The 144,179-nt window shown below is 43.5% G+C and overlaps 2 protein-coding genes across 2 annotated transcripts; both read right to left on the reverse strand.

Annotated features, from left to right (window-relative positions):
• Nucleotides 1-16,622: 16,622 nt before the first annotated feature.
• On the reverse strand, nt 16,623-96,842 carry LOC147881515 (hsp70-Hsp90 organizing protein-like). Its single transcript, XM_087402257.1, has 9 exons — nt 96,647-96,842; nt 69,650-70,585; nt 69,245-69,533; nt 69,064-69,149; nt 58,451-58,621; nt 58,305-58,357; nt 58,119-58,185; nt 57,957-58,016; nt 16,623-17,074 (listed from the first exon to the last, which is right to left on the reverse strand). Exons 2-9 carry the CDS (start codon nt 70,556-70,558, stop codon nt 16,961-16,963), a joined length of 1,749 nt encoding a protein of 582 aa, XP_087258383.1. The 5' UTR covers nt 70,559-70,585; nt 96,647-96,842; the 3' UTR covers nt 16,623-16,960.
• Nucleotides 96,843-137,273: 40,431 nt separating this feature from the next.
• On the reverse strand, nt 137,274-143,504 carry LOC147881516 (uncharacterized). The gene is made up of 4 exons (XM_087370300.1): nt 142,877-143,504; nt 140,321-142,341; nt 138,402-140,236; nt 137,274-138,225 (listed from the first exon to the last, which is right to left on the reverse strand). The coding sequence occupies exons 1-4, from the start codon at nt 143,502-143,504 to the stop codon at nt 137,274-137,276; spliced, it is 5,436 nt and encodes a 1,811-aa protein (XP_087226426.1).
• Nucleotides 143,505-144,179: the final 675 nt, after the last annotated feature.

The following is a 144,179-nucleotide window of genomic DNA, read 5'->3' on the forward strand; positions in this document are numbered from 1 at the left end:
CAGTGGAATTAGTAAAAGAAACACATAATGATGTGGCTCAAATCCTAGCTACCATTAAGGAGCTTCAATCCTTTAATCTTGCAAATGAAGGTATGGATCCGTGTTTGTATTTGCATGATCGACGAAGGCACTGGATCTAGAATAGGAAGGGGGGCATGTTAACTAATTTGGTTAATGATTTGCTACTTCCGGTTGGTAATTTCAATTGATGGATAGTGGTAAGTCCCTAGAGCTAGGATTGTGCCTTCGAGCAAGGATTGAGTGACAAAAAGTGAGTGAGCCAAAAAAAGTGAGCGGTACAATACAATAAAATATTTATATACACCCTACAAAGCACTTATCAAGGAGTCCTTGGAAACGCCCCAATTGTGTGGAAGGTTGCTTTGATGATATCTTTTACTATAAAAGGACAGAGATAACTTGACTACACTAGGGTTTTTGTCTTTGACACTAATGACTGCTTGGCTATGAAACATACCAATTCTCTTATGGGTGATGTGAAATTAGTGTTATTGGCTTTAAAGTTATATGCATCTTTAACCTTCTAGCACTGAGGAAACATATGGAATTGGTGACACATCTGCATTCATCAAAATGGAGGACACACTTTCTAACTGACAAGTGGAAAGCTCATGCTAGCATGTTGCACTACCATGCCACATCATCCAATTGATTGGCTTGTCTCCCAGTCATGTGCAGTCATGCAAACTGGAATAGCCACATGCCACATCACACAGAGCAAAGTGTAGTAGACTAGAACAACTACAATCTAGAGCATAGTGCAGTCAACCAAAATAATTACGAAGTCTAGAGCACTACAAGCTGCGAAGCAATCGTGTCGTACCTGACCTTTGACTCGACAACAAGTACCCCACAATCCAGCAATGCCACAGTCTATGACCATAAATAGTTGGAGAGAAGTCCACTCCACTCTCATCGTGCTACATCATTCTGTGACTCTGACCACAAAGAAATGCATGAAATCTGAGACATGCAACAAAGACAACACATCGTGGGGTGACCGACAACACACGATTACTAGGATTCGGATGCAACACTTAACACATGGCGGCATAGTAAAAGACAAATTTGCCTCTTGGAAAACTAGAATCTATTGCAAAACCCCCTCCCTTCGACCGGAAAATTGCCTTGGTCACACTTTTTTGGTTAGGAAGCCGTCAAGAAATGTGGCTCATAGCCTACTAGTTAATCGTCGCTTTTTGAGGCTTGCCCCCTCTAATTCCCACCGATCATACTTGTATGGAGTTGATTAAAAGAAAGAAAGGGATGCATCATTCATGAGCTCCCCAAAACAACTTTGTTTTTAGGGCATGCGAAAAATTATCAGTGATGCTAAGCCCATCCTCCCTGGAAACCCTTGGATGCAACAAGTAAGCCCATCAAGCATTTGCATTTGCCTCACATGATTGATATCAACCAAACATCAAAGTCCCATTCTCGTTGATGTGGGGGAGATCTAGATGCTTGGTTTTAGAGGGAGTATCCGAAGAGGGCTTCCTCATGCTACTCCCACTATTGAAATCTTCGCAACCCCTTTACCTAGCTAGCATTTGTAAAACTGCATCCCATTGAAGGCTTGCCTTTCTCAAACATTTCATTTAATGAGGGTCAAGGCAAGTTTTGCAGGCTGCGACATGCAATCCCCAAATTATTTGGGCCAATGAGAATGCTTGGGCATTGCAAGGCTGGGCTAGAATTATGAGACTCCAAGATGCTGGCTTGTAGTTGCAATGACATCCCAACATGATCACCCTTGCATGGGGCTATGAGACTTGCATGCTAGTGGGGTTGGTATAATTGCACTAGCATACAACTTGTACACTTATAGGGGTGGGTTCCAGGGTTACGTCTGATAATTGGTTTCATACCTTTTGGGAGATCAGATTATGGCTCGCCTTGGGGTCCACAAGTACTTTGGCAGAGTGGATTGTTTCCTTGCATACCTAAATGTCCACTGGCAACCTAGTTGGGCAATAGTTAGGTTTTCAAGAGGGCCTAGCCCTTCTATTTTTGCCTTGCAAATTGATATTAGACCTAGTTGTTTCATTTTGGCTTGGTGGGCTCAGGCCTCTTCTATTGCATGCCTCTTTATGTGGGCCACTTCTTTTAAAAGTTCTTTTTCTTGGTGGATGGATTGTAAGTGGTGAGTTTGTGTTCCTAGTCACTCCGACTAGCCTCTACCATACAAGTCATTCTTAAGCATAGAGTTTAATTAGAGCTCTTGGCTTGGTCATTCGCCTTGGGATAGTATGGAGTGGGTTTTCTATGGACAATTAGGAACTCACTCATTAGAATGTGAATTGTTTCATTGATGAAGTGGGTCCCTTAGTCACTTACAATTTCTATTGGGAGGCCAAAGCATGATATGACATTCTCATAAAGGAATTTGGCCATCGCTAATGTGTCAGCCTTCTTGGTGACCTCGACCTCTACCCACTTGGTGAAATATTTTAGTCACCATGATGCATCGCGCTTATGTCCCTTTTGCGACTGCACTGATTAGTCCTATGAAATCGATGCCTGATTTTTCAAAGGGTTGGTTTGTGAGAACCCCTTTAAGAGGAATGTAGTCATTACTATGAGGTATGGAAGCTCTTTGGCAAGGGTCATAACACTTGGCAAGTTTGGCTGCATATGCAAAGAGAGTGTGCCACCATAGTCCGTCTTCTAGCATTTTACATGCCCTGAGCTCTCCTGCAAAGTGTCCTCTTACAATGCCCAAATGGGCTTCTTCCAAAACCTCAACAAATTCATCCTCATAGACATAGTGGTGCATTATGTCATCCTTTCACATTCAGTTTAATTGGCTGGCTACTAATTGATAAGGGGTTGCATGCTTGCATTTTTGGGCTCTACCTTTGTTAAGGGCCCTGTCTTGTAGAAAGCTATTGGAAAAAAAATGACCCAACCTCGAGCCCATTCCAATATTAGGTTTATGAGGAATAATAGGACATCTAGGAGATCATCATCCACCCCAATTGCGGGCTCTCCATTGGGGATCCGGAACATGTGGCCTACCATGAAGTGTGTGTGTCCCTTGGGAACCGCCACGGTGAAATTTAATTCTAATAAGATAAGCATCCACCGCACGATGCATCCAATTATGCAAGGTGTGTTCACTAGATAAAGGAGCGCCTGGTTGTCCACCAAGAACAAAAACTTGTTTGACAACAAGTAGTGACGGAATTCCTTAGACAAAGTAGACCATCGTGAGGCCTTCCCTCTCTGTAGTCATGTAATTCATTTTTGCATCATTTAGTTGGCGACTTGCGAAGTATATAGGATAGTCCAGGTTATACTCTCTTGGTTGCACCAACAGACATGCTATTGCAAACTTGGATGCATCGATATAGTAATATTAAATTCCAATTTGGTGCTTGCAAGATAGGGGAAGAATCTAGGATGAGTTTAAGAGTCTCATATGAGGTTTGGCAGGCCTGTTTTAGTTGAATATGATCAATAGCTTGAAAAGGTGGCGAGAGATCTTGGCATAACTATAGATAAATCTCCAATAGTGGCCCGTATGCCCGATAAATCACTACACACCCTTCATGGTCAAAGTATCCTCTTGTGGTGCCTGACTACCTCATGAATGAAGCCTACCAAGCATCTCTGGTCTGGATAGGAGAGGAATCGGGAAAAACCCCATATCTATCTCTGAAGAGGCAATAGAAATGCCCTCAGATCTCATAGTAAATAGGACATCTGAAGATGAAGTGCTCCTCTATCTCAACCTCCTGCATGTCACATAATGTGCATATGCGCCTCTCCCTGGGTAGGCGCTCTGCTTTGCCACTCTCGATACAAAGTCTATGTGAAGAGACCCGGAACTACCCAATAGAGATCCTCACCGAGTAGGATAAGTGGATCTACGTGTATCCTGGTGGGTCAATGAAACCCTCCTCTGTGATATGTAAGCAGTGACCTCTATAGAAGCTAAGCTTCAGTGGGAGTTAGTCATCAATCCTAACCAGGTCGAATGTGTGTAGCTATAAGAGATCCTCATGGATTACTTGGTTGACCTTGTGCGACAAGAGGGGAGAAAACAGAGCATCCATACTATATTATAAGGGAGGAAGTCTATCCATGTGGAGCCCCAGTCACTCAAACCATCTTTCTGTGCATGCATACCAGCATATCTGGTCACCTCCTATGCTAAAAGTGCCATAGAGGAGGACAATGCTACCAGGGTAGCCTGCTATGCCCAGAAGTGTTATCCCCATACTCCCTAACTCAGTACAAATACGTGATGACCTGAAATGTAGCATCTAGCTATAATGGGCATGACCAGAACTCAGCTTGAATGATCTAGAGAGGAATGGATGGCTTACCACGAATCATTTGTGATAGCATGAGAACCTATAGTCGCTCCAAACGAGCCCACTATATATCCGACAAATCTGGCCCCTAGCAAGGGCTGCTATACATCCCCGCTAGGCGGGACCAAGGAGTCAAAAAGTAGCCCCTTGGTCCTTGGATCCTAAAAGTGCGAGCGAAAGCACTGCATCTCTAGTATGGCCAATGAAGTGCATCCTTTGCCCAAGCGTGCCTGCATCATGAATCTCATAGTGAAGATGGGTTCGGAGAAGACAACCCAAGATACGTGCATGATGAAACTATCCCAACAGGTGACCCATCAAACGTAACTGCTCCTGGCACATGATGGCTTGAGATGTATTGAAGATCATAACCTTGGTTTTACCTAGGTTGACCTTCAAATCATGAGTCTCACAAAAGGACTGTAGTGCCTTAAGGTGTCTCTAGAGCCTGTCTACTGAGGAAGAGAAAAGAGCCACATTTGCATAAAGCAATATCCGGATCAACATGCCAACAAGAGAGCAACCATCCCCCCCTGTTTTTAAATCAGTGTCTCAAGCTCGTCTATGTAGAGGCCAAATAGGGTAGGTGATAAAGGAGAGAGAGAGAGAGAGAGAGAGAGAGAGAGAGAGGGGGGGGGGGGGGTACTAGCATGTGGATGATGACTCCTTGGGTATTTCATATTTGATTGTCCTTATGTGATTTCAAAACATGTCAAAATGTCCATATGTATGTCCATTATGTGCAACTATTTCCACATGTGCTTCATTGCAACTAGGGAAACCCGTTGGTTGCAGTGACTTATTATGCTTACATTAACCAGGGAAACCAATTGGTTGTAGTGACTGCATCACAACTAGGGAAACCAGTTGGTTGCAGTGACTTATTTCCACATGTGCTTCATTACAACCAGGGAAACCAGTTGGTTGCAATGACTTATTATGCTTAAATTAACCTGCCAAACCCCATGTCATCCATGCATATCCATTGATGTGTAAGCATGTGTCCATCATGTCGACCACCTCATGTCTAGCCCATGTCATTTGCTCAAGAATAGCATGCCTGCCTAGCATGTGGAGCTCATGTGTATCCAAAGTGACACGTCTAGCCCAAATTAACCATCATGAGTGACATGTCTCCCAATGCGTGTAGCATGTCCAGCTTGTGTCTAGCCCATGTTGTATGCTTGTGGCTAGCATGCTTGTGTAGCATGGCTAGTGCATGCCTACCCTACTAAATATGTCTACAATGTGTCATGCATCTCCACTCAATTTGCAAATTATGTCATGCCTATAAGTTTTTTAGGTTTAGGGTTCTTACATCCACATATGCGCATGCAAACATGCACATGAATGCATGTGGACATGCATAGTGTTTTTGGTCATGCCTTGTCAACACACTTGTCAAAAATGTGTCCTTCTACCATGTGGAGACATGTATAACATGTCTCCAATGTGTCTTAGCATGTCCACCTCCCATCTATGGCATGTTGTCATATAACATGATTTCCAACTTCTGTCTATGGCATGTTGAATGGATATGATGTCTATGGCTAAAATGTGTCCTTCTACCATGTGCACACGTGTGTGATGTGTCTCTAATGTGTCTAACATGTCCAGCTCATGTTCTTTTGCCATGTTGTACAACTGCACGTCCATACGCAATGTCCTCAAGGCATTGTAGTGTCCTCCATGTGTCTCCAATGTGTCTAGCAAGCTGGCCATGTCTACAATGTGTCTACCATGTGTAGTTCTTGTCTATGTATAGCATGTCATGTGCTCACTACATCATCTACTAATTATAGCAAAGGTACATGGTAGCTCTGTGAAAAGTTAGATAGTTGGTCTATGCAATCCACAGCCAAGAGAGAATCCCATGGACAAGGTCTTTAATGCCCATCCTCCAACGCCTCTATGTGAGTCCTTGTCTGGTCCTTCTCTACAGCACACTCCTAACTGAGGGAAGGGGGTTTGCATGATTGCTATAGGGGGAGGCTATAAGGATGGGGTTCATACCATTGTTGTAGAGGAGACTAGCGTGGACATGGATGAGTTGCCGATGGACTTATAGCCACCATCATGGCAGCCAGCCCAGGACAAAGGAAAAGGTTCATCTCTCCCATCCCTTAACATTCTTCCTTGTTTCTAACTATGTTACTACTTGTGATGTTGCATTCTTTGCATTAACAAAGGGGTTCAAGTGATCATTAAAGGCTATCATTGACAATCAGAATTCGATGAATCCAGGGTCTTGGGAGATAAGGAAGGGTAAACTCCACATTAATTATTTGTATCTTTTAACATGTCTAGCTACGAAAGGACATGGACAACCAATGCCTACGTTATTTGGCATCCATGTCCACTAGCTAGAATTTTTATTAACAAGTATGATGAGGTAGGTTGGGAGAACCACCTCAGTCCATAGCAAGAGATTCCTCACTGCAACACTAATGACATCATTGAGATCCTATTCAATGATGAGATAGATGGACATTCATAATCAACCCAAAGGAAAAGAAAGAAAAATTTTGCAAGGCTAACAAAAGGCATCCTACTTAGTCCACCACATAGGTTGACTCTTCCTAGTTAAGGTTGTGCTTCTAGACGCTATATCTCTTTGGAAAACAATGCTTATCATATTGCATATTTGTTGCATGGCTGCTAGGCTTTATACAGAATTTTAGACACCAATCTATGAACTCGGTTACCTCCACCAAAAGAGACTAAATCTACATGTATGAGTCACTAGGGATTGGGAAAGCTTCACCTACAATTACCAACCAATTGCATGACTAGTTTTGAGGACTACAAACTCTTTGGATTGGTCACCGTATGATCCTAAGGATATACCTTGTGGATGCAATGTGCTTATCCACAATGTTCAGATTTTCCTAGGGAATGTGGCTGGTAACAAAATCACTGGGTGAACACTATATTCCTTATATCCATAGCATGTCTTTATGTCAACCACTTTCTAACATCTTGAGTGTGAGGTTCTTGCAAGCATGGGTCCCATAGACCCCTATGACTTGTTCTCATTAGAATAGAAAAGGTATCCATATGCATTACATGTCAACATCATGTTACATCAATGGGATGAACCAGAGTCCTAACCGAGATTCATGCGCTGGTTCACCTCATGATTGCAGGGAAGGCCCCACTCATGTCTCCTAAGTTGGCACCAAAATGGAGAAACACCTCAAGGCTCTGCGGTGTTTACTACATCATAATCCGTAGGTGTCCATGTGCCATGATTATACGTAATTGAGGTAGCAGCCTTAATAGGTGCCCCATCAGATGAAAAATGGGAAATTCCTATTAATTAGTTGTGGAGAAAGGAAGAGGGGTGAAAAGGAAGAGGACAAGGCCATGATTAAACCAAGGTATTAAGGGGGGAGGGATAAATTAAGGAATAATGGGGGATAGGGGCATTAAAGAAGGAGGGACCGCACATTAAAGAGGAAAGGACATCTCAAAGGAGGAAGGGGAGAGGGAGCATTTATAATACTTTATAAGGAAATGGGAATATAATATTACTTTAAAGCTTAGTGGTAGGGCTCATGCTTGGGAAAAAGAAGGTTTTGGGTGCGAATATTTTCCTGAATGTTTGGGGAAGCCCCCCCTTGGACATAGTCTATGCATAAAATAAATTAAATCCATGGAGAAACATAGGTTAATTAATCCATAAATAATTTAATCCATAGAGAAACATAGCTTAATTAAAGCATAAATAAATTAAGCCATAGATAAACATAGCTTAACTAAGCCTCCATGTGCCAAAGCTAATTAATTAATTAACATATATAAAGCCATCCACATCGAAAATATCATTGAATTCATCAAACTTTGAGATTGTCAAACAAGCACCTCATGTTTGCCATGACAACCTTATCTACCTAAGGGACTTAGTCGACTAAATATCTTAACATAAATCATAAATTAATATCACCACCTTACCTTCTCAAGAGTACTTAGATTTATTAATTGCTTTCATGCGACCAAATCCATAAGTATTATGGCATTCATTATTTGCTAGATCATATGAACTATATAAATAGTGGTATAAATTAATTTGACATTGGATAAGAAATCTAACACAATTGAGCCACAACAAACCACTCCCAAAGTAAGTGTATTAGGATGTTAGTAAATACACACGAAATAGCAAGAAATTAAATTTAATGAACTTAAGTATTAATAAACACAATAATTTCAACCATCGGGCTGGTCAATAACTAATGTCTTTTCAACCACGATGGCTCAAGACAATCACATAACTGGTGATTGAGCTGAAGCAGCCATGGTTATATGATGTTCCAACCACTGGGTTGGTTTAGTAAAATAACAATATATTGCAAAATTTGTTGTTAATTTCTGCTCAACCACACCATCGGGCTCGACAGCAACTAATGTCTGTTTAACTACGCTAGTTTAGGACAATCACATAACTGGCAATTGAGCTGAATCAACCTATGGTTCCATGATGTTCCAACCACTGGGCTGGTTTAGGGCAATCACATTTAGTCCAAGCTTGGTTTAAGAAATGAAACAAGTAAACTCTCCCAAGTGTGTGTGTGTTACAAATTATTTAGGATTTTTTAGAAAAAATATTATTTAAATTAATTAGAAAATTTTATCCCAAAAAAGTAGGGATTTTGTTAGAAAAGTTATTTGAAGATAAATACATCATACTCCAATCAAAACAAGGTTGCATTAAAGATGTTTCAACATAACAAAAGCCGTATATATGAAATCCCCGTTTATCATTCGTCCATCAAAATGATAGTACCCAAGTATTTTTAATACAATAGCCGAAGGTTTTTCACACACATCAATATTGTTTAAAGGAGCATCCACCCCAAACATCAAGGCCCATGTACGTGAAATCTCCGTGCACCTATCATGATCACGAGGGCACTCATGCCACTGCAAGTGTATTCTCTAGTTGCATCATCCATCCATCAAGACAGCCACTAGGGCCGAATCCTACAATGAACACTTTCCATAATGCCTCCCAGTTGACTTTCTCTTTCGTGATGAGGGCCCTATACCACTGGCTTTTTGTGCCATCTAGACTGAGGCCAAAAGCATTAACCAATTCTAGATTTTGGGTGCACCAAAGGCTTTGCATATTTGCTTGAATCACTCCACATGGGAGACCGAATCTCCTTCCCCAAGAAATTTAGTTATCAACTTGGAAATGGCTATGGGTCGACTCCTGTAGGGATTGGTGATCCTTGCTAGGAATACGGGTGCAGTCGGGGTTGGACGGCCCCCCTTCATAGTGTGTTCACCAGAATGTGCATCGCCTCATCCGATAAGTGTGAGTACCAGGGACCAAATATCCCATTACTTCATAAGGCTATAATTTAAAGTAGGTGTATGTGATTGCATTGTGTGTGTGTGTGTGTAGTATGGTCTAAATGTGTGTGTGTGTGTGTGTGTGTGTGTGCGTGCGTGCGTGCGAGTGTGTTTGCATGTGCATGTGCATGTGCGTGTGCATGCGCGCACACAAGATAGGTAATTAATATATACATGAACCCCTTAGGGTTATGGCTAGGGTTAGGTTAGGATTTTGACCCTATGCTCTATATCTATGGTGCAATTTACATGATCATTAATACCACCTCATAAATTGCACTGGATAGGTAGATTGTGCATGTACAAGTTTTTCTTTTGTATTTGGAGCATACGATAGTAACCAAAGCTTTAAAAATCATAGCATTGTATGTGTGAGCACAGTTACTATGCAATGGAATTCTATACATCATAATCCAAATCTATAGTTCTCATCATGTTGAGCATAATCAGTTCATCATTTTTCTTTTTACACCACTGCAAAATTCCTTGCGGATAAAAAGTTACAGTCATTTAAAATTTTTACAAAATTTTTTTCAAGGAGTGGTTAAAAATGATGATGTAGTGTGTATTCACATGTTTCTTACAAAATATGTCATCGATGATGTGACACGTGGTGTTGAACTGATGACATGTCATATGCTAAGGTGGTTGGCTGATGTTGCACTATTAATGTGGCAGTTCTAAGATATCGCTTACTGACATGGAAAGTTGACATGTACATGGCATGGGTTCCACGTGGTGAAATTTTGACCTAGCCTACCCTATCTACCCTATGGCTACTAGGTGAGCTAGGTCTGAAAGACTTTGGAGTTGCGGCTATGGAGGATTGAAGCGATGGAGATGGCAAAGTTCAATCATGGTGGCAAGGTGAAGGAGTCATGGGACAGCAACTGTAGGAGCGTTAGAGGCATTTTACTATAGTTGATATTCGAGCATCATTTTGCTTTGTGTGCCTACTTTAGCGGCTATTTTCCACTTCTATGTTTGTTGTGCTCATGCGTTTGTCCATCGCTCTTATGCTAGATGGTTGTGTTGCCCTTCTTTGTTTTTTTTCTTCTCATTCGCTTGTCAGTCATTATAGGCTTGTTATAGTCTGTTATTTTCTTGTTAGTCTTTGTAGGGTTTGTTATAGTCTGTTGTTTTTATTGGAGTCCATTGTGTATTGTTTTCACATAAGTCGACCGTCATGTTTATTCTAGATGTTTATTGTAGTAGTCAAGTAAGAGTTTTGCTTTGCGAATTGTGTTTAATTGACAAGTCACCAGTCATTCAGTTTGAGATGTTTGTAACCCAAGTCTTCTATTATAGTTGATTACCTTGTTCGTGTGTGTTGTAGAGGTGTTGTAGCAGCTCTGATTTGCCATGTTTTCATTATGGTATACAATATAAACAAGCAATCAACAAATTGAAATATTTGATGACATCGAATAGACCTCGTGACACTTATGTAGTTGTCAATTTAATTGAATAGCTCAATGAGGAAAAACAATGTGCGCATCATTTGAGAAAAATCAATGGAGCTAGGTGCTATAAAAGTATATTGGGCAACGATGTTTTATTAAAAAAGAATACATGTCTAAAGAAAGCTAAGCCTCATTGGATTCTATAAGGATCAACCTATTTATGCTGAGTCATCCTTGTATAACATACAATTTTCCATGATGGATATTTAAATTAAGTAGTTTGTATGTCTCTATCAAAGTGTGTGTTTGATTGATTTATTCATTGTTAGAATTCTTCTTGGTGACCTTGGCTCTATACGAGAAGAGTCTTATGATGATAGCATGTGACAAACTCTCATCAAAAGAGCAAGAAAGATTATGGAAAGTTTATGCATGCATATATATCTTATAATTACATGTAAAATCACGTGTGAAAGTAAGATATCTAAACTACCCACTGTAATTTCAAAGAACGATCAAGATGCCACTCTTGAAGGCATTCCCATGAGCAAAGTTTGCCATGGTCAAAGAGCAACTTTGTATCATACACATAAAACCATCGAATCTTGTGGTCTCATATGTAATATGCTAGCCATAGAACTGAATGCAACTTAAGGAGCAACCTTAAGATGATGTCTATATAATGTTTGTCTCTTTTGCATTCTAATAGAGTGTGCATTGCCAATCTATCATTCTCATGAAGTCATTCACTACCATGACTAGATCTTGAGGATACATGCAACATTCTTTTGCCCCTTTACCTTCATTTATAACCCCATTTTTGTAGTGTTTATTTTCAATAAAAAATCCTAGGGCAACTATAAACAAAACAAGTGCAAGAAGGCCCTTGCATTCTTTACATCTACACGACCTATACAAGCTACTTTTTGCATTCTGTGGTAAAATGAACCATAATGTTTTGGTCCAATCCATTAAGAGGTTGGAAGAAAAGAAATTTCTCACTAGTGACAAGGTAAAACCTTAGTAGCTAGAAATTCACTCCCAACTTTCCAACTCACAACTACTTGCATACATCTCTCTCACATAGAATTTGTGGTAGTAGACGTTATTATTCGCTATTTATATTGAAACAGAGTTGGTGGGGGTAAGATATTATGTGTCCTTATAAGATGAAGGGATTTATGGTGGCAAATGCGAAGAAGGAAAATAACGTGAGGAGGGGTCATCAAACCGATGCTTGTTGGCAAGATTTCAATTAAGGGTGTGTCCCCAGTTGATATTCACAATTCTTCCAGGTATCCCAACTATCACCATTCCACACATGCTTTTGTTTTCCCTCACACATGCTTATAAAACATATTCTATTTTAGATTATCATGCCACTTTAATAATAGTGTTTCAAGATAAATATCAAGATCCATGCAATACATATTATCTTTCGCTATGCTTCTAGTATGAGAGAGAGGGGGGGGGGGGATGCATTTTACAGTAGATTGAAAATGAAGTGTAATAGGGTATTTCTATAAGTGAGTGGACACTCCATTTGAAATTCTTATGCTTCCTTGCAGGTGGAGAAAGATCATTTTATCCTTCCTTGAAATCTTTTTGTTTAAAATTCTATCATACCATGTTTTCTATGCATCAATGCCCATTAGATGGATTGCCAACAATCCGGGTTTCTCTAGCTTTAGCAACCGCTTTTATAAAATTATTTCCTTCTAAACTTCTTGAATATCAATCCTTCAGCTAAAAGAAGAGAGTTTAGATGGCACTTTTGCTTCTAGTCCATTTGTTGGTCAAAACGGTGTCCAGGTGGTGCTTCTTATTGTTGCTAAAGACCTTGTTGGTGGAGTCTACTTGCCCGTCAAATTTGGGGTAGTAGGGTGTAGATTTTGTATTGATCATTTATAATTTTCGTAATAGGTGCCTAATGATAGCATTCACAAAATGAGTTTCTCTCATTATCTCTAAAGGGCATGCAAACTTGTCTATGGCGTGCTCATAGAAAAACATTGTAGTGGTACATGCATCTACATCCTTTACTACCTTTGTGTTAACCCACTTGGTCATGTAGTTAGTGGCCATTAGTATCTAGCCTTTAAGGGTCTTGCAATAGGTCATATATTGATTATGTAATCTTTCCCCATTTCTCAAATGGTTGTGTGAAAATAATGGGGGTGAGTGGCATGTAGTCCCTCTTTTAGGGAACAATTGGTCCTTCGCATACATCATATTACTTAAGAAAGATATTACGTAATTGAATGCTACTGACAACCACAATCGTGCTGCAAAACTTCTTGTGTCATGAGGCCTCTAGAGAAATGACCTCTAGCATGGTGCTTATTTAGGAAGTGGCCTTTAGAAAGTCCCTTGTCTAGGAATTGACCTCGCGGAAGTCCTAATCAACATTAGATATACTATACTAAATTCATCTTCTCATACACATCTCAATACCCCATCTTTCTCTAGGGGAAGCGATCCTACAATGATTAAATAAGGACAAGCCTTTTTTATTGACCCTTCTACTTCTTGTTTGGTTAGTCTAGCGTTCAGTCATCCACGTTCAGTCATCCATTACTTAGGAGTTGAGCCATGTCATTAACCACTTCGAGATGCTAGGAGCATAAAGATTTAGCAATCCATCTTCAAGCCCGATTCTTCTTGCATATCGATCCTAAATAGATTATCTTCAACCCCATTGGATTCTTCTTGAGTATCAATCCCGGATAGATGATCTGCAAGATTGTACTATCTTCCCTTCCTCACCCTTATGAAATCAAGCCCCATCGAAAGTAGGAGCCATTGTGATATCCTCCCTATACTACTATAGGTATAGCAACACATGGTGATCAACATAAAGGTGAGGTCTGTATATCCTTTCAAGCCCTATTGAATTCTTCTTGGGTATCAATCCTAGATAGATGACCTTCAACCCCATTGGATTCTTCCTAAGTATCAATCTTGGATAGGTGATCTTAAAGATTCCTCACCCCAATGAAATCAAGCTCCATCAAAAGTAGGAGCCATCGTGATATCCTCCCTATGCTGCAAGGCTTATTTATAAGTATAGCAATGATCCACATAAAGGTGATGTCTATGTTTCCTAATGGCATAAACCTTCCTATAGATGATCTTTAAACCCATTGGATTCTCCCCGAGTATCAATACCATCTGCAAGATTCCTCACCCCTCTGAAATCAAGCTCCATCGAAAGTAGGAGCCATCATAATATCATCCCTATGCAGCAAGGCTTATTTATAAGTGTAGCACGACATGGTGATCCACATAAAGGTGATGTCTATATTTCCTAATGGCATAAACCTTCCTATTCTGTTGTTGTGTCATCATTCAATTGGCGATTGGAAAAGCACAATATATGGTCAAGCTTGTAGTCTCTAGGTTGATTGAGGATGCATCCAATAGCATAGTTTTGAGGCATAAATGTGAACATGAAATTCCACCTTCCAATTAGGGGGTCTCAATATTGGGGCCTCCACATTAGTTCTTGTTAAGTCCAGGTGAAGCAATCTTGACATTCCATAAGCACGGCCCAAAGTTCTCCAACCTCTCATATGGAGAAAGGCAACCATATGAATCCCACTACTAATTCCCCTAAAAGGAAAAGATCAATTTTAGTAGGCCCACCATAAACAATGTACTCTCCTTTTCTTGTTTCCTTTTGTGTAAGGGAGTGCTATGCTATCTCTTCCCATTTCATAGTTTTTGAAATACTTAGAGAGATGCACATGAGCTAACTTACCTTTTGCTTGAGTCAAAACTTACACTCCTAGAGACGCATCAAGGATGCTTCTATTTCTTGAAGCCGTTGCAAGGTGAGACTTACGCTTCCTCATAGGGTGAGACATCTCATTGCCCCTTTAGGAATTTAGCCTTCCTCATGGGATGAAACTTACAAGAACATGACAAGTTAAGGTTTGGTACTTGAACTAAAAGGCTATTTATCATGGTTCTAGTGACTTATCATATGTCATGCTTTACATTTCCTATTTAAGTTCTATGAAATGGGCTTTTCAGAGTTAAACAACACCCGCATCACCACCTTCTTAGTTATCCCTTCTACAGTTTATAGTAGTTATCCCTTCTACACTCCTCTAAAATGCATTTTTTATCCATCCTCATTTCGATGGTTTTGACCAATTGGATAAGCTCTCTTAAGTGGGCTCACCCAATTGTTCCTGTTGGTGAGTCTTTGGGCAGCATTGACTATTTGGACATGAAGAGAGTTCCCTTAATGCTTTAACCCCTTCCCTTGACATGTACCTGGTGCACAGCACACTTGAGATAACCTGACACCCTCATTATAATTTTGGAAATGCCAAGGGTTTGAAATTGAACACTCCTAGAGCCTTGAATTCAAGGTATGAGGGAGGTCAACTAGTCAAGATGGAGAGAGGTCGTGGCATTATTCTTTCCATGCTTAGTTTTGTTGTCTTGCCCTACTAATTGGCTAGGGTGGGTGGGACTAAGGGAGTCAAGCATGGGAGTTGAGATGGGGACTAAGGGAGCAATATTCTAAACACAAGTGCGCTCTCTAGCTTATATTCTAAACACAAGTGGATGCTGGATGGAACAATGCAAGTTGCTTTATGATACATAGTTTGTTGACTGCTGGGTTTGTAAAAAAACAAAATAATTTCATGTACCAATCGTATTATATATATTTGCTATAATTGTGATTACATACTTGCTATGGCTTAAAGCAAGATCCTCCATCCATCAAATTATCATAGTAGAAGACTGATTTCTAAAGTAGCAAATGTGGTGGTCATTTCCTTCCATTTCTGTTTGACTTAATTGATCCATGGCAATTCAGTAGTGTATATTGACTACAAAATGACTACAATTCCTCACATCCACCCACCTAGACAGATCATTAATCATTATCCACATACATGGTTAATGCATGCCCAATGATGACGTGACATATGTACCATGAGCACATGCATCATATTGGCCTGCACAATCGTTTATGGAAATGCTGCTGAGATGTTACACAGTCGTATTTTGCCAGAATCAAGAATCGTACTTTGAATACTACTCCCACTTTTAAATGAACATCACACATCAGCTTTTCCCAATATATGAAATACATGCAAGACTTGTGTAACATGGCTCCCAAACCTGCAAGATCCTTCAATTTAAACCCTTGTGCTATCATATCAATGGGAAAGAGCCACGTATGCCTTCATCAAACTTCAAGAAAACAGAGCAATTGGTCAGTTCAGGGTTAGGTTATGAAGAGCTTCATGCCCAGATCAAGTAAACGATGACAGTGTGGTCCTGCAGTCTCTCAATCCCAGAAGCCATTTGGTGCGGTAAGAATTATAAAATCTGATAGTAGGGAGTCTTCATTTAATTAGCATACAAGGAAAGCGCCTGATGCCAAAAGTAGCAGCAATCGAAGTACTGCATAATGTTTATATACTCATTTTTGCTGCCATGGCTAACAGCATGTTTTAACATTAGTTATAGGTGCAGACACTCAAGCAAGACCGGTATGTATTCAAGTGGAGACTATTAAAGACAAGACCATACTATTCAACGTTAGCAAAATGTCAAAACTTCTTTAGAAAAGAAAAAGGGAAAGTTTGAAGTGCATAAATTTACTCGAGCAGAGCCAGACTGCAATTGAAGTGTGATGTTAGGTTCAAAACCAACTAATGCCACTCCAGAGGAGAAAAATAACAGAGTCAAAGCCCTCTCAACCAATGCAATTGCAGACACCATGTTAAGACATCTTAGCTGGCAGGCATAACTAAGGAACAAGAGACACGCATCTGTGCATGCTCCTTCCAGCCGTATGCAATGGTGTTTGCATCTCAGTACACATATTGAAGGTCACCGGACTTGGATAATCCCAGCTGCCATAAGCTTCTGCAGCTTGCTCATCACCATTGGATTTTTTGTATGTTCCTGGGCTGCTTTGGGGTTTTCTTGGAAGTCGATCAAAACCTGAAAGAAAATAATAACATTTGATCAACATTCAGCTCATTTTAGTACTCAGAATAGAAATACAGCCATTCAGTGACTCCGCATACTTTCTTTACATCAATCCAATATCCAAGAAGTGCTCCCACAGCAAAAATGCCAGGGATCCCAAGAAACAGTCACATAAGGCCAGTATGATTAGAGCAGCAGCAGGAATAAGGGTAAGAAGACACTAAGAAGTCGCAACCGTCGCCAACTAGAGACAACAAGTAGCCATTTTCCAGGAGTGACGGCATGGGAGCGTATGATCTCAGGCCAGTTTCGTTGGCAAATCCAGTATGCCAAGCACAGTCGGACAGAACTCAAAGCCAGAAATCAAGCCAAATATGGTCGATGTGTGAAATTCCCTATACAGATGCCCCAGTAATGCAACTGTACAAAGGGAAACTCTAGTAGGAAATGTTGGGGTAAAGGCACATTGCCACCCCTTTATTAAAGATAAGACATCTATGACTGTCTTAAGACAGTCATAGGGTAAAACCTAATCCTAATAAAACTAATGAGTTTGTGGTGTGGCTCGTCACTTCACACCCGCACACTTGAGTCTTCTCTCTCACACTCTCTTCCTCTTGCTCTTCTTCCCCCTTCAGGCCCTTCAACTGGTATTAGAGCCACTTCTCCCTCTACCCTTGCCTACCCACCCCCCTCGACCTCTACCTAGCCTCTTCACGGGCCAACGGGTCAGCAGGTGACAGCGCCGTACGGACGTACGTCGTCCGTACATCCGTACGGACGGGCGTCGCAGGTCTGCAGGCAGCAACGGGCGCGGGCGCGGGCATAGAGCAAGGCGCGGGCGCGGGCGTAGAGCAGGGCACGAGCAGCGCAGCTGCTCACGCAGCTAGCGCTACAGCAGCAGCTGCTAGCTGCTAGCCTGCGCAGGGGCAGCAGGTGCACAGCACCAGGCCGCGCGGAGTCAGAGCGCGCAGCGCGCGCTCAGGTACGGACATCTGTACCTGCCGTACGGACGCCGTACAGGAGCCGTACATCCGTACGGATTTACACGGCGCAGGTACAGGGAGCTGCATCAGGGAGACCGTCGAAAATTTTTTTTCTCTTCTGGGATTCTGCACACGTGCGCAGGTACAGGAAGTACAGCAGGCAGAATTTTTTTTTGGGGAAGAAAAAGAAGGAGAAAGAGCTCTCTGCTCTTCACTCAGGATCATCCTTCAGTTCTCAAAAACTGTGTTTTCTTGAAAGTACAGCAAGTACCTTCATCTATCTCGTGCTTGAGGTGAAGAGAACCATAGTGTGTGGTTGATTGCACAGTTATCTGTTTTCGTGAAGGAAATGCCTTGATTTTGCAGAGGACTTTTATGCTTTTACTGGGCTTGAATCTCAGTTTCCGGGTGAGCAGATCATAGGGCTTTTGCCTGGCAGTTGATGCTTTGTATGCCTTGAGGTAGTGTGGTGCCAGAGAGCACACATTTGCCTCGATTTCCGCAGTGTCGAGGTGACATTTTCTTGCAGGTCACATTTCTTGTGCAACACTCAGAGAACCTCAGTTGAGCCGCGCTTGGCCAGGGCGCATCGAGTTTACTCGGTCCCTAACTGTCCATCGTTGACAGTGCTCAAAAGGTTCCTCATTGAGTGTTTGTACGTTGGGATCTGTGTATGTCATTTCTACACAGGGCAGTATATGCATTACACTGTTGGATGATTTTGTCAGAGAGATTTTCATATTGCATGCTACCTCAGTGTTGAGGTGTTCTTCACTTGGTTCAGGTGTCAGATCAAGGGGCTTTTGCCCAGATTTTGTTTGATAGCACTTGGGTTACCTACAGAGATCTTCAGATGCATTTTATCCCCTTGGTAGAAGGCTGATTGATTGGGATTTATCCCATTTTCTGTTGCAGGTTTTGTGACAGGCTGAAGTGTCATTTTTTTTGGGTGTTTGCCAAGTGGTTTATGCATATTAACTCAGTGCAATACCTCATCTGAGGTGGGAGAAGTGATCAGTACAGCAGTGTTTACAGCAGTGTTTTGTGTTTTGTCAGCCAATGATGCACTGTTAAAGCACTTGTGGAGCAGCTGCAGCATTCTGAAATTACTGTTTATGCCTATTTGAGCACGGTACAATGTGTCAGAAGGTACAGTATTTGCAGGGACATTTACTGTTTTGCTGCAGATTTTCCTGACAGTAAAAAACAGCACTATTGTGAGTGCTCCTGGCTCTTGATAGAGCAGGTTTTTTCTGAGAAATCAGAATTTTTATTCAGTCTTTTTTACTTCCAGGGAGTCAGATACTTTCCTTATCTGATATGGCATCAGGGGGAAGTGAATCTTCAATTCTGAACATAAAGAAACTGGAAGGAGCACACAATTATGCATTATGGGCAGAAAAATGCTTGAATGTACTTCTGTTAAAGAAGATTTCTAAGCCCATAAGGGTGAAGGGTGTCAAGCCATCTGACATGGCAGTTGATGACTGGGAAGAGCTTGATTTGTCCGCAAGGGCAGCTATCATGCTCACTATTTCAGACACTCTTGTGTTCAATGTTCAGGCTGAAAAGACCTCTTATGGCCTATGGCAAAGGCTAGAAGAATTGTATGCCCAAAAGAGCTCAGCCAGTAAGGTTTATTGGTTGAAGAAGCTGGTTGATCTTCGCATGAAGGAAGGTACAGCTATGACCTCACACTTGAGTGAGTTCAATGCCATCTTTACACAGCTGATTGCACAGGGATTGAACCTTGATGAGGAGTTCAAGGCTACTTTCTTGCTGTGTACCCTCCCTGAGAGTTGGGACACTTTCAAGACCACCCTGTCAAATTCGAATGTCACTCTTATGTATGCTGATGTAGAGAGCTCTCTCCTTATGGAGGAGATGAGCAGGAAAAATAATGCGAGCAGCAAGTCTTCAAATGCCTTGCAGGTACAGGATAGAGGCAGGACTCAGCAGAAGGGAGATCTGCTAGTAAGTCCAAATCCTGCAGTCAGTCCCGTGGCAAAAAGGATATTGAATGCTTTTATTGTGGCAAGAAGGGACATGTGAAGTCTAAGTGCTTCAAGTTCATACGGGATCAGAAAGCCAAGAAGGCTGAAACAAAGGTGCAGGCAATGGAAGCAAAGGCAAAGGCAAGGCCAAGGCAGATGACTTGGATGCAGTGAATGTTGCAGCAGAGGACAGTGACAGTGACATACATGATGTTTTATGCTCTTCTGCTGTAATAGCACATGCTTTGGTTATTGATGGCCATGACATGCACACCTGGCTCTTGGACTCAGGTGCTTCTTTTCATGTTACTCCTCATAGGGAGTGGTTTACTTCCTACACAGGTACTTATGGAGTTGTTCATCTTGGGAACAACTATGCATGTCAGATTGCAGGGATTGGCAGTATACAGATAGTATTTCCTGATGGACGCATATTCATGCTCGATGGTGTCCGCCATGTGCCGCAAATCAAGAAAAATCTGATTAGCACTGGCTTGTTGGATGACAGTGGTTACCACACCACATTTGGGGATTCCAAATGGGTGATTACTGATGGCCAGGCTGTAGTGGCTGAGGGTTTTAAGAGTGATACCTTGTACCCTCTTTATGTTTCCAGTGTGGGTAATCATGTTGTTGCCATAACCGAGCTGCCAAAGGTTTCATTGTGGCATAGCCGGTTGGGACATATGTCTGTTAAAGGAATGCAAGAACTGTCACGTTTGGGTTGTCTGCCGTCCCTTTCTTTTTCAGATTTGCCTACTTGTGATCATTGTATATTTGTCAAGCATTCTGTGACTCCTCATAAGAGGAGAACTCCCCAGAATAGAGCACCACTTGATCTAGTGCACACTGATTTGTGTGAGATGCCACAGTTATCACTAGGGGGTGCAAAATATTTTATTACTTTCATTGATGATGCCACACGCAAAGTGTGGGTCTATTTCTTGAAGCATAAGGGCGATGCCTTAGATGCTTTCAAGAAGTTTGTCGCTCAGGTTGAGAATCGGACAGGTCGCAGGCTGAAATGCCTCAGATCCGATAATGGGGGTCAGTATGTGTCACATGCTTTTGTGCAATTTTGCGAAGCTAAGGGCATCAAACAGGAACTCACAGCCCCTCATAATGCATCTCAAAATGGTGCAAGTGAGCGGATGAATCGAACTATTCAAGAGAAGGTTCGATGTATGTTGTCTTATGCTGCATTACCCCATGGCTTTTGGGCAGAAGCCGTGCAAACAGCAGTTCACATTATTAACAGGTCGCCAAACAAGGCTTTGGAGTTGAAAGTGCCAGAGGAGGTGTGGTCTGGCAAGCCACCTTCATACAAGCACTTACGTGTGTTTGGCTGCGAGTGCTTTGCTCATGTACGCAAAGAACTGCGCACCGAACTGGAGCCAAAGTCTATCAGATGCATCTTTATGGGTTATGGTGACGAAGGTGAAATGGGGTACAGGTTATGGGATCCCGTTAAACGGAAGATTATACGCAGCAATGATGTAATCTTTAAAGAGGATAGTGTACACAAGGAACCCGTGCAACCTGTAGAATACAGGAGGGTTATTTATGATGATGTTGGACAGCAAAGAATGCCCATTTATATGCAGCAGCAGACTGCTGCAGATAACCCTGTTCAAGAGGGTATACAGGCTGAAAATCAGCCAGATAATTTTGCCAATGATGCACCACTGGATATGCCAGCAGATGGGGCTGTAGAACAGCCAGATATGGTGGTACAGCCACCCGTCATGCATGACGAACAGGCTGGACAGCAGCCTAATCCGGAACATTTTGTTAGGAGGAGCACCCGTGTACAACGACCTCCTGCCAGGTTTGTTCCAGGAGCCAATAATGTGGCTGATTTTATCATGCTGACAGATTGTGGTGAGCCTTCCAGCTTCAAGGAAGCTATGGGAAGAACAGAGAAAAAGAAGTGGGAGAAAGCCATGCAGTCAGAAATGGACTCCCTACTTCAAAATGATACATGGGACTTGGTGCAGCTACCTGCAGGCAGAAAGGTTTTGCCATGCAAGTGGGTTTACAAAGTCAAAGTGGATTCAAATGCTTTACCGAGGTATAAGGCCAGATTGGTTGCCAAGGGATTTAAGCAGGAGAAGGGCATTGACTTTGATGAGATCTTTTCCCCTGTAGTCAAGATGACTACTTTGAGAGCAGTGTTAGCTCTTGTTGCTCATGACGACATGGATTTATGTCAGATGGATGTGAAGACAGCCTTTCTTCACGGAGATCTCCATGATGAGATCTATATGAGTCAGCCAGAGGGATATGCTGTTAAAGGGAAAGAGCAGCTTGTGTGTAAGCTCAAGAGGAGCTTGTATGGACTCAAGCAAGCGCCAAGAGAATGGTACAAGAAGTTTGATGCCTTCATGCAGTCCCAAGGGTATCATAGGTGTGAGACCGATCATTGCTTGTACACCAAACGGGCAAAGGATGGCAGTTTGATGCTACTCATTCTATATGTGGATGACATGCTTATTGCCAGTAAATCTCAGCATGAGATTAGTGCTTTGAAGAAACAATTGCATAAGTCTTTTGACATGAAAGACTTGGGTGATGCAAATCATATTCTTGGCATGCGGATTACTCGTGACAGGTCCAAGGGACTTTTGTTTCTATCACAGAAAGAGTACATTGACAAAGTACTGCAGCGCTTTAAAATGGAGGGGGGGAAGTCTATTAGTACCCCGTTGCCTCCACATTTAAAACTCAGCAGTAAGGACAGCCCCAGATCAGATGATGATAAGGCTGAGATGGCCAAGGTTCTGTATGCATCTGCAGTTGGATCTTTGATGTATGCCATGGTTGCCACTCGTCCGGATATTGCTTTTGCGGTGGGAGTCATCAGCAGGTATATGGCAAATCCAGGCAAGCGGCACTGGGAAGCAGTGAAAGGTGTCTTGAGGTATCTCAAGGGTACCAAAGACTTGTGCATATGCTATGGTAGGCAGTATGCATTGGTGCATGGTTTTACAGATTCAGACTATGCAGGGAATGCAGATAACCGGAAGTCTACTACCGGTTATATTTTCACATTTGCAGGAGGTGCTATATCATGGGTGTCTCGGTTGCAGAAATGCATTGCACTGTCAACTACTGAAGCTGAATATGTTGCAGCCAGTGAGGCTTGCAAGGAAGCAATATGGCTTACTCGGCTGGTGGGAGACTTGGGCATTACAGGAGATATGCCAGTTTTGCATTGTGATAGTCAGAGTGCTATCATGTTGGCAAAGAATCCGGTCTTTCATCAGAAGACCAAGCACATAGATGTGAAATATCATTTCATCAGGGAGGTACTGGAAGACAAGCGACTTGAGCTTGTGAAGGTGCACACTGATGATAATCTTGCAGATTTGCTCACTAAGAGCTTGCCTACAGAGCGGTTTGCACATTGCCGCCACATCATGGGATTAGGATAAGACCATTCTTATTTTATGGTCTTGTATACAGTAACTGTATATTGCTGTAATTTTTTATTCTTTTCTCCCCTTTAGGCACATTGGCCTTTAGGTGGGAGGTTGTTGGGGTAAAGGCACTTTGCCACCCCTTTATTAAAGATAAGACATCTATGACTGTCTTAAGACAGTCATAGGGTAAAACCTAATCCTAATAAAACTAATGAGTTTGTGGTGTGGCTCGTCACTTCACACCCGCACACTTGAGTCTTCTCTCTCTCACACTCTCTTCCTCTTGCTCTTCTTCCCCCTTCAGGCCCTTCAGGAAAGAATGCAGCAAGGTTATACAAACAGGATCCTCATACGATATTAATCCGCATGAGAGCTCCAAAGGAGGCATACACTGAAATCCTCGAGAGGGAAACCATGCAGCTTGGAAAAGATCTCACCTAGGGCTCCTCTAGGGATGGCAACCCCATACATACTGGAATACAAGCGGGGTACATAAGAGAAGAGGTTGATATCTCCCTCGGTCCTTTTGGCGTTCTAGGCTTTCCATCCCGTTGTCCGTGCAATGAAGGAGGCCAGGGCTGAATTGGTGAAGTGGGGGAAGAGGAGAGGCGAGAGGAAGAGGAGAGAGAGAGAGAGACAGAGGAGGGAAAGGGGTAGAAAGAAAGAAAGAAAGAAAGAAAGTCTATTAACGTCCACTGAAGACCAAAAGGTCTATGGGACAGAAGAAACCCTCTAGTACATCTGCTTTAGGGAGAGCACATGGCAGCTCCCAAGGAGTGCAAAAGCAACCCATATTATTTAGAGTACCTACATAATGGTCTAAAAGAGTAAACAGACATACATGAGTTTAAGACTGATAGTCTTTTGGTTTTGATTTATATACCTTTGTAAGACTAGAACAAGTCCAATCATACAAATTTAGCATTTTTGTTGTTCTAAAGATTAAAAATCTACACAGAAAATAAAAGAGAAAATGAAAGAGAAGAAAAAAGACGTAAACAAAAACTTTTATGAAAAACACAAGGAAGACATACTTAGCAAGCAAAGCACCACTTATGTCGTCATCAGTGCCCAAGCATAAGTAGCTATACTGGGTTTCTAAAGACTTGCAGAGTCTCTTGGGTAAACCTAGTGCTTACTAAAAACGTCTAATAAACAAAAGAGAAAGAAAACAAGAAATAAAGAAAAAAGGAAGCAGGTGACTAAGCAAAAATAAACAAGCAAGTCAAGAAACAAAATCTTCCAAAAAACTGGAATATCGCTCTCTCTCTCACTCTCACTCTTATTTAAAACATAAAAAGCTAAATGGCCCTTTACACTTATGTATCGTTTCCTACAAAGAGGCAAAAATACATTTCTAAATTAGAAAGCACAAGCATACTCAAACAAACTCTCTTTTGAAATTAAACGAAAAACAGGCTATTCAACTTCCCGCTTTTTGTTTTCAGCTTATGTTCAATCATTCTAAACATACCTAAGGCCGATACACCATAGATAAAAGACTTCATATCTAACTTTTTTCTTTATTTTCCTTGGATTATACCTCTTGTGTAATAGTAAAGTGATCAAATTACTTGTACAAAGACTCCTTACTTGTACAAAGGCGGGAAAATCTATGGAATTGGAAAGAAATGACTCCATATTTTGCTAAATCAGAAATGTTTGAGTCAATGTGAGGCATTTTTATAATGTGTAAACTACTATACTTTGGTTGTTCACGTTTATCGTATATATCAACCTCTAATCCTATGGTAGATTGAGAAAGTCTAAGATCTTAGAAAACACAAGAATCCCCTCTTGAAGTGCAGTTCAGTTCACAAGAGTCACGAGGATAGATTCCTTCTCCAAAAGCACTAGTGTCTTTGTACATAAAGTCTTGAAAGTTAGGAACATCTGGTACAAATAAATCATCTATAAAACGCCTAACTTTATGTAAAATGATAGGGCACGTATTGATAGAAATAAGACGTTGCATAAACTCAAATTCATAAGTGAAAAGATAAAAGTTTGCTAAAAAGACGGCACAATTAGTGTCCATGGGGATTCCTATAATTTGTCGAAACAAAGAATCACCTATTGTGATGTAAAGATTATCTAAAAGAAAATCTATCCAAGAGCAAACATCTTTCACACTTACTACCGTTGTGTATCTTTTCTTTTTAGAACCTATGTCATGATCTGTATCTTTTCTTTTTAGAACCTATGTCATGATCATCATTTTTTAGCCACAAAAAGTCAAAGCATAAGGCTGTTTCCTCAACTTTTAGCACTTTGCATCTATCTTTGTTAAATCTTTTTATTCTAAACTTCAAGTCTTCCAGCTCGATCTTTCTGTAAAGCATGGTAAAATCATAGGTTTAAAGGACAATAGGAGACTCTTTTTCCTGAATACTTCGAGGAATTAAAAAATTTTACAACAGGAATCACTCCTACAGAGTCATTTAAAATCCAGCTTGAGTGCGAGGGGACATCTGCCTCTTTTAATAAGTCCCTCCAAAGTTCATGGACACTAGGTAACATGGCTTTGAAACAGTAGCTTAGCCATTTAGAGACATCCGTCAAAGTAGTCTCACAAGTAGCTGCAATAAATCTTGGCTTTTTGGGAGTTTTGTGAAACTTCTAAGCAGCACAAAGAAAAGGTATACTTGGATTGCAAACAAACCCAGAGACTTGCAAAAACTCTAATGTTCTGAGATCAAATCCTTTTGAGAAACTAAGACAGGGGCGTGAGTTTTGACAGAGGAGTTCACTTCTCTCAAAAAACATTCGAGGTAAAACTTTTTGCAAATAAAAACAAAGTTATTAATTTAAATTTTTTGGTTTTGATTTAAACTCTTTGATTAGGGCTACGCCTTCACGGTAAACTGTCCATTTTCCATCCTTTTTGGCAGCGCTGACTTTAGCTAATTCAATTGCCTTATTCTTGAGTGAGCTTGTGTAAGCTCCTCTGCTATCCATACTTTGAAGATTGTCGAAGAAGCTTGATCCGCATATCTTTTGACTTTAGTGTTAAGGATTGCATGACCTATAATTTATAGTGCATAATAGAAGGTTCGTCTTTAATCTTTGCTTGAATATCAGACTTACTTGCTTTGGTGTCCACTTTCACAATCAATGCCTTCTTAGCAGTTTGTACTTCAATGTGAACAAGATCTTTGACTATAGAGACTAGCTGCGAGGTAGGGGGGAAATCCTTCTAAGATTTTACAGCCTCATCAATTACTACCTGCTTACCACGCCCTTCCTGAACGTGAAGTCGAGCCTTGTAGAGAAGGGGGTAGGGACAGATTTGGAGAAAGGGGGATAGAGGAACATAAGGGGGAGAGAGAGAGGAGAAGAGGGAGAGGAAGGGTAGGAGAGAGAGAATGAGGTAGGAAGACAGGGAGAGATTGAGAGGGAGTAGGGGAAAGAGAGGGAGAGTGAGTGAGCGTAGGCAGGAAGGAGGAAGGGAGAGTAGATAGGATTAGATGTCACATCAAAAAGTACATAGTAGTGGGTGGATGGAGACTTATATAGTCCCTCCACATTTTCCACCTAAAGGGCCTCTAACTTGGCCTCTTTTTCCCCTTCATTACAGCCATCCCTTCCCATAGAATTTGTTAGAATTATAGATATAATTCAGTTGTGAGCAATGTAATTTTAATGAGCTAGTTAGGGGCACTTTTTCCTCTTTAAGAGATTTTTCCCCCTAACCGCAGTTAGTTCACTAACTATGGTTAGTGACTACTAAGGTTTTGTCACTAGGACAAAACCTTATCCCTCACTCTTTTAGTTGTACTCTCACACTCTTCTATTGCAACCAAGCTATCAAGCTTTCAGCTCTCAAGCTCACTCTCTTGCTCTCTCTCTCCAAGACTTTCATTTGGTATCAGAGCCTCGTTGAGCTCCTGCTTCCAGCCCACGCTCCTGCTGCTACATCCCGTCCGTACAACTCGAAGCAATCCAAAGACAGTCCGTACAACTCTACGGAATTTGTACCTGCACGTACCTTCCGCTGACAGTTCGTTCGTACCTACCGTACCTTGCACGTACCGTTCCAGCTGCATCATCGCTGTTCGTACCTGCCATACCCTGCATCACTCCGTACGTGCCGTACGTGTAGTACCTGCACATTCCGTGATCTGTAGCGCCGTACAGCTCGTACCTGCAATCACGCTGTCGTAGATAATCATCGCCGTACCAATGTATACCTGCTGCAGCCGCACCTGCTTCCGTACATTGTCCGTACCTGCTTTCGTACATCGTTGTACCTGCTTCCATACATGTTACCGTACAAGTCCTCATTCCGTACAGCCTGCCGTCGCCGTACATCCTGCAATCCCGTCCGTACCTGCGACCGTACGACCTGCTTATCCATACAATCTGTACTTGGTCGTCTGTATTCATTGTACCAACAGACATTTGTAGTCCTTCGCAGTTATTGGGGTATTTTCAGGTTCACAGTTGCTTGTGAAGCAAACATTGCAGATTTGGTCTGAAATTTGGGGCTTTCTGCTGAAATTGCAAAATTTGGGGCTTTCTGTGCTTTTGCCCCTTTCTGGCTGCAAATTCAAGCTCGAAATTTCGGGCTTTCAATTCTGCAGTACAATTTCTTGAAGAAATTTGGGGATTTTGTAATTACACTGCAATTTCGCAGTGAAATTTGGGGCTTTTGCAAACAGAGCGCAATTCTTGCAACATTTGGGGCTTTTGATCAATTTCCCCCTTTTTGGTTGCAATTTCGGGTCTATTTTGGGGCTTTTGTGTTGGGAGAGAAATTTTAAAGATTTCAGTTCACGCTGCCTTTCTTGAAGTGTTTTGCAGCACTTTTGGCACATTCTGGAGAGTTTTTTATGCTTGGACAGATTTCTGACAGTGCAAGTGCAGAAATCTGAGTTGCATTTTTCGGTGGTCTTTCATAGGAAGACAAGTTGGATGGTACCAACTACTCCCTCTGGAGTTTTATGGTACACAATATTCTGATTTATCACAATTTATTGGATTATGTGAATGGGGGTGAGATTCGACCAGTAGGTATGGCACCTAATACCCCTCCTCAGCAAGGAGGTGGAAGAGGTCGTGCACAGGGTGCAGCTGCAGAACAAGTTGTTGGTGCAGGTATAGCCACTACTCCAGAGCACAAGAGATGGGATTCACGCGATGCCTTAGCTTTGTCATGCATCTCTCTTTCAGTGAAAAGATTTATCATTCCGCATATCCGGTCGTGTAAGACCTCGAAGTCAGCGTGGGATATCTTAGAAAGCACGTATGCAGCCCGGAATGATGCAAGGGTATCTTTCTTGAAAAGAGAGTTAAGTAATACACATATGGAAGAGGGTGACTCCATGTCAGTCCACCTCACAAAGCTACAGGATCTCAGAGAGCAATTATTGAACATAGATGAGATTATTCCTGATTCAGAGATGATTACTACCACTCTAAATTCTCTTCCTGAGTCTTATCTCAACTTTCATACCTCGCTGAACTTATCGTTGAGGGGGGGTGCAAATCCTCTCATGAAAAGTTGATAGGACTTCTGCTTCAGGAAGATCAGACAAGGAAAAACTTGGCTTCACGTGCAGGTGAACAAGCTATGCTCTGAAAGTTCAAGTCAAAAACAAAGGGGCATGCAAAGAAATCAGTAAATCAGCCTTCCAGTGGGTCATGACAGCCTTCACAAAAGGCTAAAAATGATGCAAGTAAGCCCAAGAAGAAGGGTTTTTGTCATTACTGCAAAAAGCAAGGTCATCACATTGCAGAATGCAGGAAAAGGCTTGCAAAAGAGAAGAAAAACAGCTCCGGTATGGCTGTTTTAGATTCAGCTCCTCATGCATCTGACAGTGGGGATGCTGCAGCCAACTTTGTTGGACAGGATTATGCCTTTTTATCCTGCATTTCAGATTCTAGGCTGGCTGCTCCAGATGCTCGGGATAGTACAGCCACTTGTAATGATGATACATATGCATTTTTGACTTGCAGTTACGACTCTTCTACGGATGCATCTGCTTTCAGTGTCAATGAAACACTGAACACTTGGTATTTTGACAGCAGTGCATCCAAGCATATCACTTCTAGGAAGTGTCTTTTTACTTCCTTGCATCCACCTCCCGTTGGTAAGAAAGTCACTTATGCCAATAACTCGTCATATTCAGTACGTGGCACAGGAGAAGTTGAGCTTACTGCCATTGATGGCTCAGTTTTCAGACTTTCAGATGTCTTATATGTGCTTGGTATAACCAAGAATCTTCTTTCAGTGTCCACTCTTAACAGAGCTGGATTTCAGGTCATCTTTGAGGATGACAAATGTGCTGTCCGAGACAGGGAAAGTGATTATGCCTTGAGATTATCTGGTACTCTGCTGCGTGGGCTTTTTCAGCTTGATCTTTTTGAAAAAAGAACAGCCCATGCTCTTGTAGTTTCTACTCCTACTGCTGCCATGCAGAATGCAGAATTATGCAATGCCCAATATGGCCTCATGCATTACAACAGCTTAATGACACTTCAGAAGCACTCTATGGTTGATGCATTGCCACCTCTTGAGATACCTCCTCCACATGCCTGTGAAGGGTGTATTTTAGGCAAGATGCATAGATTCCCCTTCAAAAAGGATGGTTCAGTTAAAGCTGTCCGCAAATTACAGCTTATACACAGTGATGTCTGTGGTCCCATGAGGACTCCATCATTGGGTGGTCATCTCTACTTTGTTACCTTTATTGATGATTACTCCAATTTCACTTGGGTCTTTGGGCTGAAGCGCAAATCAGAAGTGTTCATGGTGTTTAAACACTTTTCAGCCATGGTTGAAAATGAAACCGGACTCAAGATAAAGACATTGCACATAGATAGAGGTTGGGAATACTTGTGTGCAGATTTTGATGCTTTTCTTAAAGGCAAGGGTATTGTGCATTAGCTCATAGTGAGGCTGACCCCTCAGCAAAATGGCAAAGCTGAGAGGAAAAATAGAACTCTTATGGAGATGGACAGATGTATGCTGAAAAGCAAACACATGCCTCACAAATTCTGGCTTGAAGGTCTGATGTGTGCCAACTACATTTGAAATCGGGCTCCCACTAAGGCTATGAAAACAAAAACTCCCTATGAGGTCCTATGAGGTCTGGAATGGGAGAAAGCCTTCAGTGGATCATTTCCGAGCCTTTGGATGCCTTGCATATGCTCATGTGCCAGTTGAATTTAGGCACAAGTTGTCAGATAAGACAATTAAGTGCATATTTGTTGGGTACAGTGCAAAAAGCAAGGGGTACCGTCTCTACAATCCTGCTACACGCAACATCATTGTCAGTAGAGATGTGATATTTACGAAAAATTCAGCTCACACTCGGGCTGAATTTCATATGCCTTCTTCTTCACAGGATGTTTTTCAGGGGTTGCTACCCCTTGCCTTGGGTTCCCCTGCTGATATTTCTGATGCAAATCAGAATTTACAGCCACCTCCCGATGCTTCAGTTCAGCCACATGATGTCTTGCCACCTCCACAGGCAGTGGAACAGGTGGTGCAGCAAGAAATTGCAAACATACATGCAGCAAAAACAGTCCCAAATTGGCTGTTACAGACTCTCAGGGAGAGTAAGATTGATGCTCCATTACCTGGCAGGACTCACAGTGCAGCAAGGCACATGGAAGGTGCTAATTCAGTGGAATCACCATATGCAGGTACTCTTCTTGATGAGGAGGAGCCTGCAACATTCGAAGAAGCAAAGGACAATGTGCATTGGATGAATGCCATGCACGATGAGTTGCAGTCCATTAAAAAAAATCAGACTTGGGATGTTGTAGACTTGCCATCAGGTAAACATGCCATTGCACACGATGGGTTTTCAAGGTGAAACGAAAGCCAAATGGCTCCATTGACAAATACAAGGCAAGACTGGTTGCTAAAGGCTATGCTCAGAAAAAGGGCATAGATTATGAGGAGACATTTGCTCCTACATCCCGGATGACCACCATCCAATCTGTTATTGCAATGGCTGCCCATTCTGAGTGGAATGTTCATCAGTTGGACATAAAAACAGCCTTCTTAAATGGAGACTTGCTGGAAGAGATGTATGTCAAACAACCTCCAGGCTTTGAAATTACAGCAAATGCACTTCAGGTATGCAAGCTAAACAAAGCTTTGTATGGACTGAAACAGGCCCCTCGTGCATGGTATGCCAAGATTCATGCCTTTTTGACCAGCAAGGGGCTGCACAATAGTCCTACTGAGAGCACCCTCTACATCAAGATGGATGGGGGGGAAATTTTAGTCATCCTTCTTTATGTCAATGACTTACTGCTCACAGGGTCCAATGAAGATAAAATTACAGATTTCAAAGCTGATTTGCAGACCACCTTTGACATGTCAGATTTGGGGCTACTTCACTTTTATTTGGGGATCCAGTTCTCTCAAGAGAGACGTGGCACTGTTATGTCTCAGTCCAAGTATGTGCAGAAACTCTTGGACAGATTTAACATGCATGATTGTAAGCCCATAGCCACTCCCATGGAGCCGGGGCTGAAACTCACAATGCATGATGCAAGAGAATCAGTTGATGCCACATCTTACAGTCAGGCTATTGGATGCCTCATATATCTCTGCAACACTAGACCTGATATTCAGTTTGCAGTATCTCAGGTGAGCAGGTATATGCACAGCCCAAAAACTATGCATTGGCAGGCAGTTAAGCGCATCTTCCATTATTTGCAGGGCACGAAGTCTTTTGGCTTGTTATTTCCCAGGGGGGGTGACTTGCAAATGCATGCCTACAGTGATTCAGATTGGGCTGGTGATTATGACACTAGGCAGTCCACTAGTGGCAATTGTTTCTTTTTGGGTAAATCTTGCATTTCCTGGCTGAGCAAGAAACAATCTAAAGTGGCTACCTCATCATGTGAAGCTGAGTACAAGGCAGCTTTCACAACAGTTGAATGTGTCTGGCTGCGACGTCTATTTGCTGATCTTCATCTGTCTTTGGAGTGTCCTTCTCCAATTCTCACTGATAGTCAGAGTGCCATTGCAGTGGCAAAGAATCTAGTGTTTCATGCTCGCATGAAGCACATTGAGGTTCACTATCACTACGTCAGAGAGAAGTTGCATGCAGGAGAGATCAGTATGATCTTTGTGTCCACACATGACAACATTGCAGATATTTTCACCAAAGCACTACCACGTGAAAAGTTTGAGGCATTTCGAGTTAGAATTATAGATATAATTCAGCAGTTTCATGCTGTCCGACATGTAGCGGACATATGGAAAACATTATGAATCCTGGAGGTCCTGGGTAGCTCCAACTCATACGCCACCTCGCCAACTTTGCAGATGATCCTGTAGGGACCGTAATACCTGTGAGCAAGCTTTGTGTTGGTGTTACCCTTCAGCGAGGCATAACGGTTCTTATGGAGGTGTAAGTGCACATACTCCCCTTCTTCAAAAGACGAATACCTCCTGTGTTCATCCGCATACTTCTTCTGCTTGGCTTGGGCATTTTGTATATTCTTTTTAGCCAATTGCAAAAGGGCATCCGTACTCTCCAAGTTATTTCTTGCTTGCTGATTTTTCACAGTCATGTCCGCAACTAAAGACTGCATACCCACTGTGCATCCATACATAGCCTCGAACGGGCTCATGCCAATAGAGATGTGCTTGGTACTATCGTAACAAAATTCAGCAAGTGCTAGCCACTTATCCCAATACTTCTGCGTGTCATGACAGAAATGCCTCAAATATTCCTCCAGCCATTTGTTCACCCTTTCAGACTGTCCATCCGTCTCAGGGTGGTAAGCAGTGCTAGGTGTAAGAGAAGTACCCACTGCTGTAAATAATTCCTGCCAAAAGTGACCCATAAATTTTGCATCTCTGTCGCTGACAATCTCCCGAGGGAAACCATGCTGCTTAAAAACATGCTCAATAAACTACCAAGCAACTTGTAATGCTGAATAACAGGTCTTAGTGGGTATAAAATGGGCCTGCTTTGTCATTCTATCAACCACCACAAAAATGCTATCCCATCCTCGCTCTGTGGAAGGCAACCCTGTAATGAAATCCATAGCAATGTGAGTCCATTTGCCTTCTGGAATAGGTAATGGCTGCAAGAGACCCACAGGTAACCGGCTGTCCACTTTATTTTGCTGGCAGGGCAAACATTCACTAACAAATTTAACTACATCCCGCCACAAGCCATCCCAGATAAAGCTCTGTTTAACCTTTTCATATGTCTTAGTAATACCCGCATGTCCTGCCATAGGAGATGAGTGCATTTCCTGTAAAACCAGCAGTCGGTACTTTGAATCTGGCACCAAATAAATTATGTCCTTGCACCACAACAGCCCATTATGCAGCTTAGATTCAGCATGCCCCTGGCTCGATGGCCTCTATAACTCCACAAATATGGAAGCTGCCTTAGAATCCTGTAGAATCCTGCATGTATTCTTCCTGAATACCATGAATCCACTCCTAGTAGATGGTAGAAATGGTAGACAAACTGCAAGCCCACGTATGGGATAAGGCATCTGCAACCACGTTTTCTTTCCCCTTCCTGTACTCGATGTCAAAATCATAAGACTGAACCAACCACCTCTTTTGCTTCATTGACAAGTTGGGCTGCGTAAGGAAATACATGGATATCCTATGATCTCTCTTAACCTTGATTTTGCTACCGTACAGGTAGTGGTGCCATTTTTCGAAAGCATGGAGGATAGCCAACATTTCCTGATCATACACATGATAATCTAGTTCCTTGGCATCCAATTTCCTGCTTTCAAAAGCAATTACCCCGTGTTCCTGTCTTAGCACAGCCCCTAATCCTTTGCCACTGGCATCTGCCTCCACAATGAAAGTACGTGAAAAATCAGGGCATACCAACACAAGAACATGAGTGAGGGCGAATTTCAGGTCTTCAAAGCTACGCTGTGCATTTGTAGACCACATAAAAGCATCCTTCTTTAAAAGGTCTGTCAGAGGGGCTACCCGCTTGGCAAACTTGCGAATAAAGCGCCTGTAGAAGGAAGCAAGACCTAGAAATCCCCTCAACTGAGTAGGGTTGCGTGGCTGCAGCCAATCCACAATGCATTTCACCTTTGCAGGATCCACTCGAATGCCATCCTTGCTGACAATATGACCAAGATACTCAACCTCTTGTGCCATAAAAGTGCATTTGCTGGCCTTAGCATAAAGCTGATGCAACCTCAAGATTTTCAGTACTTGCTTGACATGTCTGATGTGCTCATGCTTATACTTGCTGTAAATGAGGATGTCATCAAAAAATACCAGCACATATTTGAAAAGGAGGGGTTGCAAAATCTTGTTCATGAGTGCCTGGAAGGTAGCTGGTGCATTGGTCAATCCAAAAGGCATCACCTTGAGCTCATACAGTCCCCTCTCTGTGCGAAAGGCTGTCTTGTGCTCATCCCCAGCTTTCATTCTAATCTGATGATAGCCGGACCTCAAATGAATCTTAGCGAAAAACTGAGCACCCTTGAGTTCATCCAACAGGTCATCTATCCTAGGGATTGGAAACCTATTCTTGATGGTGACCTTATTCAAGTCTTTGTAGTCAATGCACATACGGTAAGAACTATCCTTCTTCTTCACCAGGAGCACACGGGATGCGAAAGGAGAAGTGCTATGAGTAATGAAACTCTTCTGAAGTAAGTCCCTCACTTGAGTTGCCACTTCCTCCCATTCTACCTTAAAGAGTCGGTATGGGGCCTTATTGATTGGCTTACTACCAAGTTCCAGGACTATGGCATGATCTACATCTCTTCTCGGAGGCAACTGTGATGGCAAATCAGCAAACACATCTGCAAACTCTGAGAGCAATCGCTGCATATCACAATCATCAACACAGGGAGTACCACCCTCTTTAGTTACTGACACATTTAATGCATATATGGCGCTGCCTCTCTTGAGCTCTCTGGCCAACTGCCTTGCTGAAATGACCTGCAATTTAGGAGCTGCAATACCATGCAATGTAACTGATCCATCCCTGTGGACAAAGCTGAGTATTAAGGCATTGAAATCCATGCCGATTTTGCCCAGTGATTGCAACCAATCACAGCCCAAGGCAACATCTATTGGGCCCATGTCAAGTGCCAAGAGATCACCTGCAAATGCATAGTCATCAGAGAACTTAATCCTTGCATCTTGGCAACAAGATCTACTGATCATATGCTGTCCATTGGCCACTTCTACTCTCAGCACATGGCCTATCTCAGTAGCAATCAATCCAGCCCTCTGTAAGGTCTTGCAGTTAATAAAACTGTGGGTGCTACCGCTGTCCACCAACACATGCACAATCCTGCCATTCACCATCCCTGTTAATCTGATAGTATCAACACTTTTGGCACCCATCAGGGCACGCATGGCAATAGTATAAAGTATTGGCTGGGCATCCCAATAAATCTCATCCTCATTCACAGAAGCATTACCACCTGCATCTTCATGTGCATAAAAAGGTATCGCATCGTGATGCTCCACAGAAAAGAGTGTTGGCCTACGGTCTCTCATGCCACCAGTGGACAGAAGCTCATACGAATGCGAAGCATGAGTGTCATGCGCAGTAGCACCACCAGGATCAAAAGGAAAGTCAGTGCCCTTCGTGGCTCCAATGTCAAGAGCCTCATCTGCATCATGTGTATTTGCTATCTCATCTTGAGATGTATCCAAAGAACCTGGGGCATCAAACAAATCCTCGTCATCTAAGAGGTCAATGATCATGCTGAGCTTGGCAGTACCACTATTGCGCATCTTGCACACATTCCTATGCTCAGGAGTCCATTTCTTGCCACATTTAAAACATAAGTTGGCTTTCTTTTTACTGTCCATTACTGCTCGTATATGCTGTTTTATCTCAGCCTGCTCATTTCTAGCAGTAGGCTTGCCTCCCGGCTTGGCATCAGGATACCTGTAAGGCCTGGCATACGGCATCTTACTACCCGAGACAGTAGGAAAGCGAGGAAATGGTGCTGCTGCAGATTTCTTGCCAGTCCACTCAGCAAACTTAGGCTTCGACTCAGTGTCATACCCCATAGCATGCGAGCTGCCCATGGCATTTCTGTGCTTGCTAGCATATTTAGGCTCAAATACTTCTGCAAGCTGAGCTGCCCTCTCAATTGTTTGAGGGTCATGTGCCTTCACATCTGCAGCGAGAGAAGAACTTAACCCATGGATGAAACGCAGCAGCTTTCCTTTTTCAGATACGTCCTGCACAAACAGGTAAAGCCTCAAAAAACGTTGCAAGTACTCGTGGACCGTACCGGTCTGTGTCAAGGCATAAAATTCAGCCAAGTATTAATCCAATACAAGTGGAGATACAAATGTAGTGACCATCAATTCTTTGAAACCTGTCCAAGTGGTTGGTTTATGAGGCGAATCCCTCATGTATCGCCACCATGTTTGGGCATAGTCCTACATATGCATACCTACAAAAATGATGCGCTCCTCCTCAGACTTGGGGTAGAAGCGGAAATAGTCTTCCAGCTTTGTGAGCCACTCCTCCAACTCATTGGGAGTGCGAGTGTCCCTTTTAAACTTATGCACTGTGAGTTTGTCCTTCATATCCTTGGCTGCATAATTCTTGTGTGTGTAACCTCCAGAAGTGCGGGTATCATCACGCTTGAGGTTCAGGGCCCTACCTGAGGCCATCAAACTTGAGATGCACTTCTCCGATTGTGTGTATGAACGCAAAGAATCTGCCAACATGTCATCAAAAGGGCTTGCTGCCCACCACCAGCCCCCTGCTGCATAGAAGCTGCCACTATCTAATGCACTGGCTGCGTCTGGCTATATGTGCTCGCTAGTGGAGCGATAGGTGCATGAACTCCGGGCTGGGTCTCTCTACCAAATGCATCTCTCCGAAATGATGGCATACCAAAGGGCTGAGAAGAGGATTGACCTCTCTCCCAGGGGTGTGGACTGCCATATAAACCCAAGCCAACTCCAGGCATACTCGCTGGTGCGGTGAAAGGAGCACTAGCCGGATGCACACCAACGGGTCGGCCCAAAAGAGACGGCTCAGCTTGCATAGATGCAGAAAGCTAAGAGCCAAAAGATTGCCTCACATCCTACAAGAAGGTGCTCTGTGGCACAGAAAATGCATCATCTATGTCGAAATAATCCCCAAGCTGGGGTACATAGAATGGTCCAAAACACTGATGCTCATAGGCACGATGGGCATCTGCCATAAAACCCCTGCGTGGAGCAGACAAAACATCCTGAATGTCTGAATGGTCCCCTTGCTGGGGTGCGGGCTGCTTACCCTTATCCTGCATAGCAATGGCAAATGTGATCTGCTGTCCCAGCTGGACAAGAGCCGTATCCTACATAGCCATGGCTGTGGTAAGCTGCTGGCTGAACTCCTGTCCTATCTGGTGGAAAGCACCTTGGAGCTGGTGAAAAGCACCCTGGAGCATAGAGGAAAGGGCATCCAGAAACTGCGTCTGCGCTGCTTGCACTTCCTGGGATGCAGGAGAGAGAGGCTGAGTGTAAGGAACCTCTGCACCACCAGTGGATGCAACCACTGTGGCAGGCACTTATCTTGAGCAACCTCATCAGAGTCATGCGATATATCACGAGGAACACGCTTCGGTGCCATGGTGATTGGCCCTGGAGAGAGGAGCTCGAATGTAGGCAAGGAGAAATGGATAACAAAAACCCTGTTGTAATGAGCCCTTGAGATAGTGTGTGGAAAACACGAAAAATGTCGATGGAGAGGCTCAAAAGAAAGGTCGTCGAAGAAGCTTCAAAACAGAGCCAAAATGGCTCCAAACGGGCTCTGAAAGGTCCTAAAAAGAGGCTGAAAGTGAACTGCTTACCCTCTTCTTTTTTTTCTTCTTTTTTTCCCCAAGAGGGGTCCCTAAGTCACCTAGGACAGTTAGTACAGCAATAACCTAAGACTCCTAAGGTAGTTAGGACTGTTGGCTAGTCTAACCTGACCAACCAATGATGTACTCAACCCTAGTTAGTTTGACCCAACCTAACCAGACCAAACTAATTAAACCTAAACAAGGTAACTTAACCCACTAACTAGCTAGACCTAACCAAACCTAAACTAACCTAACCAACTAGCGAATCCCACTAACTAACTGTAGTCAAGCACCTTAGAGGCTAAGGTTGCAGGTGGGCACGGACGGCGGCACATGGGCGTAGACTGGTGCGGAACGGGTGGCGAGGTGTGTAGATGGGCGAGAGGTGGCACGACGGCGACGCAAGCAACAGCGACGGGCTACGTAGCCTTGGACGAAGGGCTGACAACAGCAGCGACGGTTGGAGAGGAGCGGGCGACGCAAGTTGGAGAATAGCGACGACATGATCTGATCATTGTAGTATGTGTTGGGCTGCATGAGACTCGACGAACGATTCAGGCTAAGCAAGCATTTGTCGTTGACGTTGGAGTCGAGATTGAGCACCACTTATTGAGTTCGTCGTTAGGCAGCTGGTCTAGGATAGGCTGAGCAATTTGCTGTAGGAAGGGAAGCGCATCGATGACTGTTCTGCTCCCTGCTTGTCTGCTTGCACCTGTGTCATTTATCCCCACAATTGTGAACCTTGATAGTCGATCAGACTTTGCATTGGACGCCAGACTCTCACGTTGGTCGTACACTATGGATACGACTCCTAACTCTTACGTTGGTCTACTTTTGGAGTCCAGAATGAAGGTGAATGGAAAAAACAATGGTGCCAGGGTCGGAGCTCTGATACCAATGTAGAGAAGGGGATAGGGACAGATTTGGAGAAAGGGGGATAGAGGAGCAAAAGGTGGGAGAGAAGAAGAAGAATATATTATCGTCCTCTGAAGACCAAAAATCGGCCTATGGGACCTGAGCAATACAAAATCCTCGTACACAAAGACTCCTCCCTTGGAGGGGAGGGTATTAAGAGAAACTACCTTTATGTCTTAGGTGAGTTCCTGTGCTTGAAAAGCTTATAGACAAACGTTCCTAAAGCTGGGGGTGACCCATTATGTAGCACATCAGCCAGTCTGTTATGTCCCTCGAGAAGAGAGCTAAATGCTTTCCGGATGTGAGTATAGTAAGGGCATATCATTACCATGTGTTCTTCAGTTTCTGCCATTCCCTGGTCACATAATTGGCATATTCTGCTCTCTTTTGGCATATCTTTCCATCCTCCTATTTCAATCTGCAGCTGGTGTGATCGGGTGCGAAGTGAGGCCAAAGCTCTTCGCTTATGTATTGCCATAGGTGTGCAAATGTACTTCTGCGTCGCTATTTCTCTTCCTGTATAAGTAGCCCAATATTCGGGGTTGATAAATGTACGATAGTACTCAAACTTATCTCTGTTTTCAGCTGTTTGCCATTTCCTGTGTAGTGCATTCAGCAGGTCATGATGAAAGGCATCCTCATCTACCTCCTCTGGAGAGTAGTCCAAGTACCTCTCTACCTCCCATTTTTGGAACCATTTTTTTAAATCTAGTGCCCACCCAGATGCCAAAATCTTACCCTTATTCGTCTTTTGGGACTTTTGACTTTCTACCCATGCCCTCTTTGGCAGCCTTTCATTATTCATGCGCTTGACCTTTGTGATGTATCTGAGTACTCTCTTCAAGGCATGCAACTCTATGGGTATGCATCCTGTCTCTAGGAGTAGGAGAGAGTAGGGTGTGGTAGCCTTGATGCCAAGGTGTCTTCTAATGAAAGATTTCTGCATTTTTTCTACATCATTCCATTTTGATGATGGTATACTCCCCCCCCACACCTCTACCCCATAGAGCACTGTTTGTACCACATATGCCCCAAAAATCATGTTTCGTACTTGCCACCTTCTTGTGTTGGTATTGCTGCAATCATTTTCAAATTGATAATACTTTCTCCATCCTGCATCAATTCTCCGTTGCACACAGCTGCTCCATTTGTTATTGGCTGGAATTTCGATGCCTAAGTATTTGAACGAGTGCACTGTATCAACAAGTTGACCCATATATGAGATCAAAGGGGGATTACTTGGCTGTATAGTCTTGACTATCATGAGTTTAGTTTTGGAAACATTCACAACCAGCCCACTTTCCGAACAGAACATGTTGAGGATATCCATCATTTGTTGCATCTTACCCTCACTATTAGTGAAAACAACCACATCATCCGCATAAAGAAGCAAGCGAATCTCAAAATCTGCTAGGTAGAGGCTGGACAACCCTCTTTTACCTGCTTCTGTGTGCATCAGTTCCTCAAGTCTATCAATGCATAAACCAAACAAGGTGGGTGAGAGTGGGCATCCTTGTTTGACCCCCATATTGCTATAAAATTATTGTGACATCCCATCCTTACATTTTAATTGACATTCTACTTTCTCATAAAGTCTAAAGACAGCAAACCTTATTTCCTGAGGCACTTCTATGCATTCCATTCTCTCCCATAGCACATCCCTAGGCACCGTATCGAATGCCTTCTTAAAATCAATTAAGCAACAAAAGAGTGCCTTCCCCTTAAGGCGGCTGTCCTCCATCAACACTCGGAGAGTAACTAGATGATCCACAGTGGAGTGTTCGGGCCTGAAACCCGCTTGTCCCATTGCCCTCTTCCTTTCTTTCTCTGCCCAAGCACTCAGCTTTGCCCCTACTATTGTACTATATAGCTTGGCTAGAGTAGAGCATACCATAATGGTTCTGTAGTTTGACACTTGATTGCGGTCACCTCCCTTGTAAATTGGCTTGATCCAGTTCTCTTGCCAATCAGTTGGCAAACTATACACAAATGCTTGGTTTAGTGCCATTACTATGTGCCTTTGCGTGTGTTCATTGCACCACTTAATGAGTTCTGCTGTGAGGTGTATTTTCTTTAGGCCATCTTGCACATCTTCCAATGGAAAATACCTTGAGTATTACCACTGAGAGACATGCTCGCCATGGGCCGAGCCTTGGGATGCATGTAGAGTTGTTGAACATACTCAAGCATCTCTATTTCTGTAAAATCTCCCATGATGTCATTTGGCCTTTGTTTAACTCCTTTCCATGCTCTTCTAGGGTTCTTGACAAAATCAATTGCCTCTGACCATTCCTTTTTCTCAATATAAACACGTCTCTTTTTACGTGTGAGAGCATGGAACTGCTTCTCGGCTGCTCTTCTTTCATCTCCCATTGGAATCCCCTTTAGTGCACTCCTAACTGCCTTGCATTCAGCATCAAACCAGTCATTACATGGCAGCCCTTTCTTACGCTCTTTACAGCTCTTTTTGCACCCTAAAACTGTCTTAGCTGTGGGGAGAATGGTATTCTTCAATTGTGCCCAGCCAAATTTCTGTTTTCCCAGCAGACATGCTTCTAAACTTTCACCATATTCCACCTTTTTTGCCTCGTTCACCTGATAGCCTATTCCACCTTTTTTGCCTCGTTCACCTGAGAGAGAGAGGGGAAGAGGGAAAGGAAGGGTAGGGGAGAGAGAATGAGATAGGAAGAGAGAGGCAAAGTGAGTGAGCGTAGGCAAGGAGGAGGAAGGGAGAGTAGATAGGATTAGATGTCACCTCAAAAAGTACATAGTAGCGGGTGGATGGAGACTTATGTAGTCATTCCACATTTTCCACCTAAAGAGCCTCTAACTTGGCCTCTTTTTCCCCTTCATTACAAGCCTTTACTTTTTCCAGTTCCAATCGTAGCTCTCTCATTGCCTGTTGGCTGCACCTGTAGAGTACCAAGTCTTGATGGAGGTTGAAGGAGTTGAGGGGTACTTGGAGGAGAGGGTAGGCCGATCCATAATTGACCCTAGCTAAACCTAACCCCTGGGTTGGGTTGGGGGTTTAGCCCAACTCAGGCTTAGGGTTGGTTTGTTTGTTGCTGGTTGAGGTAATTTCTGGATGAGAAAAGGGTTGACGAGTGGCAGGCTGCTAGATGGTTGACGGACTGCTAACGGGCGACGAGAGGAGATGAGATGGTAGGCTAAAGCGGCAAGCTAACGGGCTAGGAGAGAGGTACGGCCGATTGACGAGAGAGCGAGGTACGGACGGACGAGAGGACGAGTACAAACGCGCGAGAGAGAGAGAGAGAGAGAGAGAGAGAGAGAGAGAGAGAGAGAGAAGAAAGAAAGAAAGTTTATTAAAGTCTTCGAAAGACTGATGGGTCTATCAGACTGTGAAAATCCTAATACAACAAGTTGTGGTAGTGGAGCTACTAAACGAGCATCCATGCCAATGCAAAATGCAAAAATGCAGAATGGCAGTACTAAGTCCTAAGTACAACATAGTCATGTCGATGGTCGACTATATATCAGTCTCAGCATCGTCATCAATATCATCATCATCATCGGCAGCAACAAGATATCAGGATGGATGAGGCAGTGGAGGCATGAAGTCGGCAATAGTGTTGTCGGCCACTCAGAGGTGCGGTCCTGGCACGAAGGAGGGGATGTCCCCAAGTGTGATCTGTGTGTCGAACCTCTGCCTGAGCTGTCAGGTCACAAGCTCTGGGTCACAATCATGTCGAGGCCTCGTCTCGTGGGGGTTCATGTAATGTAGCTGAAAGAACTCCGTGATAGAGCTCTGAGAGGGATCAGCCGAGGAAGAAGTCTGCTCCTATCTCCATGCTCGAAGTATCCTCACGGTGTCTAAGTGCCTCATGAATGAAACTTGCCAAACACCGCTGGTCAGGGTAGGAGAGGAAACAGGCCAAAATCCCATAACTATCTCTGAAGAGACAGTGGAAACGCCCTCGGATTCCATAGTACACAGGACACCTGAAGATGAAATGCTCCTCTGTCTCAACCTCCTGCATGTCACACAGTATGCATATGCGCCTCTTCCTGGATAGTCGCTCTGCTCTGCCACTCTCGATGCGAAGTTTGTGTGAAGAGACCCGGAACTGCCCAAGAGAGATCCTCAGCGAGTGAGGTAGGTGAATCTGTATCCTGGTGGGTCAATGAAACCCTCCGCTGTGATATGTAAGAAGTGATCTCTGTAGAAGCTAAGCTTCACTGGGAGTTCACTCGGTCCCAACCAGGTCCAAAATGTGTGTAGTTGTAGTAGATCCTCACGGATAACCTGGTTGACCTCGTGTGATAAGAGAAAAAATGGAGCATCCATGGTATTGGAAGGGGGGTAGTCTATCCATGTGGAGCCTCAATCGCTCAAACCATCTCTCTGTACGTGCATACCAACACCTCTAGTCTCCTCCTGCTGCAAGTGCCATAGAAGAGGATAGAGCTATCCATGGAAGCCTGCTACGTCCCGAGGTATAATCCCCATATTCCCTAACTCGGTGCAGATATGTGATGACCTGAAATGCAGCATCTAGCTATAAAGGGCATGTGGTGTATCAGCCCACCCATGTCCATGCTGAAACTGTGGTGACTGTGGCATGAAAGTGTGAGACTGAGTCCGAAAACTAGACGGTGACTAAGTGAGGAATAGAGATGACAGTGGAATGGATGAGGCAGTACCAACAGGGTGTGGGAGCGTGGGCTGACTGAGAGGGAGAGAGGAGAGTGAAGCGTAGTGCGAAACAATGTATGACACCTCCGAAGTAGGGGTGATAAGCTGTGCGAGAGCTGTAACAAGAGAGGAGGGGAAAGGAACAACAACCAGCGCCATGGGCATGAGTATGTCACTAATCGTAGATGTAGAGGGAGTTGAGCATAGTTTCTAGAAACAGCTGTTTCTGGGCAGGAAACGAAAACGGCGAAACGAAAACGGCCTTTCTTGAAGAAACGCCGTTTCGTAAAACCTGTTTTTGACCTAGACTCCCAAAATCACGATTTCGCCGCCTAGCTCCTTTTTTCGCCGCCTCCCGCCCATTGCACTCCTTCTGTGCATCCTTGCTGCTCTCTCCACCTTCTCCCTCCATCCTTTGCTCTTGGACTCTCCATCCCGTTTTCCTCGGACCTCCATCTTTCTCTCTCCATCCTCTTTATCCTTCTCTCCATCTTCTACATCCTGCAAGCTGCAGCTTGACAACCTGCTCTCCATCCCTCCATCCTCCTCCTCTCCATCCTCTCTTACCTGTAACTTCTCCATCCTCCTCCTCTCTATCCTCCTCCACTTCTACCTCTTATCCTCCAGGCTCCTTTACCTCTGAGCTCTCCATCCTCCTTCTACCTCTCCATCCTTTCTCACTTGTGACCTCTCCATCCTCCTTCTCACCTTCCCATCCTCCTCAATGCCGAGAGATGCTTATTGGGTCCATGTCTCCCTCCTGGATAGTTATAAAGGAGGCGGTGGCTCCAAGAAGTGGAGATGCAACTATTGCCGCATAAGCAAAACGAGGTCTGTCACACGGGTGAAAGACCATCTAGCAGGTGTTCCCAGCAAGGATGTAGGACCTTGTGAGTTTGTGCCTACTCCAGTGAAAGGTGGCCTAACAGAATGGAAGCATGTACGCATGGCAGCCTTGGCTGCAAAAAGTGGAGGGAAAGGGCTGCAAGATGAAGAACAGGCTGCTGACACTGAGCCATTGGATGATGCCAGCACATTGGGTTCTGCAAAGAGAAGTAGAGGGGCATCAACTACATCGAGCGCGAGTCCTAGTGCTACAAGAACACCCTTGCCACATGGATCAATTAGTGTGGATGCTAGTGCGGGAAAAAGAGGATCACTGCAAAGGTCTAGCATTCAAGCACGCTTGCAAAAGCAAGCAGTGAAGGAGGCCACTAGTGAGCTCACAAAGCTCTTCATACAGTGTGCAATACCCTTTCATGTGGCGAAGACTACACGATGGAGAAAGGCCATGAGAGCCGTAAGCCGCATTGGGTATGAATAGGAAGGGCCTACATATGAGGCCTTGCGGACAAGAGAGCTAAGAAGAGAGAGGGAATGTTTGGAAGACCAAATGAAGCCCTTGAAAGAGACTTGGAAAAAATATGGATGCACACTCTTATGCGATGGATGGTCAAATGCACGCAGGAGGAGTGCGTACAATAATTTAGTGTCTTCTTGCAAGAGAACCATGTTCTTGAGAGCCATAGACGCTTCCACTGCAGGTACAGTGATTACATGGTTGTATATTTGGGAGCATTTACGGGCAGCCATTATGGAGATAGGTGTTGAGCATGTGGTGCAAGTGATGACAGATAATGGCAGCAATTGTGTGTCAATGAGTGCCATGTTAGAAGATGAGTTCCCTAAGATTGTGTGGACACCCTGCGCCTCACATTGCCTTGATCTTTTGATCAAGGACCTAGGGAAGATACCTTGGATTGATGCCATCTTCTCCACAGGCCGCAGTATCGTGAAGTTTTTCACAAAGAGACCCAAAGTCCTCAGCATCTATCGGGCTTACAGTGACCTTGAGCTATTGAAACCTCCAACCATAAGGTTTGATTACATGTTCATAATGGTGGAGAGGCTTGTGCGAGTGCGCCAGGTCTTGTGCACAGGGCTTGTTGCACACGGTTGTGCCTCGGGAGTGGGGAGATTGGGATGATAGAGGCCAAGCAAAGTCTCAAATTTGTCCACATGATCATGGATGAGTCTTGGTGGAATCAAGCGGAGGCATTAATCAAATCGATTAATCCTATCTAAACGGTGCTTCGCATCATAGACATGGAGGGAAGCACATTAGGGATCTCGTACGAGTTTATGGACAAGATTAGAGAGGCCCTCAACAGAAACACTTCCCTATCGCCTGATAAGTAAGACTTTTTACTTTTGTAATATGTATAATTATTGCAGTTACTAAATTGCAATTTGTTATCATGAAGCTTGGAATTTTCAGATATATATTATGTATGTAATATTATCTATAGTCTATGAATTTTGCATGCATAATGCATTCTAATTTCTTGTGGCATGATTTAGGGTAGGGTCGAGTCCATCTGTGCTATATGGAATAAGCGGTGGAATTGGTTCCACCACCCAATCCATGCGGTGGCACATGTATTGCATCCCCTCTGACGCAGTCAAGAGCAATATGAGCATGACAAGTTGGAGGAGGGGATGCAACAGTATCTACAAAATTGGACGGGTGGTGACTTGGAGATGCAACGAAGAATTGAGGATGAACTTCTATTGTTCCGCAATCACAGCCTCTCCTTTGGTCGACCTACCGCTAGGCTCTGAGAGACACAATTGCAGCCTGTCTCCTGGTGGGAGAAATATGGCAACTGTACTCCTACTTTGGTAAGAGACAAGTTACAATGCCACTAGTTAGAGCTTAGTCGTTAAGTAATTTGAAGTTTTATCTACTACAAATATGTTTAAAGTTATCAAGTTCCTGATACTTATCTCTGCTTAATTGGCTTATGGCAAAAACGCCTTGCTATACGTGTTCTCTCACACGACTGCACTTCCGGTCCTTGTGAGAGGAACTACAGCACTTGGGCCCTCTTTCACACAAAGAAGAGGAACAGATTGAGCACGGCTCAATTGGAGCGGTTGGTGTTTTGTCATTGCAACCTCCGTCTCCTTGAGTTCGCCGCCGGCTGCCTCGAACCTCACCAAGTGAATGTAGACAAGGTGGACGTGGAGAAGATGAAGGCCATACCAGATATCCCACAGGAGGAGCTGGACATAGACACCATGTTGTATGAGGAGCTGTCAGCACCAGCACACCACACACGATCATACACTCAACCATCTGAAGATGGTGCTAGTACTTCAGTTGCACCCAATGGTCCTGATCCTAATGTTGATGATTCTTCTTCAGACAGTGACACAGATGCCTCAAGCTCATCTGAGGAGGCAAAGGATGACGATGGATGATGCAGATGATTAGTAGTGATGTACCTTGGTCCTTGTCACTTGACTACGACTGTACAGACTACACTGCTAGCCTACTCCTAGTCATGACACTTCAGATGCATCATGCATGCAGCCTGCAGGCTGCAGCATGGTGCATCTTGATTCCTAGACTATGTTATTTCTTTTTTTATGATAGTAGATACAGTACTTACTACTGAGTATATTTTGGACCTTGGTGCCAGGTCGCAGCTGCTTTTTTTAATATCATCCATGGGTGCTTTTATTTTGAGTCTTGCATGACTCATGAGTCATGACCATGAAATTTGTGGATCATGAATCATGATCATCTATGGAGTTTGGACATTGGATGCTTTCAAGTTTCAAGTTTCAAGTTTCAAGTTTCAACTTGTGTGCTAAGTTTAAAGTACTTCAAACTTCTAAATTTCAGATTCTTGTAATGCCAAACTTGTTAGTCATGATGCATGTTGATTTCAGATTATTGAAGCATCATTCAAGAATTTAGAATCATAGAGGCATGAATGATGCATTAATGCTTGAAGCTTCAAGTATAGATAATTGTATTATGTATGATTTGCACTCTATTGATAATTATCTTATGTATAAAAAATAAATTTTTATACATAAATTGTATCATATTGCCGTTTCTTCCGTTTCCGTTTTGGCGGGAGCCAAAAACTCCCTTTCTTCCGTTTCCGTTTGGCTGGCACTATGGAGCTGAGACTGGAACTAGAGCTGAGCCTGAAGCAAGGGCTGAAGTCGAAGCAGAGATAGAGATAGAGATAGAGATAGAGATAGAGGGAGCTGAAGCTGGAGCTGAAACCGAAACCGAAACTGTAGCGGGAGTTGAGGTTGAGGTAGAGATAGGGACTGAAGAGGCTGAGGCAGGTCCTGCCTTCGCCTTGCTGTCTACCCCGAGTCCACTTCGGTTGTAACGTGTGTTCACATCCTCCAATTTCAGTTGTGTCGTTTGCTTCTTTTTGCTGCTGTTGTCGTCTTTCTTAGCTTTGTCCCCCATTTCTCTTGGACCCTTTTTTTTTAAAATGGGTGCAGGTCTTACTGTCCGACCGGGAGCGAGAGCGGACGCACCGGCTCTCCCCCCATAATGGGAGGCACGTCCAGTGCGAGGTGGTGGAGAGGCGGGGTGGAGGCCTGAGGTGGAGAGGCAACCGGGAGGTGGAGAAGGAGAGGCTAAGATGACGAGGGTTTTTTTTTTTTTAGTTGGGAAAAAAAAAAAGGGGTGGCGAAGGTGGCGAGGGGCTAAAGCGAGAGCGGGCTGAGCGGAGGGGAGGCAGAGCGGGTGAGGGGTGGCTGAGGCGAAGCGGCTGAGTGGAGGGGCTAGCGCACAGGCTGAGCGGAGGGAAGGCAGAGCGGGTGAGGGGTGGCTAGCGGAGAGGCTGAGCAGAGGGGAGGCAGAGAGGGAGAGACTGAGCGGGGAGGCTAGCGGGAGAGGCTGAGCGGGAGAGCGGGGAGGCTGAGCGGGAGAGGCTGAGCAGGGAGGCTGAGCGGGGGGGAGGCAGAGAGGGAGAGGGAGAGGGAGAGGGAGAGGCTGAGCGGAGGGGCTAGCGGGAGAGGCTGAGCGGGAGAGCGGGGAGGCTGAGCGGGAGAGCTACGGAGAGCGGGACAGGCTGAGCGGGAGAGCGGAGAGGCTGAGCGGAGAGATACAGTATCTGTCATGGCACTGGTGCGTTGCTTGGTGAGAGATCGACCAGGTGAAGAATGATGTTTAGGCAGCTTTGGTGAGAGACAAACAGATGAGAGGGGGAGGTACGAACAAGAGAGAAAGGAGTGGGGGGAAGAGAGAGAGAGAGAGAGAGTGGGAGAGGAAGAGGAAGAGAGAGAGGAGTGAGGGGAAGAGAGATAGAGAGAGATTGGGAGAGGGAGATTGTAGGTAGCACGTAGGAGGAAGGAGGTGGGAGTAGATAGGATTAGATGTCACATAAAAAAGGTACACAAATAGTGGTGGATGGGGACCCTAAGAGGCCTTTATAGAACCTCTAAATTGCACCTTTTCCCCCTTCATTACAGCCATCCCTTCCATAGAAATTTTCCCTCAAAATTTCACAACATGGCTGTCCAAAAAGAGTGCAACAAACAGCAACTACTAATCAGCCCGGTAGGAGATAGGGGTGGTCCTGGACCGTGCCTTCTAGCTGCCATGAAATTTCATCCTCACGGAGTGCTCGCTACTTGATAAGATACACTACATAGACCTTGTTGCTGAGTACATGGTCTCTGAAACCCACGATGCGCTCTGGAACATAGAGGATGTGGCCCTCCTCATCCATAGGTGGCGACTCAGAAAGAACATGGATATGCTGTCCTACATGTGGTTTCAGCAAAGAGACATGAAAAACATCATGGATCTTGCAGGTACTGGGTAGCTCCAACTGATATGCTACCTCTCCAACCTTGCGGATGGTCCTGTAAGGACCGTAATACCTATGAGCAAGCTTTGTGTTTGCATTACCTTTCAGCGACGCATAACGGTTCTTATGGAGACGCAAATGCACATAATCTCCCTCTTTGAAAGACAAATACCTCTTGCGTTCATCCGCATATTTCTTTTGCTTGGCTTGGGCATCCTGCATATTCTTTTTTTCCAATTGCAGAAGGGCATCCATCCTCTCCAAGTCATTCCGTGCTTGCTGATTTTTCACAGCCATGTCACTGATTTTTCACAGCCATGTCAGCAATTGAAGAAGGCATCCCTACCTTGCATCCATACATTGCCTCAAACGGGCTCATGCCAATAGAGAGATGCTTGGTACTGTTATAGCAAAATTTAGCAAGTGCCAACCATTTATCCCAAGACTTATGAGTATCATGACAAAAGTTCCTCAAATATTCCTCCATCCATTTGTTCACCATTTTCGACTGTCCATCAGCCTAAGGATGGTAAGCAGTGCTAAGTGAGCAGTGCTAAGTGTGAGTAATGTATCCACTGCTGTAAATAACTCCTGCCAAAAGTGACCCATAAATTTTGCACCTCTGTCATTGACAATTTCCTGAGGGAAACCATGATGCTTAAAGACATGCTGAATGAATTGCCAAGCAACCTGTGACGCTGAATACCGGGTCTTAGTGGGTATAAAATGGGCTTCTTTTGTCATCCTATCCACCACAACAAAGATGATGTCCCATCCCCTCTCTGTAGAAGGCAATCCTATGATGAAATCCATTGCTATGTGCGTCCATTTGCCCTCTGGAATGGGTAATGGCTGCAAGAGACTACGGGTAGCTTGCTGTCCACTTTATTCTGTTGGCAAGGCAAGCATTCAGCCACGTATTTAACCACATCCCTCACGTATTTCCCAGGTAAAGCTCTGTTTGATTCTTTACAATAGGCAGCCTAGAGGGAAGTTTTCCTTTTAGGCTCCCTCCTTCAACCACGTGTTCCATTATAGACCCTTGATCTTGAATCGATCTAAGGGTTAGAAGCTTTCTTTCTATGAAAGCAATGCTTTGAAATTTGAAGCGTGCTTTTCTTGCACGAGCACCAGGTTAAATAATGTGCAGAGATCCTGCTTCGACGCAAGCTTGGCTTGTTTGCAAGGGGCCTTTTCGACCCCTAGTCTAGCTGCTTGGTTTTCTCTACTTTTCCCCTCCTCCCCACGTTCCATTACCTCTTCCCCCTCCGGGTTTGCTGCAGCCCGCAGATGATCATGGCTTCAAACCCCCTCTTACTGAGCTTCCCCTCGAAATGCTTGGAGACCTCGGCGACCAGCTACTTGCAAGCTTCCAACGACGAAACATCACAAACAGACCCATGGACGACCAGCCTGGCGTCCTTCCAAGCCTGCAGTCGCTCTCTAATCTCTGCAACGAATCTAGGATAGAAACTTTTTGATTCTCATAGATTCCCATGACCAGCTGGACGATAATTACTTGGGACCTCATGCAATTCTCATGCAACACAATCGTAGGTCCTCATGATTACTCCAAATTGTCACAAGCCCTTTGAACCGAATTGCTTTGTAGCTGAATATCTCTGCATGGGACATCTTCGGTTCTTCAAGATCTGACCGGAGTTTCTCCCTCAATTTGAGCAGTCCTGACAGCTTTCCATCACGGAAAGCTCTGTCGAGCTTGAGTTTATGCCTCACTACGAAGATCGCCGTTACCAACTATCACGATAGCAATCGCAAGCTCGCCGATGATAATGGGGGTTTGGATGGTGTTCGAATGGAACTGCGACAGGCAAGCGGCAAGGCAATCTAAAGCACTTTCAGACCAAGTTCACAGCAGATCTTGGAAAGGCTCAAGACGGTGTTGCTGAGGAAGGTCGGGCAAAAGTTCTGATCTTCATGGAAGCCCAAAAACTCATCTTCGGCCCCTTTGTAGATCTCTGTATTTAGGTTGTTTTGGATATCTAGGTTCTTCTCCACCACCTTCAGCCCCTTTGTAGATCTCTACTAAGTTGCCACGTTTGATTTACAATATCATGTAGAAGATCTTTTACAAGCGCACTAGTTCTAGTAATATTGGTTGTATGCATGACTATTGCCATTACAAGCATGAACCTCGACCCACAGGATAAGATTTGTGGAGTGGAGACAATTCCCACTTTCTTCCCGCAGAGATGTCAATCAACTAGACGAGGGCCAACTACACCGTTGATACTCTGCACTACCACATCGTAAAATTCAGACTCTGGTGTCGTAGACGCGTTTACGAAGGGTAATGTTCGCTCCACTTTTGTTGCAAAGGATCAATGGGACTTTAACATCATATGTGATTACTACACTCTTGCGGTGAGGCCGTCTCGCAGGGGTTGCAAAACGCTTTCAATCCCTCTCAGCGACATGCTGCAGTAGGCCGGTAGTGGAAAGTGAACATCCATTGTGCGATGGAGGGTGTATCGAACTACACAATAAATGCAACAACATTTTATGGGCAACATAGAGGAGCAACCATTTGATATGGACAAGCTGGAGAAATCCTGTGGGGAAGTGAACGATATAATCAACGAGGAGTTATAGAACTTGAAGATATCGAGTCTATATACGTGAATTGGTGCTAGAAGTGAACAAGCACCAAGTTGCCTCAACATCAAGTCTATATACGTGCAATCGGTGCTGGGAAGTGAACAAGGACCAGGTTCCCCTAAAGCGAATGGAACTTGTAGGAGTCTTTCTAGCCAAGTTGTAAGACTATTAAATGAGTTGACACCATCGTTGGCAAACTCCTGCCAATGCAACAACTTCTCCTGCATCTTGTTCTGCTTTCGACCTTGATGCAAATCAAGTGAACCCTCGAGTAGGTCCATAAACTCGCCAATGTTAAAGGCTAGGAAAATGGAAAAAATTATGATGGCTTGTCATCAACGTCACTCTCAATGTCAAGTTCAAGAGCACCGTTTGTCGATCCCTTTGGCCCCAAAAAGGGTTCCTTCTAGTAAGGTCTTTTTTTTAAGTTTAATAGCAAACATATCCTTTAAATTTTGGCGCTCTCGCAAATTTAAATATTAGCAGCCTCATGTGCTTTGCTCGTTTTCTATTTGTGGGTGCAAGTTAACATGGAAGTCATTAGAAAGATGTGGGCTTTACGGCCAATATGCAGAAATATGATTACAGCTATTGACATCTAGGTAATATGCCAATATCCTATCCATTCGCAAGACTTATTCTCGGTGCTTATATTCTCGATGCACGAGGAAGGGACCGTTCCCTCGGATTATAACTCTTTGGGAAAGGAAGCGCGCCACCTCCCCGCCCACACTGTGTGTGGTTATTATAATTATATATTATATATTATCATACAAATATTTTCAATTCCTCATCCATTCAAAATTGCTTGTCTTCAATCTAAATTCTTACAACATTTCTCTCTCTTGATGCATGTTCTCGATGCGACGCAACATCGAAAGATATCAATACCTCTATTCATATGATTGTAGTCTATGTGACAATATTGTATAGACTGTAATGAGGATTAGATACGGGCTCTTGTGAGCATCGCCTTATTCATATATTTGTTGGGCTTCAACTCCCAAAACACACAAACAATATGGACATTACCAAATCAATAATAAATCACCACCCCTGACATTTGCAGGGATGATCGGGTCCTAACGGACCCTGTGTCGTGTCTCATATCCACAATTTTATTCATTCGTTAATTCCTTTAAAATTTTAATAAAATGCTAGGATTTAGGTTCAATTTTGAGTTAACACTCGTGTGCATGATGGAAAGCTTGCTTACCGCAACCTAGTTCGTATGTTTTAGTGACACCCGTATGTCCAGCCATGGCTTATTCATGTATTTAATGGGCTTCAACTCCCAAAACGCACAAACAATATGGACATTGCCAAATCAATAATAAATCACCACCACTGACATTTGCAGGGAGGATCGGGTCCTAACGAACCCTGTGTCGTGTCTCATGTCCACAATTTTATTCATTCGTTAATTCCTTTAAAATTTTGATAAAATGCTAGGATTTAGGTTCAATTTCAAGTTAACACTCATGTGCTCCTATGATGGAAAGCTTGCCTACCGCAACCTAGTTCGTATGTTTTAGTGACACCCGTATGTCCAGCCATGGGAGAGGAGTGCATTCTTGCAAAACCAATTGTCTATATTTTGAGTCTGGCACTGAATAAATTCTGTCCTGGCACCACAACAGCCCATTATGCAATTTGAATTCCAAATGACCCTAAGTAGAAGGCTTCTACAAATCTGAAAATATGGGAGCTGACTTAGAATTCTGCATATACTCTTCTTGAATGCCATGAATCCACTCCTGATATATGGTAGAGATAGCAAATAAATTGCAAGCCCACATCCTGGACAAGGCATCTGCAACCACTGGGTGAGGAAGAATTTGAGTGTCCTATGATCTGTTTTCACCTTAATTTTACTCCCGTACAGATAGTGGTGTCATTCCTTGAAAGCATGCAAGATAGCCAACATCTCCTGATCATAAACATGGTAATTGAGTTCTTTGGCATCAAACTTCTTACTTTCAAAGGCTATTGCCTCGTGTTCCTGCCTCAGAACAACCCCCAATCCTTTTCCACCTCTACTCTCAACCCATGATCAATCTCAGTAACAATCAGTCCCACCTTCTATAAGGTCTTAGAATTGATGAAACTATGAGTGCTACCGCTGTCCACAAGCATGTGAATAATCTTGCCATTAATTTGCCCTTTCAATATGATAGTTTCAACACTTTTAGCACCCATCAAGGCATGAAAAGATCCATGTGGCTGGCCTTTGAGGCGAGTCCCTCGTATGACACTACCAAGTATGCGCATAGTCCTGCATGTGCATACCCGCAAAGATTACGTGATCCTCATCTTGCTTAGGGTAGAAGCGAAAATAATTTTCCTTCGTAAGCCACTCCTCCAGCTCATTAGGTGTGCGAGTGTCCCCTTTAAACCTATGCACTATGAGTTTGTCCTTGATATCCTTCGCTGCTTTAGATAGAAGCGAAAATAATTTTCAGCTTTGTAAGCCACTCCTTCAGCTCATTAGGTATGCGAGTGTCCCCTTTGAACTTATGCACTGTGGGTTTGTCCTTAATATCCTTGGCTGCATAATTCATGTGTGTGTAACCTCCAAAAATTGCGGACATCATCACGCTTGAGCTTCACATAATCGAAAAAGGACATCTCAAGTTTGATGGCCTCAGGTAGGGCCTTATATGAATGCAAGGAATCTGCCACCATCTCATCAAAAGTGGCTTGATGCCCACCACTAACCCCCTCATGCATACTAGTTGCTGCCATCTGATGCATTGGCTGTGTCTGGCTATAGGTGCTCACTGACAGAGCGATAGGTGCATGAACCCCTAGCTGAGCCTCTGCCAAATGCATCTCTCCGAAATGATGGCATGCCAAAGGGCTCAGAAGAGTACTGACCTCTATCGCCGGGGTGTAGGCTGGCAAAACCAAACCAACTGCAGGCATACTCGCTAGTGCGGTGAAAGGAGCACTAACTAGATGCATTAGGTCAACCCAAAAGAGATGGCTCCGCCCGCATGGATGCAAAAAACTGTGAGCCAAAAGATGGCTTAACATCCTGCAAGAAGGTGCTTTGCGGCATAGAGAAAGCATCATCCAAGTCCAAATAATCCCCATGCTGGGTACATGCAACGGTCCAGAAGACTAATGCTCATATGCACGATGGGCATCTGCCATAAAACCCCTACGTGGAGCAGACAAAACATCTTGACTGTCTGAGTGGTTTCCTTGCTAAGGTGCGGGCTGCTTGCCCTTGTCCTGCATAGCCTAACCAATCTGCTGCTCGAGCTGCTGTCCCATCTGGGCAAGAGCTGTATCCTACATAGCCATGGCTGTGGTAAGCTGCTGGTTGAAATCTTGTCCCATCTGGAGGATGGCACCCTGTGTCTGCGTTGCCTGCGCTTCTCGTGATGCAAGAGAGAGAGGGGATCTCTTTAACAGCAGTGGATACATCCATTGTGGAAGGCAATTGCTCATGCTGAGTAGCCTCATCACTATCATACAATGTATCCCGAGAGGCACGGACAACATGGTGACTGCCACGGGACAACAAAACCCTGCTGTAATGAGCACCTGATATATCGTGTTGAAACACTAAAAGGACGATGGAGAAGTTCAAGAGGACAGTCGATGAAGAGGCTTCAAAATGGAGTCGAAATGGCTCCGAGCGGGGCTGTGAAAGGCCCCAAAAAGAGGTTGGAAATTTTGCTTTTTTTTTGGGGGTGGGGGGTGGGGGGGGGAGGAGGGGTTTCCTTAAGACACCTAGGACAATTAGTACTTTAATCCTAAGACCTTTAGGACTATTAGAGTGCCCTGGTTAATTGACTTGACCCAAGGTAAGATTTACTAGACCTTGGTTGGGTTAACTTAACTAATCTAACCTAACCTAGTATCTTTTTTTTTTCAAAGAAACCTAACCTAGTACTTAATCTAACCCTAGTTAGCTTCACCCAACCAACCCCCAACTAACTAGACCTAACCCAACTTAACTTAATTGAACTAGACCTAGCTAACCTAGAGTTAAACTAACCTAAGAATTAATAATCATCACCTAATATTTGCATGCAGGAGCAGCGAGACACGAGCGAAAATCAATGGCAGATCGAGCGGTTCGGGGAGACATCTTCACTAGCACAACGAACTGGCAGCGATGCTACGGATTGCACGGCGGAGCAGCCCGGCGGTAGGCTGAGGCGCTCTGGGTAGGCAACGGATCGACAATGAGAACAGCCATATCCTGCCACAAAACTAAGATGGACAGCGTAGAAGAGCAAGACCTCTGATAGAATGATGCGCTGAGCTGAGTAGCATCGACTGCATGACATGACAATAACCAACAACCATGCAGCCACCTGTATCATCCAGCTCACGACTGCACACCATAGAGATGAGAACTGCAGCCTAGGATTGAGAACAGCCACGTCACACCAAGATCATTAATCCCCTTCAGCTTTGTATGGGACCTTTCTAGTCCTGAGCGCTGCGGTTGAGTCGGGAACCCTCAATCAAACAGTAGAGTTGGGTTGATTCCTAGGGCCCTTTGCTATCGCTGTCCCTAGTGTCGCCTAGGCAATTTCTGCAGGCGTCGCTTAATTGCAAGCCTTCAAGATGACGTTGTATAAGGCTTGGACAAGGGGCATCCGTTTCTACCACCGTTAAACACTGTCACTGTTTGAGCGAGCTGCTAGCAGAGGGCAGCTCTCTCCATTAGTGCATAGCTTTCTCCGTTGTTAGCTTTTGGGGAATGGGCATGTTTATGCTATCTTCGAACTACAACAGTACCAGATGATGGTGAAAAGGGAAAGACAAAGATGCCAAGGTCAGAGCTCTGATACCAATGCAATGAAGGAGGCCAGGGCTGAATTGGTGAAGTGCTAGAGATGGCAAGAAAGGGGCAAGAGGAGAGGAGAGAGGAAGAGAGATAGAATGGAAAGGGGTAGAGGGAGATGAAGAGAGAATAGAGTGAGGGGAAGAGAGATAGAGAGAGATTAGGCAGCACGTAGGAGGAAGGAGGTGGGAGTAGATATGATTAGATGTCACATCAAAAAGGTACCAAATAGTGGTGGATGGGGACTTATATATATATATATATATACCTTTGTAAGACTAGAATAAGTCCAATCATACAAATTTAGATTTTTTGTTGTTCTAAAGACCAAAAATCTACACAAAAAATAAAAGGAAAAATGAAAGAGAAGAAAAAAGAGGTAAACAAAAACTATTATGAAAAACGAAATGAAGACATACTTAGCAAGCAAAGCAACACTTATGTCGTCATCAGTGCCCAAGCATAAGCAGCTATACTGGGTTTCTAAAGACCCGCGGAGTCCCTCCACATTTCCCACCTAAGAGGCCTCTAAAGGTCCTCTAAATTGCCCCTTTTTCCCCTTCATTACAGTCTGCACTAAAGAGGCTCACCCATGAAGAGCCTAAGCAAGGAGGGGGTGCTGATATTAAGGAAAAAAGAAGTCCAAACGGTAAGGCAGGCCTAGCTGGGGTGATAAAGGTCTTTCACCCATTCTTCAAAGCTCAAAATCGTTCTTGACCACATCAACACTTCTAATGAAAGTCTTTGGTACTCTAGCGAGACTTATCCCAACAGTTGCTCTTTCTGAAAGAACATCATCTTGTATACACGTAAATATGTATATATGTATGTACACTCGCACTCTTATCTTTCCTCTCACCGAAATTTTGCCATATCCAGACCCAAGGGAAATCTTTCCTTTCAACATTTCAAGAAATTCGCCATCTAATACAAATCATCAGCCATGACATCAGTCATGCTTTTCAAGAAGTACATACTATGACATGCAACTCTATAGCTACAAAGGAGTTAAATAAAACTATGCACACTTCACTCAAACAAAACACAACAAATACAAAAGCTTCTCAATAGGCAAACTGATGGTAAAAATACCTGACGCATAATCGGATCTGAAAGTATGCTTTGAATTTCTGGATCTTGCATGGACTTAGCCTGCACATATAATAGCAGGTCATGAACCAGTAAATAAATCTAACCAGGGGGAAAACGAAACTCACCTGAGGTGATTGAAAATCATCCAAAGACCATTCTCACCTGCCTCTCCTTCAACTCCTCTTCACTTACTGCTCCTCTGTTGGCAGCCTCAATTTGACCTATGCATCTACACCAACAAAAATCCACTTACAGAACTTCACACACACAAAAGAGTGTGACATTAAATGAAATAAGAAGAACATCACCAAATCAAATGAATTGTGGAAGAATCAAGAAATAATGTACCTTCGAATACCTTCCAGCAGCTCTTGATTGTTTTCATCAAATTTAAGGCCTGCCTGTATCACAGAAAAACCTAACCCTTGAAAAAGAAACATTCTAAACATTGGTGGTGAATACTCCCAAAGAAAGCCATGCACACCAAAACTAACCTGGTATGTTTCCAAGGCTTTATGATAGTCTTTCATGAAAAATTGAATAGCACCCTTCCGTGCATATCCTCTCACAAAAGAAGGGTCCAGCTCAAGACACTTGTTGGCATCCTTCAACCCCTCAGGCAAGGCACCAAGCTTAGTGTAACACGCTGCTCTATTACTGTAGACCTGCCAAGGCCCAAAATCCACACAGGTTGCAAAAGATTAGCACTTGATAAATGTCCAAAACTGGTGAACAGATTCAATGGTTGAACTGTTTTCTGACGCAAAAAATGTATGCAAAAATTAATTCGTTAAAAATGCACCTTACCTCACAGTTTATAAAAGAACCTACTGTATTCTGTTTAATAAGATAACTGTCCTCGCAAGAACGAATGATATTTCCATGCAGAAAGAAGTGCAAACACGATATAGTGCAGTTTCAATCTCATGATAGTCACTCATAAGGTTGAAAACCATAAACTCCATCATGCATAGCAGGGACTAGCTACTATGACATCCCCACTGACGTCATCAGCACCCAACAAAAATCCAAGGCAAGGCCAATCTTCTACAAGCTACTCTCGACTTATTCATGAGAGAATAACCAAAAGAACAAGGCCAAGCTAATCCTGCAGAAATTATAACAAAACCAAACAATTTGCCCATGCATCTCACTCTTAACAGCCCCAAACCCAATGGGGCACACAAGGGCAATTGTATTGTCCCATACACCTGCTGTTTTCATTGTGATCCTACGAAACTCTTGTAAACCAGCAAAAATGGCAAATGACCAATAAACCTTTCCAGAGAGCTTAGTCTCATCACCTCCACTAAATGTGCTTTGTCTCTCCCGACCATATAAATACATGGCAAACATTAGGTTCTTATTAAAGTATTGTGCATCATAGACAAAGAAGAAGCTTGCAGCACTCATGACCCGGCTGATGCAAGCATAGGAAGAGAGGGTTCCGAAGCCACCACCGCAGCAACAACAATTGAAGACGCTACTATTATTAGGGATTCAGAAATACACTTCAACATTGACTCATTTGAGCAGAGTCTAGATGGATCACAATATAGAAAAACATGGGATGCTTGCTATAGCCAACTCCCCTCGCAGTGGAAGGTTTACCTCAAGAACACAAGACACAAATATGAAAGACAAACTCACTGCATGTGTCTACTGAACAGTAAAGTGGTAAACTCAGATCTGAAAGAGAATGCAGATGTACAGCCAAACTAGAATAGATGTAAACCAACTTCCAAGTACAAAAACTGCCAAGGCATGTACCAGTACAAAGACTGCTAAGGCATGTACCAGCACCTTCAGCAAACAAACACTGAGGTAAGGTACCAAAAGATAGTTGCACCCCCTGAGGTAAACTCTTCCTCTTCTGCCATGTGCCTCTATCTAGCTGCTCAAAGTAGAGCACTCCTGTAAAAGTTCTGCTCCATTGTGTTTTGACAAATGCTTCCTCTACAGCTCCTAATTCTCTTACTGGATATAGGTCTGCATCCAGGTGTGCTCAGGATCTACTAGATGTCTGCTCCAACACGAACTGATTCCTGACCTCCTTGCTGCTCTGGAATGCAACCTAACACACCTCAAAGCGTGTTTTTTGACGGTTATGCATTTTGGAGACTTTCAAGGCCAGCAAGCAAGCTGAGACCTTGGCAGCCCGCACAAGAGGTGGTCAGAAAAAGATGCATGGCAATTTGCTTGATGTTGCATTTGCGACTGCTTGCAATGAAGAAATCTTATGCATAAGGATGGATTTGCAGAGAAGAGATGGATGCCATGAGGGCTGAACTGGATTCCATTCATGCAAATGGCTCATGGTAGTTGTGTGATTTGCTAGCGGTCAACCGTGCCATCAGCACTAAGTGGTTTTACAAGGTGAAACCGAAAGTTGAAGGCAGTGTAGACTGCTGCAAAGACCGCCTTGTTGCAAAAGGCTATGAACAACATGGCATTGACTTTGAGGAGACCTTTACTCTTATTGAGCAGGTAGAAGATAGTTCTGAGGTGCTAGGGGTCCGCATGTACGTAGCACTCTATCTTTTGGATGATGGCACACTGGGCACACATTTTGTATCAGGTTTTGTCCATCTTTGGAGCAATACATGTTTACGGTTTCTACTATAATGGTCATTGTTCAAATCCATCTCTGTATACTTGTTTGTACATGGCATTGACTTTGAGGAGACCTTTACTCTCATTGAGGAGATAGAAGACAGTTCTGAGGTGCTAGGGGTCCACATGTACGTAGCACTCTATCTTTTGGATGATGGCACACTAGGCACACATTTTGTATCAGGTTTTGTCCATCTTTGGAGCAATACATGTTTACGGTTTCTACTATAATGGTCATTGTTCAAATCCATCTCTGTATACTTGTTTGTGCATGACGGAAAGGAGCAAGATTCGAATTGTGCAAACAAGGACTGATCTTTTGACTTGACCTAAGACTGAGAGACTGACTTACGTAGCTTGTGCCTGATTGTCCCTGGACAAGGGGTCAAAACATACGACAAAATCTTCCTTTAGGGAACTATTACACACTTGTCAATGTAGCCAATGTGTCACTTTGCACCCAAGTGCAGGGGTGCATGTGACAGTTTGAAAGGCCGCAACTGTATGGAGGGGAGCAAAGCGATATCAATGGGCTGCAATATTGTCAGTTGTTGTGCCAAGACGTAAGTATTTATACGTATAATGTATATACGTACATATGTCAGCATGCATGCATGCCTGCATCTATGTAGTCAAAACAAAACCTATGGTTTTGGAGAGGGAAGGAGATCACTACCTTGGCCTAAGATTGTGCAGAACACCCCATTTAGGGCATACTAGCTTCAAGGAGCCAAAAATCAACAAGATTTACTCCATGGAGCCACAAATACCACATACTCATTCTAGTTTCATTAAATCGCCAATTTCAAAGACTACTGAAACAAAGACATCTCCCTTAGATCCAGAAGTGGCAGCTACTACGAAACTCCGCATAAACGATCTCGATTTCGAGCCACACATTATTTTCCACCATATCAAGAATGGTTGAACCATAAAACCAAAAGTAACTCCCACCCTTACATCAACACGCTCCCATCTTTCACCCATAGCATTTCTATCCTTGAGCAGAACTTGGACTGAGCAACGAGCATGGGAGGAGGCAAGTTAGAGCAAGAGATCCTGCTCTAATACCACAGTTGGATGCAGGGAGCAATGGAAGGAAGATGGTACTTGCAAATGGGAAGTTAAAAAGTACAAATGGTGGCCTATATAGGACCCAAGCTGAACTTAGAGCTAAGTGTCCTAGGTGAACCAAGACTAGATGTCCCAGTGTCCAAACTAGTCCTAAAGAGCCCACAAGGGGATACTAGGCTAACTAGCCTACAAGGCCATACCAAGGGTAAGCCGCAACACATGTTGGAGTATGCTTATTTTACAGCAAAGCGTTTTTTAGTCTAACCATCACTTGCAATCTTGAGGAAAAAATTATATTGAGCAAAGATGGTTGTGATGAAGGCCAAAAGTTGGTCAAGTTAGTGGGTCACGAAAATTAGTACTTTGGGGTGTTCGTCAGATAGAGAGGCCAAAAGGGATAAGGAGGTACACCGTCCTTCATGTGCAATGTATCTTTTGTAACTCCTTCCTAATCTATGCTCAACTCTCCTGCTTCCTTCACCTCCATTGACTTTGTATGTACTCTCCCTCCCTCCCTCTCGTCCCATTTTCTTTTCCTCTCTCCTTCTCTCTCCTACTCCATTCCTTCAGCTCCCATTCCCTTTCCCCTTGCTAGTTCTATCCCTCCTCCAGATCTGTCCCTATATACCTTTGTAAGACTAGAATATATCCTCCAGATTTTTGTTGTTTTAAAGTCCAAAATTCTATCCCCCTTCTCCAAATCAGTCCCCACTCCCTTTTCTACCGGAACAGAAACTCGAGAGGCTCTAAAAATTGTGCAAGAACAGAAACTCTATGAAAAAGTAATGGTTGGGAGTCAAGGTGCAAACCGCCATTCTATTCGGCTAACCTAATGTGTTGCCTTTAGACCTACCTCCTTTTCTACAAGAAGAGAAACTTGAGGGGCCCAAAAACCCTTTTTCGATTCAAAACAAATGTAGAAAACAAAAATGGGTAAATTGGGCAAGATAGAATTTGCAAAAGTGCTGAAGAGGTGAGTAGAACAGACACATCATCGCATGAAAGAGAAGTACAACATCCACACCTCGTCACCATGCTACCTGCAGATTCTAAACAATAAGCCCAAACAGATTGGGTCCTACCTTGGGAGTTTACAGAATACTAAAGCAAATTATCGCACTTAGCACACAATCTCACCTCTTTAATGCAAACACTAGACTATGTTACTATGGCAGGTATTTGTAGAGCGGCAGTCTGTAACAAAGGCATGTGAGTGTTGGGGAGAGAGAGAGAGCAAGAGAGAGTGAGCTGAGAGCTGAAAGCTTGAAAGCTTAGTTGCAATAGAAGAGTGTAAGAGTGTACAACTGAAAGAGTTAGAGATAAGGTTTTGTCCTAGTGACAAAACCTTAGTAGTCACTAACCATAGTTAGTGAACTAACTGCGGTTAGGGGGAAAAACCTCTTAAAGAGAAAAAAGTGCCCCTAACTAGCTTATTAAATTACATTGGTCACTGTTGAATTATATCTATAATTCTAACACCCCCCTGCAGTGCCAATGTCATGTACAAGGCTGATCAATCACCAAACGGATATAAGTTCAGGGCACTGCGAAATGCCTCAAACTTTTCACATGGTAGTGCTTTGATGAAAATATCTGCAACGTTGTCATGTGTGGACACAAAGATCATACTGATCTCTCCTGCATGCAGCTTCTCTCTGACATAGTGATAGTGAACCTCAATGTGCTTTGTGCGAGCATGAAACACTGAATTCTTTGCCACTGCAATGGCACTCTGACTATCAGTGAGAATTGGAGAACGACCCTCCAAAGACATATGAAGATCAGCAAATGGACGTCGCAGCCAGAGACATTCAACTGTTGCCGTGAAAGCTGCCCTGTACTCAGCTTCACATGATGAGGTAGCCACTGTAGATTGTTTCTTGCTCAGCCAGGAAATGCAAGATTTACTCAAAAAGAAACAATTGCCACTAGTGGACTGCCTAGTGTCATAATCACCAGCCCAATCTGAATTACTATAGAGAAGGACCCTCCAAAGACATATGAAGATCAGCAAATAGACGTCGCAGCCAGACACATTCAACTATTGCTGTGAAAGCTGCCCTGTACTCAGCTTCACATGATGAGGTAGCCACTGTAGATTGTTTCTTGGTCAGCCAAAAAATGCAAGATTTACCCAAAAAGAAACAAGTGCCACTAGTCGACTGCCTAGTGTCATAATCACCAGCCCAATCTAAATCACTGTAGGCATGCATCTGCAAGTCACCCCCTGGGAAATAACAAGCCAAAAGACTTCGTGCCCTGCAAATAACGGAAGATGCGCTTAACTGCCTGCCAATGCATAGTTTTTGGGCTGTGCATATACCTGCTCACCTGAGATACTGCAAACTGAATATCAGGTCTAGTGTTGCAGAGATATATGAGACATCCAACAGCCTGACTGTAAGATATGGCATCAACTGATTCTCCTGCATCATGCATTGTGAGTTTCAACCCCGGCTCCATGGGAGTGGCTATGGGCTTACAATCATGCATGTTAAATCTGTCCAAGAGTTTCTACACATACTTGGACTGAGACATAACAGTGCCACGTCTCTCTTGAGAGAACTGGATCCCCAAATAAAAGTGAAGCAGCCCCAAATCTGACATGTCAAAGGTGGTCTGCAAATCAGCTTTGAAATCTGCAATTTTATCTTCATTGGACCCTGTGAGCAGTAAGTCATCGACATAAAGAAGGATGACTAAAATTTCCCCCCTATCCATCTTGATGTAGAGGGTGCTCTCAGTAGGACTATTGTGCAGCCCCTTGCTGGTCAAAAAGGCATGAATCTTGGCATACCATGCACGAGGGGCCTGTTTCAGCCCATACAAAGCTTTGTTTAGCTTGCATACCTGAAATGCATTTGCTGTAATCTCAAAGCCTGGAGGTTGTTTCACATACACCTCTTCCAGCAAGTCTCCATTTAAGAAGGCTGTTTTTATGTCCAACTGATGAACATTCCACTCAAAATATGCAGCCATTGCAATAACAGATCGGATGGTGGTCATGGGATGTAGAAGCAAATGTCTCCTCATAATCTATGCCCTTTTTTTGAGCATAGCCTTTAGCAACCAGCCTTGCCTTGTATTTGTCAATGGAGCCATCGGGCTTCCGTTTCACCTTGAAAACCCATCGTGTGCCAATGGCATGTTTACCTGGTGGCAAGTCTACAACATCCCAAGTCTGATTTTTTTTAATGGACTGCAACTCATCATGCATGGCATTCATCCAATGCACATTGTCCTTTGCTTCTTCGAATGTTGTAGGCTCCTCTTCATCAAGAAGAGTACCTGCATATGCTGATTCCACTGAATTAGCACCTTCCATGTGCCTTGCTGCACTGCGAGTCCTGCCAGGTAATGGAGCATCAATCTTACTCTCCCTGAGAGTCTGTAACAGCCAGTTTGGCACTGGTTTTGCTGCATGTATGTCTGCAATTTCTTCCTGCACCACCTGTTCCACTACCTGTGGAGGTGGCAAGACGTCCTGTGGCTGAACTAAAGCATCGGGAGGTGGCTGTAAATTCTGATTTGCATCAGAAATATCAGCAGGGCAACCCAAGGCAATGGGTAGCAACCCCTCAAAAACATCCTCTCAAGAAGAAGAAGGCATATGAAATTCAGCCTGAGTGTGAGCTGAATTTTCTGCAAATATCACATCTCTACTGACAATGATCTTGCGTGTAGCAGGATTGTAGAGACGGTACCCCTTGGTTTCTGCACTGTACCCAACAAATATGCACTTAATTGCCTTATCTGACAACTTGTGCCTAAATTCAACTGGCACATGAGCATATGCAAGGCATCCAAAGACTCGGAAATGATCCACTGAAGGCTTTCTCCCATTCCAGACCTCATAGGGAGTTTTTGTTTTCAAAGCCTTAGTGGGAGCCCGACTTAAAATGTAGTTGGCACACATCAGACCTTCAAGCCAGAATTTGTGAGGCTTTGCCTTTTTGCTGAGGAATTAGCCTCACTATGAGCTGATGCACAATACCCTTGCCTTTCAGAAAAGCATCAAAATCTGCACACAAGTATTCCCCACCTCTATCTGTGCGCAATGTCTGTATCTTGAGTCCGGTTTCATTTTCAACCATGGCTGAAAAGTGTTTAAACACCATGAACACTTATGATTTGCGCTTCAGCCCAAAGACCCAAGTGAAATTGGAGTAATCATCAATAAAGGTGACAAAGTAGAGATGACCACCCAATGATGGATTTTTCATGGGACCACAGACATCACTGTGTATAAGCTGTAATTTGCGTACAGCTTTAACTGAACCATCCTTTTTGAAGGGGAATCTATGCATCTTGCCTAAAATGCACCCTTCACAGGCATGTGGAGGAGGTATCTCAAGAGGTGGCAATGCATCAACGATAGAGTGCTTCTGAAGTGTCATCAAGCTGTTGTAATGCATATGGCCATATCACATGCCATAATTCTGCATTCTGCATGGCAGCAGTAGGGGTAGAAACTGCAAGAGCATGGGCTGCTCTTTTCTCAAAAAGATCAAGCTGAAAAAGCCCACGTAGCAGAGTACCAGATAATCTTAAGGCATAATCATTTTCCCCAAAAGATGACCTGAAATTCAGCTCTGTTAAGAGTGGACATTGAAAGAAGATTCTTGGTGATACCAGGCACATATAAGACATCTGAAAGTCTGAAAACTAAGCCATCAAATGGCAGTAAGCTCAACTTCTCCTGTGCCACGTACTGAATATGACGAGTTATTGGCACAAGTGACTTTCTTACCAACGGGAGGTGGATGCAAGGAAGTAAAAAGACACTTCCTAGAAGTGATATGCTTGGATGCACCGCTGTCAAAATACCAAGTGTTCAGTGTTTCATTGACACTGAAAGCAGATGCATCCGTAGAAGAGTCATAACTGCAAGTCAAAAATGCATATGTATCATCATTACAAGTGGCTGTACTATCCCGAGCATCTGGAGCAGCCAACCTAGAATCTGAAATGCAAGATAAAAAGGCATAATCCTGTCCAACAAAGTTGGCTGCAGCATCCCCACTGTCAGATGCATGAGGAGCTGAATCTGAAACAGCCATACCGGAGCTGTTTTTCTTCTCTTTTGCAAGCCTTTTCCTGCACTCTGCAATGTGATGACCTGGCTTTTTGCAGTAATGACAAAAACCCTTCTTCTTGGGCTTACTTCCATCATTTTTAGCCTTTTGTGAAGGCTGTCCTGACCCACTGGAAGGCTGATTTACTGATGTCTTTGCCTGTCCCTTTGTTTTTTACTTAAACTTTGAGAGCATAGCTTGTTCACCTGCACGTGAAGCCAAGTTTTTCCTGGTCTGCTCTTCCTTAAGCAAAAGTCCTATCAACTCATGAAAAGTGAGAGGATTTGCACCCCCCCTCAATGATAAGTTCAACGAGGTATGAAAGCTGAGATAAAACTCGGGAAGAGAATTCAGAGTGGTAGTAATCATCTCTGAATCAAGAATAATCTCATCTATGTTCAATAATTGCTCTCTGAGATCCTGTAGCTTTGTGAGGTGGACTGACATGAAGTCACCCTCTTCCATATGTGTATTACTTAACTCTCTTTTCAAGAAAGATACCCTTGCATCATTCTGGGCTGCATACATGCTTTCTAAGATATCCCACGCTGACTTCGAGGTCTTACACGACCGGATATGCGGAATGATAAATCTTTTCACTGAAAGAGAGATGCATGACAAAGCTAAGGCATCGCGTGAATCCCATCTCTTCTGCTCTGGAGTAGTGGCTATAGCTACACCAACAACTTGTTCTGCAGCTGCACCCTGTGCACGACCTCTTCCACCTCCTTGCTGAGGAGGGGTATTAGGTGCCATACCTACTGGTCGAATCTCACCCCCATTCACATAATCCCATAAATTGTGATAAATCAGAATATTGTGTACCATAAAACTCCAGAGGGAGTAGTTGGTACCATCCAACTTGTCTTCCTGTGAAAGACCACCGAACTGAAAGTCATTCTGATTTTGTTGGGCCATATCTGAGAATGAGATTTAAGCAGATACAAAACTGAATTCCCTTACTGGGAATGAAATGCACAACTCCCAAAAAACATAGCCAATCACTGGCTGTAAATGCAACTCAGATTTCTGCACTTGCACTGTCGGAAATCTGTCCAAGCATCAAAAACTCTATGGAATCTGCCAAAAGTGCTGCAAAACACTTCAAGAAAGGCAGTATGAACTGAAAACTCCAAAATTGCTCTCCCAACACAAAAGCCCCAAAATAGGGCCGAAATTGCAATCGGAAAGGGGCAAATTGATTAAAAGCCCCAAATGTTGCAAGAATTGCGCTCTATCTGCAAAAGCACCAAAATAATTACAAAATCCCCAGATTTCTTCAAGAAATTGTACTGCAGAATTGAAAGCCCCAAATTTCGAGCTTGAAATTATTTGCAAAGTCCCAAATTTTGTCTGCAAGACAAGCAGAACCAAAAAGCCCCAAATTTCTGAAGCAGATTCTGCAAATTGATTGCAATGTCTGCAACAAACAAGATGCCCCAAATGTACTCCCAAAAACTGAGCCAAACAATGGCTGTCTGCAAAATGTGCCTGCCACAGATCACCTGCAGATGAAGGAAACCATGTACGGATCTGCAGGTACAGATCTGCAAGTACGGATTTTTGCAACTGGACTGTACGGTAATACAGAAATACACGTGCGGTACGGACGTACGGATCTGCGAGACAGTACGGCGAAGTACAATCGTACGGCGCTGATGCAGGTAATGCTGGTACGACGCTGCAGTACGGACAGCGACTGCTGTACGGCGTGCAGTACAGAAGATGTACGACGAACGTAGACTGTACGGCGCTGATGCAGGGTACGGCAGGTACGAATAGTGATGACGCAGCTGGTACGGTACGTGCAGGGTACGGCAGGTACGAACGGCGATTACACAACTGGTACGGTACGTGCAGGGTACAGATTCCGTACAGTCGTACGGACTGTACAGACAATCTTTGGATTGCTTCGAGCTGTACGGACCAGATGTAGCAGCAGGGGCGTGGGCTGGAGGCAAGAGCTCAACCAGGCTCTGATACCAAATGTGAGTGTTGGGGAGAGAGAGAGCAAGAGAGAGTGAGCTGAGAGCTGAAAGCTTGAAAGCTTAGTTGCAATAGAAGAGTGTAAGAGTGTACAACTGAAAGAGTTAGAGATAAGGTTTTGTCCTAGTGACAAAACCTTAGTAGTCACTGACCATAGTTAGTGAACTAACTGCGGTTAGGGGGAAAAACCTCTTAAAGAGGGAAAAGTGCCCCTAGCTAGCTTATTAAATTACATTGGTCACTGCTGAATTATATCTATAATTCTAACAGGGCAATGGATCATTACAGTTCTATGGACTGTAATACAAAACAAAATAAAGACTCCACACAGAAATTGAGAATAAAAGGAACAAATTGACCTTTGCATCATCTGGGTTTCTCTTTATAGCCTCCGTATAGTGTCTCACTGCTTCAGGATACCGTTGCGCTTTGAACTCCTCATTTCCTGCCAGATGTACCATGTTAACACGATATATAATAGGTATTAAACGATGAGAAATTTTGCATAACTTCAACTTTGCAATGCACTCAAAGACATACCCAATTCTCGCTCTTGATCAGCTATTGCAGGGTCAAAATATTCTTTCTGCTCAAGTTCTTTCTTTGCTCGTTCAGCTTCATTTAGTTTCTTCAAAGTTTCTGGATTCCTGTGTTCAGTAAGGGCCTTGTTGAAAGCTTCTATAGCCAGGTCGTAGTCCTTAGCAGATTTCGCTTTCTTTACAAAGGCTGTGCCCTTCCTTGTCAAAGCCTTGGCTACCATCTTATAATCAGAATGCAATTCCCGCCCTCTTTCCACAGCTTTGTCACAGTCTTCAATGCATTCATCATACTACACATTGGCACAAAATTTGTACAGATTTAAGTCTTTTAAGGTCTATTATCCACTAGTCACACCAAAGTTTGCAGACGAGATGATCAAGAAGAAACAGAGCTACAAACACAAACCTTTCCCATTTCAAGATATACTGCTGCTCTGTTGGTAACATACGAAATGTCTTCATCATCCAAGTCCATGGCTTTTGTGTAATGCTCTATTGCAACCTCAAAATCCTTTTTCTTATAAGCAGCATTCCCAGCCTCCTTCTCTTTCACTGCTTCTGCCTTACGTTCTTTTTTCTCTCTCTCAGTTTCTGAAATCTCCATTGGTTCTGGCTGGGGCTCTGGCTCTACTTCCGATGCACGTTGTGTATTATTGGAAGTGGAAGCAGAAGAGGCAGGCCTTGGGCTTGCATGTGATGGCTCAACACCATTTTCCATTTCATCTCCTGGAGCAGTTTGTATGTTTACACCGAGAAGGACACCTAACACCTGCATCATCCTGGGATCCTTCAAATATAGGTTGAGGTGCCCAGGATTTCTCTGAACGTCTTGAAGCATCCGAACAAAATCAGGTTGCTGAAGAAACACTTTGGTTCTGGGATCTGTAGAGACTTTAGCCCACACATCGGGTCCTGAAAAAATGTCACCAAAAGGAGATGATCCTGAAAACCCGCGTGGTTTTGATTTAGCTGCCTGTGCATCAGATAGACCTGATTTAAGAGCCTCATTATTGGGCTCATATTCCAATCCTTTCTTGTACGCTGCCACAGCATCATCATGCTTACCAAGCCCAACATATGCTGCACCAAGTCTACTGTACCCCTTGGCCCAGTCAGACTTCAATTCAACTGTCTTTTTCGCATCCTCTAGTGCTTCTTGATACTTGTGAATTGATGCATAAGAAGCAGAGCGGTTAGAATAAAGGACATGATTATTGGGAGTCAACGATATTGCATCAGAAAAATGCTTAACGGCATCTTCAAAATTCCCTGCTGAAAAAGCAGCATTTCCTTTTGCCTTTGCTTCATCTGCCATACCTCACTTGCCTAATAATAGTATCGCCTGCACAAGTGAGTTTCACTGTCAGAAAAGGATTGTTCATAACTTTGTAGAAATAGATTTGAAAGACATATTCAACAAATTGTTGGAGATGCTAAGAGAGCTTCATGCAAACAACTAAACAGAAAGAGCATATCGAATAGATGAGATTGTCTTTCACAAAGGAAAGAGGTGATGGAGTGCAAGCACAACAAGCATACAGATAGACTTGAGCATAATGAATAGAAGGAAGAAGAGACCCCTAAAGAGTAAAGGTGGCAGCAACCACTAGCCCACTTGGCCACAGACTTCATATGCTTTTACGCGGGCACATAGAAAATGCCCTTGTATTCTCAAAAAATTTGAGCAAGCAGCTCGGAGGGGGATCAAAGGAGCTGGTATGCTCATGTTGGAAATAGAGGATAGAATCACTCACACCTCACTCCCGATCTAGCTCATACAACACTCAGAGAGACGGAGAAAGAGATAGCCAAAACTCATATATACACCCCCTCTCAATGACACAACTGTGGGCCGATCCACACGTGTTGAATGAGGGGTTCCATCTGCTCCTTGGGAAGCGCCTTCGTGAAGACTTCTGAGGTATATCAACTCTATGACTTCTTCGTCGATGAGTTCTCGAACAAAGTGGTAGTGGACCTCAATGTGCTTCGTCCGTGCGTGAAACATGGGGTTCTTGGCAATCGCTATGCAACTCTAGTTGTCGCACATAACCACGATCGCATCTTCTTGGGCCACATTCATGTCCTCCAAGATCCACCTAAGCTAGCAATGCTTCACATGCCGTTGTACAGGTAGCCCTGTACTCCGTCTCTGTAGATGAAAGGGCAACATTAGGTTGTTTCTTACTCAGCCATGACACAGCTCTTGATGAGAGTAAGAAACAATATCCAGAGGTCGATATCCGGATATCAATGTCACCTGCCCAATCACTATCACAGAAACCTCCCAACTCAATGCCTCTGGTATAAGTGATGCCGTAGGTGCAAGTCCCCTTCAAGTACCTTACCACCCTCATACATGCATCCCAATGAGCCTTCTTGGGTGTAGTGGAGAACTGACAGAACAATCCAACTGCGTAGGAAATACCTAGTCGGGTATTGGTGAGGTAAAGCAAACTCCCCACCAGGCATCGATAAAGTGATGAATCAACCGGCTGAGATGGATCACGCACACTCAGCTTCAAACCAGATTCCATGGAAGTCACTCCTGCTTTGCAATTTTCCATCTCAAAGCATTTGAGCAGTTCCCTGCAATATTTTTCATGTGAAATAAAGATATTGCTCTTTCCCTGCTTCTATTAGAAATGACCCAGCAGAGGGTACGCACAGTAGAAGACTGATAGAATAGCCCAAGAGCTCACACATTGTGGTGTGGGTTGTGGAATCACAAACGTCCTAGATGTGCAAGCTATAGACAATGCTCAGAGACAAATATAGAAGCAACACTTTATATTTCCATCCGCCCAGAAACTAGGACAAGATACAATACCCAAAGGTTCTTCAACTACAAGACTGGCACTTCTAGATCTCTGAGCCCATGCGCTCCACCTCCAGCATATGTAGACTCTCTGTCTAGATCCCGTCCACCTTGCTGTCCAAAAGCTAGCCTAGGTGGGCAGCCACTCTAGCTCAATCTGCAGCTTCTCCTAGGTCACCTTGTCCTCCTGAATGTAGGCCTAAGGCTCCCCCTTTGCTGCTCATGTCTATTGTCCTAAGGGCTTCTCCAAGTGATATTGAATGAGGGCTGGAGGCCCTCCTTTTAGGACTAACCTGGATCCCCATAGCCGGAGCTGTATCTTTGTGGGATACAACGAAGAGTCCAAGGCCTATCGCCTATTCGACCCAGACAAGAAGAAGATCCTTATCAGCAGGGATGTGATCTTTGAGGAGACCGAGCCACAGTCTGCAAAAGAGGTTCCAGAACTTCCAGCATTACTCCCACCCAAGGTCACTATCCGAGAGGTGGAGCCGACTGAAGACCCCGAGGAGGAGGAGGAGAAGGAGCATGCCATTCCAGAGCCAGCTCCCAAGTCAACTCGATCAAAAGCACCTCCATCAGAGAAGAAGTATTTGAAGACGTTAGTAGACTCACGGGTCACGAACATTCCCGAGAGCAATTTTGGAGCGCGGCGGTCTCAACAAAACATGAAGACTCCGTCCGTGAACTTCGCTTTGGTAGCTCAGCTTGTGGAGCCCCGTTCCTTCCAGGAAACAAAGGATATACCAAAATGGCAGGCGTCCGTGAACTTCGCTTTGGTAGCTCAACTTGAGGAGCCCCGTTCCTTCTAGGAAGCGAAGGATATACCAGAATGGCAGGAAGCCATGCAGGCAGAGATGGATGCCATTTGAAAAATGACACTTGGGACTTAGTGCCCAAACCAACCAAGCAAAAGGTCATCGGGACTAAATGCGTGTACAAGCTTTAGTTCAAGTCAGATGGGAGCTTAGACAAGTACAAAGCAAGATTGGTGGTGAAAGGCTATGCACAGTCAGTCAGGACAAGTCTGCATTTTTTAATGGTAACTTGGAGGAGGAGGTATATGTGGCACAGCCACCAAGATTTCAGATTCTAGGATCCCCATCGAAAGTCTGCAAACTGAAGAAGGCCTTATATGGGCTGAAACAGGCCCCCAGAGCTTGGTACCAGCGGATAGATGTTTTTCTTTCAAAAGATTGGGCTTCAGCGGAGTCCATCAAAGGCGATTCTGTATCTCGACACAGAGGGGGATTTGCGGCTGGTATTGATTCTATATGTGCATGACCTCATCATTACTAGGGATCATATGAAGAAGATTGCTCAGGTCAAGAGACTTCTCATGGAGGAGTTCGAGATGACTGACTTAGGCATCCTTCACTACTTTCTTGGGATTGAGGTGAAGTTGTTGGAATGGTCACCTCCCCATCTGTAAGCCCCCATATGAGGAGAGCATGGGGGAGGGAGACCTAGGGTAGTACCCCACAGGAAAAGAGAGAAAGGGGCTGCCACATGGACAGCATCATGGCTGTCATGTGGGCAGCACATCTAGAGAAGACTCGGGACAGGTGGCGCGCAACTGTACGGAGCAGTACGGGGCTGGATGAGGCCTATTGGAGCAGCAAAAGAGGCTGCCATGAGGCAGGGACCTGCCTTTATATAGGCTGGGCCCTTGCCTTGATTGGAGGGCCAAGGCCCTAGAAGAGTGGGCCCAAAAGGCCCCTGGTTGTGAGCCTTAATAGGGCTGGACCAGCCACAGGCTGGTCGGCCAGTTTGCTGCAGGCTGGTCGGTTTTTGCCAGCCCCCTTGGGGCCTAACAAATGCTTTAGAACCGAAAACCCTTAAATGAGATATGATGGGCTTCTTACTATAATAAGCTTCATTTGGAGTCTTGCCATCAACAGCCTTGGCCTTGGTTCTGTTGAAGATGTGAACAGCAGTGTTCACGACTTCACCCCAGTAGGCTTTCGAGAGATTCCTCCCTCGCAACATGGTCAACCCTATCTCTGTGACGGTCCTGTGCTTCCTCTCAGCAACTCCATTCTGCTGAAATGTGCGAGCTATAGTGCTCTCTCTCTTAATCCCGTGCTTCTTGCAGAATCCATTGAGCTCGGTAAAAGCCCTTTGTCGGTGCGGAAGGCTTTGATTACCTCCTCTCTCTCCTTCTCTACCTGAGTCTTCCAGCCTTCGAATTTCTCGAAAGCCTGAGATTTCTTGGCCATGCAGAATACCCACGTCATGCGACTAGAATCATTCACTAATAAGAGAGAATACCGCGAACCTACAAATGAATTTATCGACATTGGACCTCAGATGTCGGCGTGAACCAACTCGAGCGGCTTCTTGGCCCGTGATGAGACCTCCTGTGGGAGCTTATTCCTGTGTTGCTTGCCTTCCACGCAAGCCCTACACACACGATCATTGCCTGTAATCAGTGGAAGTCCATCCACCATCTTTCTCTTCTCATCTCGGAGAGAGTGCCATAGTTGACGTGACCGAACTGCTCATGCCAGAATTTGAATCTACCATGGTTCCCGTGCACCAACAAAGCGTTAGCCCATGCTCCTCGACACCTTGAACCACCACCTGTCCGTTTGCCTTGGATGTGACAGTGACCTTGCCGTTATCGAATAAGACCGACATACTGTGCTTGTCCATCTGACTGACAAACAATAGGTTCTTGCACAATTTGGTACATATAGCTCGTTTCCTACAATCGTGATGAATGGAATACTACCGATACCCTTCACAGGGCATGACCGGTTATCCCCAATAGTGACCTTGGAATCAGGATGCCTACCTTCCATGGTTTTGAACCAATCCTTCTTGTTGGACATGTGCTTTGAAGCTCCGCTGTCCACATACAAACCTTCCTCTACTTCACTGACTACATAAGCGGAGCAATACTCAGTGATGATGAAGAGAGCGCCGGTCGTGACGTTTGCCAATTCGGTCCTTGGCTCCTCCTTGGACTTGGACTCCTTCTTCTTGAGATTCGCCGCCTTCTTGCGACACTCTTTAGCACAATGACCAAGCTTCTCACAGTAGAAGCACTTCATCTGCTTCTTTTTCTCTGCTTCCTCGGTCTTGCTTTTGTTCTTGGAGTCTTTGAACTTACCCTTGCCGAGCTTGTCCCTTGCCACGAGAGCCTTCTCGTCCGATTGAGTAAACAATTTTTCCCGAGCCTCTTCCTGTAATAGTAAAGGCCCAAGCTCCTCGAAGGTAAGAGGCTTGGTCCTCTGTCCTACAATGACCGTAGTCACGAAACTCTTAAAACTTCGAGGTAGCTTGTGTAAAATCAACAATGCCAATTGACTTGAATCTATCTTCTGACCAACTGCCACGAGCTGGTCCCTTACCACCTTGACTTTTGTCAGATGGTCATGAACATTGTATGTCTCAGTCATGTCCAGATTGTACAGTAAATGTTGGAGCATCAGAATTCTAGATGTATTGTCAGTTTCATACAAATCCTTCAGGATAGTCCACACCTCTACAAACGTCTCGACCATCTGGATGTGCGGAAGAACAGAGTCCGCCGTGGTCCCAATGATTACTGCTAGGGAGTGGGCATCTCTCTCTTCCCAATTCTCAAGCTCTTCATCATCCACTGGAATGACCATCTTCCCCTTGCTGTCCAGCAAGTCTTCCGGTTTTTCCTCCACCCCCGTTGTTAGCTTCCACAACTTCCGGGCCACTAGATGGCTCCAAATTTTCATCTTCCAGATCGGGTAGTTCGACCCGTCTAGCTTCCCTGACTCTCCGAAGTTCGGGATGGTGAATGAGAGGTATCTGGAGGAGGAGGAAGGAAGAGAAGGGGCTGAAGAGGCAACGGTAGAATCTTTGTCCTCCATCCTTGCTGTCATAAAGAACAGTAAACTAAATTTACAGCGAAGAACTTGACCACGCAGCAAACCTGAGTGTCGATTGGAGTCGCCTACTTGCTGAGGTACTCCGATCTAGAGCTGTGAACCTAGCTCTAATACCATGTTGGAAATAGAGGATAGAATCACTCACAACTCACTCCCGATCTAGCTCATACAACACTCAAAGAGACGGAGAAAGAGAGAGCTTCCACAATCGTGGGCAGACAAAAGCTCAACGGGTGAGCATGTACAAACAGCCAAAGGATGCTGTCAAGTGCTGAGCCACTTCTCTCCCTCTGCACGCTTGCCTGTGTGCAAGGCTGTTAAGTGCAGGTGATGAAAAAAGTGTGGGGAGGGAGGGGGTTTATATAGGAGGGCAGTCAGCCCCTAGAACTGGCCAACTTTTCCAGTCAATCCAGTCTGTCAAACCGACCCCCAGAAGGGCCTAGATGGCTGCCTTCTGGTCGGTTTTCTGGGCCAACCTTTGGCCTATCTAAGGCCCCATATGCAGGGCCTTTTGGGCTGCTGATGTGCAGTAGATGCCTCTGTATAGGCCTGGCACAATCCTCCACGCAGGTTGCTGTACCCTCAGCCCTTTTTCCCCTACAGTCTCCTGCCCCCTTGTCCCCTCAAAACGGGGGCTCACAGGTGGGGCAGTGACTTTTCTAACAGCTCAGACACGCACATGGTACGCAGGCCTGGGGCTACAGATGGACAGATTGCCACCGTTTCAGTATCGCCTTGAACCTCCATCCATCCCGCTCGTCTGTCAGGAGCCGAACCAAGTCATCAGACAGGATCTCTTGCAGCTCCAAACATTCAGGACCTGGTTGCACCTACTAAGCTTTCAATGCAACTCAGCTTCCACAGAGATCACTGCTTACGGATCTCAGAGAAGGGGTTCATAAAACTGCCAGGCTACATATCTCCCACATGCACTGAGGATCTCAATGGGTCAATTTCGGGTATCTTCATACAGGCTGCAGTTTGAGACAGGAAGAGCAGAGGGCATCCCACACAAGAAATGGGTCTGCATTTTTACATGATATGCCAGAGACGGAGACAAAGGATCTGCTTTCTGATGCTTTGTATACTATGAGATCCGTGGATGGCACCACTATCTTTTCAATAAGGGTTTTGGCCCACTCAAAAAGTTCCTGGCACATCCAGATCAGCAACATGTGGCTATTTTCCTTCTTGCGGCCTAGAGACACAGAGATCAGCTCATATGAGCACAGACGAGCAGTCCAGCCCAATCATAGCACAATCATGGATTTTTTCTCGGGTGACTCAAGCCAGGGACAACTGGGGATCAGACGCAAGGGAGAGCCAAAGGATACGACTCGCCCCGAGTGGACACTCACATGAGGGCCGCAGACATATCCTCTCTCTTGGCTCCCTACAGCAGCAAATATCAGCCGTACAAATCGTGATCCAAGGGGAGTGTGACCAACAGCACTTTCGGCCCAAGGTTGGTATGTCATGTGCACGGATTGGTATCTGATGTGTACTAGGTACACAAGACTAGCTCAGGTTAGCCTGGGGAGGCTTAGAGCTAGGCACGTGCACGGATTGGTATCTGACGTGTACTAGGTACACAGGACTAGCTCAGGTTAGCCTGGGGAGGCTTAGAGCTAGGCAGGCTTGATTCTCGGGTTGAGTGGCAAGGGTACGAACTATTTATAGGTCTTCGCTATTTTTGGCGCTCGGGGCCCGAGTCTATAAAAGGGGCCCAGGGGGTTCAGTTCTCAGTGTGCAGTTGGGAGCAAGTCTCGTTCCCAGGTGACAGGTCTGATCCTGATCCAGGCTGGTTTGGATCTGATTGGGAGTTCGTGCCAATAGCTCAGCTCGTGGCTCGGAGGGGACATCTTCTGATTCGGGATCACATCCCGTAGATGTCATAGTTGGGTGGTGAGCAGCCTGCTCAGATCTGATGTTGTGTGTGGTTTGTTTGCAGATCAGGGGTTTCAGGAGTGCTGGGACGTGTCAGTTGGTATCAGAGCCAACTCCTGAGGTAGGAACTTCTGATGCGGGAAATTTTGACGAATTTTTCCTCCAGGTATGCCCAAAATTCGAAATCTGTTGCTGCGTTTTCTGCTGGGTACCTGGGTTAGCAAGGGTGGACAGATGTGAGGGAAAAGGTAGAAGAAAGGAGGGAGAGATTTCGAGATTCCTGAAGGAGCCTGTGAGAGAAGGCTGTAGGAAGCTGGAGAGAGAGCAGAGAAGTAGGAGAGAGAGGCGAAAAGGCTGCGAGGGAGGCGGAGAGGTGACGCCTAGGCTGTACGGAACCAGGCGGGTGCAGGAAGAGGCGCTGTAGGGCAGCGAGCAGGCTGTGAGCAGCCTGCATAGAGGGAGCTTTTTTCGAAAAAAGCACCCCCTCCAAAGCTGGGGGAGCTTGGCCTTTTTTGGAAGCAGGGCTTCCAAATAAGGCTGCCCCGCTCCCTATATAGATGGGGCAGGGTACCAGCCTACCCACAGCCTTGCCTAGTGCCTTGAAGCCGCTCCTCGAGTCGCGTGCCTGCCTGCGCCAGCCTGCTTCAGCCTGTCCGTACCTGCGCCAGCCCTGCAACAGCACCGTACAAGCTGCGCCAGCCTGCGTCAGCAGCCGTACACTGCTTGCGTCAGCCATCGCCATCCGTACGGTACCTGCAGCAGCGAACCCTGCCTGCGTCAGCACCTCCTGCTTCGCGCTTGTACCTGCAGACCGTACGGACGCCATACAGCCACGTCAGCACCTGTACGGCCTCCGTCAACACCTGTACGGCCTGCGTCAGCAGACCATACAGCCACGTCAGCAGCACGTTTGCTGTAGGATTTCGCACGTGCATCCGGTAGCGGGTTCAGCGAGGTCTCGGGATTCGTGGGCTTCCGGTTCGCGGTTCCAGCATCTCTTTCCGTCAGCATCTCTTGGGACGGTTTTCCTCTGCTCCATTCTCCTTTTCGCTTCAGTTCAGTCAGTTACTTCTCTCAGTTCGTATTCAAATCAGATTTCAGTTATGTCTGATGCTGCAAATCCCGAGTTCACCATGGGAGAGCAGGATTTGGATTACACTCCTGTGGGAGAGGAGGATCAGGGTCTCTATGATGACCTGATAACCAAAAAGGCCTTCAGTGAATTTACGACTGCTCTAGATGGAAAATTTGAGCAGGTCAATGCAAATCAAACGGGGTTGACACAGCAACTCCAGGGGATTCAAGCAACTCTCACCCTTCTGGCTAGCACTGTGCAGGCACTCACGCATGTGGATGCCATGGCTTCAGTGCTAGGCCCGAATATAACTCCAGACCCTTTTCCGGGCGACCAAAAGTCTAGAACGAAGGAAGTAGTTGACACTTGGTTACACAAGTGGCAGGTACACTTCCAGTTCCACCCATACCCAGATGAGAAGAAGATCCAGCTTGCAGCGGGGTTCATGTCAGGTAAAGCATTACTATGGTGGAAGGAACTCCAGCCTAAGCCCGATACCTGGACAGATTTTGAAGGGGTTTTCAGGAAGGAGTTCCTGAAGAAGGAGGATGATTACGATATCGTTGGCAAGCTCAAAGCCCTCGATATGTCAAAATTAAACTTGACCTTTGAAGTTTACCTTCCAAGATTTTGGGATCTGCAAACCAGGGCCACTAAGATGGATCCAGTGACCTTGTTACGTTTCTTCGTGGATGGTTTGCCAGACTCCTACAAGTTGCAGATAAAGAACAACAAATGCACAACGTTGCAGGAGGCCATGACTTATGCACGCATATACGATGATACCATGGCTGGTACCAAAGCAACCACAGTTACCGACACGAGTGGAAAGAACAAACGCAAGTTCTTTCAACATACGACTGGTATTGGGGAGACGAAGTCTACGGACAACGCCTCCAAGAAAAACTTGACTCCAGCAAAGAATGGTAAAGCCCGTTTCCTTCGCACTCTGAGGCTCAAGAAAGAAGGACGATGCTTCTATTGCGAGGAGCGGAGCCACACAAAGAATGAGTGTCCCAAGCGCAAGAACCAAAAGTTGGTGCTTGGACCGAAGCTCCAGGCGGGTCCACGTACCGCAGCCAAGGGAGCGAACCAAGTCACGATGACAAGTATTTCAGTAAATGTCATTACCTGCCCACTCTCTTGTAATTGTACTTTCAATACTTCGTTGTTTGGTTCCCATGATCTTTTTCGAGTTTATGGAGAAGTTATGGACCAACAGGTTCACATTCTCTTTGATCCGGGCAGCTCTCACAATTTTGTTAATTACAAATTTGTGCAGAAGATGGGGCTGTCCACAGTACCTAGCGACCACACCTATGAGGTGCAGCTTCCAGCTGGGAAGCAGTTTTGGGATCGCAAGGTTGAAGCGCTTCCTATCCGGATTCAGGCCTACATGGGAGCTCTTACATGTTATGTTATGCATCTGGAGCATGTAGACTTGTTGATCAGGATAGAGTGGTTTAAAACCCACAATATTCAGATCGGATGGACGGAGCATACGCTTTCTTTTGTAGATAAGGACACCTCATTTTGTATTCAGTGTGATAAAATTCCCTCTTCTCAGGGGCCTATTGTATCTGCGATGCAGCTTCGGAATATATTAAACACTTCTCATTATGATGTCTATCACTGTGTTTTGATTCCACTTTCTTCATTTGTTGTTTCTGTAATTAACAAAAATGAATTAAGTGTGTTTGAACACCGTGAATTGAGAATGTTGTTAGATAATTTTAGGGACGTATTCCCAGCTCAACTGCCGGAAGGTTTACCTCCAGAACGGGCAGTAGATCATCGCATAGACTTAGTCCCAGGGGCTCAACCTATCAGTATACCACCTTATAGGATGAGCCAAGTAGAGGAGGATGAGTTAGCTACTCAGCTTCTGGATTACCTGAATATGGGCTATATCCGCCCAAGTAAATCACCTTGGGGTGCACCTGTCCTCTTAAGAAAGAAGAAAGATTCTTCCTGGAGAATGTGTATAGATTATAAACGATTAAATAAAGTCACAATTAAGAACCGCTATCCTTTACCTCGTTCCGATGATTTGATAGACCGTTTGGCCGAAGCGAAGTATTTCACTAAGATTGATTTGCGTACGGGTTATCATCAAATCCGTATCTATGCTAAACACATAGATAGGACCGCATTCCGGACTAGGTATGGTCATTACGAGTTCTCGTATTACCTTTTGGTTTGACCAATGCTCCTGCTACTTTCCAGCAGATGATGAACGATTTGTTCAGGGATTTTCTGGGCAAATTTGTTGTAGTGTTCTTAGATGACATCTTGGTATATAGTAAAACGCTTGAGGATCACATAGGACACCTCCGGGTTGTCTTAGTCGTTCTAAGACAGCATAAGCTTTATGCCAAGATGAGTAAATGTGACTTCTTTATGAAGGAGATCATTTACTTAGGACACAAGATTTCTTCTGAAGGTATTAGCATTGATCTGGATCGTATCCAGAAGGTTTTAGAATGGCCTATCCCACAGACTGTGAAACAACTTCGTTCTTTCCTAGGATTTACGGTATTTCTTCGGAAGTCAGTGCGTGATTATTCACGTATCACGGCACCCTTGACCAACGTATTGAAAGGTCGTGGACGCAGGTCTACCCAACCGATCTCTTGGAATGATGCAATGAACAAGGCTTTTGAAACCTTGAAGTTTTCTATCAAGGAAGCACCCGTTCTTGCATTACCCGATCCTACCCGGCCTTATGTTTTGGAGGCCGATGCGAGTGATTATGCGATTGGGGCAACTCTATTCCAAGAGGGCAGACCTGTAGCTTTCGAGAGTAAGAAGCTAGACGACACTCAATATCGTTGGCCCACACTCGAGAAGGAACTTTATGCTATAGTGTATGCTCTTAAGGTTTGGAGACACTACTTGTATGGTTCGAAGTTCCTTGTATTGACTGATCACCAGTCCATTAAGTATGTGTGTGATGGATCAGAATTGAGGGGAAGGAAAGCTAGATGGGCAGAATTAATGCAGGATTTTGATTTCGAAATACGTTATCGCAAGGGTTCGTTGAATAGTGTGGCGGATGCCTTAAGTCGAGTTAAGTTTGTAAATGCTTTGTCATTTACGGAAATATCCTCAGACCTATTTCAATCCTTGAGAGGGCTATACGCAACTGATAGTCATTTCAGTTCTTATTGGCAGAGAGTCCAGGATGGGAGCTCCATGGTTGACCAGGACTCAGGGATTGTGCCACCTATTGTACAGGCGGCGGGAGGTCAGTGGATGATTAGGAACGGCTTGCTGTTCCGGAATGAAAAGATTTGTGTGCCTGATGTTATGGACCTTAAATCCAAGATTCTCTGGAAGTGTGATGATACTCCTAGTGCTGGACATCCGGGTATACATAGGACTCTGTCTCTTGTGAAGCATACCTTTTATTGGCCTAAGATGCATGCATTTATAGAGAACTATGTAGTAGGTTGCCAGGTTTGTCAGGTTACTAAGGCAGAACGCCTTAGAAGCGCGGGCTTACTACAGCCATTACAGATTCCAGGTAATAAATGGGAAAGTATTTCCATGGATTTTATTACTGGTTTGCCTCGAACGCGCAAGGGTCATGACTCCATTTGGGTCATAGTCGACCGTTTGACAAAAATGGCTAGATTCTTACCTACTAGGACAACTATATCAGCTGTTCAGTTGGCTCACGAGTTTGTGGACCACTTGTTTAAGCTGTATGGTTTGCCATCTGACATAGTCAGTGACAGGGACTCAAAGTTTACAAGTAGCTTTCGGACACTTGTATTTGAGAAGTTGGAAACTACTCTAAGTATGAGTTCCTCGGATCATGCACAATCCGATGGCAGTACAGAGAAGGTCAACCAGTTGGTTGAAGACATGCTTCGGGCATATGTATCTAAGAGACAGTCTTCATGGGAAGATTATCTACCTATGATTGAATTTGCTTACAACAGTGCAAAGCATTCTAGTACGGGTTATAGTCCTTTTATGCTTATGTACGGGTTTCAACCTAAGTCACCAGTTATGGTTGGATTAAAAGGGATTCAAAATGATGCTACTAAGAACTTCTTGCTAGATATGCAGGAAATGTTGCAGTTTGCCAAGGAGTCTATTAGAAGTGCCCAAGATCGGGACAGATTTTATGCTAATAGACATCGTTCACCCAGAGAGTTCTCTGAAGGAACGATAATATATTTGCGAATTCCTAAGGAATCCAAGAGCATAAGTACTGGTTTGGTTCCGAAATTATCCCCCAGATACTGTGGTCCATTCAAGGTCATTAAAAGAATTGGACCAGTTGCATATCGACTAGAATTACCTCCTGATGTTAAAGTACATCCAGTCTTTCATGTCAATAGACTGAAAGAAGTCTTGGGTGCAGATGATCAACTTGTTTCTCCTCATGAGATTATAGAAGTTACAGATTTGACTTTTATTCCGCACGAACCTGAGTGTATTCTTGAATTTCGTGAAAGACAGATTCATAATCGTACCATCACGGAATACAAGATCAAGTGGAAGGATCGTGTTGAGGAGGATGCAACATGGGAGACATTACAAAACCTCCAAAGAACATTTCCAGATTTTTTAGCGAACTCAGGAGTGAGTTCTTAGAGGAGGGGGAGTATGTCATGTGCACGGATTCGTATCTGACGTGTACTAGGTACACAAGACTAGCTCAGGTTAGCCTGGGGAGGCTTAGAGCTAGGCAGGTGCACGGATTGGTATCTGACGTGTACTAGGTACACAAGACTAGCTCAAGTTAGCCTGGGGAGGCTTAGAGCTAGGCAGGCTTGATTCTCGGGTTGAGTGGCAAGGGTACGAACTATTTATAGGTATTCGCTATTTTTGGCACTCGGGGCCCGAGTCTATAAAAGGGGCCCAGGGGGTTCAGTTCTCAGTGTGCAGTTGGGAGCAAGTCTCGTTCCCAGGTGCCAGGTCTGATCCTGGATTGAGTCGCAGACGCGCGCCTGCATCTTAGCGTAGCCCAAGGCCCAGTGGCAGATCCAGGGCTTCACAGCGCCACCTGGTGGTATGGGACACCAGGCTGGTTTGGATCTGATTGGGAGTTCGTGCCAGTAGCTCAGCTCGTGGCTCGGAGGGGACATCTTCTGATTCGGGATCACATCCCGTAAATGTCATGGTTGGGTGGTGAGCAGCCTGCTCAGATCTGATGTTGTGTGTGGTTTCTTTGCAGATCAAGGGTTTCAGGAGTGCTGGGACGTGTCAGTTGGCCAGCATATGGTTAAGGTTGGACCATCTGTTCGGAGCATAGCTCCATCTCCCACAGTCGCAATTAGGGGGGGGGTTTGTGAGAAGTGTAGCGGAAATGAATAGAAATGGAGAGAGAGAGAGAGAGAGATTTACACATTGAAAAAGTGGAAACATTATTTCTTCTGTAGTCTATGTGGATAACTCTCCTTTGAAGTATTTCTACAAAGCCTCTCATCTTAGGGGCAAGAAAGCTCATTAGGCATCAGATCTAGAGATCAAGGACACCACGTTGTTACAAGAATTGAAATTATCCCATTAATTTAATCCTTCAGTATTTAGTTTAGTGAGATCCAACATTTTTGTCGCGCAGTTGATGCATGTGTGCTCGCTGTTCCGTAGTGATACATGTGTGCTCTACATGGCTGGATATACGACTGCGGTTGTATGAGTGTGTAGCATTGTGTGCACCACTTACGCGATGACGGTATGTGTAGCATGTATGCACCATCCGTACGATTTTATTCATGTGTAGCATCAGGTGCACCAGGAGATGGTATGTGTCGCATGTGTGCACCATTCATCTGTGATTTATTGATTTCGCGTTGCTATAATACTGAAAGGTTGATTGATTGTGGTGATTAATTCCAAGGTTATCTTATGCTTGAAATATTTCATTACTATTGATTGTGTGAATCCAGCGGAAGAGTAATTAATCGGGCGATGACATCTGGCAAGCATGATCCGCCATATTTTGGGCGTGTAGGCACAACTCCAGTGATGCGGGGATGAATACGGCTTATGCCTAATTTTTTATATTATGTACATATTTGAATTTTGGAATATTAGTGGCTTGGCTAAGTGAATAAACTAAAGTTAGAAAAAGCTTTATTTTTAGAAAAAGCCAGCTATTTTAGAAGGTGGATGGGCTTTTTGTAAAAGGGTGCATGGAAGAAAGCACAGAGGCTTTTGTATGATTTTTGCTCGAAAGCTTTTTGAGAAATATACATAAATACATAGGGGGTGGAAGGAGAGCACCACTCCTATGGGAGGAGATTATACCCAGCACGCTTGTTCTATCTCTTCCGTTTGTGAGTTTTGAGAGTTTGTACGTATCTTCGAAGAGTATCGCTGTGTTTTTCAAGAATTTGCAGGTCCTGCGAGTGTTTCGCGTCACAGTGGTATCAGAGCCAAGGTTTCGTCGTCCATAGCACGGAAAGCACACGCACCCCGCGTCCTCGAACAAGAAACCGCAGCACGCATCAGATTGCGGACACCCCCCCGTACAAGAGCACAACGAAGTTCGAAGCAGCAAAAGCGAACAGCACAGAACGGATTAGAGACAAGAAAACGTGCGGCGAAGAAAAAAATCGCAGCAAAAGAAGTCGGCCGTACGCAGACAGGTCGAAGCTTGTGAACACACACCCGCGTCCTAGCTCCTCCAAGCGTACGACAAAGGCGACGACCAAGGCATAGTCCTTAGCATACCTAGCACTGAAAGCACCGTTGGTTGCGCGCGAGGAAGCCTTGGGAGATTGCTCTTAAAACTTCTTGAGAGGTCCCCCATCCCGGTATTGTTATAGCTCAAGTCCGCTTAACAAAATTGGTGACTATCCACTAGGTCAAGTCACTTTGTTGCTCTATTCTTTGAAGTTCCTAGTCATAAAGATATCCTTCAAGGCAAAGGTGCAAACAAGGGAGCAACCCAACGGATTTTGGAAGAGGAGAATCTCAAAAGCAAGTGTTCACAAGAGCAGGAGGCAGTCTACAAGTGCTATCGGACACGAGCTTTGCTTTGTACCTTGCAATGTGGATTCACTTGTTGGAATCGTGTGAGTTCGAGAGCCCACAGAGATACTATTCGACAAATAGCCACTTTCAAAGCTTGGAAACTGAATTGAGATAAGTCTTGTGTTTGTGTGTATTTCCTTTCATAGATTTCTTCTTTGCACCGTGCACATAACTATGTCTGGAAGGCGTATTCCATCACAGATAGGTTATCCTAAAGATCTACATCATGATGAGGATGTGAAAAACGATCACCATCGGTCAAGAAGAAGTTCAACACCGATGACACTTACCGAGGAAGAATGGCGAGAACGCTATCAACATGAGAAGCAACAACGTCAAGAGATTGAAGATGCTCTACGCCAAGTGACGACAACTTGGAAGCCACCTATATCAATTGAGGACGAGGAACCTATGCATGCATCAGATTCACTCGATGCATGGAAACATCATGCACGGGACCTTGAGCAGGAACTTGAGTACATGCGCAACATGTGCGACACGCATAAAGCCAACGAAGAACCCGCAAATCGAGTGTTAAAAGAGATGACTGAAGTCACAAAGAAGCGTATGAAGGATAGAGATGATGAAAAAAGTAAAAGCAGCAAATCATCAGACACTAGTGATAGTGAGCGTGGAAGAAGCAAGACGAGACATCAAAGGAAGAAGAAGCGACATGTGAAGACTTCACTACAACAACATCATGACACTACTCCTTCACATGAGTCTAGCGATGAAGACAACGTGGGAAAGGCCATCTTGAAAGCACTCAAGCTTCGTGATAAGAAGAAGTCTGGTAAGATTAATCGCAAAACTTTTTCTTTTCCAAAATATGATGGTAAAAGAGATGGACAAGCTTTACTTGCGTGGATTAGTTCTTTCTATCAATACTTTTTGGGAGAACAGTATGAAGAGATCGAGAAGGTAAAACTTGCTGCAAGTCACATGACAAGCAATGCACAATTATGGTGGAGTGTGGTTTCCGAAAGCACTCATGTTCCAAAGACATGGAAAGCATTCAAAGATAAAATCAAGAAGCACTTCCTACCTACACAGTTTGAAGAGGATACTCGCAAGCAATGGCGAAGATTGAGACAATTGGATAATGAGAGTGTGGATGCATACACCGAGAAACATCTTTCCTCTCTACTTCAATTACAAACCATTGAGAAAGTGTCCCGAAAGAAGCAATGTCGTACCTTTGTTGAGGATTTACGTCCTACTATTCGTGCTGATGTACGTATGCTCCAACTCTACAGCTTCTAATGCTATGGATTTGGCATTAGAGTCAGAAAGAAAGCAGGAAAAAAGCTTTGCTACTCGCACCCCTCGAGCAAAGAAGCATACTTCATACTTCAAGCAAGAGGGTGTAAGTGATAAAGTTGGTAGATATAATGGTAAGTCTAATTGGAAACCTGCTAAGTCACGTATTAATCGAAGAACCAAAGAACTTGTCACATGTTACGAATGCAAAGAGAAAGGACACTACTCTTATGAATGTCCAAAGAATCCACTTGCTACACACAAGACAAGTACCCAAGCAAAGAATGCTTAGCAATAACAACGGAGGCAATGGAGGGAGGAAAACCAATGGATGTACCAACAGTAATACTCAGCGCAACAACTCCGCACGGATGATGATAAATCTTTCAAGCAAGAGGACGACACTGAAGATGCCGACTACACCCCTTCAGGTAAGTGTTATTCAGGTAAAAGTCCATCTTATTTTCGTACTTCTTTGTTACATATGACTACACTATTGCACGAAAAAGAACATAGTGTCTTATTTGATGATGGAAGCACCCATGATTTCATTTCGCAACATTTAGTTGAGAACTTAGAGCTCGCAACCATCAAAACAAAATATAAAGTCAAATCAGCTTTTGGATCCCAAGAAGGTAGAAGTGATAGTAAACTGGCCACAGCCTAAAGATATCCATGAGTTACGATCATACAAGGCACATCCATTGACCGAACTACTGCGTAAGACTCGTGCTTTCTCTTGGGGTGAGCAGCACACTTTAGCTTTTCAACGACTTAAGGATGCAATGACGCACACACCAGTTTTAACCATGCCGGACTTTACGAGACCCTTCTTTGTCATGGTTACTGATGCTAGTGGACAGGGTTTTGGGGCTGTGCTCATGCAAGATAACCATCCAATTGCATTCGAGTCACGTAAATTAAAACCAGCAAAGCTAAACTATTCCACGTATGATAAAGAATTAGCCGCTGCGGTGCATGCCCTCAAACTCTGAAAACACTATCTTATGGGTTCCGAGTTACTCATTAAGACTGATCACCAAAGTCTTAGACATCTCCTTACTCAGCCGGTGATCTCGGATCGGCACATTAAATAGGCTGCCTTTATTGACAGCTTTAAACCAATGATCCAATATCAACCAGGCAAAGACAATTTAGTTGCCGATGCACTAAGCCGTCGACCTAGCATAAATAATATCTCAGTTCATCGAGGAAAACCCTTTTGAGTCTATGAAGGCGAACTATCCTACTGATCGAGACTCTTCAAAAATTAGGCATAAGATTAAGCAAGCTAATGACACTCCTATGGCCTCGTATTCCATTCATAATCGCTATCTATTCTACGAAAAGCGCTTGTGTGTCACTGCACCATTTCGACGCTTGGTACTAGAAGAGGTACATCAGCCACCCTACATGGGACATAGAGGCGTCGCTGCTACGTATCAGACTATAATTCAAGATTTTTTCTGGCCTAAGCTTAAAGTTGATGTTGCAACTTTTGTTGCACAATGTCTTATTTGTCAAAAAGTCAAGAGCTACAAGGGCAAATATCAAGGTTTACTTATGCCTTTACCAATTCCTGATGGCCCATGGGAGCAGATTTCTATAGACTTTATTACTGGATTTCCTACAACTAGCTCAGGTTATGATATGATTTGGACTATCATTGATAGATTTAGCAAGCAGGCTTACTTTATTCCTTGTAAGAAGACCTTGACCGCAGTTCAGGCTGCTCATTTGTTCATCAAGCACATCTTTATACACCATGGCCTTCCAAAAGCAATCGTGTCAGACCGGGATAGTAAATTTTGTAGTAACTTCTGGACCGCACTCTTTGACAATCCTGGTATAAAGTTAGATTTTTCCACTGCTTTTCATCCCGAGTCTAATGGCCAAACCGAGGTCACACAAAATACTATTTGTGACATGTTACATGCTTACGTGTCTGTTCAACCAGGCAAATGGGACAATTTTATACACATATTTAAATTTGCCTACAATAACACTAAGCACTCTGCTACAGGCAAATCTCCATTCCAAATTATCTATGGAAAGACCATTCCTACTCCATTGACCCGCCTTAAGCACCAAGTAGAGGCTGCTTATCGATTTACTGAAGATTTCTCTAGCATTTTGGCTACTATCAAAAAGAATATCGAGCATGCTCAAGCTGTGTATACTGCACGTGCAAACAAGGGTAGAAAGAAAGTTGTATTTGCTAAAGGTGACCTAGTCATGTTACATATTAAGAAGCGCAGACTTAAGAGTATTGAGACACACCCTATAGTTAAGTTTGCCCCTAAGTCATATGGTCCCTTTAAAGTTTTGGAGTACATTAATGACAATGCCTATCGGCTCGAATTACCACCCGATTGAAAAATTCATAATTCTTTTCATATGCACCTCCAGAAATTTTTCCATGGAGAACCACCAGTTCGACCTATTTTAGACGATGCACCATTGCTTCAAGGAGAGACCCAACTCTTAGAGCCAAACCAGATCATTGATCAACAAATCACTCAAACGAGACGTGAAAACTCGTATCCTATTTATCTTCTTACATTTAAAAACCACCCCGTTGAGTATGCTAAGTGGATGCCCGAGCGATATTTTCGTCAGTACCCTGATTTATTGACTACTTTTTTGTCACGCAATTGAGGGATTGCAATTTCAAGCAAGAGGGATGTTACGAGAATTAAAATTATCCAATTAATTTAATCCTTCAGTATTTAGTTTAGTGAGATCCAGCATTTTTATCGCGCAGTTGATGCATGTGTGCTCGCTGTTCCGTAGTGATGCATGTGTGCTCCTACATGGCTAGATATACGGCTGCGGCTGTATGAGTGTGTAGCATTGTGTGCACCACTTACGCGATGACGGTATGTGTAGCATGTATGCACCGTCTATACGATTTTATTCATGTCTAGCATCAGGTGCATCATGAGATGGTATGTGTCACATGTGTGCACCATTTATCTATGATTTATTGATTTCGCGTTGCCATAATACTGAAAGGTTGATTGATTGTGGTGATTAATTCCAAGGTTACCTTATGCTTGAAATATTTCATTACTATTGATTGTGTGAATCCAAGAGAAGAGTAATTGATCAGGCAATGGCACCTTGCAAGCATGATCCGCAATATTTTGGACGCGTAGGCACAACTCCAGTGATGCGGGGATGAATAAGGCTTATGCCTAATTTTTGATATTACAAAAGCTTATGTACATATTTGAATTTTGGAATATTAGTGGCTTGGCTAAGTGGATAAACTAAAGTTAGAAAAACCTTTATTTTGAGAAAAAGCCACCTGTTCTAGAAGGTGGATGGGCTTTTTGTAAAAGGGTGCATGGAGGAAAGCACAGAGGCTTTTGTATGATTTTTGCTCAGAAGCTTTTTGAGAAATATACATAAATACATAGGAGGTGGAAGGAGAGCACCACTCCTATGGGGGAGATTGTACCCAGCACACCTGTTCTGTCTCTTCTGTTTGTGAGTTTTTAGAGTTTGCGCGTATTTTCGAAGAGTATTGTTGTGTTTTTCAAGGATTTGCAATCCCGCGATTGTTTCTCGTCGCAGTCACGTCCTCCGCAACAGCACGACAGACGCAAATCCAAGATATCCTTGCAGCCCACCGGTGAGCCACCACAATGCCAAGTTCCGGCTTCTAAGCCACAGCTTTCGGTTTCTATATACCTTTGTAAGACTAGAATAAGTCCAATCATACAAATTTAGAATTTTTGTTGTTCTAAAGATCAAAAATCTACAAAGAAAATAAAAGAGAAAATGAAAGAGAAGAAAAAAGAGGTAAACAAAAACTTTTATGAAAAACAAAAGGAAGACATACTTAGCAAGCAAAGCAACACTTATGTCGTCATCAGTGCCCAAGCATAAGCAACTATACTGGGTTTCTAAAGACCCGCAGAATCTCTTGGGCAAACCCAATGCTTACTAAAATACGTCAAATAAACAAAAGAGAATGAAAACAAGAAATAAAGAAGAAACGAAGCAAGTGACTTAAGCAAAAGTAAACAAGCAAGTCAAGAAACAAAAACTTCCAAAAAACTAGAAACTCTCTCTCTCTCTCTCTCTCTCTCTCTCTCTCTCTCTCTCTTCCATTAAAGGAAGGAGACACTTGTATCGTGACTTTTATGGGTCCCATGGGTCGGTATTTCGATCCCTAGAGGACGGTAATACATTCTTCTTGTTCTTCTTCTTCTCTCTCTTATTTAAAACATAAAAAGCTAAATGGCCCTTTACACTTATGTCTCATTTCTGCAAAGAGGCAAAAATACATTTCTAACTTAGAAAGCACAAGTATACTCAAACAAACTCTCTTTTGAAACTAAAAGAAAAACGGGCTATTCAGCTCTCCGCTTTTTGTTTTCAGCTTATGTTCAATCATTCTAAACAAACCGAAGGCCGAAACACCATAGATAAAAGACTTCATATCTAAGAATGTGCGAACTTTTTTCATTATTTTCCTTGGATTATACCTCTTGTGTAATAGTAAAGTGATCAAATTACTGCATTGAGTCATAAAAGACTCCTTAGTTGTACAAAGGCGGGAAAATCTATGGAATTGGAAAGAACTGACTCCATATTTTGCCAAATCAGAAATGTTTGAGTCAATGTGAGGCATTTTTATAATGTGTAAACCACTATATTCAGGTTGTTCACGTTTATCGTAAATATCAACCTCTAATGCTATGGTAGATTGAGAAAGTCTAAGATCTAAGAAAACACAAGAATCCCCTCTTGAAGTGCAGTTCAGTTCACAAGAGTCACGCGGATAGATTCCTTCTCCAAAAGCTCTAGCGTCTTTGTACATAAAGTCTTGAAAGTTAGGAACATCTGGTACAAATAAATCATCTATAAAACGCCTAACTTAACTAAGCTTATGTAAAATGATAGGGCAGGTACTGATAGAAATAAGACGTTGCTATTTGAATTTTATTCAGTTTCTATTTGAATTTTATTCGAGCTCTTTAGTTGTTTAGATTAGCATAGCAATCAGCAAGGGCTCTAGAGTGTCCTTTGCTTCAGCCCTTCAAGGCTTGTGCCTGCCCAACCTACTATGAGATCTAGGGGCGCTATCACTTTCTCTACCTGGAGGGGAGCAGCTCTCAAGACTAACCCACTTCCATGATCAGGTCTACATTGGAGTACCGGAGGCGAAGCTAGCTAATATGAGAGCACCCTGGATCAGCAACACTATGCCACCGAGAGAGACACACTAAGACCACATGCAAGAAGGAGAGCGACTAGAGCACACTCTATTGAGTGTCCGTCCTATTACAGCTTTCCTCGGGGGGGGGGGGGGGGGGGAGGGAGACCAACAAAGACAACCTTTGACCACAAGTCAAGCTTTATATTTGTACAAACTCCAATCGGATTTAAGCTTTGCTTGTGCACCCACTTAGTTCTAGAGCACATTTAATATTAGTTGTTGTCTTCCTCAAATCCCTTCGTCCTATGTATGGCTTACTCAACGCATCTTGCATTTCCTATCATCGAGATGCTACAATGATGGTATCCTGATGGGAAGGGTACTCCTACACGGAGCTCAATCTCCTCATGATCAACACTTGATTCACGACACATGTTAGGACATGGCAAGACCTACTCCCACCATGTGAATCTTTCTTGTAGTTCCTAGAATCACCAGTATTTTGTTTTGTTTTTTGTTTTTGAGAGTATGATACACACCTCAGAATCCCTCCCTCCACAATATGCTTTCACGTTGACTTCAATTTCTTGATCTCATAGGCTCTTTTGACATGACAATAACTACTCCTGAAACATGGAGTCTTTCCTATATTTCCTAGGTTACCAGTATTTTATTCTATTTTCTCTTATCGAGGGTGTACAGTTCAAGGGTGAACTTCCACGTTGACTTCAATTTCATGTAGTTCTCACGATCACTACTACAAGGAGACATTGACGCTGTGGAGGTTGGGTTGAAGCTAAGTGTTGAGGATACGTCTCAGTTGGTAGATGCCAACAAGCATCAAATGTTGGTAGGCAGTTTGCTTTAACTAACTAATACTTGACTCGACATGTCTTTTGCCATTGGTGTGTGTTGTTTTAGTTTTCTTCGAAACACAGGGAAGATCACTAAAAGGCAGAATTACAAGTCTTGAGGTACTTGAAGGGTACTAGCACATACGGTATCACCTACAACACATGTTTGCAGCTGGGAGGTTTTTATGACTTAGATTGGGCAACTGATTGGTGCACCACGTGCTCAACTTTAGGCTATCATGTCATGCTTGCCTCGAGCAAGAAACAACCAATAGTCATCCTTTCTTCCATGGAGGCAGAGTACAAGTCTGCTTGTATTGCAATTTGTGAGACATTGTGGCCCGAATGGTTTCCAAAGAATATTAGGAGGATGCAATGGTGATCTTGTGTGACAATCAAAGTTGCATAACCATTGCAAAGAACTCCGTGTTTCATGCAAGAACGAGGTCCATTACCATTTTATATGGGAGCTCATCATCTACGAGATTGTGAAGCAGATGAACTGTTCGACCTCTGACAACATTTCAAATGTTTTCATGAAGGCATTTTCAAGAGACCAACTGGAGCATCTCATTCGACGCATGGGGATTGGCCCCGCATGGTATTTGAAGTTATTGACCCACCTATGAGCCCCCAAATATGAGGGCAAGGACTTAGCACACTAGGGAGGGTTTAGGGTTACCTGGAATAGGTATTGCGCATCTGTCAGCAAGAGATTGCAAGACTGCCTGTAGGTGGAAATAGATTGGAGCAGCCGGAATGGATTGCATGACAGTAGGGCAAGGACAGCCAATAAGAGGCAATGCCACGGCCTAACTATATGCCTGGCCATAAGCATCTCAGTCTGCAACATGTCAGAAGTCAAATAGGCAATCGGTTGGCTCAGCAGACACAGTCGGCTGCTTTTGGGCAAGATCCAGTTCCATAAATAGCCCCCATCTTCTCCACGCTTGACAACAACACTGAATCCCTTTCCAGTAAGCAACGAGGACTTGAGAGTCTATGGAGTATTGTGTTTTCTTGAGAACTTCCTAGCACCTCTTCTCTTGTGAGCAGGTTGTCCCACATCTGTGGATGAATAAAATCTAGGTTCTCGTTCTCTTCTCTCTGTTGCACATTCCCTGAGTAAGGTTTTCAGTTTGTGTGTGCATCTCTTAGTGTTTAGAAAGAGTTTCCTAGGTCTAGCCGCTGCGTGAGAGCTTCAAGCAATCGGCCCCTCTTGTCCTAACATAATCACCCTCAGCTGCTAATACCATGGGCGCGGATAAACCGAGGTCATGAAACCAAAATCCCTAAATCCATGCCTCCATCCCTAAATCCATGGAGGCATGTGATCACCTAGAATGCTATGTCAAGGTGAAGCGAGGCAACCCCAAGCTCAGCCAGCATGATTTGGTGTTTGACTGACGGCTTATTGCGGAATCTGTGCCAGTAATAGGACTTGAAGCCTCTCCACCCAAGCCCAATTCACCTATGATAGATTAGGACCCCAACATGGGATACCATACATGTTGGTTGGCGGACCAAAGAATCAAAGAGAAGTGACTTGGTCGAGGGATCTTGGCAATGAGAATGACCACAATGGTGCTTGTGCGGTATACCGCTTCCTTCATTGCTAGTCATTGTAAAGATTGGGCCGGAGAAAAGCACTCCCAAGTGTAAGATGCAACATACTGGCAACCCGTCAAAGGTGAACTGTTCTCTATGCATGACTGTGTTGAAGATCGTCACACTGGTTTTACCAAGGTTAAACTTCAGATCACGTGTCTCACAAAGGGTGTGAAGTGCATCCAAGTGTCGCTGGAGACTCTCAGCTCAAGAAGAATGACCGTGTCATCTGCATAGAGGAGAATCTAAACCAAGAAGTAGCCAAGTATGAGCCAGCGAAAGAGGGGTTTATTATCATCTGCGAAACCATACCTGAATTACATAATGAGAAAAACAACTCCAGGTATCTAACACATGTTGCAGGTATAGGGTCATGCCCAACGCATACGTGTGAACCTCCAAATGAGAAGAGCTCGGGGACACCTGCATAGCATTGTGAGTAGATGGACCAGTAGGCGAATGGGCTGAGGCATAGTTTTTCCATACGGCAAACGCATACGAGTACAGAATAAGTATGGAAAAATACCCCTAGCTGAACCATACGCGTATTAAAAATGAAAGCCCAGGACTTACACGCGGAAGTGTTTCACTATGAATCTAGCTTCATCAAGTGTGTACTTCACAACCATTCATGTGTGTGCAAACTAGCAAATAGATTGTGCTGAGAGACAATATAGAAGCAACTCTTATGTGTGTACTTCACAACCATTATTTTATTTTATTATTTTATTTACAAGCCAAGAACTGACTTGCTTCTTTCACGCCTTGTGATTGCCCTCTAAAAGCACCACATAGTACCCATGCCCTCTTATCAGCTCAGCACTTTTAGCAACTTGCTACATACGATAAGAATTACTTGACCAGAACAATATCCATGCATCTTCGAGCACATGAGTGTACAGAAGTAATACCCAAATTACAGTGTAGTTTAGGTACCATATATCACAAATTGTATTAATATTGGTGTTTTCATGTTTTAATACAAAAATTTAAGGATGAAGCATGCTAAGCAGCATCCCTTTACTTCTTTAAATATCTGAAAGTAGACATGGTAACGCTAACTCAATAAGTCCTCACCACACGGCCTCATATAGCATTCATCATCAGCTACTCGAGCCGATTTGCTGCTCGTCTCACTCGACTCCATTACTAGAGTTTTTCAAAAGTACTTCAGTTGTTGCATTGAGTATAGAAGCAATGACGCAATGATCTTGTGGGATTCCCAGATGCAGACTGGCTCTCAAGCGCAAATTCGGAGGGGAAGCAATCGGCTGGTCAAGGTACATAGTCCTATCCACGCAGAACCCGAATAGGTAGCACAAGCACAGGCTGCCAGGGAAGGCGGTTGCCTGAAGAAGTTTATGATGTGAATATTTGGGAGACAGAAGCTCATTCCGAATATCTATCAGAAAAGTAGGAAATATTTTTGTTGCGGGAATGATATGCCAGGCGGTTTGAGGAACTCCTACAACAGCTGGCGCCACGACGAAAGTAAACGACTGTTGCAGAAACTTTAAGTGTCACGGAAGCAATGTCCTAGGATAAGAAAATTTACGAAATAGACACTGTCTGGAAGGGAAACTCCCATTTTGTAAACAGTAGCTACCGTCTGTCCTTTCAGGCTACCGGCTATAGATTGCATGGCACATACTTCTTGCTGCTATGGATGCTCTCATGTATTGATCTGCCAGTTTCGCGACTCTGTTTGACCGAGGATGGAGCAGGGGTTAGGGCGAAGGAGAGGCACGAAAAAGATGTTGCAGTAATTTCGATCAAGACAGGGGCTAAAGAAAGTCGATCGGCGGGAAAGAGGGGAGGCAATTTAGGGGTGAAAGGATGAGATGGGGGAAAGGATGGAAGACGAACCTGGAAGATGGATCGATGGAGATAATTGAGCTCCGGCTGTTGCTGCTGCAGGTAAGTTGGTGCAGGTGGCTATGGCGAAGGGGAGCTCCGTTGCCCTATGCTCTGTGTGTTAAAACAAAAAAAACAAGTAAAAAGTATACACGCCCTAACGTCCCTCTAGAACTTTCTTCAGAAATCTTCTCGTGCTTGCTTTTTCTTCTTGTTTCCTGCTCTCTCTAAAATCTTTAGCATTGCCCCCAAGTGGTTTGGTTACCATTGGGCACCCACCACATCACCAGAGGCTCGGGCCTTGTGCGTGGTGCGTGTGAATGTACCGACCCTCGACTGATGGGTCCCAGATAGGTGCTCCTCAATAGGACCACGGGTGGTGGGTGAGTGTGGGACCTGGTCGATGTTTTTTTTTTTTTTAACTTAGCATAGAATTTCTCTTTAGGGCCTGTTCCCACGCTGCATCATCCAATGCAACACTCGTCTGGCCCTGTGGGTTGCCCTGACTGCAACCAGCATTCAACATGTACTTGCCTCTTCGACATGGTGCAGCATGGTCAAGAACATGCTTCAATGCTTTGCGCACTTGGGTGGCCAATCGAACCTTGAGAAATTCCAAGGACTCATTGGAGCATATGGGCCTATTATGTGAAAACCATGTCACATTAGACTTAACAAGGAATCTATTCTACACACAAAGACTAGCCAAAAGGTATTGAATTTTTTGAAAAAGCAATCCTCCCCTCATCTACTATGGAGAAGCAGGCACCAATTGAGCAATTAAGGACGCTCCAAATGGTGGTGTGACCTCCAACGTGTATGTGATTTTATGTATATAATCTTCTACAACATCAAAGGCTTTAAAGCTCTATGATTAGGTGCAAAATTTGGTGCAAACCTTTAATTTCTTTTGCAAGCTTTGTGTGCAATGCAATGTGAGTAGAGTGGAAGGATATAAGATATCAAAGATATTGCCTTCAAAATCATTTCCTAGTTTGTGTTCAAAATCATTTCCTAGTTTGTGTTTATTTAAATTGATTGCATCTGTGTGAGTACTGATTTAATTGAGCAAGTTGCCACATAATTTAACGTTTAATTTTGGCCTATTGAGACCTAAAGTCATTTGCTAAGAGCTTCATAGCATTAAATATTTGGATCAAATGTAGGGAAAAAAATTATTCGTGATACAAGGTTCATATTTTTTGGAGTTTGTTTTTTCCAAATAGTAAATTTAGTATATAGGAATATATGTTTTGTGAAATGGACATCTCAAACTTTGTTAGCTTTGCGCTTTATGGTAGACTATGCATAACTTGCATACTTGCATTCCAAACCAACTCACACTCCAACCTCTTTTTGTATTGGGTTTATGCTTGTGTGTTTTTAACGGTCTAAGACGATCTATACTTGTATGCGAAAGATAGAAAAAATTGAGATCTATAAATATAGGTATCGATGTTAGATATCATTTTCCTTCTAGAATTGTAGCTTGCTTGTCAATAGTATTCATGCTCATGTCATGTTAAAAGGCTTCCAACAACTATAGGCATACAATAGACGTGATCTAGTGATTTGATGGAAGCTAATGAATTTTGTTTATTGCTTATTTCAATAGTCGGTTCCAAATTTTGCATGAGCAAAGGAGCTTTCCTCACAATCTAATAGTCATGTCCTGACCTTCTAGCAATCACAAATGAGAATGCTTTTATGCCTTTCATAATTGGTATAAAGCCGTGTAGTTCCAAATAAAAGGTAGGTTAGGCTGAAAGCCTTGCATAGAATTCATAAGTTGGCCATAGATGAAGACCTTGTATAGGTTAGGCTAAAGGCCTTGCATAGAATTCATACGTTGGCCATAGCGAGCCACCCATTCCCAAATATCATACTATAGAAGCATAAGAAAGACCTATAAGGGATAAGCTCCTTGGAAATATGTATTTTGTAAGATTTCTCATAGTAAGCTAGTCCAATGTAGGCATGATATGAATACACAATAGTCAATACAATGCTCTTGCAATGGAAGTCAATCCAATGCTCTTGCGATGAAATGTAATAAGGAGGATTGCATAATGAACATGGGTTTCAATGACTTTTAATGTTTGTGTTAACGTGTCATTCATAATTGTCATTTTTGGTCCAAAATACCATGAGATTAACATCATGACATTGGTAAACTAGAAAAGTAATCGATAAAAAGGATAAATATACCATCTGTAATCTCAACTTAACTTGTTGTATTAATAGCACAATTGGTGATAGTTAATACTGGCAGGTTGTTGAAGTATTATTAAACAGGTTGTTTGTTAGGATACCGGAGGAGAAGAGAACCGAGAGCATGTGATTCCTCACCCAGACACGCTCCTATATCGCCATCTGTGGACCTTTCCTCGCATAAGTAGCAAGTAATTGCACTATCATCCTCGATCTTATCCAACATGAGCTTACCATATTTTATGTTTATAAGGCATTTATGTTTCTAAGAGTCATGTCGTGACCTTCTAGCAATCATAAATGAGAATGCTTTTATGCCTTTCCTAATTGGTAGAAAGCCGTGTAGTTCCAAATAAAAGGCAGGTTAGGTTGAAGGCCTTGCATAGAATTCATAAGATGGCCATAGCTGAAGGCCTTGTATAGGTTAGGCTAAAGGCCTTGCATAGAATTCATACGTTGGCCATAGCGAGCCACCCGTTCCCTAATATCATACTATATAAGCATAAGAAAGACCTATAAGAGATAAGCTCCTTGGAAATATGTATTTTGTAAGATTTCTCAGAGTAAGCTAGTCCAATGTAGGCATGATATGAATACACAATAGTCAATACAATTCTCTTGCAATGGAAGTAAATACAACGCTCTTGCAATGAAATGTAATAAGGAGGATTGCATAATGAACATGGGTTTCATTGACTTTTAATGTTTGTGTTCATGTGTCATTCACAATTGTCATTTTTGGTCCAAAATACCATGAGATTAATGTCATGACATTGGTAAACTAGAAAAGTAATTGATAAATCATATAAATATACCATTGATAATCTCAACTTTACTTGTAGTATTAATAGCACAATTGGTGATAATTAATACCGACGGATTGTTGAAGTATTATCAATAGGTTGTTTGTTAGGATACGGAAGGAGAAGAGAACTAAGAGCGTGTGATTCACCACCCAGCCATGCTCCTATATCACCATTTGTGGACCTTTCGCCATGATTGGTATGACCCACCTAATATAGCTTGCTTTGCCATACTTAAACGAGATTCTCTCTTTACGTGTGTGAACACCACTTTAGTGCATACCACTCATGTCCACTCCGTGACTATACTGACCCCCGCTGGACCCAACTAATGGCACACACTGATCATTTAGCTAGATCATTTATGACCATAGTTCATTTTCGTGTCCATTTCTAGTCTTGCTCTCGCTTTACTTCCCAAAATTATCGTTGTCATAACATTACCCCCCCCCCCCCCCTTAACGAGAGTTTTTGTCCTTGGAAATGGATTTTGGAAATCTTTTTTGAGGTGTGGTTAGCTTTTCCCAAGTAAAGCCTTCCTTGGGTCTGTCCTTCCACTTAACCAAGCATTCACCTCAAATGGAATGTCTAGTTCTCTTATCTTGGGTATCCAAGATCCTCTCGAGTTCATGCAATAAGGATAGAGGGCCAATAAGGTCTACTAGTACCACGTTGTCAACAATGTTGTCATTGGTACCTGGAACTTTTTAAAGCCTATTCACATGGAAGACTAGATGTACCTTACTAGTTTCTAGTAAGGCCAACTTATAACACTTCCGATTCACTTATCTTGAGGCCACAAGGGCTCGAGGTTGGACACCATTCATTAGCATAAAGGGACTATATGCTTTTCACAACTATTATAAGTAAACTCCAATATAGGAAGATAGTCTTCCTAGTTAGTTTGCTTTTTATTACATATACACAAAGCGTATCGTATAGGACCTGTTCAATTCTTTTGGTATGACCATCACTCTCTGTATAGTCAGCCATACTCATACTTAACAAAGTGTCCAACATCTTGAACACTACTCGCCAAAAGTGGCTATTGAGCTTTGCATCTTGATCGCTTACAATGTTAGCTGGGAAGCCATATAAGCAATAGATGTTCTCAACGAAGGCCAAAGCTAACTCTGGAGTCTTCATCATACTTTTTGTTAGAATGAACTGACACATTTTAGTCAATTGGTCCATGATTACCCACACCAAATCATGGCCTCTATTCATTTGGGCAATTTGACTATAAAGTCCATGGAGATACTTTCCCACTTTCCATTGGGAATCTTCAGTGGATTCAAAAGGATGCCTATCTTAAGGCATTGTTCCTTATTGTTCTAGCATTTTGGGTGCTTCATAATATACTCTTGGATGTCCTTATGCAATCCAAACCAGTAAAATAGCCTTCTCATTAACGCATATGTATTCCTTATTGCAAGATGACCCACACTTGGACTATCATGACATTCTTAAAGAACTTGGTGCCGTATGCCTAAGCCAATGGTATACATGCTTTAACTTTGTAGAGTAATCTCGATAAAAAACTCTTCCACTACACCCTTTTGTTTATTGTTAGTGACGTGTGTTCTTGAGACACTGGTTGAGATGGAGTTGAGATGTACCACTTTCTGTGGCTAGGCTTGTCTCATGATGGAGGCCAACATTTTAAACTTCCTCTAAAGTAAAGGTCAAGGATGATGGCGAATCCCTCCTTTTCATTGCGTGTCACACCTGGGAATAATGCGGAGCAGCTTTGCACTTCCCCTTTAGTGAATTCACTCTTTAGTTGAGTAAAACTCAACTTGTTAGCCATGGGTCCATGACATAGCGAGTCTGCCACCACATTGTAATGACCATTTGATATCTAAGTTGACAGTAAAACTCCTAGGACATTTAAACGCAATGAGCTACATGACCTCTCAACTCCTTTTGGAAAGAAATCCATTTGATACTCTCTTGATCACAGACTTCAAGCACTCCTTTAAAGCATGTGTAATTGCATACAACTCCCTCTCATAAGCTAAATAAGTTCATTGAGCATGATCTAGTTTCTTACTTTTGAATGCGCTACAAGTCGACCTCCTTGTGAACAACAACACCTATTGCAATATCACTAGGATCTTTCTCAACCACAAATGGTTGATTTGGATCCACTACTTTCATCATGGGAGATGTAGCCAAAACTACTTTGCTAGGGCTCTCTCCAAGAGGTGATCTTGCACTTCCCCTCTAACTAATTCATCATGGGAGCTAAAATCTTTGGATAGTCCTTAATATACTTGCAATGAAATCCTGATAAGCTTATAAAAAATTGCAATTCAACTAGGTTTTCTAGTGCAATCCATTTTAATATAGCCTCGACTTTCATTGGATCCATATGTATCGCATAATATGACCCAAATAGGGAAATTTTTTAAACAAATAATTCACATTTGCTTCCTTTAGCAAACAACAAATTCTCCTAGAGCAATGTGAACACCTAGACCAAGTGTCAAAGATGATCTGCTTTAGTTTTGTTATAAATGAGAATATCATATAAGCATTAGTTGAACCAAATGGCATGGCTAAGGATGCATACTGTCCCATCTTTGTATGAAAAGTGGTCTTGGGGCCATCCGCTTCCTATATATGTATATGGTGATATCAGACACTGCAAGAAGATCTTTGAAAAGTATCTGGCACCCTCGAGTTGATCAAATAACTCATCAATGAGGGGGAAAGGGTACTTATTCTTAACCATGAGGTTGTTAAGACCACGGTAGTTTACACATAACTATATAGACCCATCTTTTCCCTTCACCACCAAAATTGGTGAAGACCAAGGAAACATACTTTGGCCATATAAATCCTCTACCTCTTGAGCCATATAAAGCCACTTTTTAGATAGTTTGTTAACTAACATTCAACCTCTCAAGCCTCTTTTTGGCTCAACTGATAGGGTGGTTTACAAACTTTTTTGGACCCTAGTATAACATCTATTCCATGTCTCAAGAAGGTGGTAAACTTGGGGGTAGTTCAATCTAGGAACACGACCACAAATCTTGCAAACAAGTAGGCGTCATTTTTTAACGCGCATGTTTTGGTTCCATAGAAGTCGCATACGATGCAATTTCATCTTTTCCATCAGAAGCAGACAAATCACGGAGACCTACCACATCATCACACATTATTACCACTGTTAAACATTTACAAAGGGAGTTGAAAGAGAAATTTGGAATGAGAGGGAGGCAAGAGAATACAAGGCATGTAGATGTCTCACACACTCATGTATAATGCCTTCAATAGGCAAATGGAGAAGTCCACTTGTCCTTTACTAAGCATACCACCTCAAGTGTCTCACATGCAAGGAGGTACATACAACTACTTGCCACATAGCACCTAGATGTGCCACAAGCCTAGCACATGACCAAAACCTTAGACACCCACTCAAACATACCTCCCACATAGAATCACCACATAGAATCACTAAGTCTGGATGCTATGATCATCCATTTCTCAACACTTTCTCTTGATCAAGAATCCATACCATGTAAGGTGTGTTTGACCAAGGAACCACTAAGACTGAATAAGAACTTTTTTGATCACAAAGAAATGTAAAATCACATAGTTTGCAATATACTTTCAGAAGTAGCGAGGTTGGCTTCATGGTTAGATGAGGCATCCTTATGATTAACCTTTTCATCCCACTCCTTCTTGTAGCACTCCCTAATTACATGTCTAGCCGCTTGCAATAGTAGCAAATCCGCGTCTTTTTCAAAGGAGAGCATGCTCACCCAAACGAGAGCAATGGTAGCATCACTAAGAGTTAAGACAGACACACATGCATCGTAGGTCTTAGGCATGTTGGCTGAAAGAACAAACACAAACTCCCTCATCACTTATAGTCACCCCAGCACTAGCAAGTTGATCCACCAAGGCTTTGAGATTACCAATATGCTTGACCACTTTCACACCATGTTAGAAAAGATGCATGCATGCAATGAAAAGAGAAGATAAACACAAAAAGGGTGGCAACCTTTTATTGCAATCTTTCAAATACAAACTCACTCCACACACTAATAGATGCTCATCCCCACGGGGCTTGTTCATCTGTGTACAATTGATTCACCTATCACAGGAAGAGATGAGAGATTCTATCACTACAAGCTCTCCTACACACATAGGCTTAAGTGTGGTAAGCAAACATAGGACCTTCTATCACTACGAGCTCTTCTATCACTTAGGACCTCGGGTCATATTCCGGTGAGAGACGTAGGCTTAAGTGTGGTAAGCAAACATAGTGCATGCATGTGTGAAAGGGACGTGCATCATCATGATTGGGTAATGAAGGCTTTCGCCTTCATTGGGGGTTGAAGGGTTTAGGAGGAGTTTGAGAGTTAGACTAAGAAGGAGGATCCAAGGTTTAGGATAGAGTATAGGGTGGAGAACTCGTCTCCCTTGTAAATCATGGAGGTCAAGGGTTGAGGGACTAAGGGTTAGGGAGAGCATAGGAGTGGGAGAGGAAGAAGGTGTAAGAGCATGGGGGAAAGGAGAGAGAGGAGGGAAAGGGGGAGGAGGAGAGGGTGAAGGGAGGAGGAGGGAGGAGGAGGAGGAAGGAGAAAGGAGGAGGAGGAGGAAGGAGGGAGGAGGAGAGGGTGGAGAAGGGATGAGGAGGAGGGAGGAGAAAGGAGAAGGAGGAGGCAAGAGGAGAAGGAAGGAGGCAAAGGGAGGAGGAGGAGAAGGAGGAGGAGGAGGAGAGAGAGAGGATGGGTTGCAAGGTTCGAGGAGAGGGGAGGAGGAGTTGCAAGGTTAGGACATGCTTTTGGAGGTGGAGTGTAAGGAAGCATGGACACTTGGAGACAATTGCTTGGAATACCAAAGTAGAACTCAAAACAATGCCCCAAAGAGTGTGGGCTTCATTCCATAATGGGGTATTTATACAAGTTGGAGAGCTTCTCTCTCTGCATGTAGGAATTGTAAGACATTTTCTCTCTACATGTAGAACTTGCATATAGAAGTTGCATGTAGAACTCGCATGTTGCATGTAGGAGTTGCATGTTAGAACTCACATATTGCATGTAGGAGTTACATGTTACATGTAGGAGTTGCATGTAGAACTCGCATGTAGAACATGCATGTAGGAATCGTATGTAGAACTTGCATGTAGAACATGCAAGTTGGATTATTCCCTAGCCTTATGCAAGTACAAGCGGAGCTTTGCCGCTACTCTATAGAACATTATGTGCTACCTAAGTCCATGTTGGCACATAGACAACATACTCCCAAATCCATTTTATTACCCGTCCTTGAGTTATGATGGGATTCATTTTTCTTAATAGGGTCCTTGACCTAGATACTTGAGTTTTCCCTTGTGTACTTTGGCATTGTATAGCAAGACCATGTCACCTTCCTTGATGTCTTTGGCTTTAAGGTTTTTGTCAAACCATGCCTTTCTTCTATGTTTTTCTATTGTCATGGCATGGTAGGCAACTAATTTGGTATGCTTTTCCAATTGATAGAGTCTTTCTTTCAGGGATGCATGATCTCCCATGTGTTCCTGTATTGCTATGCATAGGCTTGGTATTACAAATTCTAGTGGGACCACAGCTTCAAGGCTATACACCAATTGAAAAGGTGTATTCCCTGTACTAACCTTGAGTGTGGTTCGGTATGCCCATAAGGTTGCATTTAGTTTCTCTGCCTAATCAGAATGTTGTGGTTCTACTACTGCCGATTGGGACGTCAGGCTTAGCCTCATTTTGTTGTGGGACCTTATTTTTCATGGGGCAATCCATACAGGCATGGCTTATGCCACAATATTTGCAGAGTGGTTGGAAAGTAGCGGGGCTACCACGATGAGGGCACTTTGCGTGAGGGTCTTGTGGGGGTTAAAGGCCACTGTGCCTTAACCCTTGTTATGTACAATACTCAAACACACACATATATATATGGATGATATAGAAGAGAACATCATTGTCACTATCATCAGTGACTGCATTGATGATGTCATTATCATCAGTGATTGCATTGATCTCCTTGATCTTTATTTTGCCTTTGTCCTCCATGTGACTCTCTTCCTTCTTATTTGCACCCTAATTTGCATTATTTTCTTATCCTTTTGCTCCCTTTTCATCTTGTAGCAATCCTTTTTCAGGTGACCTTTCTTGCCACAATGGTAACACTCAATGTTTTGAGCCCTAGATTTGCTACAAGACTTCCCTCTTTCTTTGGACTTCCCCCTAAACTATGATTTGCCCCTTTGCATATTTAAGGTTGCATCCTACTTGTTGCCATTCATAAACTTCCATCTAATCTCCTTTGCCAACAAGATGCTAAAAACATAATCAAACTTCGGTACTCCGCCAGGTGCAGAGTTACTGACAGCTATACAGGAGGTATCCCATGAGGATGGCAATGAACATAAGAGGATTATTGCCTTTGTCTCCATGTCAAAATTTAGTTTCTGAGCCTAAAGCTACTAGCTGAAAATAATATTCAATTCATTCAAGTGAGACGGAATGGAGACCCCTTCCTTCAACTACAGCTCAAACAACCTCTTCATGAGGTAAACTTTATTAGAGGTAGTTTCCTTCTCATAGGTGGCACATAATTTCTTTCACAAATCTACCATAGTCTACTCATTTACTACTGTGAAATAAACTAACTCTGCAAGATGAAGTCTAACAGTAGACTTTGCTAATGCATCCAACTCATTCCAATCATTAGCAAACATAGCTGCAAGCTTAGTTGCAATCCCTTCCAAGGGTTTAATCTACTTATTTTGAATAAGCACATCCCTTATTTTGGTTTTTCCACAAAGAAAAGTTTGTCCCATCAAACATTTTAATGCTAAGAAACTTATTTTCAGACATGGAAGAGGATGCCATTATGCAAATAAAGCAAAATCCCAAATGCTAGTACCTGCAAGGGAGAAATCACTCCAAATACTAGGTGGATCCAAATATGTATGCCACAATGGAAGGTAATGTCACCAAAACTCAAAGCTCAAACATCAAAATGCATCTAACTCATGTGCATATACTATGCATCCATATGAGCAATTTTGGCCCAAAAGAAAATGTCAACCTGTAATGACAAAACAATGACAAACCTAATGCCAATAAGAGTCAAATGCCTCAAGCATAAACACCATCCATGGGCATGAGCATCATCAATGTCTCATCCAAGAAAGCATAGCACAATCAGGGCATCAACTGCAATGTATCAAAGCTGTCCCTCAGCATAAAATAGCATTTGTGTGCTAAACGTCCATCAATAAAGCATCCCAAAAGGCAATCCGGGCCTATCAGTGCCTCCAATAAGTATTGCAATGCATCCAAATGGCCTATAAAGCATCCACTACAACACAATGCACACCACAAATGAGTGCACATGGTTCAAACTACAACTAGAGTGATCTGCATAAGGTATGTCCCAAAAAATCACGACCTCACGACAATGACCGTTGCTAAAAATAGAACTAGAGATGCCTCAAAACATGGGTGTCACTACATAATCGGACTCAATAAGATAGTCTGCATCGAATATCCCTCTTCTACTAGAACTCCAAAATCCCAACCGACAGATGTGAAACGAGGAGTCAACCCTTGAAATTTTACCTTGGAAACCTTAGGTAAAATAACCTCAAGGGGTAAAGTTATCCACTGCCACGTGTCATAAATATAAGGTTTAGGAACCTTAGGAAGAAAAATGTGTAACAAAGAGACAAAATCAAGTACACAGAGGTCTATAACTCCCTGAATGCTTCATCGAATTGCCCAAAAATATGTAGGTAATAGTTTTGGCCCCCATCCCCGATTCACCAAAACAGACAAAATGGAAAATGGTGGTATGTGGGGGTGTATCCAAATCACGCACATCCAGAGGTTACAGGAGCTCAAAGAATGTGAAATGATTGCTTCCAGTAGGTTTTCTTTACTCTTGCTACTTCTCTTGGCTTCTCAAAAGCTAGATGGAGGCCTGGAAGAGCTTTGGAAGGCAATGGAAACTCACAAGATATTTCATAGCAGGGGATGCCAGAGGCTCAAGAAGAAAATGAAATTGGATTTTGAGCTCATAAGATGATCCAAAGAGTCCAAGAACATGGAATGGCAGCATCCACAGTACCTAGGAGATGATCCTAAGCAAAAATCATCACCCACATAGAGAAAATGTATCCCTGCATTAAAAGAGCGACCTTTGCTTCCAAAAAACCACTCCAGGCTCTTGAAAACCACTCAAAGGTTTTACCAAACCACCTTGAGACTTCTACAAGGTCTCAATACCACTCTTTTCAAGGTTTTGCACACTAAGATGCATGTGAAGCCACCCACAAAGCTTCTCCTTCCTCCCATAAAGCTGGAACAGTAGGCTTCGGGCTCCAGGCTCACACACGGGCTCAGCTATACCCCCCACAAGCATAAGATAGACACCTGGGCTCTGATACCAGTTGAGTGTGCTCTCAACAGAAGACGAAAGAGAGAGAGAGAGAGAGACAGAGAGAGAGAGAGAGCCAAAAGAGAGCCACACAAGATTTTGGTGCATGCAGAACACGTCTAGTCTCCTTGTTGCAGTTGCTTACCACTTCAAATGATGCATATTCCCAGGATTGGATTTTGGATTCTAGTGCTTCATTCCATGTTACTCCCCATTGGGAATTGTTCTTCACTTATGACAGTGGAAAGATAGGTTGTGTGCATCGTGGAAATAACTATGCATGTGACATTGTGGGAGTAGGTGACATAAAGTTTTCTTTTGCAAATGCATCTGCATTTGTTTTGAAAAATGTGAGACATGTGCCTAAGCTGACCAAGAGTCTCATTTTAGCGGGTTAGCTAGATGATGTTGGATTTCAAAGCACTTTTGGCTTTCAGAGTTGGAAAACTCAGAGGGGCTCTATGGTTTTGGCAAGGGGTACCAAGTGTGGGACATTGTATCCCTTACATGTATCAGGGGTGTCTGATCATGTTGTTGCAATAACCAAGTAACCAAGTACTTCTTTGTGGCATTGCTAGTTGGGGCACATGAGCCAAAATGGAATAAAACTCTTATGCCATTTGGGTTATGTACCGCGTTTGAGTTTTTTTAATTTTGAGTTTTATGAGCACTGTCTCTATGGGAAGAAGACTAAATTGGCCCATAAAATAAGGGGAAAGAAAGAGCTTGAAAATCTTGATCTAGTGCATTCAAACGTATGTGGTCCCATGCCGACACGATAATTAGGTGGGGCTGAACATTATGTGACATTCATTGATGATGCAACTAGGAAAGTGTGGGCTTATGCGATAGCTCGAAAGAGCGATGTGTTCCAGGTATTTTAGAAATGGCTGGATTTGGATGAAAATCAGTTAGGTAGAATGCTTAAATGCCTACAGACTGACAATGGTGGAGAGTATCTCTCTAATGACTTTTAGCATTTATGTGATACTACATGGGATCAAGAGGGAGCTCATGTCCCCTCCTACTCCAGAGCAAAATCCAGTTGCACAATAGATGAACTACACCATTCAGGAAAGGTTGCAATGTATGCTTTCCAATGCAAGTCTTTCTAGTGGTTTTTGGGCTGAGGCAATGAAGACTGTAGTGCATGTGATCGATAGATCACCTAGTAAGAGTTTTGATGGTGGTATTCTTGAAGAGGCATGGAATGGCAAGAATTCCTCTTACTCTCATTTGCGTATATTTGGGTGTGAGGCATATGCACATGTGCCAAAAGAGCTTCAGAAGAAGCTATATTCTAAGTCTAGGAAATGCATCTTTTTGCGTTATGGTGAAAGTGGAGATATGGGCTATCATCTTTGGGATCCAAAAGCAAAGAAGATCATACAAAGCCATGATGTGGCCTTCAAATCAGAAGAAGATGCATAAGACACCCATGAGGGATGTGGAAATGAGGAGAATCACTTTCTAGGATGTGAATTCACCCGCATATGTTGATAGACAACAAGTTGTCCATGCATCGAATGTGTAGGAAATGGTGCCACCAAGTATACTCCCATTTCAAATGTAGATGATGGATTATCTCTTGGTGGAAATGATGAGACAAATGTGGCTGATATGCAGGCAAGACAACAAGCTGAAATGCCCTTGAGAAGATTAGCTAGAGTGTCTAGACTGCCTGAGAGATTTGTTGTTCTAGGGGCAGACTATGTGATGCTTACTGATTGCGGGGAGCCTTCTTGCTGAAGGAAGGCTATGATGCATGATTATCAGTGCAAGTGGGAGATTGTTATGCAATAAAAGATGAATTCACTCATGAAAAATAAGACTTGGGAATTGGTTTCTTTGCCACATGGAAAGAAAGCATTGCCATGTAAATGGGTCTACAAGAGGAAGGTCACAGGTGATGATGTGCCTAAGTACAAGGCCGGTTTGGTTGCTAAAGGGTTCAAACAAGAGAAGGGTGTGGAATTTGATGAGATCTTCTCTGCTGTTGTGAAGATGACCACACTTAGATGTGTACTTGGACTTGTGGCAGTAGAGGATATGGAGCTTATGCAGATGGATGTCAGAACAACTTTCTTGCATGGGGATTTGCATGAGGAAATTTACATGGTTTAGCCTTCCATCGGAAGGCTTTGAAGAAAAGGGTAAAGAGCATTTGGTTTGCAAGCTGAAAAAGAGTCTCTATGGCTTTAAGCAAGTGCCTAGAGAATGGTATCAAAAGTTTGATGCTTTCATTCAGTCTTAAGGTCTCAGAAGAATGGAGATTGATCACTGCTTTTACAATAAAAGGGCTAAGGATAATAGCTTGATACTTTTGGCACTTTCTATGGATGATATGCTATTGGCTAGCAAGAACACTTATGAGCCAGATACATTGAAGGCCAAGTTGCATGAGGCCTTTAACATGAAGGATTTGGGACCTGGAGGTCATATTCTTGGTATGCGCATCATGCGTGACCAGAGTAGGAAACTCCTTTGGCTTTCACAGAAGGAGTATGTTATAAAAGTGTTGCAACATTTCAATATGGAGGGAGGGAAGGCAGTAAGTACTCCATTGACTCCATATGTGAAATAGAGTCACCAGGCAGATAGTCCCAAATTCGATGAGAAGAGGGCCATGATGGCCAAGGTTTATTATGCATCAGCAGTTGGGAGTCTTATGTATGCTATGATAGCTACTAGACCGAACATTGCATTTGCAGTGGGAGTTGTTAGCCCCGGTATATGGCTAATCCAAGAAAGAGGCATTGGGAAGCAGTTAAATGCATCATGAGGCACATGAAGGGTACCAAGGAGATGTGCATCTTCTTTGGCAAAGGAGCATGCATGTACTTGGGTACATAGATTCAGACTATACATGGCATGTGGATATAGCAGGAGATCCAACACTTCTGGTTGTGTGTTCACCTTTGCAGGTGGTTCAGTGTTGTGGATGTCTTGCACACAGAAGTGTGTTGCTTTGTCTACTGCTGAGGCCGAGTATGTTTTGCAGCTAACCATAGAGGGCTACAAGGAGGCTATATGGTTTGATTGGCTAGTGGGAGATTTGGGGATTCATATAGATGTGTCGACATTGGATAGTGATTCCATGAGTGCAGCTAGCATGGAATCTGATCTTTCATGCAAAGACCAAACATATTCAGGTTAGGTACCATTTTATCAAGGAGGTACTTGAGGACAAGTGCATAGAACTTGTCAAGGTTCATACAGATGATAACCTTGTAGATATGGTGATAAAGAGTCTACGTAGTCAATGGTTTGAGTATTGTCATGTATTGATGGGCATTGGATAGTATGCCCCTTGGTTGTTCTCCCTTAAAGGCACATTGGCCTTTAAGTGGAAGGTTGTGGGGATTAACAGCCATTGTGCCTGAACCACGGTAATATAATACTCAAACACATATATTTATATGGATGACATAGAAGATTAGGGTGTTTTGCACCCACCAAAAACTTGTGTGGCTCTCGCTCTCTCTCACCCTCTTCTGTTCTGCTTCTGTTGAGAGCACTCTTTGGTCTCACTTGAGGTGTTGCTTTGCCAAGCTCCTCCTTTGCCATGATCTAATCCTCCAAGCAATTGGTCTAGTATCTTATTGTTGCTTGTTTCCATTACAAGGTATTGTGGGGTGATTTTCTATAGTAATACTAGAGAATTTGATTCCTCAATGTGTAGAAATGTTCGTATCTTCATTGGAATATTGGTTGGAATGAAACCATTAGTATGGCAATCGAGTTGCATTGGTTAAAAAGTAGAAAATTTGCATTGGTATATTTGTTAGGCACCAATACAAAATGCATAGTAAATTGGCATTGGTATACCTCTGGGGTGCCTACAATAAGAACAGGTTTCTAGAGAAAAGAGAAGGTCAAGAATTGGTTTGTGAAAAACAACATACATTAAAAAAATTTCATAAACTAACAATATAGTGAGTAATAAAGATAATTACAAAATACATTGGTCCCACCTTTATCGAGTGTCAATCCTCTCAACAAGTGGTATAGTAATAGTATCAAGATATAAGGAACCAATTGACTAAACAATAATCCATGTCCCCCTCACTCAAAGTTACATCTAAAGTATGTAAGCATATTTTTTCACTTGCTCTGAGAACCACTATATGGATGGGAGATAGAGCTAGAGAAGGGCACCAATAGGTATGAAAAGTAACATACATAAAATGAAATGCATTAATTAATAGGATAGGAAGAAATAAAGATACAACATATGATGGCTTCCCCTAGCTCTCATTGTTGGCCTCATCTATCAAGATCTATTTTGAGATCTTCCTTTGCCAAACATCAATCTTCCAAGCAAACATTAGCATTCAATTGTATGGGCTAGAGTGTCGCGAAGAGCATGAGTGCACATCCCATATCCCAATATTACCTCAAATCCTACATTTGTACAACCACCAAATACATGGAACCCTCCACCAAAACCACCAATGTATAGAGTAGTCTTACCATATCCTCAAGTTTTTCCTACTTTACCAATGGTACTTATTGAGGACCCTAGGTAAGCCCTATGAAGGGGGTCCAAGCTTCCAACTTTTAGGGGAAGAGGCAATGAGGATCCTAAGTAAGCCCTAGGAAGGGGGTCCAAACCTCCAACTTTTAGGGGAAGAGACCAAAACCCTTCCAGAAGTAAGCCAGTCATGATCTCCAAGTTAATCACCAAGTTCTTAGGAGAAGGAGACCGGTCTCCCATATAGAGCATTTTCAACAAACCTTCGAGACATTTGGTGATGAGTTGGTGACATCAATGATTTAGACAAGATCAATGCTTTTGGGTTCAGTCTTGATAGCAATTCTCTTGAAGCGTAGTGTTTATGATCTTCTTGCCTTGCCTCTTGTGGATGCCACTTACCCCCTTTCCCCTCCTAGCCTTCTCATCCCTCCTCCTTCTCTTTCCATCTCCCTTCTTTTACCCCTCTTCCTCTACCCTTTCCCTCTTGTGGATTCACACTTACAACAACTTCGGGATCCCTTGGAGTGACACCTATGGACCATTCATGCTTGCGTAGCTCCCACAAGAAGTAGCTTGGAGTAGGAGGCTCCATCGATGACACATGAGTCACCGCCCAACTACACAAATTGTGTTTGCCTTTTCCATTCCCAAAATTGCTATCTCCTTGAGAAAATGTTTTTTCTTGAGTGTGTAGGGTGGTAGCAAGCTAAGGGTGTCCACTTTTTGTTCACTCCCCAATCCTTAGGAGGTGGAAAAATAAGCTTTTCAGCATACAAAAATGCAAATCTTACCTGCTTCTCTATGGATCTAGTCTTTGACGTCTTCAGACACAACATCATACATGCTATTGTGCACACAATGGTATGGTTTGATTGAAAATTCGATGCACACACAAAAAATTTCTTTGTGTCACATGGCATGGTCACAGGGCGATCACACCTTTGTCATGAACAAAGAGTGTCATATTAAATTCTGAATTTCTCACTCATTTTAAATTAAATGTTATTGAAACTTTGTAGGTGGTCTCTTGAAATTATGTAGAGCTTAACTTGATTTATTGGTAATTATTTGAATGACTTATCTAATTATAAATAATTATTTACAATAAATAAAGCCATAAAATACGTGCATTTTAGTAGCACACCACATTTTTTTAGTATTTTGAATAATTAAGCAAATCCAATTCAGTAGAAGGTTAGTAGGCACATAAGGGTGTGTGGTTCAATCATCAAATCCCAAATCCAACGGTTAGATTTAGGGAGATTGAAGTTTAATTTTTACTTTTACTTCTCCAAGGATCAACAAAGAATATTAAAAATAATCTAGTAATTCTATCATCACCCTGTGCCTCTTCAAGACACTTAGGTTCTTCAGCATGGATCACCTTTGTCATCAATGCGTAGTTGACAGACAGAAAACAGTAACGAAAATCCAAAGGGAGGAAGAGATGGTAACCTGAACACTCTCCAAGTCTTTCTCGATGTAACGGGATTGGAGGACGAATGGACGGTGGGTGGATGGCTAGGTCATCGCTGTTGCGAGATGGGCTCAAAGTAACTTACCATGTGAGGATGGGAGTAGGGTGGTGGTCGTTGTTGAGGATGAATGGATGGTGGGTGGATGGCTAGGTTATCGCTGCGAGATGGGCTCGAAGTAACTCACTGTGTGAGGATGGGAGTAGGGTGGTGGTCAATGGAGAGGGAGGAGTGTCTTGCATAGGGCTCACAATGGGAGAGAGGATGGAGGCAAGATGTGAAAGAAAAAGTATGAGAGGGATGGGTGCTCTGTGAGATGGTTGCACCTTGAAACAATTGGGTTTGATCCTGGCACAAGAACAAAGAGATCGATTGTGAGCGGCGAAACTAGTTTAGAGAAATCAGGAGAACTTCACGTCTTGTATTTTAGTAGAGGATCAAGAGATAGCCATTGGATACTCACATCGACATTACACATTACTGTGTGAATGCCGCCATCATTGTCAAGGGACAAGCACTACAATGTAGACTTGTGAAGGAAGAGAAAATTAGAACCGCCCACCGGAATGAACATGAACTTCTGTTGATCATCGCTACTGTTGCAGCTTGTGGTGTAAAGAGGGTCTCCTTGGTCATGACCAGCCATACAAGCAGAAGTTGATACCCAACGGCTCTACACGTATTTGGCTCCAGCCATCGCCATCGCCCTCGGTCGGGTCAAACAAGTAGTTTACTTCCGTGAAAGGTCCCCACTGGCAGCCATAGTTGATCATCATCCCAAAGCTCATATGCACTTAGGATGGTCTTCATCTTGAACTTCCAGAGTGGATAGTTAGTGCCGTCCAACTTTTCACTTTCGCTGAACGGTGGGATTCGCAGTCTTGCGGGCTGGGCCATCTCTCACAATCTGCTCGCAAATAGAAACAACTACAACAATATTTTTTTTTTCGAAAAAACAGTGCTAATTATATTACTTCGAAAAACAAGAATACATGGGGTCAGTTTTGTAGCTGACGGGGCTGCGTACACAAATCAGATGCAGCCCTAAGAAGAATCAAAAAGCTCTCTCTCACGGAGGGATCAGGCGGGTGTGAATAAACAGCCAGAGAGGCGGTGAATAGCACTAGTGAAGGCCCTGGGATGTATGCTCGAAGAAGAGGCCTTGCGTGTCCCAATCTTGGAGGAAACGTCTCCGCTTCTCTCGACCAGCTCGGGAGTCCCCCTGGATCTGGTCCCACTCACCTCTGAGCATGTGGATAATCTCGCTCCAGATGTTGGTCATGACCTGGGCAGTCGAGGGGGAGGTACCTCTAAGGATCTGCGCGCAGCGCAAAGTCCAAATGTGCCATCCAATGATGCTGCTAATAATCTCCCAGACTGGCTGCCTCACTTGAGATCTTGTGTCCACCTCTGCCAAGTGCTGCGGGATGCCCTCAAGCGGCCCCCAAGTCCCCTGGGTGATGAGGAACATAGGGTCCTGTGGGCCTGCCTCGAACATCTGGTGATAGCCAGGTATGGTGCTGCACCAACAGAACGCGCCCCAAGTGATCAAACCTAACTTCGGTGCTGCACGAGTAAGGATCTCGAAAGCCCACCTCCACACTTCCTAAGCACGAGTGCAGCTCCATAGGCAGTGTTTTGGTGACTCCTCATCCTCATGACAAATCTGACAGAGTCCTTCCTGATCAAACTGCCGCAACCAGCTCCCCACTGGAAGTCCCTTGTGGGCGAGTAGCCAAAGGAAGTAGGAAATCTTCTGCGGCCGCCAACTCTCCCACAAGGCCTTCTAGAAGGCCTGCAGAAATAGCCTAGAAATACCCTGAGCATACCAACTAGGCCGCTAGGTGGGTGGTCTACTCTGCATCCTCCCGAGAATGCTCCTGCCGAGTTTCGTACTGAAAGGGGTCAACCTTTGGCCATCTCCACTCTCCTAGGTCCCAGTCAAAAAGCTCTGAAAGGGCTCGCCCCTCCCAAAGCCAGAGATGCCACAACTGCAGCTGATCTTGCTCGACTCTAGGATCCGCCGACCTGCCAAACCTTCCCCATGAGGCCTATGACAGGAACCCTCTGCCACGAGAGAAGGCCACGAGAGAAGGGGGTCGATGAGCGCACCCTCTCTCCTAAGTTGACCGTCACCCAAAACGACGAAGGAGACAAAGGTGTCATCTAGCCGACTTGCAACAACTAGTGGGATACCACGGGGGGTGAATTGTCCAAGCCAACAGGCATCACCAGGCATGAGGGTCTGAATCTCTGGTGGTACCATCCATCCGGTAGGAATCGCTCCATCTATCTCTGTACACCTCGCCTGAGCTCCACGGACGCCCCCGGCTACGACTGCTAGTGCAGCAGTCTCCAAGTGTCTGTAAGTGTCCCTCCAAACTCGAAGGGACCAAGCGGGCCCCCGCATCCAGCTATCCCACGAGATATGCGACCTCTCCCCCAATTGAAGGCCTAAGACATCTCTGACTTGACCATTCTAGATGAGCGGCTGGCGATCGATCTCCTCCTGACTGCTAGGAGGCGATTGGATGAGGCTGAGATGAAGTCGCCTCCAAACCATGAGCAGGCTATGAATAAGCAGGGAGTGGGGGTGGATAAGCGGTGTAGAGGTGAAGATCCACCTGAGGGACGGTAGCCATTCTCCTCCTCGGCCCGGGTGCAAGAACTGATCCCCTGCTAAAGTAGCAACTTCCGCATTTGCCCCCCAGGGTCAAACTACGGATAACTAACTTACCCAGCAGGGCCTCTGACTCTGGAGCTCTGGATCAATGACCCCCAAGCCACCCTCCGCCTGTGGTAGAATGACTGTCTGCCAGGCTACCTTGGCTCTGGTATCTCTAAGACCATCCCCTCCGGACCACAGGAAATTCCGAACCATCCTCCTGAGTTGTGCCACGTAAGACCGTGAGAAGCGCCAACAAGAGGCCACATACCAGGCCATGGCCAAGAGAACCTGATTGACCACAAGGGCACGACCTGCAAGAGAGAGCTTAGCAGTGCTCCAAAAAGCCAGCTTCCGTCGTATGGAATCTAGCACTGGGAGAAACTGCTGAGTTGGCGTGATGTCCAGGCCAACCTAAAAACCGAGATATCTAGTAGTCTGCCCCCGCGGGATCCATCTAAAACCCAAAAACCTCCCCCACTGTGAGCAGGCCTCTGGGTCTGTGAGAAAACCAATTGATTTGTTCCAGTTGATTTTCGCACCGGCTGCCGAACAGAAGACCTCTAAGGCCAGCCTCACCCTCTCCAGCGTCATCTCATCATCCTGAACATACAGCGCGATGTCATCTGCATACTCCGAGTCCAGGAGCTCGGTGTCCTCCTTGATGGGAAGGCGAACACCCCGAATCCTTGTCGTCCTCGCTCGAAGATAGTGCGTCATCGCCTCAGCGAAGAGGAGAAACAGGTAAGGAGCAAGTGGGCAACCCTGACGCACAGATCTCTCCAATCGAAAACGCTCTCCCATCCTGCCGCCAATGATGACCCTGCTAGAAGCTGTCCTGTATAACGTTGAGATACCCTGAATCCATCCCACCAGGAATCCAAGTCTCTCCAAAGTACCCACAAAGAAGGACCAGTCCACTCGATCGTAAGCCTTCTCAAAGTCGAGAAGTAGGATGGCTAAATGAAGCCCGCTGTGCTGAGCCCACTCCGTCGCATCTGAGAAGGTGAAGACATTATCCAGAATACTGTGATCCTAGACAAAGCCTATCTGAGTGTCATGGATGAGGTCAGGAAGTAGTGGCCGAGCTCTGGCACTGATCATTTTGGCAAGGATTTTATAGGCAGTGGTGAGGAGAGTGATCGGGCGCCACTGACGGATCTCCTACCGATCTCCCCCCTTCGGGATGAGGGAGATCAATCCCAAAGAGAGGCTCTCTGGCATATGTCTGCTGCTGAAAATCTTTTGGAGAGCTGCAAGGAGGGGCTGATGGATCTGATCCCAGAATGAAGTGAAGAAAGCTCTAGAGAGCCCATTCTCACCAGGGCATTTCTGCCCATCGATAGCCATCAAAGCCTCCTGCATCTCGACGGTGGTAAACGGGGCCATCAGCATCGTCTACATGCTGGGCTGAACAAGGGTAGAGTGTGCCTCCACACCTCCTCGCGGGAATGTCTGGTACAGGGGGCAAGCTGCTCCTGCTAGAAAAGAGTCTTATAGAAGTCGGTAGCCAACCCCATGACCTCCTCTTGGTCGGTAATGATGTGACCCTCTGTTGTCCTAAGAATCCGGATCTGGTCACCTATACCGCCCTCTGACCATGCGTCCTAAAGAACTCTCTACTCATCCTGTCGCCCTTCCTAGCCCAGTAGGAAAGGGAGGCGTGATAAGAAAACTCCGAGCGACGCTGGACAGTCTCCTCAAGAAGGGCTCTGGCTCAAAGGGCCTGGTTACGAAGCTCCTTCGAACCCGGAGCTGCCTTCTAGAGCCGTTGAATGGAGGCGAGGTCCCTACGAAGAGCTCTCTCTCTGCCCCACCACTCCTGATGAACCTGAAGGGCTGCGACCTGGCAAATCTAGCTGGACTCCTGCAGGGCCTGAGATACCGTCTCTGCCAGATCCTCGCACTCGCCCCAATCTCTATCCCAAAGGCTATCGATACGACTGCACACCTCCTCCCTAGAAAAGATGGAATCAGGAATCTTGCAAGAACGGGGGGCAAGGGATTGAGCTGCCGAGTCTAGTGTCAGGAGTACTAGCACGTGGTCGGAGAGCGTCGTCCCTAGCACTACACCCACCTGACCACCTCTGCCGATGGCCCAATCACTGACATAAAATCTGTCCAATCTCTCCAGGAGTCTGCCCCCTTCCCTGCGGAAACCCCACGAGAAGTCCAAGCTCCCTTGCCATCGGCGGAAGGTAGGGTCTCTCCAGCTGTCCCTCCCTCCTATCACAAAGAGAAAGGAGTCCCAAGCGGTCTGCTCTGCCTGAGCTATGCCTGTAAACTCAGGTCCTTTGCCCTATTGGTCCTCCATGGTCTCAAGATTGTTGAAGTCACCTCTAACAATCCACGAATCCATGTCTGGGAGAAGCTCTGTAAGTGTCCTCCAGAAGGTGGCTTTGCGTCGGAGATCTGTGGGTGCATAAATGTTGAGGACTCCTATTCTGGAGCCCTCCAACAATCCACAGCGCACGGCCTGGGATTAACGTACCATGGTCAAAAACTCCCTGGGCAATCGACTCGCAGACGGACGTGCAGACCCCGCCACTCCTCCCCTGTTCGCCGATCGAGGGCTCCCAATAAGTGTGAGAGCGCCCAGGGAGGATCTTCCTGCAACTACTAGTATGAGCCACTGAAAGCTTATGCTCCTGGAGCAGGAGCATATCCAAGCGACCAATCACTGCTGGTTGAAGTTCCTATCTCAAGATAAGCTTCCTAGGACCACGGGTGCCAGAAGAGTGAAACCCGTTCACATTCCAAGAAACAAGGTGTAAGCTCATGGTGAGGACTGGTAGGCTACGAACAACTATCTGCGACCGAGGTCGATGAAGAGGGTGGTAGGTCGGAATGAAGGCGTAGACGCTTCTGTGAGGGTTTTGAGGGGGAGCCGGGGTCATCCTACCTGTTCTTCAAAATTTTTAGCAAAGGCGTGAGGCCTTTGGTGCCATGAACGAATGCTTTCTCAAGCCAGCTCGAGATCTCTGAGGTTGTCATCTCGTAGAAGGCACGAAGTTTCTGTGTTGTCCAGACTCTGACATCCTATGGGAGGGGCCAAGGCAGAGGGGGCATGAGGATCACAATCAACCTGAAACGCTTGGCGACGCATCGCCACAGCAGGCGCACGTCACCCTTGGACCACTGAGTCTCGAGAAGCTATCCACCCGTCCGGCCTATCCATGAGCTAATCTGAGCATGTGTCTGCTCTCTGAGAACCTCCTAGATCGAGTCATCTGTCCAACTCTCGGTGCCGTCGCTGAGAAAAGTGAAGGCAAAGTTGGGTCCATCCCTCGGAGCCAAGGCTGTGATCTTCCCATCCGCCCCTTTGCGGAGCAGGAAGATACTGATGTCAAGGCAAGCTGGGAAGGTCCCGAGGTCGGCCACATCCAAATAATCCCAGGGACCGGACCTATAGAAGTCGCGAGGGAGCTCTATCTCCTGGAGCTGAGGCCCGCCAGAATCTGCAATTGAGGGGGCCGGGCTAGCAGACAAGGAAGGCTACTCCTGGGGTGGTGCAGTCTCGGGGTGCCCTACCAGGGGTGAGGAGAGGGGAGGAAGCTGTGGGGTAGGAGACACTGACTCGACTGAAGCGACTAGCAGGGGGGACGGAGGTGGGAGAGTAGGGGTTGCACGTGGCTGAGATACCATCGATGAAGCTGACACTGTGGGAGAGCTGAGAGGGGCGGGGGGAGGATGGGGCTAGGGCTGGGGCTAGGGATAGGGCTAAAGGGGAAGAGGTGGGGGTTGAGGCTAAGGGGTGGTAGAAGGGGACTGCGGCTGGGGTAGGGGCTGGGGCTGGGTGAGGGGGGGCTGGGGACAGGGAGAGAGGGGGACCTGAAGCTACAGGGGACGGGCAACAGATGAAGAAGAAGCTCTCCCTAGACCTTGGGGTGGCTACTTATCAGGTCTCTGAGGCACTGCTATAGGCTGGGTATCCTCTGCCTCCTTGCCTTTATCAAAAGTCTTCTTATTCTTTCCCCTCTTCCTTCTGACCTCGGTCTAGCCACCAACCACCTCTGGACCAGACTCCTGCTGCCTCTGCTCTGCCTGGCGTGGCTGCTTGGAGGGGGGGGAGGGGGCGGGGGGGGCCGAGAGGGGCTGGAGAAGCGTGGGCAAGAAGCAGCCAGGTGCCCAAAGCCATGACAACGCAGGCACTGGCCTAGCTGTCCTGTGACCACCATGCTCTGAGTAATGCTGCCAGCATCTGCCACAACCTCGATCTCTGCAGGGAGGGATGCAGGATCTACCATAGCCACACGGACTCTGGGAGCTCCTGTCGCAGCAACCGTGTCAACAAAAGTGTCATGCATCACCCAACCAAAGTGGGAACCCAGGTCCCTGACTATCAGTCGCAACTCAACCACAAGGCCTAGAAATACTAGCATCACTGTGGGTGGTGAGGTATGCGGAAACGAGCATCAAAGTCTGCTACACTGAATCCTCGATACCAAGGGACTATCATGATGATCTTTTCGTCCACAAATGTGGGGGAACCAGCAAAATCAGGTTGCTCATAGCTTTCGCAGTGGAGAGTTTGAGCCAGAAGATGCCCCTTCCCATAAGGGCCACCTCCTCGATGTGGCTATCCTCTAGCATAAGGGTGGATTGTAGCCAATCCCTGATGGCTGGCCTAGAGGGAGAGTGTCCAATGACTCTGCCATAAACTAAAGTGTGGGCAAAGTCATTGGCAGCTTGTTTTACCAGGGAAGACTGCTACTTTGTTAGAATCACCCAGTAGGCTACTGGAGAGGGGGGTCCAGCTGGGCCTCCGGTTTTGGGCAGGGAGCCGCCATACCGCAGAGACAAACTGCGAGAACTCCAACGAGGAAGAGGCTGCCACCGAAAAGGAAAGCTAGACGAGAGGTGGAGCCTGGGGGTGGATGAGGGAACGAGGCTCACAAAGAGGCGACTCCTACAGCCGAGTAAGGCCACGCCAGGGGGGAAGGTGTCGAGGCAGCAAATGGGCTGCCACACGCACTGCAGCGAGTTGGAATCCTCAAACACCTAGGCGAAGCAGCGAGAGCTGGGTAGCTTCGAGCAACTAGACGGGGGGAGGCACCTGAGCTACGAGTAGGCGGCAGCGGCGACATGCTGCAAGAGACATTGAGCATGGCGAGGCCTTGAATGGGGGGAGAGGCAGCTTGTGCAAGCTCGAACAGGAGATGGCGACGGAGAGGGAGGAGCAGACACACGCGAGGGGCGGGGGTTGGGGGGGAGAGAAGAGGCGATGGCGAGGCGACGGGCGGAAGAGGGAGATAGGGGAGGTAGATGCGATGGCGAGGAGGAGGAGGGCTCGCAGGAGCCTGTAGAGACTGCTCTATGACTGAAACAACTACAGCAATAGCAACATCAACTGCAAAAAACACACACACACAAAAACCCCATCACACACACACACACCCCCCAAGGGGGAGAGGTACCAAATTCAACATACAATGATTTAGGCCCAAAATTTAACTCTTTAACAATAATTTAGGCCCCAAATTTGACTCCTTAAAGTTGATGTTGAATCACCATTAATTTGCTCAATATATTATTAAGAACTTAAAAAATTTAGAGAATATTAAATTAACTCTGCACAGATGCAAATTATATCTACAAGAAACATAGTTTCCAAAGGTATTCTATTACAAAAAATATTTACATCCATCTTTGCACAAAATTTCTTTTGACAATCAAAATTGGTGTCCGTAGTGAATACAACAAAAAATCTGATCTATGGCCTAAGTTGTGGGTCTTCTCTGTTTAGCCTTGCCAGCTGCATGTCTTTTGCCATGATTGTAACCCTGTTGGCATGGATTGCACACAAGTTTGTGTCCTTAGGAAGGGTTATTATAGCCACTTCTGCTGCTTCTTGTATGGCGGCCAGTGCAATTGATTGAATACAATAGTTGTCCCTATAGGACTGCAAAATCTCTTTCACCAATCGAGCGAACGAAGCTCTTGGGATTAGAAGGTTCATGCTACTTTGATGCTTTCTTATCTCTTGAAGCGCCTTCCTTCCAAGATTTCTATGGTGTCTTGTAGGGACTCCTCCACCTCCACCTCTACCTCCACCTCCAGCTCCACCTCTAGCTCCACCTCCAACTCCACCTCCGCCTCCGCCTCCGCCTCCACCTCACCTACTGCCAGCTTTGCCTTTTCCTTTTGCTGTGTGATGCAATTTTGGCAAAGATTTTCCACCCTATCTATAATGTGGAAAGTCCTGAGTGGCATTGTGCCATGCGGGTCGTTGTTGTTGGCTCGCCATTCATGCCCTTTGTTGTTGAGCCAATTGAATCACATTTGCCTGGCATCTTCATGTCCTCTGGCCCATTCTTCCAATCTGTGTCTTTTGCACTCTTGTTCTTTTGGTATGCTTTCTAGCTCTTGAGGTGCCTTGGGCTAACTCTGAGGATCTGATTGCTCACCATGATCTTCTTCATTGTCATCGGTTTCTGTCCTCTCCTCCTCCTCCTCCTCCTCCTCGTCTTTCTTCTCTCCCATCATTACATTGTATACATCAGGAGGGATCGAGAGCTTTGTTCTAGAATCAACCGGTCTTCCAGTCTGCATTTTTCTTGCCATGTCAGTGATGGTAGGGCTATGGGAGATGTGACAATAAGAAGGAATGTACTAGTATGAGAGAGTACTGGTGGTACTGAGAAAATGAAGGTATTTGCATATATATAGGGGTACATTTATTTTGTGCATCATTATTAATTAGCCCCCCCCCCCCCCTTTTCCCCTTTACCCCCTCTCAATCCCTCCTCCCCCCCCCCCCCTATTTGTTATCACCCCCTCAGGGGTTAACCTCACAAAATTTTAGTGTACCACATGCATTGTAAAGAAGAGATATTTCTCAAAAAAATTACTTAATTCATTAAAACATTGGGTTTTTTCCTTCAACTTTAGGAAAAAATTACGTAAAGAGGGGTGTTTGTTTTGGGGAAAAAAACTTATTTAAGGGGTTTTTGAAATTTCCCTTGAACTCTCGTGATACATAGGGTTTCTTAGCCTGAGGTCACTCCCCTAACCTTTTCTCATTGCTCGTGCTTGTTGGGTCCACAAGTACAAAATTTAATGCTTGTTAAAAAAAAAGAGCCAATTAATCAAATGTCCACAAGAAATATTGAAGTGTGATTTTAATTAACATCAAAGTACATTTGGTTTAGCGATCCAATGCTTTCCAACACGACTTCTGGTTGCTATCCAACTTCTATGTTTTTGGGAAGCTTGTGAAGATTTTTATGAATGCCTTCTTTTACTCGTTTGAGTTCGATGAACTGCTTGGGCTAACTCCATTTGTAAAGCTTTATTCCTTGCATAGGAGGACCTGACTATACCATGATAGAACCACTCAAACATCTCATGAAGAGCATTACTTCCATTAATCCCCCCTCCATGTTGCGTACTCTTGAAATAAGCACCTCGAGCTCTATAATGAGACCTTTCCATCCCCTGGGCACTCCAAGCATTCAAGGAACCATATTGGCGAAGAAATCATGGACCATGAGCATAAAGAATGTGTTGCATACATAGAAAAAACACATAAGGTAAACAAGAATACATTGATTGCAATTAAAATTTAGAAAAAAGCAAAGATCAAACACACCATGTATTGAGTAATGTGTGATTCACCCCATCCATCTACCAGTGGCTTCAATGAACTCTTTCATGAGATGACTTTATATAGTTGCACATCATCATCGTCTATGGAAGGCTTTCTCAAGATCTTTACTAGATTATCCAATTCTTTCCAAACACGTATTCTTAAGGTTCTGACATGAGGATCAGCTTCCAAATTAGTGGTGCAATCACATAACTATTTCCAATAATTCCACTGCAGATTTAATCGATGTTTTCCATGATTAGACAAAAACCTTCATGCCTTAGAGCCTCCCATGGACACTTTATTTGGAAGATTTCCTGATTTTCTTGACAATTGTGTGTCTTTGACTAGCTTTACATTCCCCCCATGTAGACCCATCTCAAGAGTAAGCTTTGACCCTTGCTATACATGATGCCACTCTCTCCTCCGGTTTCATGTTCCATACATATACAATGTGCAAGTAAAGCAATTTATCAATGAGCCGCATCTCCGCATGTAACACACAGAAATGCATTCTTTGTAACGGAATGTTTAAAATTGGATCCCAATTTTTATCGTTTTGATCTCTGTTGGGTGTAGCATCCTTTTTATAGCTCATTACTCCATTGGTCTAATACATCCGTTTGTTACCATCATCATCTGTGATGCCATTCATTACATCTTTAGGATTCCCAAAGTCTTTTCCTCTTTTTATTTGCTCTTTCCCTCTATGTATTCCTATGTTACTGCCTCAAAGTTGTGAGTGCATACAATAAAGACACGGATATGCCACATTTGCACTCAATTTTGTTCCAAACATACACTTCAATGTCTTAAGATCTCCTGCCATGTGCCATTCAACTTTAAATGATCCGAACCCTTCAACTTGAAGCAACTCTCCTTTCGTTTGTGCATCTATGGCACTTGGAATTGGAGATCTATCAAATACCCATTTCAAGAATGAGGGCGTCTCTTTAGGAAGTTCAAATGCGGCAAGCCACTAAATGTGCTTTTTCGATTGCACACTAAAATCTTCTCTAATTTCCTTATCTTTGGCATGTTAGAGGGCTTTATTCATCAAAGTGATACTAACCCTCTCTAACTTGTGGCCTTTTACAACCTCACACTTATCTAATTTGATAACGAATACTAACTTTCCTTCACAATCTGAAAGTTTAAAAGATTTACATGATTAGAAAAGATTTTAATAAAAATTGCAGCTCTCTAAACAATATAATTTTAACCTACCCCATGCTTTCATGTTGTAAAACTCCACCATTGCATCTTGGACCCTACGTACATCCAAAAAAACATTTTCATGCTTTGTGTACTCAAAGGTTCTTGGTCCTTGCTTTGCCCCTTTGGTAGTTGGTCCTCCTTTCTTTTTGCTATGTTAGACATTTGTCTTGTTTGTGCCTTCCAGTTTCATGCTTTCTGAGATGTGTATAAATCCACCCAACAAATCTTGAACATTAGAATTTGTTTCTTTCCTTGCATTTCTAACATATACTAGTCTCAGCAATAGAGGATTCTTAAGGCCTTGACATTGAAGTGCATTTACAAGGACATTATACACAACTAAGTACCCTTGCCAACTAATGCCAGTAGCATCACATGCATGGACAACTTTCAATGGATCTACAAGATTCTCTAAATCAGTTGCAACCTCTTGTAATATTGCATGTCGCAATGCATGCCGACGGGGGTCCCTAAGAATAGAAATGAATTCTTTCTTCTTAACTACACTCTTTACGGCACAAAGTTTGTCAGAGGAATTTCTTCCAATAACCTCCTCCATAAAATTTTTGTAGAAATCATGATAACATTAGAAAAATAAATGACTCATTTGTAAGTAATGCTTCATAATTACAAAATAGTCCAAATATACATACCTTTTAGCTTTTACCCTACGCTTCCTTGCTCCACCACCATATGCCAAGCTCTCCATTGGTTGCACGGGCTTGATCCTATGCTTGTATCCTAGAGGGTTTCTTTCTATCCTTTCTAATCTCCTAGTCAATGTAGCAAGCTCTTATTGGATACACCAAGTCTTTTTCAACAGTTTGTTCTTCTCATCTATTAATCTTGATATTGTCTCTTGTGACCTCTCTTTTTACAATTTCTGAGTCAGCAAGTTTTTTTTATTCTTGGGTTAGTTGTTCTTGGAGGTTATGCACGGTATCTCTAAGTATCTTTGTCTCTCCTTCCATTCTCAACAAGTGAGCCTTTGCAAAGTGTGCTTTAGCATTGGAATGGCCGATGCATTTACAATATCCTAGTAAGCCTTGAAGACCATCTCCTATGTATTGAATCAAACTCGTCACATTTTCAAACAAAGGTGGAGCACCTGTCAAAGGATCCATTGGATAGAGTCCATCAACACTCCATAAGTCGACATGCTTTGTTCCTTGTTGTTGTAATTGATATAGTATATCTTTGCCACCAATCTTGTGGCCATAACGTTGATGAGTTGTGGCATACTCTAGTGCAACTTCAATGTGCAAGGTGTTTTTTCATGGCTTGTTGGTGCGATCTTCCAATGGAGCCATGAAAGGGATTTAGAAATAAGGCCTTGGATCAACTCAAAGAATAGAACAGAATCAATGGAAACAAGTTAGTGAAGCCTTATGTGGGTGCCTAAAAAGCAATGAAGCAAGTTGCACAAGAGCAATTAGTGAAGCAAGGGAATCAACATAGCTGAAAGTTAAGCATCTTAGTGCTACACCCTTTCAAGACAACATCAAGCCATCAAATCAACATCTCTAAGCTTAAACATGGAATGTGAAGACTAATCAAATGCTAACATAAATGTGTGTGGAAAATGTTCTTAAAACAAAAAAGTTTTGAAGACAAAAGAAATAATTCAAGAAGTGAGAGGCGTGAATGTCACATTAATTTTAAATATCAACTTGTAGAACATAGGATATATTTCAAGTGTATGGTAAGAGTGTAGATTTCAATCCAGTTTGGACAAGAAATTAGACAAACTAGAAAGTGAAGTTGTTGTACAAAGCGACTACAAAGCATGTTCTACTTTGGAGAGGGGTCCTTTTCTATTGGAATCATAGCAGTCAAAGATAAATGTAGAAAGGGCTCACATTGTTTAGATAAATTTGCCCAAGCTAGCATCAAAATTTAGGTTGTAGCTATATAGTACATCTCACAGCACTAGTTTCGGCCCATAAATAAGGGATTCAAATTATTTTATGTCACACATATTAAGAGAGAATATTTTAAGTAGTTATTGTGATTCCTACGAAGGCAAGAGGGGACATTGTTGCTACTACACTTTGAGCCAAAGATTGAAGAGACTTATTGTAATAGAATATGTACAAAAGTGAGGAAGAGGTTGCTACTACTTTTGGTGGAGACCGAGTAAGAAATCGCTACCTTCTTCTTCCATTTATTTTACTTTTTGTTGCAGGGTTAGCATGGTCGGATATTTTTCCAAGGGTTAGGATTTGCATGTATCAACACAAATCAAAATATATAGAATTTGCCACAAGTGGATGCCAAACTACCATTGGATGGTTATGACTTGTCAATAATTAGTGGATGCTTGATTCCTCATATGGCATAGATGTTGTGGTAAGAATGGTTTGAGATTTTTCCTGGGGTGTTAGGATTTGTAGGTATCAACACATATCAATATATATAGAAGCTACCACAAGTGGATGCCAAATTATGATTGGATGGTTATGCCTTGTCAATGATTGGTGGATGCTTGATGCTTGAGGAGAAATTATGAACATTAAATTAAGTTTTTTGCATACACTTGATGTGTTGAAGCCTTAGGGTGCCAACTCAACATGTTTTATGTTATTACCCTCTTCCAAAATCCAGGGCATGGGGGGACAAGGTCCATATAAAGTATGCATGGATTTCCTGCAAAATTTTCAAATATGCAAGGGAAACATATGAGAATGTAAGGTACCCCCTCCCACAAATCACAACAAGTACTATACTTTAATAAATATTCAAGTCTTTAAGATTTTTACATATTGTTTATAGTATGCAAGGCCTAAGGGATGGGGGTCATTTTGCCCAAGGGGGGTAAAACAAAAAATACACTAAAATATGGAAACCCAACTCCTTTAAAGACCATATAACTTTTGCACATGTTACCAAAGGGAAGGTTGCTTATACATGCAGTTTGTGAATTAAATGTGGATGAGAGCTCACATATAGCTCAAATTTTGGGTGAGAAATCGAGATTACAATGTATGGCCATATCATATGGAAATCTTTTGATGGGCAAAGGTATGTAGGACTTGATCACATCTGAAAATGAATGTCCATATTTACCACAAGTGAATCCTTCTAAGGAAGAGAAGAAAGCATATAGACATGGATAGAAAATTCTAGAAAGGTAATTCACTTGATTATGATATGCATATTAGAGGCATTGATACTGCACATAAAGAAGGCAATCAAGAGGCAAACACACCTAAAGAAGCCTAGGATATTATTCATAAAATAGTATGGAGGCAAGAAAAATCCAGCTCAAACAAAGCTTGTATGGTGTACCATGTATGGAGAAGAATCCATAGCATTATAGATTATGCTACTAGGATAGGCAGATAGCAGAAGATTTAGCCTCCATAAAATTTTCAATTAAAGATGATGATCTAGTTTCAGTTACATGGAATAGGGGACCCCAATGTATCATTGGACAATTCTATACTAGTCCGAGGTACCATGCCATATTTTGAGGAGCTTATTACCTTATGCATGACCAAGGAGATCAAGTTGGGATTGCATGTTAGTGCTAATGGCTCAAAAGACCATGTATTTTTTCATGATAGAGGCTGTGGTGCACATAGAGGTTGAGGTGGTTCATCTAGAGGCTATGGATATGGCACATATGCATATGGAAAACTAAGTGGCAAAGAATTGAGGAGGAAACTTTATGCATAGAGGCAGGGGGAGAGTAGCAACCTGTGGAAGAGGTCATGCAAGGTCACCAAGAAGAGATGGTACATGCAATTATTGTGGAAAATATGGCAATTTTGAAAGAGAAGGATTTCACAAACAAACTGACAATGTTAGAGATCGAGGCCATGGTAGACCTCAATATAGTCATTATGCTAGATATGGTGATGCAAGTTATGCTCATAGAGGTGATATGCATAGAGGATAGTCTAGATGCTAGAATTATGGCTTAGAATAATTGGGCATGTCAACTATAGGATGGTGAAAGATATGCATAGAGGATAGTCTAGATGGTAGAATAGAGGTCTGCCCATGTTTAGACATTTAAATTTCAATCATGTGTGTGAAGCTTGTCAATTTGGGATGCAAAGTAGACTTCCATTTCCTAAGAGGGATAAAATCAGCCACCACCCAATACATAGTGACTTTGGGACATGTGAAAATTTGTCCCTGAATTATTCAAAGTATAACATTACATTTGTTGATGATTACAACAGATACTTGGGTATACTTCTTGAAATACAAGAGTGATGTATTTCATACTTTTGGAAGCCTCTGTGTTTGCCACTCCATCCCCCTACACTCTTCTTCCCTTCTCCCTCTCCCTCCCTTCTCCCCTCTCTTCTCTCCCTTCTCCCCCTTCGCCCTTTCTCTCATGGAAACACATTGCAACAATCCGAGAGCCACTTGAGTGACACATGCGGACGGCTCATGCCTTGCATTGCTCTCACAAGGAGTAGCTTGGAGTGGAGGCTCCATCAGCATTCCTTCAAGGTCGCCACGACATGTGAGTCACTGTTGAGACTACACAATGTGCATAGTTGTCAATCTCTATCTTTGAATTGTCCGTCCGTGTAGCCTTCAAAAGAATTGGGCAAAAATTTAGGGTTCTTATTCCTCTATAAGTTTTACTTTTATTAAACTTCTTTGTGTAAAGGCTATTGTTCCTTGGATCAGCCCAAGTTTCATTAAGGTTTTTAGCTGTACTTTGTGTTGCTACCCATTTCTTTGACACTTTCATTCCCCATCTCTCTAATGAATTTGACCGTGTTGAAAGTCAATGGTCACGCATTATATTCTGAAGTAACACTATTTTTTGAAGAGAAATGGAGAGGAGAGAGCACATGGTATATGAGGAGAGCTCACATGAATTCTACACTTGAAAATACAAAGAAGGTGAGAAATTTTAACTCAAATTAATGTTAGGCTGACATGTGTGATATTGGATTGCACAACACCATAGTCCGACCAACCACCTGTCTAGGCCCTGTAGACCACTTCAGAATGTGTGCAAGATGACAATCCCTCATTTTTTCTAATCTATAATAGATTAACGAGAATAAATTGTTATTACCATCGAAAGAATATTGACCGTCATATTAGATCAAGGTACTAAGTACCCTTGGATGAATTTGAGGGGCGGGGTGCCACAGCCACCATTTCATTTTTCCTAATGGTGCGATTTAGGGACCTAATCCATTTCTTGATCATCAAGCCTACTTTGATTGCTCCATGTAGGGAGCATTAAGTTCTACAATGTGATTGTTAATGTAGCCACCCTCATGGCAATTAGGGCTCAAGGAAAGGCTTGCCTAGAGATGTTGCTGATGGCACGTACAACGTGAGCGAGTTCTTTCTCATCGTGGTCTTTAGTTTGAGAAGAGAGAGTCAAATAACAGAGAGAAAAAGGACATACTTTTTGCCTTGTGACATCACTATGCAAGGTAAGGGAATTGTCCCACCTACAAGAGCTTGTGACCACAATGGTAGATCGATAGATTTTGGGTGGTAGATCTCCGCGTTCACCTCACCTCTGGCTATATTTTCATTTGAGCATGGTGCATATTCTTGGAAATGTAATGTTGAATGCACTCCATGAACAAGTGGTTTCATTCATCATCACCTTCAATCATCAATCCCTTATGGCTCTCCTCTCCTAACACCAATCCATCCGTGAATTAGCACCTAGAGCCAAAAATCCATAGCTCGCATTGCTCCTCCTTCAACATATTTATTGCACCAAGGAATCCCGCAAGATTGATTGGACAAATGTGTATAGCCAATCTTTTATTCTTGAGCGTTGCACCTTTGAATGCCTGATTTTGAAAACAAGGAAGAGCAGTACTTCAATGCTCTTTCTAGGTTTCCTACACTTCACAGTGCAATTGTGTTGCATTTTAAACATGTCCAAGACAACACAGATTTTTTTTTCCTTCCTTCTCAAGGGAACTATGATTAGCAATCAGAAGAACCAAATAATTTTAATATGTGGCTTGCCACGGGTTTTACACTAGTGCTCTTTATCAAGTGAGCATCAACTATGGCTTGAACTAGTGCTCATGCTTGGGATTGAGTAGTAACTCCCACTAAAGGAATCCTAGGGTTTAAATCTTTTGGCCACTTTGGTTCAATTAGTGGTATTGTTTTGTAGTAGAGGCTTCCCCTACTTTAGGCTGATAATTACAACATCATCATTTTTCATGCACATTACAACTTGCATTAGTATATTCATTTATTTTACACATAGTGTAGTACAAGATTAAGCTCGTTTGAGACTCTAAGTTAGTGTAGAGGATTTAGTTCATAAAGCAAAATCATACAAATCAAATTGAGTACCTAGCCATGGAAACTTCTAGTTAGGTGGCAAGGTGATATGTGAGAAAAACTATTTTTGAAGCTTAAAAATATCTATATTTAGTGCATCATATTTTGGTCCATATGTATCTACTTTCGATCCTATTGAACCACAATATCACATATAAAAATTACTCTTTTTGGCATCATCCTTTAATTAATTTTTGCATCATAACTATAGCATACTTTGAGGTTAGTTCTAGAATTTACTACTTTGGTCTTTTTTAGCCATATCTTGATCATGATTCAATTTTGTCTTTTTTTAGCCATATTTTGGTCATGATTCAATTTTTCCTTCACCACTTTCAATCAATAAAAGGTGACATTATAAACATAATTTTGATAATTCTTGCATATTTCTAAAAAGTGTTATTCAAAACATTACTTTTAAAACTAGTTGCTTTATATTCGGGTCATTTGACACCCAAATCATGGCAACCATAAGAAACATCAATCTTGAATCTCAAAGTTAAAACAAAATTATGATTGTTGAAAATATAAAATTGGAAACAATTCTTGTCTTGCTAGATAGATGAGAATATGTAGATGGTACATTACTCAAACCAATGACACAAGCTATTGCAAAGAATAATCAAATTTGGATAAAAGGGACAAATCTGCCTACCACTTGCTAAAGCAAAATGTATAAATGTTAAGCTTGGACGATTGTATACAAGAAAACATTAGAGGAATCATGGGATATGTTTGGAACCCTATATGAATAAAATAATACTTCTAAGATTTTGATACTAAGAATTCAAGTCTAATCAAACATTTTAACATAGCAATGAATCAAGGCAGGCCTATGTATTAAGAGTCAAAGACATAAATACACAACTTGTAGTAGCAAGAGACACTATAAAGTCTAATGAAATAGTGAAACTCATTCTCAATAGACTTGGGGAAAGATATGGAAACTTTGTTTAAAGCATAGGAATTCAAAAGCAAGTGCCAATACTAAAAGAAAATTAATGCTTAATCAGATATGAATCCATGGGATATCAACTTATAAGAAAAGGATCTAAAGAAGTCATATTATTCAAAATGATATTCATGCAATGTTACCAAAGTATCAACAAATGCAAGATTTAGAATTATGGCATAAAAGATATGGACATGCCAATTTCAAAAGTTTGACACAACGTAGAAATTGAAATATGGCAGTTGGAATTCCAAGGCTCAGTTTTGGATGAATTTCCTATACTAGTTTCAATTGAATGCAACTAGTTGGAAATTCATCCAACTAGTGTGAAGCATTTTGTTTATGAAAGAATGTTAGAGCTAACTTTCATAGAAATAAAACTAGAGCAAGAGTTACTCTTGACTTGATATACTCCAATGTTTGGAGTTATGCACACCAAGTGTAAATGGATCATTGATGAATATATTAGATACATTTGAGTCTACTTTCTCAACACAAAGTTTGAAGTCTTTGATAAATTCAAAGAATTCAAAGCGATGGTAAAAACCAAATAGGTTCAAAAATCAACGTACTAGGATTAGGAAGAGAACGTTAATGTATTTTGACAAAAAAATTAAACTTTACTAAGAATTAGACAATAGCTTACTTGTCTTGATATAACACTAGTATTAGTCTAACAATGCTTGATTAAAAATATTTGCAAAATTAGTATTGGATCACATATCAAATGATTTCTTGTGAGTTAACCTTTTTTGTACATCCTTTAGTTTTTTATGGGAGACCTTCACTTTGTGTCCACATGGGCTTCAAAGAACTCCTCTCTAGATTTGAGGTCGACATTCTCTTTGTTGAGTGTTTATAGGATGCTCGGCCTTGTGGTTTCTCCTTTTGCTTCACCTTTGCCAACTACTCTTTGAGTGAACTAATTTCTTCAATTTTCTTCCTCCTCTCTACAAGTTGCTTAGGCAAGGGCATCTTTGGATTTTCCTCCTCATTTTCAATTGTGTCTTCTCTACCTGCAAGCTCACACAGATTCCTTTGAGACTTTGGATATCTGCCTATGCTTGTTGCAAGTCAAATTGAGGGGATCATTGACAAGGAATCATTCTCTAGAGCCCACAACTTCATTCTACATGGAAGGCCTCTTTCATAATCGGCCTCTTTCATCAAATTGAGGTGGAGCTTTGCTTCATTCTACATGGAAGGACTCTTTCATAATCAGCTACTTCCCCTTGTCTTTTGCTCTTTGCTTTTCAAGAATCTACTCACCTGGTGGGTTTTTAAACCTTTTCTCAGTCATTGGTGATGGTCATCCTTAACTCACTAGATTCACTAACTCTTCAGACTTTGGTGGTAGCTTGTCAAATAGTTCTTTCACACCATCACTCGTTGTTGTTTTAGTGGATGAATCCCATTAGCAATGTTTCGAATCCCCTTTTTGATGAGTTTGGTCTGCCATGTGTGAAATCCCTCACCCTCAAACTGGTCTATCTTTGTTTTAGTAGCCATCCCCTTTTTCATGAGAAAAAACCTGAGTTTGGTCTGCCATGTGTGAAATCCCTCACCCTTGGTCTATCTTTGCTTTAGTAGCCATAGGGAAGGTCTTACCAATAATGGTAGTGTCTAATCCCCTTACCATCACCATACAAGTGCATATTGCAAGCAAGAAAATCTGAAAATCCAAGGTTCTTTGCACACTGATAGTAGTAGGAGACTTGAGGTTTGGCTTGAAACTTGGTAACCTTCCTATTGACAAAATTTGCCTTCTTTTTTATGGGCTTCTTCACTCTAATATGCTTAAGATTGGATGACTCCTGAGAGGTAGTCATTTAGCAATCAATGATCAATTGTCTTATCAAATGAGCACACTACCCCCTGAACTCAATAACTGGGTTACAATACTCAAGCATAGTCAATATGTAGTAAACTTGTAGTCAAGGTCAAGAATCCCAAATTTATGTTGATTGATCAACTGTCAAAGACCAAAGATGGGAGAAAAGACCTAATTTTGAAGGGTGAAATTCGACCACCAAAAAGAAGTAATCGAAGGGCGTTTATAATAGAATTTAAGCTCTATTACAGAGAGGACCCCTAGCAAGGAATGCACACAATGCGCGTCAGGTCGCCCAAAAGAACTGCTCCATTTTCGACTTGTTTTTCTATGATTTTGCCTCATCTACTGAAGCATTGGTGCTCAAAATTCATTAGCATCCTAGCATCGCCTAACAGCAACTTGAACCATTTTTGGAATGGTGACTCCTACCGGTGGCATAATTATGTGAAAGTTTGGTGACCAGAAGAAGTGACATCACAGGCAATAGACGGGATCATTGCCTAATTCCCAGTCAAGAGAAGTCTTCATCTTAGAGGGCTCACAGAATGGTGCATCAGAGGTAGAGAACAAGCTTAAGCAAAAAACCAGCAGAGAGGAAGAAGGAATGAACAAGAAGAGAGGTGGGGAAGATGATGACAGATGAGGCTCTAATACCACATGATGGAAACTCATTGCAAGCCTAATGGAAAAGGGTTGTTTATTCATGAGAAGAATTTGCCTTAAGAAGGCAAGTGATACAATGCATGTGGCCAAGAGAGAGAGCATCTCCAGATCCACTAATTTCTCCACTGATCTCAGGTCCATGATTCTCCCAATCACACCCATTGGAACCGTCTACCACCTAACCTAGTCACACTAGCCATGCATACACACCATGTGGTCACACAAGTACACACACACCTTGTAATCCTTGGTATAGATCCATTACATCAATTTGTCCCAATAAAGAATTGGTAGACCGTAAAATAGGTGGTACCTCTCTCTCTCTCTCTCTCTCTGTCTCTCTCCCCTTACCACTCTCCCTCTTTTACTTCAACTTGGCTATTACATGGTGTTTAAAGGTTGCTAAGGAGGTTCTCAATTGATTGCATCTCTATAGAAGACCATTGTGTTTATTTCTATGATTACGTTCCTCAGAGCTTCTCAAAATAAGAAAACCACCACAAAATTATTCATGTCCACATCTTTACTACACTAACAAGCAAATCAATACACATAATCAAATTATTTTGATGTCCATATAGGGGGAATATATATCATTAAAGCAATTGACCAATTCATTGAATCCTCATATCATATCACACAAATATTGGAAGAGCATAAGGCAACATATGGACCCATAACTATAATAAAAATAAAAGAAGGTTAAATCAATGATATTGTCTAGTAAATAGAGTAGATGGAATTTTCATGACAATGTCTACATACCATGATGAAGACATAATTTGGACAACAATTGACATAGAAATGCAAACAAGACACAATAGTATAAATGCATTCATGACCAAACATAGACACCAGATGAACACTAATATCTTGAACTATAAAACAAGTACAAGTTTGGTCATGTAGATCTAGCATTTGAAGTTAAAAACAATTTTTGAATGCAATCCATGCAACAAGAACAATACATAGAGCACAAGTCCTCAATATGAATAAACTAGCTTTCTGCCCAAAGGGTATACAAGTCACTTGGCATATACTGCTTTGTCAAGTGTCAACAAAAAAAAAAACCTTTATTTTCTTGAACCACTTCAACATGAAGACTTCTGCATAGAAAAAGATTTTCAGAAAAAGAGAGGAAAGGTTACATTATTAATCAAAATTGCAAAGACTGCATAGAAAAAGATTTTCAGAAAAAGAGAGGAAAGGTTACATTATGAATCAATATGGCAAAGATTACAAGAAAGCATAAAGATACAAAACCATGTACAATACTAATACACACCTTACAAACAAGGTCTTACCATAAATATGAAGCTAGCCTTGAAAACAGAACAAAATTTATGCAATCTTACGTACAAGAAACTAGAACAAAAATGTGATCCATACATATAACTACAATTTATGATAAATTTCTTGCATTTTAATACACAAATCAATAAAAATAGTATTAACAAAAACATATACACGCGAAGGAATAGAAGTAATATATGCTGAAGTAAGCAAATGGAATTCATCCTTTTTAAACATGTACAGGTCACCTTCAAAAAATATTAACACGTTCATTTCATATATTCACAATATACTTGCAAACATTAAACAAAACATCCACATAATATTGTTAGGTGATTTCAACATCGACGTGTCTCAACAAAGTTACAAACGCGCACACACACACACAGCATAGGCGTGCACTTATACTCAAACACACACAATTGCACGTATGCTGTTACACACAGTCATGCAGTTAAATTGTGTAAAGTGGATGGTGGTAAGCGATGTGGATGTGGAAAACAACCTGAACAAAACATCTTTTCCATGCGGAAGTTGAGAGCGAAGTCTAGCATACCAGGCTTGGATCCATTAGTATACACAGTGGGCATTGCCTCCCATCTTCAAAATCTGACCCCTTTCAACTTTGCATCCAAGAGCATTTATTATACAAGGCAAAAAGCATGGTGCCAACAGAGAATCCTCTTGTTCAGAAACATGCAGACCCTCATCCCAAGCATGAACAGAAACAACAATACCCCCACAATTGGTCTCAAGGATGAACAGAAATAAGGTCCCCCTTCTTCACTAATCGAGCACCATTCACAGCAGCAGAACGATGGCTAACATTGACGTGTACCTTGCCAGCCTCCAGCCTTATATTGGTCAACTGGCAGTCTGTGCCAGAGCCTGAATGGGTGCTCTCCTTAGCACATTCAACCCGCCTATCATCTATCCTCTCTTGGGTTATTGGCAGCTTTCCTTCAAATATCTTAATGTCAGAATTGTTCCTCTTCATTGCCTGCTCTAGAGTTCCTGATTCTTGAACTTTTGCAGAAGGGTCTCTATCTTTTCTTTGTTTCTCGTAAAGCCTTCTGTTGAATTTTGTTGAGGGTGACGCATCTCCTCCATGGGGCCTTGAAGGAGAATCACGGGTATCTTGTTTCGAAGCCGTATGAACTTCAAGAGCAGGTTTTCCATGATGGCCACATTCTTTGGAGATTCTTTCTCTGGTAGGACTTCCTTCTCTGATAATGTCAGTTGCCTCTTGATGATGGCCTGAGTTGTGTCCTTCAAGAGCAATGTAAACATCAGGGGTGCCTGGATAATGATGACCTATTTCTCTCATTTCTCTAAGCCTATGTTCGGAAGCGTCCTTCACACCCTCCACCATATTGTCACCTGAACCTTTCATTGCTGCCCGCTTACAAAAAGTGCATGCACCATGCGAAGGTGCAGCCTTGGTTTTCCCTCCGGCAGGTACCTCTGACCTGTGCTGTGCCCCTCTACTGGAGCGAGAGGGTTGAGGCTGCTGCTCGTTGCCTTCTTCAGCTACATCCACCATCATCATTTTTGATGGGCTTTCTTTCCTCGATGTTGCAAGCATGCGAAACACTTTCACAAGCTCTGCTCCCAAAGCACTGCATTTACTTTCCGCCATGGAAGCTCCTTCAAGGGCTGTCTGCACACCAATACTGAAATCTTCCATTTTGGCATCCAGAATCCTGTACAGAAACAGAAATTGTTGAAAATGGAACTCCATGTTCGAGTTTGATGATGGCTACATCATATTTTGATCATGAACTGCTAATCTCACGTTATTGAAATGATGCACTGGGAAACAGTACTTCAAATGAATAAGAATGTCTCATAGATCGAGTTTCTCGTTAAGAAGGAGTACCTTAAATTGGAGAGAGTTTCAGATTCCATCTGCTCAAGACGATTTTCCAGTTTCACCAACCTTGTATCAAACGGTGTGGCGGAGGTATTTTCTGTCCAATTTGCAGTATCTGAGGCATATAGATTATCATCATCTTGACCTGTCTCATGGGTTCGCATCCTTTGCATGAAACCTGACAATTCTCTGTAAAGATTGAGTAGACGTTTTCTTTGGGCTGGGTCTATTTCACCCTTTTCAATATGGTCCAGCCCTTCATCAGCATGCTCATCATCTCTTGGAGAAGCCTTCTCCAATGCTAAAATCCTCTTTTCCAATTCTTGAAGGAGCCTACCAGCTGCATCATACTTCTGTAACCACACAGCAGCCGACTTTTCCAAATCTCCGGTGCTGTTTTGGACTTCTTCCACAGAGCGAGCCATGCTCGTTTGCATGTTCTCCAGTTTCCTTGCCTTCTTCCAACATTCTGTAACCTTTTCTGCAATGTTGGACTGCTCAGTTTCAGCCTCCTTCAGCCTTTTCTCCAGGTTGCTGAAGTCTTTCTTCAACACTTCGTCTCTCTCACGAACATCTGTGTCGGTTTGTGCACGCATTATGCTCAATTCACTAGCTGATATAGAACTGTACCTAGAGATTTTATCAAGTCGTATAAAAGCTTCCTCCATCCTTTCTCTCAAGTGGTTGATATCTTGCTTCATCATGTCATCCTGTTCAGATTGGGCCAGCCTCTTGCTTGCACTTTGACTTAGTTGTGAATCTAAGGAGGCACTCATCTCGTGTACCGTTCTTGCTAACTCTGCTATTGCATCCTCTGTTTTCTTAATGTGATGTTTGAAATCGTCCTGCAACACTGGCTTCTCTTCGCATTGACTCATCATGGCTGATGCCTCTGAAATGCAGACAGAAAGTCTTCTTTTCTCCTCTTCAATGGCCTGCACAACTGACCGAGCCTTAGTGACCTCATCCAGCATTGAGTTTCTCCACCCTTCAATCTGGCTCTCAAGTTCCTTGCTGTACTTCATGTGTGTCTGTCCTACGGCTTCAGCTATGTCCTCAGAAAGAGCATAACTCTCCCTTTGAGTTCTGCAAATCTCTGTCAATGCTTCATCAGCTTTGGCTGCTGCAGCTGCGGCTTCTGAAGCCGCTGCAACAGCTGCATTCTTCTCTTTCTCCGCCAAAACCATTGATTCCTTCAAAACTGAGATCTCTTGTTGGAGCCCTTCCTGTATTTCGAGGCCCTTCAATTTTGCTTCAGACAACACCGTCATGGCAATCATCTTCTCTTGCCCAATGTCGTCACTTATTGCCTTCACTTCAGCAGCTGCAGCCGCCACTGTGTCCCTTTCGGAAGCTAAACTCTCCTGGATTTTGAGGTTTTGTCTCTTCATATTTGCAATTTCTGATGAGAAAGTTCCGAACATCTCAGATACTAGTTCATCGGCTTTCTGTGCAGCGGCTAGAGCATGGGCTAGAGCTGAAGCAGCCTGCTCTCCATCATTCTGTATGATGGCCAGAGTGCTGTCCACCTTCAGCCGCTCTTCCTCGAAATCTGCAGTGTGCTCCAGCTTGTTTTCAAGATGTGACACCCTTGTCTCTAATCCATCCAATACAAGCTCCCTCAATGAAAGCCCTGAAGCGGCATTGTTTTCTTGTTGCCTTCTAAGGTCTGCCCATTGCCCCTCGAGCTCATCCATACGATCCTGGCAGATAAGCTTCAGATTTAAGAGGTCTGATCTGACTTCTTCCAACCCTCCAAGATAGAGCTGCGACAGGTTTTCTACCCTTTCCATGATGAGCAGTCTCTCACGGCTGCCTTCGACCTTTGAACTTCCTTTCAGCTTCTCGAACTCTTCTTTGGCTTTCTTAAAAGCCTCAGATTCCATCCTACTGGCTGCCTCCTCATCCCTCATTCTATCAACAACGCTCCTTAAGTTTTTATTTTCCCTTGTCAGATCATCTTCCACCTTCTTCATCAGGTCAATACTCTGCTTCATGTCTTCTCCTTCGCCCTTGAGTCTTCCCAAAGATGACCTAATATCATCCATATCAAGCTCGATGTCCTTTTTGAAATCTTCAGTGTCAATTTTGATCTGCATGCTTTCTTTCTTGAAATACTGCAGCTGCTTCTTCAAGCTTCCATTCTCTGATTTGAGGAGGACTTGCTCTTTGCTAATACTTTCTTTTGCCTTCTCTGCTATTTGGGTTAGCTGCTCCATATTTTCTTTGATCTCCTCTCGTCCTTTGGAGAGCAGATCAACCTCTGCCCACAAAAGGCGAAGCTCACTCTTCATGTCAGCAATTATCTTCTCCTTTCCTCCAGAAACTATTTCCATTCGTTGGGACAGTCTTCTCTCAATCTTCTCGTCGATCAATGCTTCAATGTGTTGTCTGTCAGACTTTCTGAGTTTTTCAAATTCAGCACGAGCAGTCTCAAGCTTGGAATCCATCTCTTTCTTAAGATTCTCCAGATCCTTGGAAACTCCGATCTCAAGCACATCCAAATCGCTCTTGATCCCATCATTTACATCCTGCACAGATTGGGCTATCCTACCCTTGAGTTCTGCCACTACAGTCGTTTTCACATCAGCCACCAAAGTATCGACTTGCCTTCTTAGAGAGTCCGTTTTCATGGAGCAATCTTCTAGCCTGGACTCCAACTTCTCCTGTGAGCTTTCTTTATTAGATTCTGTTTCTGCCAGTATTTTCTCATCCTTTCCCAGTCCTCTTGTTAGTTCATCTAGCCTTTTTTGCACTTCTTCTCTGATGCTTCCTTTAATTCCTATCAATTCGATCTCTGTTTCCTCCCTCCAAACTTGCAATTCCTTTTCTATTCCTTGCATGTGACATTGCCATCTGTCACCTTCCTCTTCCACCCGAGAAGTAAAACCTTCAATAGATCCTTTCAATTCACCAACTAGATTCTGCAAACTGGTAATTTTTTCCTCAAGAGCTTCGACCTGCAGTCCTTGCAGCGGGTATTGCTGTTGATTACCTGGGGAATTGTCTCTTTTGTTTTCAACGTGTGGTCCCTGGGTGATCTCTTTCCGCAGGCCGCGAAACCCTTTTGTTGAAATCTCTAGGATGCTACCTTGACGTGGTGAAGTGATGTTTGAAACACCAGAATCAGAATCTACTGCTTGCCTTATGACATCATCCATCAAGCCAAGAACTCCCCTTTTCCTATTTTTTTTCCTGCTTGATCGAGTTGCAACCTTCTGAGGTGAACTACGAGGATGAAGCATGTCATGAGTTAGCTTCTGTTCCACAGCAGGCACAAGTTTTCTAGCCCAGAGATCATCTGTACAAGCCAGGTGGCTTCTTTCCGTAGACTCATCTTCCTCCTTAGACATGCGTTGTAATCTTCCTGTGATAGTGGATGGCTCCAGTCCTGTGTTTAAATGTTTTGTAAACATGTCCAGTGCTAACGATGAATTTCCATGTTCAGGAAGACTTTCCTCCGAGCTCCCATGGTCTTGAACCGTAGCCTCACTTTTTTTATCTGTGGACGCTCTAAACTTTCCTGGTGAACTTCCGGAACCATCTTCCTCTGTGTCTGGACAGTGGCGCTGTATACGGTTCATCCTATCGTGCATCCTCTTTTCGAGGAATTCAGAAGCAAAGCGGAATCTCTGACCTCCAGTTGTGGCCTTCTCTGGAGATTTCAGCTCATCTTCCACATGTGAGACTTCTGCAAAATTCTGTCTTCCCCCATTATGTTCTCCTTTGGAATGGCCAGGCATCCAATCCAGTGATCTTTTGTATGGATCTCTTGTGTCTTCCATCTGTACGGAAGGAGACCTTTTAACATATGTTAAACTATTTACCTCAAAGGAAGGTCCTGGGTCTGCAGATTTGGGCCCTGGATCATCCTTCCCATCATCGAAAGAACGAAGCTGAGTAGCAAGAAGGGCACACCCTCCAAGGATGGCCTCCAGTCTTTGATCTGCAGAAAATGAAGACAACTCTCGTCACTTAGCCAGGAATTCACAACAATGTTCTAGAATTACAGGGAATTGAAAGGCTGTGTCATCATATATCACGTGCAACCAAGGTATAAGGCATTCTTGCAACGTAGGCTCGCTAAGAAACGTGGCAGCAGTTATTCATTGACTGGAACCCTCCACAGAGAAAGGCTGGGATAGGGAAAACCGTACTAATGAGCAAGCACACCACAACTGGTAAACAAGAATGTCGGAGGTTCAATTTCCTGCTAAAGAGAACGCATAGGCGTCGACGATGGCATTGTCCAGGATCAAATAGATTTTGGTGCGACATATGTTTTCCATTTTTAATGTTTTGGCAAGATGGGTGATATGAGAAAGAACCTAAATGTCATCCTCAGCAGTCTGAACGAAGAACACAGTTACAAGCACAGAGTTTCAGGCTTAAATTTGAATGGTCCTCGCCAAGATAAACTACATGCTCTTGCCTAAGCTTTACTGTCATGAGAGTACAAACCATGATTTTGCATTCCAAACCTGGTGAGCTTGTCCTTAATGGCAACGCGTTTATTGCCTCCTTCGTACCAGGAGGCACGCTCTTGAACTCTCCTGTCAAAATCTGTCCGGATTTCTTGCCTTTCTGCATGCCGGACAACTGCTTTCGAGGAGGCGACAAGCTCCCGAAACCCAGAGAGCCTTGCACTTCGTGAGGGTTTGCAGTCCAGATCCCCCAGCCTTGCTGTTTTTTGGGAGATTCAGACTTCTTTTGCATCGTTTTTGGCTTCTTCTGAGCTTTGTGCGGTAGTGCCAAGGCGTCCGTTGAGAATCTGGGAGATTTGACTGACGTTTTAGCCGTCTTTTCGCTCTTGGATCCCTTATAAGTCGTTAGAAGCTGACTCCTGTTGGACACGGACTCGCTCTCGAGCTCGTGGATGCGTTTTCTGGTATCTGGAAGGTAAATCTGGAGCTCGACGATCTGCTTGTCTCCCTTCTTCTCGTCAAAGAGGGGGTGAGAAGGGATGATGGAGCCGACGAGGGATTCGAATTTTCGAAGGTGAGAGAGCTCGTCGATTAAAAGCTGAGACTTTTTGGAGAAAGCAGCCTTCTTCAAGCAGAGGCGGGCGTTACGGCAGTAGAAGTTGAGGGGGAGGACGGCCTGCTCCATGGGAGAGGCAGAAGAGCTATCGGCAGCAATGCATGGTCGCGTAGCAACACCGAGTTTTGCTCTTCTGCGGCAAAGTGGGTTTGTGTGTGTGTGTCTGTATAACGACTAACTACCTCCTCGCGTTCATCTTCAGCTGACATGGAATGGATGACTAGAACTCTTTTGTAATTTTTAACTAGATTGCTTGGCCAGCTGGGCTCTTGATGAATACTTCTCTCTTTTGCTATCTTGTTGAGGTTCACATGAGTCACGTTGTCAGAAATGATGCATAAGATTGATGTTCAATTGCATGCAACCTTTTTTAGAGATTTCGTTATCATCCAGTCCTGCTTGCACTTGATGTTGTTCATGTCGACTGTAAAACGTAGTTTTTCTTTTTTTTGGAGGAAGACAAATTCCTATTCTTTGCACTGTAAGCAAATCTATTGTCATTCCACTTCGAGCGAACGACGGGGAGATGTATTTCAGAAATATATAAATAATAAATCAAAACCAAATTGAGACGCACATACCCATCTTGATGTCCGCACGCTCTGCTAAAGAATTGTACTTACGCAATATTGGATTGTTCTCGATGTTGATGCACATACCCATCTTGATGTCCGCACGCTCTGCTAAAGAATTGTACTTGCGCAATATTGGATTGTTCTCGATGTTGTATGCGAGCACACCTGA

The sequence above is a fragment of the Dipteris shenzhenensis genome, chromosome 31 (assembly GCF_047967505.1).
Source record: "Dipteris shenzhenensis isolate YYH24624 ecotype China chromosome 31, Dip_SZ_1.0, whole genome shotgun sequence".
In the NCBI taxonomy this organism is placed as follows: Eukaryota; Viridiplantae; Streptophyta; class Polypodiopsida; order Gleicheniales; family Dipteridaceae; genus Dipteris; species Dipteris shenzhenensis.

Coding starts and splice junctions, on each gene's coding strand:
- LOC147881515 (XM_087402257.1), bottom strand. CDS start 70,558: ATGGCAGATGAAGCAAAGGCAAAAGGAAATGCTGCTTTTTCAGCAGGG. Junction 58,622..69,063: donor GAAACCCAGATGATGCAAAG/GTCAATTTGTTC, acceptor GGGCCTTGGCAG/GTCTACAGTAATAGAGCAGC. Junction 58,017..58,118: donor AGGAGTTGAAGGAGAGGCAG/GTGAGAATGGTC, acceptor TTATATGTGCAG/GCTAAGTCCATGCAAGATCC.
- LOC147881516 (XM_087370300.1), bottom strand. CDS start 143,504: ATGGAGCAGGCCGTCCTCCCCCTCAACTTCTACTGCCGTAACGCCCGC. Junction 142,342..142,876: donor ATTAAGGACAAGCTCACCAG/GTTTGGAATGCA, acceptor CATTTTCTGCAG/ATCAAAGACTGGAGGCCATC. Junction 140,237..140,320: donor AAAATAAAAACTTAAGGAGC/GTTGTTGATAGA, acceptor GAGTTCGAGAAG/CTGAAAGGAAGTTCAAAGGT.